The sequence below is a fragment of the Carassius gibelio genome, chromosome A23 (assembly GCF_023724105.1).
Source record: "Carassius gibelio isolate Cgi1373 ecotype wild population from Czech Republic chromosome A23, carGib1.2-hapl.c, whole genome shotgun sequence".
Lineage (NCBI taxonomy): Eukaryota > Metazoa > Chordata > Actinopteri > Cypriniformes > Cyprinidae > Carassius > Carassius gibelio.
The window spans coordinates 16,604,103-16,748,281 of record NC_068393.1 but is presented as its reverse complement, the minus strand read 5'-3'; the positions used below and the strand labels follow the sequence as shown (position 1 = coordinate 16,748,281).

Here is a 144,179-nt window from a genome sequence, read left to right as displayed (position 1 = left end):
GCTGACTGACCTGCTCACGATGCTGCTCTACACACTCAGATGTACTGTGTATGAACACACACACTCAAACAGCTACGTACACACACCAAACAGGCTTGAAAGAAACGGACATGGTTTATACGGAGCAGAAGGGCTTGACATACATAACCGCAACCAGTTTCTTTCATAAAGCAAGGGAATTTCTGACACGCTGTTTGTATGTGTGTAAATTATAACTATACACTACTCCCAAACTTAAATTAAAATGCATATAAATATATGTCTATATCTATCCTGGACAGTGACACACTCATATTTTCATGTGTACTTGTTAGTGTACTTGTCTCCATTTTGTGCGTCATTCAAAACCAGAGATTCAAACTCACTAGTCGACATGCTTTAAATGGTGAACTGAGATGCATTTACACATGGTTGGACCAGAAAGAAAATTAGTGCGTAAATGTAATTTTCACTCACTAGACGGAGCCGTAGTGCACACTAATCTAAGTCTTCTTGTTCAATTTATTTGACTTAAAGTAACTGCTTATGCTGTCTGTGTGGAATTAGAAATATGGCTAATACATGTGGACACACAGGAGTGTAATTACACACAATGGCTCACTACAACCAGATATATAGATTTCCAATCTGTCTAAAGAATATGGGCCGGTCCAGAACATTGATGTATTGATTAAGGCTAATAAGACTCTTCACTATTCAAATGTAACCAAAATACAATGTTTTAATCACACAAATAAATGAAATGAATGAAGGGGAGGATGTTGTTCCCTTCTGTGTAAGTCTAATAAAAGATATTACGATATAAAACTCTGTATGGTTTGAAATCAAAATGAAAATGTTACACTTTACAAATGAAGTGTAACATTTTATATCATATTAGCATTATGTTGCAGAATAATTTAAACAGATATTCTAGATTTATTGATTTTCAATTTAAGAGAAAATAGGCAAACAAAATTCGAAGAAATTAATTTAATTTCTTGCCATTAAAAGAGAATTTATTTCAAAGTTAGCATTTCTAAATCTCATTTAAGAGAAGGAACGAAATGGCCAATACACTTTCACAGTGATCAATGAGCTTTCATGTATTATATTTTTGAATATGTTTTCTATACAAGTTACAGATAAATCAATCGAGCTCTATACATTTTTCTGTGATATCAAGCCCAGCAAGGTCACTATTTCATGAGAAACCTCATCAAATAAAAAAGGCCAAAGGTTTGAATGATGAATCTGAAAAACCGTGTCTCTAAAGTGTAATATTAATACATATTCATAACCTGTATCGGTACATTTTTCGAAGAAATACAGCAGGAAGGAGTTGTCGATCCAAGTCAAGCCATGTGCCAATACACCTATACAAATAACATGTCAAAACACCAAAAACATTCCCTAAGCAATTCAATAATAAATAATATACAAATACCTCTGCCTCATTTTTTGTCACATTTATACAGCTGACTATACAAAATCCTTGCAACATGTTAGGTGAATACTAAAATAACAATATATAAATATGGGAAAGATTATTTCTGTCATGAATATTCTCTACTACACTCATTTAAGAAGAAAAACGAAAAGAAAAACAAAAACAACGATATGAACAATACTAGGATTCTACCTGTGCATGTCATGGCTAAAACGAAGAGAGAATCCTTTAATTAAAAGCGAGAGGTAATGACATTCCGGCCTTAAGGCTTTGGTGAATCTGTAGCCTGTGGGAATATGTGGGGGATCTCAGCGTGTCCGTGGCCAGCCTCCTCGCACTCTCCTGCCAGATTCCAGTTGAAAGTTAATTGGACAGGGAGAGGTCTGAGGCGGCCTGCGCTGAGGCCCATTAGTGATTCCCCTGTCGAATGCAGAGCCACGAGGATCACAGACTCACAAATAGGCAGATTAAAATAATCAATACACTTCACTTGCCTCCAACACATTCGCACAAGTATGCACAGAAACAGACCTGCATGCACATCCACACACATCCGAGCAAAATGAATTCAGTAATTAGCGGAGGACCTATTCACCACTGGTGTGTGTGATACTTGGCGCTCTGGCTCTCATTCGGAGTGTATGTGGCGTCTAATGAGGGGGGAATAGTTCTGACTGCTGCAGAGCGGAGAGAGAGAGAGAGAGAGAGAGAAAAGGTCAGCGAGCTGTTGATGGGCTCCTCTCGGCACACAATGCATCATGGGGTATTTCGGCACACCCAAACAAACCCTCATATATGCTCTTTTACCTATAAAAAATTGACTTTTTTTTTTCAATAGAGAAATATAATCAGATTTAGAGATACACTATATATCATGTAATACAGACACTTGCAAAGCTTTAACCTGTGTCCACGGGACGCCTACATTTACTTCACTATATTACAATTAAATCTAATCTAATCTTGACAAACTATATATCATTGGAAAGGTCTAAGACTCCCAAATATATATTTTATCAATGTTTTTTGTTAAAAATTATGTAGGAAAAGTAATAGATTAATATATGACAAGAGTGCACCCTCAAAAATCTACATTGTAACAGGAATTTTGACCTTTGTTGAAAAAACAAGACGACTTTGTTGCCTTTTTCTCTATCACATTTTAGAAATCATGAAAAATTATATATCAACTGAAAACTTAAAATCTCAAAATTCATCCTTTAAAACTCATTTTAAAATCAGACATTGCATTACCATGTAAATGGTACACCAATATCATGTTACAAAATGTTTTCATTCATGAATAATACAAATTTAAGTTTGCATCGTGCACTACAAAGTCAATGTTCAAAAATATGAGTGACAGTTAAGGGGTTAAAAAAAATACATGTCATAATACAAATAAATAGATGGATATTAAGAGGCAGCATTCCGAAAACCACTAAATTTTATAAAAATAAAAAAAAAAATTTGATATTTTCATATATTTTTTTTTTTTTTTTGAGTTGACAGTCATTACTCCAGTCTTCAGTCTCACATGATTCTTCAGAAATCATACTAATATGCTGATTTGGTGACCAATAAACATTTTTATTATTTTCATGGAGTAATATCTCTCGCTCTTTTTTTTTTTTTTTTTTTCAAGATTCTTTGATGAATAGGAAATTTAAAGAAATCAAGTTTTATATATATAAAAAAAAAAATCACTTTGTCACACACACACACACATAAAAAAAATATTATTAGACGTGTACTGTTATATAGACTGGTAGATATATGTTATTAGTATTAATGAAAATTACAAAAAGTAGTTTCTTTATATAATTTCCTAATGATCCTTCCTTTGTTTTGCAGTACCAATTGTTAATCTTCAAATGAACATTTAGATTCTTCAAATTAATTAAAGGAACAACTGCAGCTTTAAATTCAGATGAGCATTAAAAAAAAGATGGTTTCTAAAACCCACTATATACCTGTCTGCCTGAGATTTGCCCTTATAAGTAATTGAGACAAATAAGTCCCAAAGACACTAAACATCTTCGTGCCAACAATGTTTACCTTTAATTTAAATCACTGACCTCAAACCAATTAGTGATCACTTGAATTACATTAGTCTAAATGCAAAAGAAGTTCACTTCAGACAGCTTGGTTTTTCTAATTAACTAAAATCAATTAACGCAACTGGTTTGGGGGGGGGGGGGGGTGCAAACAAGTTCAGCTTGCAACAGTGTAAGAACACTGCCATCTATCGGCAAACAGGAGAGAGGCAAGTTCAACTGGACTCTAAGCTTATGTTCCCTAAATTTACAATTACACGGTTTAAAAAAAAAAAAAAAGACTCTAGAAGAATATGAAATTAAGACAAACAAGTAGTTTCTGTTTAAAATTTACTTTATTCGACAGTGAGAACATTCCAAGATAATTCAAATATTATTGCATTTCCGATTCATAATTTCTCAATTTGAAAAAGGTAACTTATTCTGAAAAGGCCAAGAACAAAAGTCTGGCCGGACACAACATTTCTACTACAGCACAGTCCAGCAGAGATGCCTGAGGATACACTGGATATTGCATACACACTGCTAATGTGCTGCATCGAGAGGTTTTATTGCAGACCGGTCGGCACACCAGAGATCTTTTTCATATCGCTTTATGGTTTGAATACCACAGGACAGGAGGTGGACCTCTTGGAGAGTCATATGGGAACTTAAAGAAGATAAAGGCACTTCTAATAATAATACCCAAATGAGTGCAAACACGAGCGAAGGACTGGAGCCATTAAGCAAATGAAGGTGATGGAATGAATAGGAAAAACCGAAACAAAATGCATATAAAGAAATTATTACATAGAAAATAAGACAAACAAATGAGCTGTGGTCTTTATCTTCAACCGCTCATGACCATGCGGACGAGTTCTGTAGAAAAAAAGAAAATAAAACAAAGTTAAGTTCCCAATTTGTGCCAAAAAGGGGATCGACCCCAACTACAGCAAAGTGAAAAATTCATTTAAAACTATCATGATTAAAAAACAAATATACATAATTTACCATATTTACAAAATATATACGTTTAATAATAATAGCATCCAAATGCCCTTCACATAACCTCATCGAGCCTTGAAAAACTGCCTTTAGCCTGCGACTTTTGCTGTAGTTGGAAGCCATTCCCCAGCTGTTCTCGTTTATAAGTGGTGAGAAACAGGGTGAGAGCAAGATCATGGCTAGCTCCTACTAAACCACAGCTCAAAGACTTAACCAGGTCTGGGATTCAAGAAAATGTTAAAGAAGCTCCTTCTGGTTTTCCTCTACAGGACTAGAGTGGAAACGGTTTTATAGCACAGCTACAGTAATGAGAGATCGTAGAGTTGAGCTATGGATCAGCCTCCATCAGGAAAAGGGAGAGAAAGATCAGCAAAAACAGCCAAACCACTGCAATTTGTTTGGTTAGTTAATAATAAAAGCAACCACACTTCTTGGTGAGCACAGGAAGGGAGCGAGCTGATATCAAAAGATGAATCTAAGAGGACGCAGTACACCCTGTTATGCTACACCCCTTGACATGCGCTCAAGTCTGAAGCAGTGCAGTCGCCCTTTCGCCTCTGAGAGCCGTCGCAGGGACGGCCACATGCAGAGAGCATGCTGCAGCCAGGGGCCAGAGGAAGGGCTGCTGCAGAGATAGGAAAGAGTCCAACCATATGTCAAAACCTTCAAACTACATCCAACCCGGCTTTTCTAGCTCTAGATGTTGCATGATACACAGCTACCCTCTGGGTGTATATAGTATGTTAAACATAGCAAAATAATAAGGTGTAGACTATGCAATCACACGCATCTGAGAGCTTTAAAGAAAAAGCCTGGATGGATTGTTGCTTCACTTGTTCTAAATGTTGAGAGCAGGAGGTAGACGTATACCCGAGACATCTCTCAGCCAGACATGATGTGACGAACAAAGGCTGTGGAAGATCAGTTACAGTTACGGCATGCTTCCAGATCGGATTCTCGCTAAAGGAACTTACATATGCTTAGAATATTTTCTTTTCCATTGTGGTGCATAAACATAATACATTCATACAATCATGTAATTCCCAGCACAATGATCTATTCTGTATTCAAATGTACTGTTACTTAATTTGTACAGAAAAACTACTAGGCTCGTGAACAGCGAGTGTTCTCATCATGAACGTATATGAATAATCAAACCTTCGTAATTGATGCAGCCGTTAGCATCTTCGTGTCCGGCTAGAAGCGTTTCTACCTCCTCTTCGGTCATCTTCTCTCCTATAAAGAAAATAGATAAACTAATCTATAAATGTTTCACAAATAGAGCACTACATACCAACACACCATAATGTTCAGTTCAACCATGCCTAGAGATATATCTGTCTCTCTTCTCGGGAGACCAGGCCGGCTTACCCAGTGTGGTGAGAACATGGCGGAGCTCAGCACCCATGACTGTGCCGTTACCCTCCTTGTCAAATACTCTGAGCCCCTCCACAAAGTCCTCAAACGTGCCCTGGTCTTTGTTCTTGGCGATGGCCTGGAGCATGGGCAGGAACTGTTCAAAGTCCAGCAATTTATGGTTCATTTCTAAAGAAACAAAGATATCTTTAATCAGACAAAAAAGCATTTATTTCCATATTATCCAGTAAGAGAAAACTACTCCTGTAATTATTATAGTTAATCAAAGTATTACTTTTTGCACAAATACAGGGCTCAACAATAATGATGGGTTAGTGTGAAAGAGTTGGTTTGAGATAACAGCCTAATGATGTTGTCACTTCATGTTTTTATGCATTTAAACAAACTTAACACCCTTTTCAATAGCCTTTCACTTCACAAAACCGATAGACTTGAGTCACATGGATTATAGTGATGCTTTTAATCAGCTCTTTGAACTCTCATTCTGATGGCACCCATTCACTGCAGAGGATGTGCAAGTGATGTAATCATTTTTTTATACAATAATATATGCCACTAAAATAAAGTTTTTTGTTGTGAGGTCAGAAAAATATTGGCAGGGCAAGCACAAATCTGAACAACCAGCCGAGCAGATAAAAATGAATACGGTTGAGCACTGAAATATCTTATTCTATAAAATACAGAAAAAGACCAGATAGGACATGATATTAAGGCAATGATTATACAGGTCAGCTATTATCCAGGTCCTGTCCTACCTTCTGCCTTAGGGTTGCCCAAGACTTTGAGAACCTCTGCATTAACAGGATTCTGGCCCAGCGCGCGCATCACATCCCCACACTGGCTATAGGTGATCTTCCCATCTCCCGTCCGGTCAAACAGAAGGAAGGCTTCTTTAAATTCTGCAGAGATCCATTAAAAACAAATTATTGAAACAAAATGCTGGGAAACAAAAAGACAACCGGAAAAGAGAAGAACAAAATACATGCATGAAAAAAAAAGAAGAAAAAAATGAAATGAACAATGATGTCAAATAAGGATGGCTGATTTTAGTCAGCGTGAAAAACAGGACAAGATATAGAATGCCTTTCATTGTAGAGATGTAATGACAGGCCATTCCTTTAAAGGGCGTGACTTAACATAAAGAGCTCAATGGATCAGCACAAAGAGAAATACTGCACCAGCCATCAATATTAATGGCACTCTAGGCTATTTTCTGCTGTCTCTATTCAGGTTAGGCAAGCTAAATGACCACAATCTTATCCATTCACATTAAGTTATTATATACCTCAGTACTCAGACCTTTCGATCAAGTTAAAAAGCTAGTGAAATATTCAAAACCCCCAAAAAGCTAATTAAGCAGAACTTTAGGCAACTTACTGGCACAAAACTACACCATTATTATTTAGTACACACTATCTACAAATACTTGATTTCTGAATTATCTTTTATGGTATTTTGTGTGCATGTGTATATATTAATTGACCAAAAATATGAAAGTACTGAAAAACTGAATGTATTTAAGATTATTAAACAGCATAATAAATCATGTTTAAAAACACAATTTTAAAATAATTGTAAAAATGATTCTATAGTAATTATTCACATACGCACACAATTTCCTAAAAATTATAAAACACATAATATATAACAAATACAGTACAATTAAAAAGCCAAGAGTATTTTTTTCTAAATGTATTAATCTTTAAACATGAGCCTAAAGCCTATGCTTCAATTATTGAGTGTTTAAACTGTTACAGTACTTGTGGTTATAAATAAACTATTCTTTTGACTCCAAGCCAGAGTTCAGCAAAATAACTGAATGTTATCCAATAGGACAGGCCTTTCCAAAAAAAAAAAAAAAAAAAAAAAAAAAACTCCCATCTCTCCAATGTTTTTCCTGCTCACTGGAATGTGGCTGTTCCTTTGCATGCCTTAAATTGAGCCTTTAACCATATATGGTATGAGAGAAAAAACGGGAGAGTGAGGAGTTTTATGTCAATGTCCTTTGCTTAAACAAACAAGAGCAAATATGAACTTAAATGGCCATTCACCGAAAAAAAAGAAAAAAAAAGCTCATGCGACTAATAGTATCACAGATTATAACTCAAATAGTCAAGTTTCAGAGTTGATAATTAGACGTTTAACACAGCAAGACTTCGCACGCTTTTGTTAGCAGTTTCAACACTTCCTGACTCAGACACACCCTCTACAGATATGACTGTAGAGAGAAACACATTAGCTGATAGAACTACACTTCAAAAATGCATTTCTGCTCTCCAAAAAAAAAAAAAAATAATAATAATAATAATAATATATATATATATATATATATATATATATATATATATATATATATATATATCTATATCTATATCTATATATAGATATATATCTATATCTATATATATATATATATATATATATATATATATATATATATATATATATATATGATTATTGAGGTGCTATCAGATGCACAAAAACCAGCTTGTTGTCCTTAACACCATGCAAACTAAGTGACATCAGAACAGAAAAGTTTTCAGTGCACTCACCGTGTATTTGATCCAAGTTAAACTCAATCTGGAGGTGACATACAACAGTGGCAAAGGAAAACAATACAAAGGTAAGGAGAGAAAGCAGGAGGAATGTAGGGGCAGAGGAATAGATGAGCAGAATAACATGGATGGGATGATGAAAAGCAGGGAAATGGTACATAAACAGAGTAACATGCATCTGGACTAGACACAAACTCACCAAGAATCTGGTCCTCGCTGAAGTCAGACTGTTTTGAGACAGAGCGACATTCAGTGAATATGAAATGATGTACAACGGCAAAGCTGTGAATCAGATGGGATTTCTAACAACACCAACACATCTATGGGTCGATAAAATCCGCCAGAGAAAGTATTTCAGGCCACACGAAAAAGTTAGATAAGTTTTCTATCCTGGGCTAAAACTAACCAGCTAACGTTAATACTGTGCGCTAACTCACAGACCTTCTACCAGGTGACAGATAGGCTAAAACACAATCTTTTAATTAATGTAAGTTAGCTATCATACACAAGGATTTCTGTAAAATAAGTTACTTGAACAATTTACGCAAGTTTGCTCACTTTCTAGCGTACAAATAGGCGTAAGACTCGGTTAGCTAGCATGAAATATGCTAACGACAGATTATTAGCACTAACCGTGTATATAGTTACCAAATCATAAACTTATTAATGTTTCTATAGAAAAACATTCTAGTGAACTCTATTTTTAAATTAAATGTGTACAAGATGCCTACCATATCTGCAGTGGTTTGTTTTCCGGTTGTGTGTGTTGCGGCGGGAGTATGTGATGATGAATCGAGCTAGCGCTGCTGCTGAGTTAATATGAAGGGGTGCGATATCCGATTCGTGAATGAATCATTCCTTGGAGTCGGATCTTTTCAAAGAATTAGCTCAACCGGCTCACTACCATGACTGAAACACCGCCCATAAGAAGTGACGTTAGGCTTGAACCATACCTGCATCAAACTAACCAAGGCCTATGAAATTACAACATTAATTTATAAAATAACTATATTAATAATAAAGTATTCACAATATTTAATAAAAAAAAAAAAAAAAACTGGAACATTCCACTAGAAATTGGACGTCAGGATCTGCGTGATACGTCATGACGTAAAGAATAGCTGAATCACTTAAAAAAAAGAGATCGTTTAACAAGAACTGTTCGAAGGAACCGATTCTGGAGAATGAGTTTGCCTTCCCTTTACTACCATGAAGGGTGGAGCCGTGGAGAAGTCTCATTACACACAAAGAGTGATGATATAAGTGCACAGACACACTCCCAGCGCATATCACTATACCATAATGATTGACTGCACATAGTTGGCAAAGGGTGTATATGTTCAGTGCTGATGATTTGTAGACTTGTGAAGCCTTGCGATTAAGCTTTTGTTTGCAAGGTCAAATTGTGTACTTCAATGCTGCCTTTCTAGGCAGATGGAGGTGTAGGCTTTATATTCATAAGGATATCTATGAGTCGTATAGATAACAAATAAAAAGGAATAAAGAAAACTAATCAAAGAGCCTCAGTATCTGACTGTTCTGCTCTATTGGTTTCAGTATAGATTTGAGAATAAGGTATCTTATATAACAAGGAAGAATATAAATTATTTAGCACATTTAAGTAAAATTCAAGGTGACACCAATGCAGCTCTGGGACTCAATAGTGGACCCGCACTGGTGCCCCATTTCTCAATCCTGATATAGCTCTATTCTCTTAAGATTTGAGGGACACAGTTTTCTGTGTGCTATGCTGAGGTAATCAGAAGCTGGATAGAAGATTACACCAATGTTTTATTCACAGCTACTACTACCAAATTCAGATCTGATACTTGTGTTGCTGTGTGTTGCCATACAGAACATATTAATCTATAATAAGTCCACATCAAATTCAAACATCAAAAGGGTTTTTGGTCCATTTTGATCCACATTCTATCTGTGCTACATTTCCCTTTGCTATTTTAGTGATGCAGAAGAACTGTTGCCATAGTAATGAAGAATAAGCAGGAGAAATGTCAAATTCTAAACGCTCTGTTGCAGGACCATCACTTACCTCTAACATGCTGGGGTCAAAGGGGGAATCAGAGGGGCGCAGCATCCGCGGTTTCAGCTCAGGAGCTGGTTTTCGGGGTGAAGGTGTTGTGGCAGGGCAAGGAAAAGGTGGTCCATGCCTTGGTAACGTTCCCCCTGATGGAGACTTTTTAATTGACGGTTCTCGTTTTGGTGCCATCTTTAGACCTTGAAAGGTGTCCTTCCTCCCGGTCCACTGTTTTGCAAAAAAAAAAAAAGAAAAATCAAGGAAATAGCTCAGTCAGATGAATTGCATTCGTGTGTCCCCTGATAGTAGAAAAAGAGAAAAGAAGAGGAGACGCAAGCAGGATGCAGGAATAATCTAGGATGAATTCATGCAGTAGATGTGCATTCAGTGAGAGTGGAAAAGCATGTGCGTAGGAGTGCAGTCTCACTGAGTCTGTTTCACTCTCTTCGCTTGTATTTATATGTAGGTGAGAATCGTGTTCATATGTGGGTGTTAGGGTGTTTATGTCACTGACAGACAGCAATATCAGTACAAAAGAAACTCATTTTACATTTGCATCAAAACCTCTGTGTGTATGTGTGTGCAGAAGAGCTTGATCTCCTACGGTTATTTATTGGTATTTCTATTTTTATTAAATTCCTTTAATGTCTGGGAAATATATCCCTCACACTTGCATTCTTCCTCAATGCTTCTTTGTGCTGATTCTGTGAAGTATTACTATCAATTTAATTTGTCTAGTGTTTATGTATTTTATAGTGAATATTTATTATTTTTTACATTGAAAGGGTAATTAAGCTTTATAAATGTAGCTGGGCAAAAGTATAATGACACCCACTTCTGAACAAATACCAGTATTCAAGTGAAGGTAAATCTTAATGCTATTCATAATACAGATTATTTCCAGTGAACTGTGTGCTGAAACCCTTTTGTTTTGAAGTGTCTGGGTCATGTGTTCACAATGAAATCACAAAAGGCAGGAATTTCTTTTTTTTCTATGCACAGTACTATTAACCAATCAGCACATGCTCAGGTCGAGTGAGAGCACAGACAAAGTAGTGCTTGCCTATAACCACTAGATGTCAGTATTACCCAAAATAAAACCTTAACCAGACCAAAAAAAAAAAAAAAAAAAAAAAAAAACAGGAAAAGAAAAAGAAAGAAATGGGGCTATTAAACTCTATTATAAAACGTCCCTTTTCCTTCTTAATTAAGCCCCACGTGAGTAGCTACATAAAAATAATTAGGTAGTGAAAATTATTTACAGGCTAAATCAGACTATTTTGGTTCCATCTCTATCCGTATTGTATTATTCAAACTGAATATTACGAGTTGCCTACTAATTCCTTTTGAGCCATTCAATAATTTTGTCAGGACGTCACTAAAAATGAATATTTTTTTAAACCCACTAATAGCCCACATCATCATACGATATGTAAACAATAGTTTTTAAATCGAACTTAAGATAGTTGTTTATATCGACAGTAGGCCTACATTTCTTTTACGTCCAGATATATTTAGTGCACCTCGAAATTTTACGGAAGCCTTCGAATAATCAATGTTCTCGTTCCTTTAATAGATTTTACGTACAATCCATCGCGCTCAATGGGCCTTGAAATCACCGTTTGTGTCTCGATCATCAGAACAATGGTGACACAGGACCCCCACCGCGCGACCAACGGCACACTGAATTAATTCATTAATGCACATTTTGGTTATTACAAATGCTCGCCAGACCTGTTTAATTTGCAGCAAAATGTCAATAGACTGTAATATATTCTTGTAACCAGTGGGGACCTCACGTGTTTTATCAGTGAACACGACGTCAACTAAGCTAGTCTGCCGAGTTAACATCAAGTCTTACAACTGATTAAAGAGATTCATTTTTGGCCCTCACGTTTCTCTTATTCTCTTCTTGTGCAATAATCGAAGCAAAAACTAATCTAGTAATCTAGGTTAAAATTTCTTAAATCTTCTGCTTAGTTATTTATGTTGTTGTTTATTTTCCATAGTTTCTGGAGTATGACTTCTGTAGACATCTAACCAACTTTTGGTGAAAGATCTTCACAACATCAGTTTTTTTTTTTTAACACGAGCACAAAATTGATCGTTCTGGTGTCTGTTTTTTCCCGATTGGAAAAGTAAACTTTAAATTTTGCCTTCCTCTTTTCAGGCTTTTGATGAAAAGAAATTGAATTATGCTGAACTAGGCAAAGGGAATCATTTGTTCCTCAGAGGTTCCCCCAGAATGTGTAATAGAATTATAGCAACTGCCCCACCTAATGTCTTACAGAATCCCTGGACCATGCTAAATCATCAAACCACCTGATTTATTTTTAATGGCATTACACCCCTTACTCTGTAGTGTCATGGTAATATCTGTGGCTCCTCCAGCTGTCTCTATATCACATTAGCCAAGCTTAATATTGACTGTGTAGGGCTCGGGAAACAATAAGCCTAGAAGACAGGCAGCTTAGAGGCAGCCAGCCAATCTGAAAGCCCTGCAGTTGGCTGGAGGGGTGTTAACTAAAGCTGAAGTTGCTTTTGCCCTGGAGGAGCAGTTCAATCAATGGGATGCTTAACGCCGGGGTACACACATGGACCCGTGGCTTTCAGATCCAGGCATCCCTCAACAAGTCCAAGCTGACGAGAAACCATGAAACCTGATGCAACTTGATTCCTTTTATTTTGTCTCTCTGTCTTTCATGCAGCAAACAAATAATCACTTCTCGTCTCATTTAATCAGAAACTGTAGTGTTTTCCAGCTGGCATCTTTTTTTCTGCATCAAAAAGTCTGTATAAAAGTGGCAAAATACTTCAAAAACCAATACATTGGACTGATTTAAATGTCGGCTCATTGGCATCGCGCCAATGCATATTGAATTTTCTACTGAAGCTGTGGGAAAATAAAGAAGCTGTATTAACTGATGATATTCAAAATCATTTTAAAATAATTTCAATTAATGTTTTAGAGAAAATAACGTTTTTTTTTGTTTTTGCTAAACTAGATTTATTTTCATTTAAATTCATTTATAAAAATGAAATCAAACCATATCACCTTCGTGCCGTGTGTCATATTGCTGTAAACCACAGGGAATCAGACTTTTCCACTTGTGGGCTGAATGCACCTGATCACACCCAATCTGTGGCCCCCTGCCAAACACTCCAAAATCTTTTAATTTGCTGAAATGAAACCTGCAAATCTGCTCACTCATGTCATTAATTACAAAACGCCAGTTGCATTTTTTTTTTTTTTTTTATGACACATATGAATCTTCTAATGATGGGATTTGTTGGAGAAGCTAGAATAAGGAATGGGCAAAATCTGCCTATTTTGTTTGAGAATACTGATTATGGCCTTTGATTAGTGCATGGGTGCAATCTATTCAACTTCTCTCACTCCCTCCCATCCTCCCCTCCCTCTATACTTCCCAGCTACAGACCCTTGGGGTATGCCCACGTCCCAAAGGACAGCCAGCCTAGCAGATGGAACTCCCCTCCCCTCCCCCTCCCCCTCATCTCTCACAGCTCACCCCAACAGGGTTGGGGTTCAGGAAAAGGATGGACTGTGATTGGATGAACACTTCATTTGATAAAATGTGGTTTGAGAGGAATTCTCTGACCACCTTAATTGCAACTATAAGTGATTGTATTCAGCTCATTCGAATGTTTCCATTATCCTCTGTTGGCTCTAATAGCCAGTATGACCCTCAAAATTCCCCAACAGAATGGAATTTACGTGCCTTCCAAGCAATCGCTAGAAAAATTGCAAGAGGTGATGCGTGGACACTCTCCAGCCATCGTTTCAATAGCAGCACAGCCTATAAAGGGGTTGCAGGTGGCATATTGTGCAAATGGGCAATTTTACGCTTCCAATTATGCAGTGGGCACTTGATATAATATGGGATTGATTTACACAAACTGGCAGACTGTCTTATATTCCCTGCTTCCCCCAACTCGCTCCTCACTGGCCATTATTTCAGTGTGTTTAATAGAGAAAAGGAATGGTTTTAGTAATAATGCACTGATGAAGAGAGTAAAACTGAGGTTAAAAGTCCACAGCTATAAAACTCGGCCCCACTTCTCCCCAGTATCCGAGAGCATGAGTTAGGCTGTTCTCCTGTCCCTCAGGATCCATCCCAGAGAACTCCTGTATTCAGCTCCAGTTAGCAGCAGATAAGGCCGGAGCTCTGGGATTACCTTTACAACACATATCTTTTAAAACACAGACACACTCTTACTCTCTATTATTCTCTGAAGGGAATTCAATTCAGTTTACAGAATCTATTTTGGACATGTACACTCTTAAAAACAAAGGTTTCTTATTGGAACAGATGAAGACCATCCATTAAACATTTCAATTATGAAATTTGTTCTGTTCAGGGAAATGCGGCTCTACAGAAGACAATAGTGTTGTTGTTCAGCCCCAGTCAGTTCAAAGTTGATTCAGTTCAATTCAATAACAATGTTGATTTTGTTAAATTCAATAATAATGGTAAAAAAAGAAAAGAAAAAAGGCTGCAGAAGAATAGAGTCATTATTCAGCTCAAATCAGTTCAATGTTGATTTAAATCAGTTGAATCGCAGTGTCGATGTTGCAAAATTCATCAGTTAAGATAAAAAGCAGCTTTACAGAAGACACTAGTGTAATCTAGCGGAAAAACATTCTTCACACTAAGACAAAAAAGGGTTATTTAAATAACTGAATGGCTCTTCCATGGCAAAAACTGGTTATTTCGAAGACACTGAACATTTATGTCTGTATTTCGAAACTTTATTTGGTTGAATAGTTTCTGAATAGTTTCTGAACTTTCAACAAAAAAAGTTAGAAAAAGTCCAAATTTTTATCTAAGTTTTCCCCAACAGCCAAGCCCCCATCACCCAAACAGACCCCTGCTTTATAATTATTACAAGGGGCTCAGCTTTCAGGAGACATGGAAGGAGCATGTGTGCATGGCTTTAATTCCTATTGTATTCGTTCAATCTCAGTCTAAGCAAGTGTGTCTGTGTCTGAGCTCAGGAGAGAGGGAGTGAGGGAGGGAAAGACAGAAACAAGGACCCATCTGTCAGTGAGGCGAACGAATCCCCCTTCCCACTCCAAACAGGTCCCTTGGGACTGCAAAAAAGGATAACTCACTTGTGGCAATAGTTGTGGGTGTGTGGGGTTTTTTGGCACAGAGAAGGACTCTCAACCAAGGGAACTAACAGCATCACAACAAGCCAGCTAGAGTAAACAAGTGCTAAGTCATCGCTGGTGTGCTTAAGGAGACGCGTCCTACTAACTGTCGTTGATGTGTTGACAGGGGGTGGATGCGCTTGATTAGTCTGTTTTGGCTTGCCAGGTATCTGCTGAAGATTTGGTGCTTTTTTCCTTTTTTTTTTTTTGGTGTAATGCATTCAGCAAAAACTTTATAGCAAAGCTCCAGGCTGCAACTGTTCGCGAATGTGACAAAAATGTGACAAATAATTTAAAATCTAGTTCAGAAAACTTTTCCTATGTGGTTTTGTCAGATATAATTTTATAAATATATATATAAAAACAAATACAAAAACAAATTTTTTAATGGTTATTGTTTGCATATATCCAGTTGAGGCCTAAGGTTAAATCGACTGTCAGGAATATTCTTTCACAACAGTGTGATATTTATATATGGCACAAATATAGTTAGGATCACTACAATGACGACAACAAATAGGAACTAATTATAGTAAAAACTAGAAAAATGCCCTATTTTGGATTTTTCTTTTATGCTCACCAACACTGCATTTATTTGATTTTAAAAAAGAAACTGTAATAGAATGAAATTAAAATTATTTTTTTCGGAGTATGAAACTATGCAGTCAATGAACTGAACTCTTCTGAATAACCATCTTTATGGAGAAATTCTGTAATTTGTAAACTAAAATTATCACTTGGCTCTTAAAAGTATTGTTTTAATGATTCATTTTGTGAAATATCTTCAAGTCCGATCAGTGCTTTCTGAATAAGTGCAGAAACGTAAGTGCAAAGGACGGCAGAGGGGGTTAGGGGAGTGAAGCTGTCACTCCAAACAAAAAAAGAGGTCATGGGAGTTCTGTGTGCTGTTCTTCTGGATATAATTTGAACTCTAAACTGTCTCAACAGGAGGTTGACTATTGAGTATACCGCTGGTCTCGTGGCTCTGCATTCACAGATTTTCCATGAAGACCCACTGCACGAACACTTAAGTAAGCCTCACGAAACTCTCAGTGTTCAGGTCAGATGGTAAAAAGTAGTAAATGGTCTCTTGTGGTTGTAGTGTTCACTTCTGGTTGAGGTGGACTAGAAAATGCAGCAGGCCTTGGTCCCTGAGTAGGCTGACTGATTGTAGGGCACAAGGGAGCAGAGTTTGGGCACAACACAGTAATTCCCAATACAGGTTGCAGGTGTGACACAGCATTGTGAAACACTCGTGGGAGCTGATTTTGTGGAGAAGCAGGGTTACCCTGGGATCTTTGGGGAAGCATGACACAGTTACTATAGGTGTACATACTGTTGACACACATGTGATCCCTGGTTCATGTGGGACAGTATACCACTCTGAACACACTTAAGCATGTTACCCTTTCTATGACCTTCACACAAACCGAAAATCTGAAGGCTAACTTCTCAGAAATAGATTCTCAGGGACTTGAAAATGAGTTTTAAAGGGAGAATATTGACGCTTTTTTTTTCTTTACTTAAGTTTGTGGCTGTTTTCTTTCAAGATTTCTTTCATGATTAATTGGACATTGATTGTTGATTGTTCCCATAGCAAAGGGTTCCTATCTTCATCAGTGCATAGATTTTAACATCATTTCTATGCCGCCAAGTGGAAACCTTCCTCCTTTGTGTGAAAGGAAAGAAGCATCACCCGAGTGAACTAGCGGTATGGATATTGTTCTATTGTGTTGATTGTGTTGTCGCACGAGAGATTATGGTAGGCAGGCGACTGGCGCGTGAGCGCTGGTGCAGCAGACGCATCACTTAAGCCCATCTGTTCATTCACCAGTGTCCGGCTTGACTTAAACTTTTAACTATCTAGGTGAACCTATATACCAATTATAAATGCTGGCTAGCAATCATAAATGATAAATACAATATAAAAAATAAAAAAAATCTTAACAATTTGTGTTTTATCATTAGATCACTGTGGATCACTTTTCCATTTCAAACTATTTAAAGGTATAGTCATTCTCTGATCTACATTATATTTGGAATGAAAATTAATTTTAAGTGTTATAAAAAGTTTTTGCAGAGAGAGTGTGAGCAAACTGTCTAGTCTTGGCCACAGATGTGCACACTTGGTGCATACAATGGGATCAGTGTGAGGACACGTGTGACCTGAAGACCCACAGTCAATAGCACACTACTACAATAGAGCCCCTACTGTGCATAAACACATAATGTGAAGCCCCATTTTGCCAAACAAAGTCAAACTTTATCAATTTAAGAGGGAAAACTTCATAAATGCTGAAAAATGCATATAATATTATTTGGTATATATATAGGGCTAAACTTAACTTTTTTCACTTTAAGTGACAACTTAAAAAGTCCACTAAGAACATGTATTTTACTATGTCAGTATATTAGTATAAATATATTTATAGACAAAAAAAAAAATCTGATGCAAGAGAGAGCAATTTGATTGATTGGTGAATAAATGTACATTATTCAGGGTGGACACAACTTAAATTTCTTGCATGAAAACGAGGCTGTGTTGGAAAGATAAGCTATCTGTTGAATAAGGTATATTTCTCACAGCAACTTTAACTTTAACATGTTATATATTCTTTTTTTCTTTTTACAAAAGGTAGACTTTAAATGTTGCGCCAGAACCCAACGCAAAGTTAAAAACTTGCCAATATATTTAAAGAAAATGTGTCGCCTGCCCTACGTCATTCTTCACAACGTCGTTTTCATTCATGGAACATTAAATAGGAGTCCACATTGGTAAAGTTCTGAAATTAAAATTTTTGTGATATATCACGTGTTGTTTACATAATTATACGTTTGAAAATTACAAGTTGCCCTAAGTATCTGTTGCATATGATATAAAGTCCAATAAATATTTTCAGATAAGAGTACTTCATGGAACAAATCGCTCTCGGGCGCAGAATGCACAGCTGAGCAGGGGAGCCTGCAGTATTTCTTCTGAGGGTATGTATAGAGTTATTTTATTTTAAAGGCTATATATATATATATATATATATATATATATATATATATATATATATATATATATATATGGATTAAAAGCAACAAAAGAGCATGTTCACAGATGAAACCAGAGAACAAAACAGAGTTGGATGAAGTGGATTAGAGGCACCAGTGCGATCACTTGCATTTTTTCTAACAGTGGAAACAACTTAAAATAAGCAGTCATTTTTGCCCATAAAGGTAAGTGTAATACATCATTCTAAACTGTAAAGGGTATACTTTTATTTCTGTGAACTCACAATATAAACAAAACATTGTGCTTTTATAAAATAAAGAAAACAAACGCTTTCTGTCATCTTGGTCTTGAGCAGGAGCGCTTCACAATGATGAACCGAAACTCAGCGAATTGCCTCACATACATGCTAAAACTGTATAAAGCTTTAAATTACTTTAAAATGAATTAATAAAAAAATAAATAAAAAAATAAGAAAATAGAAACTCTATCTATGCATTTCTCTCTAAAGGCATGTCCAGTTATCTGTCTTCTTTTTATCACTATAATTGATGGATGTCTAAAATATTCAAATAAGGAAAAGCCTAAAACAGGCCCAATTATAATTTGAGTTTTATTTTTAGATTATGTATAATTCAAAAATAAAACTCTAATTATAATGGCATATTTGTAAAACTTTGTCCTGTAATTGTATAACTGCTATTTTTATTTTCAGATTTGTATGATGCTCTATTCTGAATACCTTCAAATTTAAAGGACTTGTTGCAACGCAATTTTGTCTGATATGTGAATTATTTATTAGCCTTTGATTTCATGCAGCAAATGCTTTAAAAGCAGTTTTGAAAATTACTTTATTGCATTCCAGACGCTTTACTTTTCACTATACATTTTACGGGTAGATTGAATGTAAAACATTGTCATGAATTCGTTGTATTCTCATTTATAAAATAGGCAACAAATGATTTGTTGTAGTCTAACCCGATCTCATGAAAGTGCGTATATCGTATATCTCGAAGATCTCGATCAGGTCAGTCTGAGCGCTCATGGTACGCACAGTGCGTACAGCTGTACACCTGCACGCGCCACTGCGGCTGAGTGAGTTATCTTAGCGAAACAAAACCGTTTTGGCTTGATTAATCCAGCAGTTATTGAGCGTTATGTTTTGGTGGGCAGAGGGGCGCTAATGAGCGGACGGAGCGAATGAATGAAACGGGTGAACAACACACCTGCTCACACTGCACCAAGCTGTCACAATCATTTACTGGGACGCGCGCGCGTCTTTGTACACTAGACTACTGTAATTAGAGTTAAGACCAATGTTTGACCTCGCCATAAACCAAATAGGGCTCAGGGGTATTAATACAGCACTGAGCGGGCTTTATTGGGGCAGAAACGTTAGGTCACGAAAGAAAAGCGGAGAGTGATTTAGAGTCTCAATGATAGGCTATTTTCAATTAGGAAAAGCCTACAAATCAACTGGTGTATTACAATCCAGTAAACGAAAATAATGTGCTGTTGTTGGCAATCAATTCAATAATAAAAAATAGCCTAGTTCTTTTTTTTATTTTTTTTTATTTTATTTTTATTAATAAAGGTGACAGTCTAAAAGTGTTTTCTATATTTTAAAGTTTAAAATTACTCACTGTAAGTTAATTACACCACTTAGATTGATTACTTAATTAGTATAAACCATGATTTAACACAAAACAAATTTTTTTCTTAAATAACAATAAAATACTATGCCAACATTTCTTGCTTCAAAAATGTAAAGCCTTTTAATGAAACTTCCTCCAGACATGTATTTTATAACCCAGTATAAAATAACAATTGAAATACGTGTTCTACATTGAATTACACGTTGAATAACGTAATAGATTAAAATACATAGCCTATCTATTTACACGTCATTGACCCAAATACTGTTGACATTTGCAATCTTCTTCTCTCCAACAAATGACAAATGCATTGCAAAGCCTCTCACCTTACAAGGTTTATAAGGATAATGTATAAGGGAAGCCGCATCGTGCCCTTTACAGAACTGCCAACACTCAGACACAAAGCTCGGGGATAAATTCACACACTTAAGTCGTGAAACTTTTGGCCACGAGCGCGCCACGCGCGTTCGGATCAGCTGGAGGGGGTATGGGGCTTGTGGGCGGAGCTTATGAGCATCTCTAGAAAGTCAAAGCCGGGAGTCAATGCGCCTCAGTTAGGCAAACGACACGCTCTGACGCACCAATGGAGAGCTAACGGACCAGCACTGGCGCAGACGGACTGTTAACACACACAAACCATCAGCGGGGAGTCTGGAACTTTGTTTTTCTGTTTTTACACCAATTCTTTTAAACATTTTAACAGTGCGTTCACGGTTTCTGACCACCTTTTAAAAACTTTTATTGAAGCGACGCCAGGAGCTACATTAAGGTACGGTTGTTTTTAATAAATTAGGCTACCAAAGTTACTTTTTAAAGATATTGTAGTAGGCTAATGCATGTATTAATCGAATAGATTATTATTTCAGGATTTATTACAACATTCAGATAATAAAAAATATTCTGTGGCTTATATATATATTAATTTCTTGTTTTTTTTTTAATAACTGAATGAAAAGGTAATCTGTGTTTGTGTATATATGAAGAGTTCAGATGCAAAAGCCTCTAAGTGCCGTTTGAAATTTTCTTATAAAGTGAGCATTTTCATCAGGCTCCTATGTGTAGGTTCAGTAATTTCACTTTAATGGCAATAAATAGTTTATTTTCTGCCCCATTAAGTAAAATAACAGAGCGTAAACATAGGGAAAAAAAACATTTTAGAAAATTTTTTTTGATTCCATCTAGATTTTTAGATACTATTTTTATTTTATTTTCAGGAAACAATTTAACTTAGGCATTATTATTATTATTATTATTATTATTATTATTATTATTATTATTATTATTATTATTATTATTGTTATCATCATCATCATCATCAATGCCGATAAATAAATGTATTTTCTATTCATTAGGCTATACAAACTTTTGCGTTGTAGACTACTTATAAAGGAATACCAAACACGCACCAATGCACGAATACCACGAATGGTTGTGAACGGCACAGTTGAATGTAACTTTACTTAGAATCTCAACATTTCACTAAAAAGCTCGCCCTAGTTTTAAAAGAAAACAAATAGAATAGGCTATTAATCAGCGCAAGAATACGTGTTAGGACGCTGACAAATCTCTGTGGCAAAAACTCATATTTAGAGACAATGCAGATGTCTTTCAAACAAATCAAATTCAACACTTTTCTAGTATTAGTGTGGCTTGGTCCTGTGTTTGTTGATTCCGGTTTACAGGCTTCCCTCAAATTAAATCCGAGCGCTTTATCTGTGGACTAAATCCAGTCGTGTCCCAGATTTGACAGCGTCTCCAAAATGACTGCGGAAATCAAAGGGTTCATACAGAAAGTCTTTCCATTAGATGGAGCATTAAAACTGAGAGAAGAAATGGAATTATAGAGCTGTAAGCTATATAATAATCATCAAAATAATCTTGCTGTCTGTCAAGTCTCTCCATTATGAGGGTCTTAACTAGTGTGAGATGCACAATTCAGTCATGCTCTGAATATCTAAACCCATGGAGTTATAAATAAGGCTTCATTTTGATTTGAATGTACTCACAAATCTTTTTCATGTGCCCTCAGATCACAATGATGACCAAACCTTACGGAAAACCAGGGGATGTGACTGAGCTAGTCAACTCCCTTGGATGGATGGAGGAAGACCTCAGCTCACCGGATGGTGACCAGACACCTGAGATTGGTCACTATCCGCTACACAGGAGACCTGTAGAGATTGGGAGTGAGGATATGGAGGAAGAGGAGGAAGAGGAAGAGGTGGGTCTCGACGGTGAAAAGGCACCCAAGCAAAGAGGTCCTAAAAAGAAGAAAATGACCAAAGCCAGACAAGAGCGTTTCCATGCCCGACGAGTCAAGGCCAATGCCAGGGAACGCTCTCGCATGCATGGGCTGAACGATGCATTGGACAGTCTGCGGCGCGTAATGCCTTGTTATTCGAAGACCCAGAAGCTCTCCAAAATTGAGACCCTGCGGCTGGCCCGCAACTACATCTGGGCGCTGTCGGAGGTTTTGGAGAGTGGCCAGTCAACCGAGAGCCTTGGTTTTGTGGAGATGCTATGCAAGGGGCTTTCACAACCTACCAGCAACCTCGTGGCCGGCTGCCTCCAACTTGAACCCTCATCCATGCTGTTCAACAACCTGGATGAAAAGTGCGGGGTTCCAGGAATTGGTGGTCCTCAGGGTCACCCCATTACCTATCCCTCACCGGGACTTCCCAGTCCGCCCTACGGCTCATTGGAGGCCACACACTTGCTTCATCTGAAGGGTTTCAAGGGGGCTAACTATGAGAACTCCTCACCCAACGAATGTAGCAGCGGCACGCCACCTTACGATGGCCCTCTTACTCCACCGCTCAGCATCAGTGGCAACTTCGCCCTCAAGCGGGAGCCGTCACCACATGAGGCTGAGAGGAACTTTACCCCCCACCCGACCCATGCCACCCATTACATCTCCTCACACCCTTACCCACCTTCCTCTTTAGCTGGTCTTCCAGCTCCTCAGGGTCACCCGCTGTTCCCAGGCACCCGTTTTGAGCTTCCTTTAGACATGGCTTTTGACCCGTTTACCCCTTCGCACATTGTGACATCACAGATGAGCAGCATTTACAGTGAATAAACAGATATCACCTCCACAGACTCTCAGCAATTCTGCCTCCTGCTCCTTAGTGTGCTTCCAGGGGCACAGCAAATTTAAGGAGGCACTTTGCATGTACCCTGTCTGATCCCTTAAGAGACCAGAGCAGTCAGTGAGAGAGTATCTGAAACGCAACCTACCTGTGGCAACTGAAGTACTGAGAAAGAGATGTTTATTTTTCATTAATTTATTCTTGTTTTTGTCATGACTGAATTTGTTACTTCTTTAAATGTTATTTTTAATTGTCCGGGGGTTGTATACTGTATAAACTTGATGTTCTCCAGCTCAAATTGGATGATGACTTTGGTACACTTGCCATAAAAGTACATCTCTACTGACACAAACTGGAAGGTTTTTACTATCTTTGGTTTAACCAGATGCCGATTTCCCACTAAACAGAACACAAGAAAAAATTATAATAGGAGGAATAAAAGAAAAGGACAAATTTGGTACACTACATTTGCCATAACAAATGCATTTATTTATGACTGTATTTATTATTTATTTTGATGACAATTGTATGTTTTGAATTGTATGTTTTCTCAGCACTGTTTTTTTTTTTGGTACACTGCCAGTCACTGTTACCAATTATCATAAAATATCTAATTTATTTATTGGAATTAATTCAGTAAAATGTATTTTTGTCATTCTCCACAATATTTGTCATTTTGCTGAAGCATTTGTATATATTTACCTGTTTCGCACTTAATGAAATAAATATTCTTATATAATATGACACAAATTTGTTTGTTCATTTTGCATTTTTATCATTGTTTATCATTGTTTAGAGATTCTATAATGTAAACTGAAAACATAATGAAACATTTTACCAGCTAGAATAATAATTGTAACAATGAAACCAGAAATAAAAAATGCATTGCATTAGATAATAATGCAATTTTGTCTTGATAATCAAAAGTTTCACTGTTATGCTTGATCTTTATTTCATAGTCATGCTGAATATTCTTTAATGTATGACCAAATGTATTTATAGACTCCGAGGAAAAAAAAACAGATTAAAAAAGTATATATATATATATATATATATATATATATATATATATATATATATATATATACACACACACACACACACACACACACACCTATGCAATCACTTAATTTGTAAGGTGATCATAGGTATAATAATCATATAGAATCATATATATAATAGCCATTTTACTGATTAATATTAGTCTTATGATGGGCATGGGAGTCATTGGAGCATGTGGAGCCATGGGAACACATAGCTGTGGAACAGGTGACTGTGTCATGGGATCCCCTTTCATTCTCACTTGCATTTTCCCAGCCTTTTCATTGTCAAAATGGTTGGGGAAATCAACAAAACAAAACAAGTGCACAAAAAGGGGGTTAATGATGTATAGGGAGAAAAAAGTGGGTGAAAATGTTTGCAGACATTCATTGCATTTTTCCACAAACCTTTAAATCATTGGAGTACAGGGCGATCGTTGACTTTATCTGTGTGCTCATACCGGACAATGTGATGCCTCTCCAAATGGACTAACAGAGGGATGATGGGGTGACAAGCCAGAGAACCTGTGTGTGAATGTGTGTTTATTGTTGGAAGCCGCACTAAGATGAGAATGGGTGCCTCAGAGGGTGTTTTGCCTGAAGTGGACCCCACCTCATCCACCGCTCTAAAGGTTGTCTTTTCCAGCCCTGGCAAGGCGAGAGAAGTGAAGGAGAAAAAGGGAGCGATTGTTTTAGCGGGCACCACTGGTCTATTGTAAGTGCAGTGTGTTCTTTCTCTCGACCTCTGACCTGCATTGTTGTGAGGCTGTTCGTTCAGAGAGCCGCGACAGCTGGGAGAACTGCGGGGGGCCGATGGACAGCTGGGGCCAAACTAGTGAGAGAGAGGGAGCGAGGGAGAAAAGAGAAAGTGGGAGAGGGAGTAATCCAAAACAGAGGAGGTGAACAAGGCCTTATTCTTGAGTGACCCCTTACCCTGTCCTCTTGTGGGTCTGCTGGGAATGACACATAGTACCACGCACTGAGACGGTGAGAGTGGCCGAAGATGAGGGAAGGACAGAATAGATGGAGTCAAGTGAAGGTTTTCAAGCTGCACTGTCAAGAGCATTCGGGGAAAAAAGTGAGTGAGATCAAATTATGAGAAATTAAATCTAAATATGACTTTTAACCTGTAGCTGATGTCCCTTTAACTATGGCTTTGCAAGTACTCATACAACGGTGCAATTTACTGCCCACAGAAGTTATACAAACTGTACAAAATGTTTTAACAGTCTTTGTCTTTGTTCATTGCAAATACATCAGCCGTCTGTGCAGAACTCAGCAGGGCCAAAATAAGACAACGATTTCAGAGTTGTCAGCTGCTGTCGACATATCTTTTGAAAACAGATGAGAAGGCACAGAGAAATGTGCTAGCAATAATGAAAAGTCATTAGAAGATTGTAGCATTTCTCTATAGGGCAGATGGTCATTGCTGTGACCTCTGTGCCACAGCAAATATCCATACAAAGTAAAAAAATATATATATTAGAAGAATATTACTATCTTAGTGTGATGTTTTTTTAAGACCCTAAAAGACCATAAATTAATTTTAAATCTTATTCTAATACAGCCATAGCTCAAAGGAATTATTCTGCCTGTGACCACGTCAGGTGAATAAGACAGATGATTATCGGATGCAGTGGCCCAAATCCATTTTAGCCATTTTAATCTAAAAGAAATTTATATAAATAAACACGTTTCAACTTTATCAATTCACAAAATTTACATTTAAATTTATAAAACAGTACACTTCAAAATACATATTGTATGTAGAATTTAACAGAAATGTATGATTGTTAGACTTATCTGAACATAGTTGATGAACTACACTTGTGGTAACTCTAAAAACCTGTGTGAACTTGAGGGGAACTGACTTCAAACATCCACTAAAAAATCACTTTGACTCCAAATTGTTAAAGATCATTTCAGACTTTAAGACATTTTCTGCAAGTCATGTAATCACATATTTCTTAAAGAGTGGCTATACAGTGTTCAAATACTTTTTGGGGCAATAGCAAATCTTCCTTTTCTGCACAAGGTAATTACATAAGTTGCATGTAGTTGTGATTTTACAATGCGAGTTATAGAGGAGTGGATGAAGGGACTTTAAAGTGTTGTCTGAAACCTTTTTCACTCCTCCCCAGTGTTTTTGTCTCTCTGGCACTAATCCATTGGCCAAACAACGCAGTCTCCCACTAAATGAAAGGTCCTGATCCATAGGGGGGAGATGGGGATAAAGCATTATGATTAAGATTGTATTAATGGGGCCATAGGAGGCTGGAAGGCTTTAATCAGTGTCTGTGCTGCCGTAATCCCCTGCTTTTAAGCTTCAGCTAACGCTGTGATCCTCCTCCTCATGAGTCACATCACACACACTTGCACAAACACACTGGATAGGCCAGAGAACGGGGAGGTCAAGGTACAGAGCAGGAGTACAATGAAACTGATAGGTGACTTATGCTAGAAGGCAACTGGACGAGGAAACTGGGAGGAGGAGGTTTGGAGAAAGATGAGGAAGAAATGATGAATCTACAAGATGGATGGATGGATGAACAGAAAGACAGACAGACATATAGACAGATTGATGGACAGATAGATTGATTGCTTGACAGATAGATAGATTGATTGCCAAACAGACAGACAGACAGTTTCCAAAACAGCAGACGGTGTGCACCTGCCCAGTGAGCTCAGATCATACTAAAGAGTGACAGCGAGAGCCAAATTCAATGATGATCCAGAGCAGAGGAAAGGTAAAAGGAGGTTAGAGTTCACAGAAGGGTGGAACAGACCATTTAAGTGACATTGTGAGGCAAGACTAGTCAACTCAGAGCTTTGTGAGAGTGCTGGGTTGTCAAAGTTAAAGAGCTTCTAATAGGATGGGGATGCTGTCATGTTTACGCTGTCTCCCCCCTCTACACGCCCACTGTATTGTGGAGGTGGCCCGGCTTTGAGCCCCCACAATGGCTGGAGAGGAGGGACAGATGGGGGTCCCTATGGAAAAAAGGCACAAAAAGAAAGCAAGGTAGGAGGGCCCGACTGTGTGAGAGAGAGTCTGCAGTTAGCTCACACTCATTGCAGAGCAAAGTAATGGAGAGTAAAAGACAAATGGATGGGAAAAGTAAGAAAGAAATGGAAAAGGGGAGGGGAAAGGTCACAAAGAGAATTGAGAGATGTGTAATCATCTATATATGCTATACATTATAAGCCTGAATGTACAGGTGCCCTTCATAAGTCTAAATGGAGAAACTCAGCAGAGCATGATGGAGGTTTCGGAGTGGGTCACTGTGGAAAAATCTTAAAGAGCTATATGTTCACTTCATAACTGCACTATTCATTTGGCAATTCACAAAATAAGTCAACAAATATTATTCTGACCATCAAAAACAATACTGTTTTATGTTAACTGTTTAACATCAACTTGTTGGCATAAATAAAATGTTTACTGATGAATTTGGCCAAATTAGAAAATACAGACACACATGCACACACACACGCACGCACGCACGCACACACACACACACACACACACACACACACACACACACACACACACACACACACACACACACAGTTGTTTACTTTTGTGATGTAATATATAATTATTATTATTAACGTGTGTATTAATGTGGATTACCAAACAGTTTCTGGTTCCCATTGACTCACTTGACATAGTAATTTATTTGTTTATTCTTTTTTCCATACTGTGGAAGCCAAGAAGATATTTCAAAGAATGTGGGTAACCAAACAGTATCTGGTCCCCATTATTTCTTCACTTTCATTTTTGGGTAACATATCCCATTACAAAATTATACTTATTAATGAGTTAATATTATATACATTTTATATGCAATATAATTAGTTTCTATATTTAATATAATTTAGTTATTAATTTAATGAATAATGCTTAAACTAACATTAGAATTATTCTACTACTATCACGTTAATACAAATACATTAACAAGACAGGAATAAGTTTATATTTTCTTTTAAGAGTAGATAAACCTTAGTGTGCATACATGTATGGTTTGTTAATTACTGGCTGTCACATACATTTGATAAATAAATAAATAAATTAATTAATAAAACAAATGTTTAAACAGTCTGTCTGTTCTAAACATGGGTAGAATAAGTCTTTGTTTGGTCGTCTGGCCTGCATGAGCTAATTTACGCTCTTCCAGGTGAGTCCCTCAGCATTAATTTGGCTCAGTGTGTCATAAAGGCTGAATGGGGTGGGAGTTGAATTATGAAAGGAGGGGATGCTGAGCGGAGGTGAGGTAGGGGTGTGTGGCGGAGCCTCTTCTGGTGTAAGATGAGGAGAGCCGAGGGGGAGGACCCGCGCACAGCAACAGATGGGCCCCAATGGTGCTCTCAGGTTGTAAACTTTCTGTTGGGAACATCTGTCAGTTTGTCCATATGCCACATTTTGAGAGGCAAAGCCCCAGTCAGTGTGGAGTGTGGACACCTGTCATTCCCTGTGATCAGACAGGAAGTGATGGACTGTGCACCAATATTATATATTTTCATGCTGCTCATGTGATGTAGGCATGCCAATTACTACAGCTGAAAGGCAGAAAACTAATTGTTAATGCTAACTGAACTATTAACAGACTTAACAAATCCAAAATGTCTACAGCGCCTGCATGCATATGGCCAGGAGCGGGGAGCTGCTGGACAATTCAACATTTACAAGTTTTGAAAAAGAAACTTCCACGAAATGATGCAACTCCGCGAAATCAAAACCGTAAGACCATTGTTATTTTGAAAATTTAAGGGGTCTCCTCTGAGCTTCTCCTCTACATGAGTGTTACATCATCTTTTTTTTTAATGTCTTATTTTTCTATTTGCTCTGTTGCGAGTGGATAAAGGAGAATTAAGCAGTTGATCGGGGCTCAGTGTCCAGAGTGTTGCATTAGACAGTAATCCAGGGCATAGGAAGGGGGAGATGGGATAGCATCTCTAATCCCTCGCCAACCCCATCCCAAACACACATACACACAAACTAAAGCTGTTTACACAGTTATCACTAAAGAATGCCTTACATTTTATTTCAAAGTATGGCATAGGATTCACAGAAGAACAAATTTCCTAACAGACCTTGTTTCTTTACTTTCTGCATCTCAAAACACTGGCAATCCTCAGTACCAGAGCCCAATGAGCCCTCCAGTGGTAGACTTGGTTCTCCCCAACGCCATACCATCTACAGTGACAGATGTTATGGGGCAACAGTTGGTATTGAGAGGGAGGGTCTCTGGGCCATCTGCCCAGGGTCAAGTTTGGATGGAAGAAGGTCTCACAAAAGAGAAAATGTGGCAAGTTGAGCAAGAATAGTGTTGAATACTTCTAGATATTTTATTAAACCACTAAAACCTATGGTCATCATTTTCAGGAACTGAATGTGAAGTCAAAGGTGGTACAGGAATGTTTCCCAACTCACACATTGCCTCTCAAAAGAGTCCAAAGCTGTAGGCATCAGTGGCAAAATATATAAATAATAATTATGTATCTATATATTTATCGGTGTTATTATTTAACATCCCTGTATAATTTAACCGATTTCCCCCTCAGAGGAAAATGGGTCATATGAAATAAGTTAAATTATACTTATACATTTTATTAATAGTACCAAAAACAAAAAAAATAACAAACATGCCATATTATGCTGGTTAACTACTATGTGTGTGTACAGTCATGGCCAAAAGTTTTGGCATTGACAAATTCTGTGTTTTGCAACATTTGCTGCTTCAGTATTTATTGATTACTTTTCTATGGTATACTGAAAAATAATGATAAGATCAGTTTTAAAGGCTCTAATTGGCTAAAAAAATATAATGAGTTAATATATAGTGTTGACCCTTATTCTTCATAACATCTGCAGTTCTCTCTGGCATGCTGGATATTAGCTTCTGGGCCAAATCCTGACCGATGGGGATCCATTCTTGACTTATTAGTTCTCAGAATTGATCACAATTTGTGGGCTTCTGCTTTTGACTGACCTCAGGTTCAAAATTTCAATGTAATGATCTTCAAGCCACTTCTTGATCACTCTTAATTTCGCAATTCTTGACGATCCGGTAAATGATTCTTTCAGGTGCAATACTCTTTGTAGCAATTTCCTTTCATGTGAGGCCTTTTTGACGCAAAGTGATGATGGCTGCACAGGTTTCTTTGAAGGTGACCATTGCTAAGAAGAACACAATGATTGTAAATGCTTCTTCCCTCCTTTTATAGCAATCAGTACAATCTATTTAGTATGATAGTGATTTTACTTGACTAGTACTCATTCACATCCAATTCAGGATCAAAAAACAATGCATTTTATTATTTTGTGAAGGTTTTTTTTTTTTTTTTTTTTTTTTTTTGGCCAATGAAGCTTTTAGCAATTAAGTGGCTAACTTTGCAAAACACAAAATGTGTGTCACTGGCAAAACTTTTGTACATAACTGTACACCAATAATGCATTTCACACAATGTAGATGCGAAGCTGCTCCTGTTCCAGCTGAAAATACTCAATGTCTGTTAGTTTGTGAGAAGTCTTTTTCAATTGAAGAAAGGCACAACTGGGGAAACGCTTGGGATGTTCAGACCTTAATGAAAGGACAGTCAATAAAAGTGGTGAAATCTTTTCCAGTTTTCCACCCAAAGCCAACTGTTACAATCTCGGGTTTAGTAACATAGAGAAATAAACAATAAGAGGTGTGCTCAGAATAACAATGGCCATAGATTATAAAGGTGTGCTTCAGGAACTCACCAGGGGTTGTCTTCTAGCTCCCAGCCCTCCAGCTCTCTGAGACAGTAGAAACAGCAGGCTACGTCTGGCTCATTCTCACTAGGACACTGCACGAAACCTGCCTTGGCCATCTGAAGAGAGGATTCAGTGTATTTTCATTACTTTTAATTAAAGCAGCAGTGGATTTGTAACAGTGCCTGTACTCAAAACAGTTTGTTTATTATTATCCTATTTCTCTCTTTTTCGCCCTACTTACACACTCACCAATTCTAAATTTGTGATGTTACTGATGTAGATTATAAGTATTTATTATTCTGTATTCAATTAATAAACAATTTGCACAAAAATTATAATGTACACCGAAACTAGTAAAGTTCATAGCACACATTAAAATAAGTAGTTTAATGTCTCCCTCTGCTGGACGAACATAAACACGCGCAAATTAAATTTTACTAAAAAGGTTTCTTGTTTTAAAACCTTAATGACACGTAGGAAAGTCTCATATGACGCAAGAGAAAATGAATCTTTAGAGCTTTTATGAAAAAATGCTAACAAAATATCTGATAAAAGTTTTGATTAATTGACTCAAAAAAGTAAATGAACACACACACGCACACTCTTAAAATTATTATAAAATATAATGAAGCAATTTTCTAGGAACAAAACTCCTGATATTATATATATATTTTTAAAAATATTTTTGGATAGGTTATTTTATGAGTGCTGTGCCATTTGCATCCAACTCAATTACAAAATTCTATTTGCTATAAAACCACACTGCTTCAGAATGGAGACCTCAAGTCATGCATAATCCTCAACAAGCCCTTAAAGATTCCTGTTTAATGTAGTTAGTTAACCACTACATGCTGCACACATAGTTCTGTGATAGAAATATAGATTTCCACAAGCTGCACATCATCACACATTTTACACAAACTTCAGCCTATAGAGGTCTCAGCAAGTTGTGTCCCTTCTTACTTGGACCAGACAAGTGAGAACCGTAAGCCAATACATACACCATAAAGCGAGATCATAGTGAGTGGCAGACAACATTAATGGTTTGTGGTGTGAGTGTTTGGAAGCTGTTTATGTTTATGTGGGTAGGGAGAGGCCCTGTTGCTGTCACCATGCTCTGTAACTGTATCTTACTGCGCCTGGCTGCTGAAATGTGCTTACTGCTTAAAAAAAGTGACCCCCCAACCCTTCTCTGCCCTTCATCTGTTAGTAACTTCCCTGTGACTGTTAGTTTGTGTGTCACAAACACATTCTGCTGTTAATATGTTAATCTGTCTGCAAGGTGAAACTGAGATCATGCAGCTGAAATGGTCATATTAATTCTAAAGGTTTTTCCATGAAGTTAATTGTGTGATTCTGAGACTTTGAGAAGAACCGCGGCTGCTTGTTCTCTCTTTTGTGGTGATATTTTGTCATTTAATATTCAGTCTAGAGTTTCACACCAGACATGCCATTTGCTATATTCATTTTAGGCAGGACCCCACACCCGAGCTGTCACTCGTTTGCAGTCGCCCTCTCAGGACTCATCCTAGATGTTAAGCGGGAATACATCACCATCAGCTGTTGCACGGCCTAAACCTTGTGCGTGGCTTGGACAAAACCACAAAGTAAATAGATGGAACTGACTGGAATTACTTTGCATTGCGTAAATGTTTATTTCATCCATTGGCTTTCTCCTTTACTGCACAGGACACTGAAGATCTGACATGACCCCGAGCAGAACTGAGCCCTGATCAGCTCCATATATGTGCCGCAGCTCCAACATGACTGGAGTTTTCCTGATATCCTTCTCCAGTTGCAAGAACTTTAGAAGTAAAAGGCAGACAATTGTGGTTCCATTTTACTTATTTGGAAGAAAAATAAACAAATATTAATTAAACAATTAATTTGATAATAGTAATAATAATAAATCTAATAATTATTATATTTACTTATGACAATATCATTAGTAAAAACATTTTTTTTTGTTTTTTAAAATATGAAAAAACAAATATCAAATACACATCACATATGAAATAATATTTATTATAATAATCATTATATTATCATCATAACTGTTATTATGATTATTTATTAGTTTTTATAGCCCTGTTATTGGCATCACAGAATTAAATACTTTTATACATACTTAAGGGATGGATGTGGCAAAATGTTGTCAATGTTGAAATATTGTGAAGCTCTTGAGATGTATGCATATTAAAGTGTTCATATGTACAATCACGAATGGATGGAATTGATTTGATATTCTTTACATGGCTTACATTGGCTTTGTCTTTTACTGCAGAATTGTCCTGATATCCTTTCCCAGTTGCAAAATTCCCAAACTTGAGTGGCACCATTGACATAGTGAGTCAGTGAGCAAAACATAGTGGTTCCGTTAATCATTTTTGGAGCTCTAATGTAAAAATCATTTGTTATGCAATGACCAATATGACGCAATGAAAGTTGCCCATATTATGAAATAAGACCTGGATGTTCCAGTCGGATTGGTCACTCCGCTCCTGGGAAAAATGAAAGATGTTTACATCTTCCCAGCTCTCAGTTATGTATCTCACATTGCCCAGCCTATACCGCTCTCCCTCTCCGCCCCAATCCATCCATCACTGACAATGGACTTTCCTCTCTCTCACTCTCTCTCACCCACCCCATCCTTCTCCTCTTCGTTCTCCTTCTCTCCCCTTCCTCACACAGTTGTCTTTCATATTAAGGTCCTGGTGTGATAATCTGCTGGAATCTCGTGCACTTGTCCTGTATTCTCAGTGTGGTGAGATTGAGAGTGGGATGGGCTAAAAAAGGGAAATGCTTGTGTCTGCGTGATACTTTGTGCAGAAAACACTCCCGTAAGTTCATCAGGACTATTTTGGCTCCAAATATCTCTGGAGCCTCAAAAAATCAAGTCCGGACGCTCTGTTGTTGATGCCAGTGAAGGTTTCTGTGGAAAGACCCTCGGAGGCAGAAAGAGGATACGAGAGGACCGGAAACAGTCAGAGGAAGAGGGTTTCATGTGGGGTACGGGTAAGAACATCCACTAATATCTATTTCTGTTTGCAGTCTCAAGTGAAAACATCTGAGTGCAAACTTTTTCCCTGGAGATGCTTTTTGCTACATGGACAGAAATGTACAACATTGATGTGTACTCATGTGTATATACTAACAGACTAAGCCAGAACATTAAAGCTGATTTATATTTTCAGGGTTAAAATTATTCATGTACTATGGCATTTGCAATATATATACATAGAATGCAAGACAGTTTGGGAGATGTGATATGTCTCATGCAGTTACAACAGTCTGTGACCAGCATCTTCCTACTTTAGTCATGTCAATGTTGTCATTAAAAAGATTGTATTTCGAATAAATAAGTGCATACTTCTCTTTGATATTTGAACTGGCATTTTCTGGAGATTTATGCTTTCTCTTGTTTCCTCACTAGTAATTAGAAAGCTGACGTTATTCTCACCGATAAAGCTTAAAATGAGTTTGATCTGAGACATGCAAGCCCCTAAAAAGCCGAGCAATAGATGTATTGTGAGTCTTTGCAGGGGGGAAAAAACGTGTTCATTTATTTACATAATAAATAACATTAATAACAGTAATAATGTTTATTTACATTAATTATTATTATTTCACAAATGTTTCCAGTTGTTAAACTGACTTGACAAAATGAGTAACTTTCATGTGATTTTTCCACACAATGCCTTTGACACAGCTTTGTCATAAATGAGATTATTGTGAAGCTCTTGAGATGGATGTGTGCACGTGTAAGCGTGTATACGTGTAAGCATTTATATGTACAAGCCTGGATATTTGCTGAGATAGATGGGTGTAGACATGATATTAGGAGGTTCTCTGTCTTCTGCCAAAGGTGTGAAATTAGCATCTCTGTGTGAGAGACAGTGACAGTCAACTTCAACATTCCTCTCATACGCACAGCTGAAAAAGCACACAGGCAATCCAGTTGGAAATGTCTCATCCCTCCAACAGCTTTCTAGAAATCTATCCTTCTTGTTGCACAGGAACCTAACTGATATGGATCCACTCTTGATCAATAGTCTAATTTTAGTGTGATCATCCACTGTCATGCAAACAGATACTCATACGGCGGCTGCTGGCTCTGTGCTTTTCAAGGACATTGAAGCGGAACTGTGAAGGTCTCACGCATATTTAATGAATATTAAAATAAAACCCTTTAAGCTTGCACTGGGCATTTTCCATTTTTCGAACTAAATTCAATTTCATATATGTTGGAGACAATGCTGACTATATATAAACGGTTACTTGAACGAATCGACACAATGTGATCAATTATATTTTTTTAATGTCAGACACACACCTTTGTTAATATACATTTTATTTCCTACTAGGGCTAGGGTATTTTTTATATGGTGAGCTGGACCCTGGACTTCCCTTTGACCTTTCAGCACAGTCTCTAAATTCACCACCCGTCCGCAAACACACACTGCTGTAGATATGATCGGTATGTTCTCAGAGCACATGGCACATACGCTGCAGCTCCCTCAATACATAAAAGTCATGATCAGTTTAACAGGAAGAAAAAAGAGGAAGGAAAATCTTAGAGATAGGTTGTGAAATACATTCCCCATTAAGCCATCCCAGAAATCCCTGCATGAAATGTACCTGAGACATAATGCGAGATATAATGATGACTGTAGCTGCTGCAGATTTTGGTGCAGATTTGCAATACTTTAGAATGGTGATTTAAAGAATACACAAGTTGTCTCAGTATCATTTGAGAGGAAAATATCCTACACCATTTCTGTGTATCGTACACTAATTTTTTGTTTGTCAGTGTACTTTGCTAAATCATTGACTAGATCTTTTTGCCCATGAAATTTAACTGTGTTATCAATTGATTTTTGTCACGCTTAAAAATATTCGGTTGATTATCATTTGATATGATGCATTATACACTGTTGCTCTGTTTATATACATCATTTTCCCCTCCAGAATTTAGTTCTGTTCTTAGTAGCATGTTGAGAATTGATGATGCGGAAAGATCTGTTTTTTACTACTGGGCTTTGACCCTATGCCTAGATATACTGTATATATGTCTGCTCGACTGGCCAACTCAAGAGTCCAGATCTAGTTTTCTTGTGCTCCGGTCTCTCATTAAAAACATTAAAAATAGAACCTCAATATTTCAATATATCCACGGGCCTCCAGCCAGGCAGGGAAGCCTTCACAGAGTCCCTAAACTGTTTTTGGCCCAGTCTAGCACATGGAGTCTTTCCCTGCAGCTGGGCAGTGATCTCACCACGGAAAGCTCAATTTCTCTCTCTGGCTCTTGATGTCTTTGCATCTAACCTGGCCCTGTTCTGTGTTTAATTTTGCATGCTAGATCCAGGTTTGTTTGTGTCCCAGGTTTGTGTCCCTGCTTTGCCCTGTGGGAGATGGCTTGGCGCTTGCTTGAGAGGCTTATTTTGCAAGGCTTGGTTTGCAGTCTGGAGGTGGTCCAGGCTGCTGCGCTACAGAAGTGTGTATGTATGGGGATGTGACTCCCCGAGGCTCTATAAAAATAGCTCTCTAAATAAACCATAATTCTCTGTGTAATTGGTACTTTTTAAGAGGAATGACAAAATATGACATAGCAGGTATGCTGAACCCCTTAAGGATGATTCCCTACTGTATGTTCAAATGTCAGAGCAACATTAGCATCATATGACTATATATATATATAAAATGAAAATATGGTAGATATGTATATGATGGATTGTTGGTGCATCTACCATATTCATTCAGAATGAATTGATGGAAGACACATTATTTATATAATTAATATGTAAATCCGTCATTGTTATAGCAATTATTAACCTGCAGAGGGTAGCAAAGCGCTTTTGCCTCTGCTGTTGGGGTTACACAGTGAGGAGCTTTATAACAATGAAATTGACTGTGTAGCAGGAGTCAAGGGCCTGTCCTCTGAGTCTGAGTGTGTCGCAGTGCAGGTTTATTCTGGAAGTAGTTTTTAAGGTTGACTGGTGGCAAGCAGAGGTGCTCCAGCCTTTCTCTCACACACAATCTTTCTATAGTATAGACAGATTAAAGGGTTCACACAGCCGCACTTGATTTACACTCTGACTCTTGGCCTAGCATGGTTTAATATGGACCTGTGTCCAAAAAGGTTAAAAAGGATTTCAAAAACTGCTAAATGGATCATTAAAATGCACAGTGTTACAATCAATACAAATTAAAAATATGGAGAATTACAGTTTTGTGCATTTTGACCATGGTAAATGTTAGGGGTGTACCCAACTAAGGATTTTCATAGTCGAATCAGAATTTTCGAATCTTGTCGATATTCGACTGATCAAGTCAGACATTCAACTAACATAATTACTGATGTTAACACAGAGAGAAAATGTGTAATGAACACCTTGCAGATATAAACGGGGTAAATAATGTTTAATGTTTTGATGAACAGATAGCTAACACTTAACGTCGGCGAAACCATAACAAATAAAAAAAATATATTTTAATTGTATTTCTTACAATAGTTCTCTCATTATAACGTTAGCCTAAAACGTCAGCAGTACTGTACCCTACCTGTTCAAAAATATCCAGTCTCTGCCTGTGTCAGTTTGAGCCTTGGTGAAGTTTTAAATCCCTGTCGCCAAGATGCTCCTCTGTCGGTCACGGATTATGGAAAGTAAAACATAAATCTATACGCTAGGGGTTTAAAATATTAATTTGAAGCTTCTTTCTTTTCAGATTCTTAAAGCTTTATCATAATAGGCTGTACTGTATATTAACTTATTGGGAGAAAACCGGTAGATCTATGTAAAATCAGACATTTGAGCTCCCCCATATAGTCAAAATGGCATAATCAACAACAGCCCATGAATATTCGACTGTTAGATTGGTAGTCGAATCAGGCTCCTCGAATCAAAGCATCGATTTGTCGACTATTCGGGGTCACCCCTAAACTGATTTCATACTTTTTCAGAGTATAATATTTTTTATTTTAAAATTATTTTTCAGTGACTCGATCTTTCTGCAGTTTACATCATTACGACTGTAGGCCACTTTAATACTTCCACGACTTCTGCCATATTTTTATATGAATTAAGTGTGCCAGCCTCAGGCTATTCCGGATCCCAATCAGTGAATCATTGAATCGTTCAACCACTCGACCGATTCGTTTAGAAACACTGAATTATTCGGCAGCGTTGTATGGCTTCGCTTGGAACAATTTCCATTTGTTGAGCAAAAACAGCCGCTTCAACTGGAAATATACCTCGACTAAAACGTAAGTTACTCAATCTTAAAATATTGTTTCATGAAGTGGTGCATAAAAGGTAGTGCTATGTCACTTGCACTCATTATTTAGTTGAAATGTCAGAACAGACTGCTGTTAATTCAGGATTACAGCAGTACAACACAAAAGCACATATATACATTTCAGAAATCTTTTACTTTTATATATTAAATATATTTGAATATAAATATAGAAATGTAAATACATGTAAATATTTTCAAAATATATACTGTATGTGTGTATTTATATATGCATAATAAATATACACAGAACAGACATATATATTATATATTATTAATAAACATTCCTGTGTGCCACGTGCCACGACTGCAATCCCAAACAGCAGCATCCACCTCCTGAAATTACTGTATTCATTGTGTTTCGTCTATTCACTCCGAAGCTCAAGTAATTTATAGTGTAATCCCCAGTATTTTACCTCTTAATAGGAGAAGGGAGTGGCTAAACACTTTATTTAATGTTTGGGTACTGATTTTATTTTTCTTTAAAATAAAATGATAGTTATCTGTTCCTTTAAGAACTTTAGTTTGTACTAGTGTTCAATTGTAATTTACATGTTGAAAACTTAACTTTTATAATCAAGTTTGAGTTTACCTTGTGTTCATTGGACTATAACTCTATAAACCCACCTAATACAAGGGGGAGGTGGTGTATTATTGGCTCTTAAGAAGTTGAGGAAGGGAAAAAAGATACCACCTCAATAGAGACATACTTGGACTGAGCCCTTTGGAGAGCGCTGGAGTCCATCATGTTCAGAGGCCTTCAAGAGCATTGTCCACCACCTTTTGGATCTTTGCTTTGGCTTTTCAGCTGATGGAGATAAGGAAGTAACTTGTAACAGGAAAACATAAATTAGAGGACAGGTGGAATCCTGTGCCTTGTATTGTGACAGAAAAGTTAAAGAACTTGCCTGTATACAAACTGAGATCGCAAACAGGAACCGGATGGGTGAGGACTCTTCATAGAGATCACCTGTTGTCAATTCGAGACAGTGTGAGAATTTCTCCTCCTAGTGGTAGGGTTGAAGATATGAGACCACCAATAACAAGAGCCCAAACTGCACAGGAAAATCAATTAAAAGAAAGAGTATCCATGTTTATAGCTGAGAAAGGCAGCACCACAGGAGGAATGAATAACCGCTCAGATAACTGATCATCTGAAGTGGTTTCAGCTACAAATATATCCTTCTTCATAGGTTCCTTATACTCCATCGTACAATTCACATATACTTCACCTCTTGGAGGAACAATAAAAGCATGGGGCCCATCCCATTTAACCTTTGCCTCTGGAATGTTGGTGGTTGGTGGTCGATTACAATGTATTCCTTGGGTAGCTTGAGGATCTCAGTCCTCAAATAGAGAGCCCATAAAGAGGCTGAAGGGGTCCATCTGAGAGGTATTTTGAATACCATGAGTCAAAAACAATTGTTACTTGAGACCCGCTATCTAGCAGTGCCTTGCAGAGATGGATGCCCATTGATCTTCACTGAAAAAGTAGAGGGGGGACCCACCAATCCCTTTGAAAGATGGTGACTGACTTTTTGCAGAATGACAATCATGAGTCCCAGCCTTAGGACTGTCTCTGGATGCATCATTCCTTCCACTCTTAACTTTCCTTAATGATCGAGTAAGTTTCTGAATAACGAAAGAAAGGTTTTCCATAGCTGTACATTTTGTGGTGATGTGTCCCTCCTCTCCACAGTGGTAACAGATATAATCTTCCCGATCAATGGCAGATCTGGTCCTTGACAGAGCAGAGGCAGGTTTGGGTCGCTTTTGGAGCTGATCTAGTGTCATAGCTCACATTCAGTACTTCTATCTGTTGCTGCAACTGTTGTAATTGTTGTTTTAGGGCCTCAGTTCCTGTGTATCGCTGGCTCTCAATACTTTCCTTTAGGGACTTTGACTTTGATGCTGGTGTCCGAGAAGTACAGTAGGAGAAATCTTCACAGATTCAACACCTAGTTTGATTTTTAAGTCCCTTTTTGCTCTTAGGTCAATACAAGCAAAATACAAATCTTCTCCTGATTCCGAGGTTCCAAATGTACTTTCTAAAGCTTCTATGTACTGTTGAGCATTAGCATCAGGACAAGAAAATCTTATCGCTTTTACTACATCAATAGCAGGCCCTTTTAAGCTCTCCACAATTCTTCTTTTCTTCTCTCTCTTAGAGCACTCGCACTCTGCAATCATCATACGAGCTTGGTCCATCCATCGTTTCTTCTCCTAGGGGAGTAGGAACAGAACCAGAAAAAGAAGTAAATCTTCTATATGCACTACTGTTAGTGGTTTCTCTGCAGTTCTCCCACGGCTCTAATTATTGACTCTGGAATACCAGCACTGCGACCAGAAGGAGAAACCAGGCCTTCAAAATTCCTGCATTGACTTCCCTTCATTGGCAAGAAAACTTGCTAGCTTCTCTGAAAACCCTACAGGAGAAGTGTCACCCTCCCTCATTACTACCACCCTCCAGGGATTTCCCCCCTCAACAGGCGGCAATACAGGTGGAAAAGTCTTAGGGTTAACCTCCTCCCTACACTCACATAACGCATTAAAAATAAGTTCCCGGGACTAGTTCCTACTTTTGTTGCGCTTACACTTACTCTTCCCCGAGCTTTCACTGTTTGTGCTGCACTCTCAATTTGTGCTGCACAACTCTTTTGTCATAATGTTGTTTGTTCAAGGAGGTCTCTTCTGCCATTGGTAAGCTTTTTGTAGTTCGCTTTGCATTCATTCTACTGTACATACTGCAAGTAATTTACTTCCTTATCTCCATCAGCTGAAGGGCTCAGTTTCTTTAAAGTATGTCTCTATTGAAGTGGTATTTTTTTTTCCTCCCTCAACTTCTCAAGAGCCAATAATACACCACCTCCCCCTTGTATTAGGTGGGTTTATAGAGTTATAGTCCAACTCTAGTACAGATAATAATATCATTTTATACTAAAGAAAAATTTTATCATTACCCAGACATTAAATAAAGTTGTTTTTAACCATTCCCTTCTTCTATTAAGAGATTAAATAATGGGGGTTACAATTATTTATGAAAATTATTACATTCAATAGCTTCTCCCACTTTTCTTAGTGACATTTGGCAATATTAAGGTTATTTTCCCAACGGAGCCAGCACAATTACAATCTTCTCGGTTTAAGAAGAACATTAAAAAGAAGGAGGAGAGCAAGGTTTTTGGCCATGGTGTTTTGTGAAGCAGTGTTAGCAACAGAGAAACGTGTGATACAGAGAAACGTGTGGGTGCGGAGTCGCAGCCAGGAGTGGTGGAATATACTGATCTGAGTGGCTTCACTAATACAGAATTCATCAGTAACTTTCGAATGACCAGATCCACCTTCGACTATGTTTGTGAGCGCCTTCGATTAACTTTTTCACGGGAAGAGACATGTCTCCGGCGGCCCATAACAATATTAAATATTAATTTAATCTGTGACCTCGCTTCCCTTCCATTGACTGGTCTCAGCAGCATCGTCCTCCATGGTTGTTGTTTATCTTCTCGTTCCCGCCTACTTAAATGCAGAATTATGACGTTTGTAGCGTAACAATGACGTACGGGTCGGATAATTGTGGTCTGGCCGTTCAGACGGAGGTCGCATTTCAAAAGATCGGATACGTATCGGATTCAGGACCACATACCCAAGTGGCCTGGGTCACATTTGAAAAGATCGGATCTGTGTCGTTCAGACTGTCATGAAAATAGATCAGATACAGGTCGCATAGGGGCAACAAAAATCGGAATTGGGTCGTTTCAGCCTGCAGTGTGAACGTAGCCTTAGTACCAGTTTATCAGGAAGTGACAATTTTGTTGTCTTTGACTCGTTTTATGGGATATTTCAATTTTGCATGTACTGTAAGTTAAATTTACAACTTTGGATGCAAACCTGGCTACAAACTTAACCGCTTATATATATTAAAGTTTGAAGTGGTTAAGTCTGTATATATATAAAAATAAAACTTTTTCCTCTCTACTTTTATGGAGTAGTGCCATTAATTACTTCTAGGTCAAACACAGAAAGAGCTAATTGAGTGACAGTTTTGGAATGTGGAAGTCATCTTCAGCTCTTTTTCTTGATGCTCAATCCTCTTCGCACCTGTTCATTGATAGCCATTCTCCTTGTGCTGTGACCATACCCATCCTAGACTTACACACACACATGTGTGTGCATCCCAGACCAGGGGTGAAAAAGGATCCCCATTCTTGGATTTCACCCTCTCATCATGACATCCATTAAAGTCCTGCTGGGTCTCAGTCACTAGCAGATAGACAGCACATTAGCGCTTGGACCATTGAGCTCAACAAGGCCCTGCTCTGAATTATTGATCCCAACACAACTAATGAGGTAACCCTAGCCCCTTTTTTGATGAAACACATATACATGGTCACACTGCTGTGTGAGCTCTGCATAGCCACACTGGCACACTGTCCAATCAACCTGTTTATCAGTGCTTTGACTTTCACAGGCTCAGATGGCCTCAGTGAAAAGAAAAGGGCTGTGTTTTCCAAAAGAATTGTAAGCATATTTAGATTGTAAGCCATTGCCATTAATGGTCTCTACGATCAACTTAGACTCACAATGCTTTTGGGAAATGCAGCCCAGGTTAGATGAGTGAATTTTTATGCTGGTTTATTGACCAGTCAACATTTGATTGCGCATTTTAATTTCTTCAATATTTTACATTTAAATTACCTTTGGCATCATGCAATGCTCATTTAAATTTTATCCTAATAATATAAAATAATACTAATGATTTAATAACACTGTTAAGGGTCATATGAAAAAAAAATCCTTTGTCTTTGGAGCATTACAAGCTCTTGGTGCATAAAGAAGATCTGTAAAGTTGCAAAGTAGGGTTGTGCCGATAGACGATAGTATCGTGTGTTTGATGTGTATAATTTGTACAGTATATATACCATAGTGCCAGTTTTTGGTTATCAGCCATGACATAATTATTGACTTATTATGTCGACTATCCCTTAAAAATATATTATTTATGCTGGTTTCCATCGTTATGTTGTGTACTAGCAAAAATTACTGGTTGACTGACAGAGGTTTGCTGGTTAAGAAGGCTAATAGAAAATGCATTTGATTTTTAATTCCATTGTAATTTAAAATGGTATTTACAAGAAATTAATAGAATCCCTATGAATTAAGTTTTTAATTGGAAATGGAAAGTTGTGGGAACAAATTTGGCATGATATCCATGTTTGAAAAAAAAGTTATGTCTTATAAGAACACTTAATTTCCTAGAATGCCTTTGCAGAAAATAAATTCCATTTCCTCTTGACCTTTACAAAGTGAATGATTAAGCAAAGCTCCAGTAATGAGCAGTTAATCAGTAAAGATCAGTATGAAGTCCTTACCTGTATCATTGTGTTTACCCATTGGTGTATCAGGGCACACACACGAGTCCATCCTCATTATGAGCTGTTTGTTCAGCTGCTGGTCTAATAGTGTGTATGAGTGCCCTCTGGGATCAGATGACGGCATTTGTGCGAGTCTGTGTGTAATGCACCTGTAGTTTTATAATAATGGAGCTTATATGTCCAATTTCCCCCACCCTCCTTTATTTTCTGTGTCTGTCTCTGTGCAGTGCGCACTTTCAAGAGTGTCAGCCAGCCTCCTTAGTATTCACATCCCCACTCGCTGACTTACTGCACAAGCCAGAGACAACAGAGGAGAGAGAGAGAGAGAGAGAGAGAGGGAGGAGGGAAAATGAACAAACAGGAAGACAAAATAAAAGATATAATTTTTTTCTAGCCCCTAGATCAAGCATGCATAGTGTGTGTGCCAGTAAATGGCTTTAGAGAATTCATTTTTGATGCCTCCTTTCTTCTATAGCCTTTTTTTAAATGTTCGATTCACCCCTGCAGCATGGCTTTCCTCCATTGGAAAGGCTGCCATAAGCTCTGCTGTTGTCTGAGGCAAGCCGAATCGCTTACATGCCGAAGATGTTCAATTTTGAATTCTTTATGAGGTGCATTTTAACCCGACAATGACACGTTTTGAAATTGGCCCAGTTGTGCTTAATAAGACTGCGGCTTGTGTTGGTCTCTCTCTCTTTGTTAATTTCTCTGTCTCTCTTATTCTTCCTTCCAGTCTTTTCTCAGTGTCACTCCATGTCTCCTCATCCCTCTGTCAGTTTGAATTTAGTTTAATCTCCCCCTCCTCCTCCGCCTTCTGATTCTTTCGCTCTGTCGCTCTCGGTTCCATCTCTTCCGAACGCGCATACTTTGTTTCTCAAATCTCCCCAAACTATTGAGAAAAGCTTTAGTAACAAATATTTCCTGCAACAGAAAGACTTAAAGGAGAGCTTCAGGGAGGTGCAGGGAGGAAGTTTATCCCCTTACCAGTTCACCGTCACAGGGGTCGCAAGTGACCACCACTATCGCAACTGCCATAAACAGACCAATTATGAGAGTGAAGGAGATGGAGGGAAAAATTGAGAGAAAGAGAGAGAGAGAGAGAGAGAGAGTGGGGCAATGCTTCCATGCTTTCCACTCTGCAGGATGACAAGCGGCTGCTGCCTCTCCAATTGGTTGGGACTGCCACCAATCAGAGCGCAGACAGGGAAGGTGCCTTTAGGTTATAACCAACCCCAAAAACAAGAAGCGGGGAGAGAGGGAGAGAGAGAGAAAAGAGAGAGAGAGAGAGAGAGAGAGCGCTGCACAGACACCGGCTTGACTGTGCTACTGATGCATTTCTTCATGGTATCTGAGAAATGTTTCTGTTGAAGGGAAACTGTTCATCTTCTGTCTGCTGTAGAGAAGCAAGGTGCATCCCAGTATACCTACAGGGATTTCGGCTCATTCACTGACCAGTGCTCTGGCATTTCTGACCCCCCTCCCAACCCCGTTCTCGGGACCCTCCCCCACATTGCCCTCTGACTCACCTGAGAGAAGACGGCAGAAGACCTGCAGATCCCTCCCCTCAGAATACTGCTCATTCACCTGGAGAGAGTGGACACACAAGATACAGGATGGACAACAGATATGCTCTCTCTCACGCTGCGTTGGCTGCTTGACTCACTTCTGGTTTGGAAGAGAGACGCAGAGAGGAGTGCGAAGACAAACTTGTGTTCCCCTGGATTAGAATTCGATGAAAGCTTGTCCTGATTACAGGAGCGAGGCTTTTAGGATGATCTTGGGTAAGTTCTCCTTCGCTTCTTCTTCAAAGCTTTGTGTTAAGTGGTGCAGCACCAAAGACACTTCAGTTGAAACTGGATTTTAAACATCAACTTTTGGATTCAGCCTCTAGCTCATAACTTCCTTATTGGCATTCTTTTCAACTTGTGTAGACCTGATGTGCAAGTATTGAATCATAGTGGTTTCTTCAAGATGAATTTGGACTGACGCTGAAGGTCAGTGTTGTAACAGTGGGTGTTCAGCAGCACAAGCTGTTTCACCCCTGGTCAGACTCCCGCTGTCCATTCTCAGAGGGATTTTGATGCTCAAATAAGAAAACAGAAACATTTAAGATCAAGTTGATCTAAGTTGAACTTCCGTAGTTGTACTTTATGGCAGGTTATGACAGGATAAAACGACCAGGTGTATGTTGATTTGTTGGCTTATCCCATTGTTTTATTTGTGCAGATCTTTTGTTTATTGTGTATTATGTACTTCTGTAGAAATTCTGGCAAGTACTGATATGTTGCTAATTATTTTAATGTTATGGCCGATTACAATAAATTACAGATATATATATATATATATATATATATATATATATATATATATATATATATATATATATATATATATATATATATATATATATATATATATATATTTATTCATATGAATACAGTAAATTATATATTTTTTTAAAAACACACAAAAAATGTATTACTAATTTTACAAGTTAATTTGCTGCAAATGAGTTTAGGCATCACAACATCACATTATTTTGGAAATTTACTGAAACTTACAATACATTTAACACTGTTTATTGTTGTTTTTAAAGGCTAACTTCAAATGTTTGTTAGATGATGGCAAAGGTAATCTAAATGTAAAAATATAGAAAATGAGCTTGCATTATTAAATATCAAAAAAACCACCTATACAGTGAATAAAAATAATCTTTAATATTGACAGAAAACCAAAATGGTACTGATATCTTGTGCATTTATGAATTTGCGAGCCTTAAATCTTCTTCGGGAATTTATAATTGTACATATCATAAGCTCTGAATTCAGTTCTGGAATTAAACCTATAAACAACCATGACAGGTTATTAATGTTGAGCATTAGAATTTTTTACAGTCTTTTGGGTGCTTCTGGAGAGTTCCTTCCATTGCTCTAGGCTGTAGATATGGGTGTGTGTGTGTTTGCGTGTGTGTGTGTGTGTGTGGTGACTAGAGGCTGCAGCATCTGAGCCAGCTCATATTCCTGCTGGGGTTGTGTGAATATAGCCTTTGCACTCAAAAATACAACTTTGTTGGACAGTTGTCATTGTGTGTCTTAGCTTTAGGTATTTTAGATCATGATGATTTGTCTTTTTTAGTTTACCTGTAACATACCTGTGTGTTACTGTGCTGTAAAAGTGTCACTGTGTGTGTTTGGTTGCGTAAGGCTATGTGAGGGAACACCAGTTGAGGCCACATTGTTTAACTTATGCCTGGGCTAATTTAACAGCCGGGCTGCTACACTTCTCTCCGGCATTTTCCTCGGGGCATGTTTTCCAGGGAGCCAGGAATAATGATTATAGGGCTTGTAATGTGTGATCTGTCTGCTCTATATGTATGTGTGTGCGCGCGCACATATACCATTATTACTACAGACAGAAAGGATTTATAGTTATAATATATGGTTGTGCACCATAATCAGCCTCACGTTTGCTAAATATATGTCTTTGCTATCTCTAGCATGCAGAACGGTGTGGCTTGTGAAATGTTCTGAGAATAGGAGGCTTTATATATGTCCAATATGTGCTGTTAAGTTAAACCAGAGTATTTATGCCTCTTTTTTTAAAGACTTTTTAAGGATAATTCAACTGAAAATGAAAATATTGAGGATTTACTCATCCTCATGTTATTCCATTTTTGTTATGTCAGATTTTTAAAGACATGGGTGAACAAATTATTTGCAGAATTGTGATGGAGTACTTGAATTTGGTCTCATTAAACAACCAGACAAGCACAGACGTGCTGCTCCGTTCCCATCAAAAGAGGCAGAAGTGATGTTTGTGATTGGAGAGATGGACCGATGGCTTCATTAACCCATCTGATTACAGCTGCATCTATCCAATCTAATCAGTCACGTCTGACAGAGGAATGTTTTCAAGCGCTCTGTAAGCATCTGTGTTCATTACCACATTTCCATCTATATACCTTTTTTAAATAAGGTTCAGACTATTTATAAATTAATACTTGATTTCGGTGCTTCTGACCTCATGTTTAAAGACACATCTGCATATGATTAAAAAAACTGCATTGCTACATGCAAAGCAAAATGATAAATTCTGCAATAACGCAGACCTGTATCTTTTTTTTTTTTACTAATCTATTTGTTGTAAGTATTTTAAGACAAAGACTTTTTGTTATTGTGGTGACCTTTAGATTGCAGATGTATTCAGGACACAATGTCTCTGCACTGTTTTACACTCTAGTAAACAAAAACGATGTCACACACTTCGGCAGACAACACACTACATAATAAAATCTGTAGTGTGATGCAAAAAAATCCTTTTATGAACTTCCTTTTTGGAGCAGAGTATGTGTTATGACTCATTTACAGTCCTTTTTCTAAATATATTCTGAATGACCTTGACCGGATCCCCTTCCTCCTTTTTATCCTGCACCTGCTTTCAGCTCTTTCATATTAAAAACCTATTCAATAACGTCAAAACATCAAAAATGATAACTGTATTAGCATCCACACCAAAGCATGATAACGTTCTGTTTAGTATAAGCGAACACTGCAGTTATGTAATCTGCCACTTTAAATTCTCAAGCTCTTTACAGTCAGATGGATTCTGATTGGATGTCAGTGTTTTAATTGTAAATGGGTTTGAATCGTCTCATATCTTTTTGTGTGTGTGTGTGCTTTTGAAAAGTGAGCAGGTTGAGACATTTGTTCCTAGTGGTGGTGTAGATACAGCTGACCCTGATAATGGGACATAAATGTACTGCATTATATACAGCGGAGATCCGCTGAGCCCCACATGACAGACCATACACTGCCATAAATGCACATGTACAGACACACATTGACTCTGTGGAGCCGTGGCACACCGCCTGGTCCCCAGTGTTTTCATTGGTAGGACTGAGACAAAGAGTGGGGTTGGCTGCTAAAGGAGTAGTGAGTAACCTGAGCAACAGCACTGTGATGTGCATTCACTGCCGCCTGGCCAGTGTGGAGTTTCCATTGTGGCCAGCCAGTCAGAACGTACCCCCCTTTTCTCCATGCACACCTGCACACCTGTCTGAGCTCACATACAGATAAGCCCTCAGAGCCGATTCATTTAAAGGAATAGACCCCCCAAAATGAAATTTTAGTCATTATTTACTCACCCTCAATATGGTTCATGAGAGTCTTTGTCTCTTGTGCTCTATTTATCTGAAGCTGTACAGTAGCTTTATTTTCATTTACATTTAGGCCTTTGGCTTAAGGTATGCACTTTTAGCTTTTGAATTTCCTTGAAATCGAACCCATGACCTTGGGTTTGCTAGCACCATGATATGTTGTTTGAGCTTCATTAATGCAGCTTTATGTGAGGAAAAGGCTAATATTTAAGTCATTGTTTACCTAAAATCATCGTACTACAGCTTTCCAAGTTCTTTTAAATCTGTTCAACTTCATGTAACACAATCAGTTGCGAGACACTTTTAGGATTTAGCACCATTTGCTGGGTTGCTTCCACATATGTTTATGTAAAAAAAATATATAATAATAATAATAATAATGGAAACAAGTTTCCAAAATGTTAGTAAAATCTTCCATTTCTGGTTAGCATCAGTTATCCCATAGGTGGCGATTTTGGAATCTTGAATTCGGAAATGTTTTATTTGCAGATCATTTTTGTTATTTTTTTCTGATAATTTTAACGATTAAGTCAGATTCTATTTTTATTTTTTTCGGGATAAATGGATTGACATAGGATCTACTAATATTAAACCTGGCACAACATGCTTTCACGAACCAAATTTGAATACTCTCAAAAGTGAATGAGATTTGACAGTAAGGGAAATATTTATTTCTATAAGTAATTTGAGATTTTGGTAGGTTTCTCACAAAAGGTATCAAAATGAATTTCATAGTTTATTTAGTCATTTTTGGAGTTTGACAAGTATCTGTACCCATAAATGTTCACAAAATAAACACATAGTAGAAATTTGAAGTAAAATGTAAAAAAAAAAAAAAAATGTATTACTAAATTTACCTTTTTGGGTGAAGTATTCCTTTAATAGCCATGTTTGAGCTAGGAAGGACTGAGAATATTTCTCTGTATTTACACGTCGTCCCTTATTTGTTTCCCCTGGAGGGATCTGTTATATTTTGTGACATTAAGGCACAGTGCCCAGGGTCGTCTGATGTGTGGCTTGCCTCTATGTCTTTCTGCATTTCTGACCTTATATTTGTTGCAAGCACATCTGTCTTTATGATACAGCGTCCTCTCACGCTTCCTGTCTACCTGGTTATCTGTCATACATCCCCTCCCTCCTCATCTTCTGTCTTCCTGCTCTCTCTCTTCCTCTCTTTTGCTACGGTCAACCTTAACTCTCACCTGTCCCTTGAGGTTGTGAAACAAAAAATGTGTTTGTTTGAGAAGCTCAGCATTTTTCCTTTTTTTTTCATCTCCTATGCATGGCTAGAAGAGAATGACACAGAATTTATGAGATCTATCCCCTAAAGCCCAGTCCGAATGCTGCATATTATAGCCTAATTTAATCTAGACTCTCATCTTTAAGTGTACTTTACTTAATCATGATGTACTGCACTGTAGAAAACACTAGCAGATTTGGTTATTTAGTTTTGAGCAACATGGCTTCTAGCTAATAAGTATTGCTGGTTAATAGCATATTTTTTGGTCTTTTAGCCAGCCAGGTGTTCAGAGTTTGGCTGATTTGATGTTCAGAGAGTTTGCCAATAATGTAACTACATCATTATGTGGGCAAAAGAATGGGACCTTTTAATTGTGAGCTAGGAATATTAAGGGTTATGATTTCTCCCATTCATGTATGTATCAGCAGACTGTCCCTTTATTGTGCAGTGTTACTTTAGTATTATTTACATAGTATTGTAGTTTTATTGTTTTTAATTTAAAGTTTTAGTAATTTTATTTAGTGATTGTCTTTATACATAAAAATCTATATAACTTTATCTTTGTTTTTGTTTTCAGCTAGTTGCCAACACATAATTTCAAATTTTCTAAATTATGTTTGCAATTTTTCATCCAATATTTAATTTGTATTTAATTCAAGCTTTATTTCAATTACTGAAAATATTTTTTTATAGGTTAGGATTTAGTTAATGATATTGTCTTTGCTGTATGCCTTCTCGCATTGCCTTCAGATAATCTGTGTCGTCAGAGCATAATTTTTCTGCCATTGTTTCCCTTCCATAATTTCATAATTTCCCTTCTGAGTGCCTTTTTGTGTTGTTTTCTTTTGGGGCTGAATGTGCCCAGCAAGAACAGTCATGGAATTGAATGGGAATGCTAACGGAGAGCTTTCTCCAGTCTTTAATTAAAGCACTATGATATTTTTAATTAGTTTTGACTACATGGATGTTCTGCTGAGTATGCTAAGGTTTTTTTTTTATTGTTTTACTTAATTTAAATTTTTAGATAATGTTTTATTTATCACTTCCACAGTCTTTTGTAGCAGTTGCAGAACTTGTTAAATGACACAGCCAAACTGTGTAATGCTAAACATGCAGAGCTTGTCACACCTGTTGTTCACTTTGGAGAAAGTCAAACTGATCTTTCCATGCTGTTTTTTGCTCCTCATACAGATTCACTTTAGTTTGATTTTATGTGCAGTTTCACACCCATTAAAGCTAAACACCTGCCAGTGGTTTGGCTGAGCAACTGCTAGTTAGTCACTGCACATTCACTTCCCGTTTTATAACCTAATCAAACCTTATGTTCTCCACAAATGGTTTTGTTTTCGTCTCAGCTGGTGAGATTTCATCCCACAATACCATCAAGAAAATCCTATATCTGACAGAACGAGTCAAGAAACATTTGAAGAAATGTGGGAATGATGTAATAAATTAGCCACGAGGAAGGGAAATCATAACTCACTAAAACAGCATGTGTGTGTTTTTCTCCCAAACAGGTCAGCTGTGTGCATCGTAGGAGGTCAGTTAATTTTTTCGCCCCATGGCAGGTTAACTGCACTTGAGCTTCACACGATGCAAGCGCTTACATCTCCGTCCACCTCCCCCCTCTCCCCGTCAAATGCAGCCATCACTCTTAGCCGGACATACAGACTGGCTGGGTGCTAGAAGACTGTCAATAGTGGGTGTAACAGACACTAATGAATTGCCTATAACAGGAGCTCTGGGAGGCGGAAATGCATTACTGGCTGTGAGGCCCAGCAGACTGAATGAAATTGTCCCAACTGTATCTTCATCCACACACACGCACACACACATGCATTACACCTCATTGCTGTCCCAAATACATTCTCTAATGGTTTAAGCATAGTGCGTGTTAGTGCCAGGTGTCTAGTAGAGCTGCACTTTGAAGTACACGGCCAGCCGTCTGTGGGATCCTATAACTGACAAAACATGCTCCTGGTATATGTGTTTGCTGTGATGCACAAGTCGACTGGATTCTGGCTTTGTTACACAGCCTCCTTGTTTGCTTTATGGTTTATTTTGTTGTGTAGACAGGACTCAGAGAGCAAACAAATCATAAAAGCCTGACTATACAATACCAGCGATGGGGTCATCCTTTGAATAAGGCAGTTTATGAAATACGCCAACCAGAGCGGATGATAAATACATCCATCCTTCCACAAACAGAACACATTTATCAATAGTTTGAGTGCAAATCCCTGACACATTGGATTGCTGGATGAATTATGAAGCTTATATCTACAGGTTTTTTGAGGGACGGAGAAGTGTCTGTGTATGTGTGAGTCTGAGGAGATTAAATACAGTTTTTGCCGTTCAATGAAAGAAGGTCTGTAGATGTTTACAGCTGGCGTTACATTGTTTCCCACTGTTGTTAATGTTTCAAAAAAGAGGAACAAAATCAATTCTCCTTGAAATTCTGGAAGGTTGATGCTTGGGAGCGTGGAGGGGGAAATGAGGGAGGGCTAGAGATGTGATAGCTTGCAGCAGAGAGGGAGAAATCTCTCAACCAAGCCAACTGACAGGACTATTGAGTATCTTAATACCCTTTCTGGATGGGTTCATGCATGGAAACTGAAGCACTTTTTGTAAGTCACTCTGGATAAATGTGTCTTGCTATATGCCTTAAGGATAGTTCATCCAAAAATGACACTCCTGTCAGCCTGTATTTACTCTCATTTCAACTGATACATGTGTGATGTGAGTTTTTTTCTTCTTTCCTCCTTGGGGCATAAAAGAAGCAGAATATCCAGGAAAATCTTGCTTTTTGAACTATACATATTTTTTCGATTATTAAAAATGTTAATCACTAATTGTTAGTTACCATACAATATTTTGTGGAAAATATTATTTTAAAAGACAAATTTAATGTAATATATTGTCAAATAAAAATATAATAGAACGCAATTTATGGACAATATATAAGTATAAATATAAATAATTATTTTTAACAAGGCAGTATGTATACTTATGGTAAGTTTGGAAAACTATTTTATTGATGCACTGACATAAAATTTATAAAGCTAAAGCATAAAGGATAAAAATATGAATCAACTTACCATTTAAGAGTATAGGGCACTACCACATAAAAAAAAAAAAAAAAAAAATCTTATTTTAAAAGTTGCAGTTGCATTTTATGTTGGATTTTATATAAAAAATAAAATGCTTCTATTTAGTGTCTCCCTGCTGGTGTTTTTGTGTTTATGCAGATCTTTGTTATTCTTACATTTCAATTCATTATGATATGTGGCCATAATGTTGCCTCCCGTTGTACAACTTTTACAGTAACAAAAGGATTTGAATGGTTAAAATGTATTTTTTTTTTTATAATTTAAGATTTAATGGCATACAGTTTTGTAAAGTGTAAAATATATACTTATAAAATATATGGTCACCAAAATGGGACTATTTTACCCATCAAAATGTAAATTATTTGATAGGGAAAAGTGAGATTTACGTACACCAGAAAGGACAGTTGTTTCAGAGGCACAATAAAACTTTTATTAAGAAAGTAAATATGATCAATTTAATTTCATATTATCTTTACATATAAATGCATCGGAGTTTATGTCTAAAACAAAACAAAAAGTCCTGGGTTCTCCCATAGACACATCCTGGAGGAAGATTCAGCCTAAAGTTCAATTCTTGCACATCTTTTGTTATTTTTATTTTTTTACCCTTAAGGTGTTGATCAGTCTGACAGCTTGTGGGAACAAACTGTTTTAGTGTGATTGCTTTGGCCCAGAGACTAGCTTGACCCTCTAGACCGTCTAGAGTTATGTGCCCAAATGTCACCTTATGTTCATTCAGGCTCCAAACTACTGAATGTTTATTGTAAGTCCATCATTAAAAGAGGCTAAAGAGTTTTAATGGGCTTTGGAGGCAGTTTCAGCTATGCAGGCTGGGCTCAGACCTGCTTGAAAGTTGTGTGTGTGTGTGTTAGAGGGAGATTAAAGGAGAACATGTGTCTGTGTGTGAATGTGGATCTTACAGCACTGTTTGAATGGGTGCCACAGAGTCATTGGCTAGCAGGTAGCTAGCTTCCTTGGTGAAAAAAAAGTGATGCGCCAGTCAGGAGCTTATGGTATGCACACCTGCACCTCCTCTCTGCTTCCCCTCCTCCCTGATTTTGCGATATGGCAAAGGGTAGAGGATATGAAGGGACTGCGCTCAGACCTGCCCCTGCCCATGAGGTAAATACTCTGGTGTGTGTACGCTCTGTGCACATGCCTCTGCAGATATTAGGCTAGGTGCACCAGGCCTACATGGCTAGCTGGGTCCATCAATGAGTAACGAAACCTTCCCAAGAAGTCTGTCGGATATTTCAGCTTCCTTGCGTATGTATATCCATGAATTATAAACACTAGTTTCTTAATGAAAAATAACTTCTTCCATTGATAACACTGTCCTCATTAGTTATGCATTTTTATTAATTTAAGGAAAAAAACTCATTTTTTTACAGTGCTGTCTTGTTTGATAGTTTTTTTTTAATAGATAGATGCACATTAGTATGAATCAAAAAAAGAACTTGATTGTCTGTACAAAAATAGTATAAATCACTTTCTTTTTAATATATCCCTCCCTATATTAATATACCCTCCATCACTGGTCCATTGACAGCTCAAACAGCAGCACTGTGGTCCCCTGCATGATCTTATTGAGATGCGGCCTGTGGCTTAAACATGTTTTGAGATCTCTGTGATGAAAAAAACAGTAAAGCGGCTTGAGGAAAAAGACGTGGGCCATTTCCATAAAATTAGCTTAGCAAATGCAATGAAGCAGCAGCCCCTGCAGAGCGAAGACAACAGCAAGATCCACTGGAGAATTCACAATCCTTACTACAAAACGGCTAGCACTGATCTCATATACATGGCCTTTCACAGAATTATGCACAAAATATCTTTGCACTGGCACCGGATTGGATTAAAGAGCATATTACACACTACTGCATCAGTATAGAGGCACTAAATAAGGTCCCAGCTGCCACATTCCTGTGTTTTTGTTGTCTATCTCCACATAAGTGTTGCTATATTGGGCGATGGGAGTGATTCAGCTTTGTGGCACCCCAATAATCACAGCACCACATATCTTCATTAGCGGATAAGCTGTGGGAAATGAATCCCGCTTTGTTCCTCCTCCACCCAAACCTCATTCCCTGTTTTTTCTTCTTCTGTCATTTCTACTTAGGCTTCTCTCTTTGCTTTGGACACACACACGTCAGCTTGCTAGGATCCGTTAAGCTCTTCTTTTGTTCCCTGAAGGTGCATCAGCTGCCCAGTGAGTGTACTGACTCGAGACAGAACAAATTAAGGTCACAGCAGGCAGTGGACAGCAGAGAGAACCTGTGCTAGACCAACCTTCCCTGTCCACCTTCAGCTCATCACAGAACGCAGTTGAGGACTGCCGCTAGCTTACTCTAAGGAGTCATAAACATTTAATCAAGACCCTTCATGCCTTCTCTCCCTGGAGGCCCAAATTGCCTGTTGTTCATATATAGAGAAATGATGAAAGGTGATAAGTGTCTTTGAACTTGAGTAGCAAGAAAAAAATGGAGATTGTGAAGCACATGTGAGATGTGCTGCCGCAGCTCTGAGGGTTGTTTTTCGATACGGACCGGAGCTGAGAGAGAGAGAGAGAGAGAGACCATATTACTCGTGAATGGGGTTGGCATGAGTCATACTGCTCTCTGGTGCTTGATGGTGGAGTTCTCCCACAATGCATCTATTTTGGGCTGAATTTTCTGTCACTCTCTATGTACTTAGAAACGTAACTTCAGAACACTTACATAAGGACATCCATGCTGTGCAAAAAAACACAATAAAGTCAATTTACTCTCCCAAAATCAGAGCGGCTGACTAAAATAAAAAACATTGTTGTAGAATTTGGCAAACGCAGCATATTCATGGATCAGTGACTCAACACACTTTCTTTCTTTCTTTCTTTCTTTCTTTCTTTCTTTCTTTCTTTCTTTCTTTCTTTCTTTCTATCTATCTATCTATCTATCTATCTCTCTCTTTATCTTTATTGCGGACACACATACATGTGACCCTGGACCTGGACATATATGTGACCCCGGAAATAAAGTTTTGATATATTTGCGGTAGGAAATATGCTAAATATCATCATTCTGTAATTTTGACCCATACTGTGTATTTTTGGCTGTTGCTACAAATATAGCCCAGCAACTCAAGACTTTAGATTATGTGGTCCAGGGTCACATATGTCATTGACTCTAATAGTCTTGGGTGAATCCCAATGTTTTGTTAACATTAACACCTTGGTGGAGGTGGACAGCATTAGGCAGACCTCGCCATAAGGACGGTATCCAATTCTGCTTGTGTTTGCGCGCCTGTGTAATCCATAGCTGCAGGGAGGACGACCTTCACAGTGTGGAGCCTCAAAGGCTAATGCGACAGGGAGAGAAGGAAAGGGAAAGCGGGGTACAAAATGACATGTTTAGAAATTTGCCTTGCTGACGATCAGTCAAGGGCTAAGTCGTGCCACTTTTGTGTGTGGAGTTTCAGCACAAATTAATTTTTCCCCTTAACCTCTTTAGAGGATGTTACGTAAACCCTAAACCTGCTCCACTTTCATCCCATTTCATTCAGATTCCAACTCACCAGATTCAGACCCTTATCCCATGCATGTAATTACTGAAGGTGGGAGGTTTGGCCAGTATGATCTTGGCTAAAACTGGCTTATCAAATATTAATTGATCTTTGATGGAGCAGATGAAGAGGAAGTGCTGTGTGATGCTGATTCAGCAGTTGGCAGGAGCAGTGAACCCAAGGTGCCATTTTATCAGATCTCATCAAACATGGCAGCACGCTCAGGTGCCACTCTGCAGGAGATTTGTGAAACAAGGGGATTTTCCCAAAATGTTATTTTCTCCTTCAGGTCATTTTGCTTTAACCTAAAAATAATCCAAATGGTATTTAATAAATATAGAAACATAAATATTAAATATATTATTTAATAATAACAATGATGATAATAATAATACATTTTATTATTGTAAAGTATTAAATTAAATTATTATTAAAATATTTTTGTTATTATTATTATTTTTTATTATTAAATACTATTATAAAAATCTAAAATAAAATACATATAAAATATTTAATCATAATATTGCATGTATTATATATATATATATATATATATATATATATATATATATATATATATATATATATATATATATATATATATATATATATATATATATATATACAAACATACACACACAAATTATATATTCTTATTGCTTTATTATTATTAATTACTTTATTTTATTGTAATTTGTATTGATTATGAATACTTGAATATGTTATATATAACTGCATAGCAATTTATTTAATATTACATGGCGTTTGGTTTTATTTGGATATTAAACTAAACTGAACTATCCCATCTTACAGTTGCACAAAAGAACTATGAAGTTATTTAAAAGTATTTATTTTTCCACTAAGCATGTCTCATTTTGCCTAGGCCACCAAATGAGCTAGGACTGCACTGCTAGCCCTTAGAAAAATAGGTTTGTGATGTCCTGGTCACCACCTGCAGCTTAAAACCAGTGACCTCTAAAACTTCTTTTAAAATCCCTCTCCCTGCTATTGATGTGGTTTCCATTCTCTTTCTCTCCATCCAGTTTCTCTCACTTTTTCATTTCTTTTGCCATCTATCTTTTCTCTGTCATCCCCTCTATTTTTGTCAGAAACAGTCAGTGGATTTTTCCAGTTGACTGCCCTGCATTGCCGCAGTCACAGACATGGAGGCAAGTATGAAGGGAGGGGAAAAACTGGAGAGAGAGGGGGTGAAAATGCACATAAGAAGCGGGGACAAAAGAAAAGGCTGACGGCTCTCATGATTCGAAATCCATTTTGTAGAAGCATCATATCGGTCTGTCCTGGTGCCCCACAGTGAGCAGACAGCACTGCAGAGCTGCATTCCATTACATGCAGCCGTTCTCCCTTCTGTCTCTCCCTCCCTCATTCCCAGCCGAATTAACGGGCTGTTGGGAGCTCTGCCACCATTTCTGCCCTCTATACCCGGCTCTTCACTCGCACTCCAACGGAAAATGTGCATCTCACATTCTGACAGCATGCACCACAGTCCAGCCGGAAAGCCAGGGAGACCTACAAGGTGCAATAACTGATATGTGCTTGTGTATGTCCTGTGCTACCAAAGAGAGGATGTAGCCTTAAATAGCAGAGGAGGGAGACAAACTGAAGAGACAGATAAAGAGAAACCAAAATCAACACGGAGGACTGAGATGAAAGGGATGAGAATGGAATAAAAGAAGAGAGAAATATTTATGGGTCAGTGACAAATAATGATGTTTGAAAAAAAAAAAGAACAGAATAACAATTTTCTAAATCTAGTTTAAAACACGTGGGAAACTGGTTGGCTTCATACATTTTTGAAAACATTTGTGGCATTTTCTGGAAAACAAAAATTAATTATTATTATTATTAATGACTAAAAATGTCAAATGGTGTAACCATGAAGTAAAAAGTATTAACATTTTCCAGTACACTAGTTCTTATATATACACATACTACTATTTAATTATTAATTTATATTATTATTATTATTTTTTTTTTTTGTAAAAACACTATATTCAGCAAGGATAAATTAAATTGATCAAAAGTTAAAGTTTTTTATTAATCAAAGTATCTTGAAAAATATATATATATATATATCACTGTTTTCAGCATTGATGATAAAACAAAATGTTTCTTGTGCACCAAATTAGCATATTAGAATGACTTCTTAAGGATCATGTGACACTGAAGACTGCAATGACACAAGAATAAAATCCTTTTTAAATTATATTCAAATTGTGATAACATTACATAATATTACTGTTTTACTTAAAAACATAAATTTCCTTTTCAAAACATAAAAATATATGGGGAAATTAATTTGGCCTGAATCATATTATTTTCTGTTTAATTATTTTTCTTTTCCTATGATATCGTTTTTTTTTTAAGTCATAAAATGTGATGTTATGCATTTTTCATTAAAAAAAATAAAATAATATATATATATATATATATATATATATATATATATATATATATATATATATATATATATATATATATATATTATACTGTAAATCCAGGGGGGGGGGGACTGTAAATCAGTGCATTATCATTGATCTTATGCAAAATGAGTAAAAACCAGGATAACTTGAAAACACTGACTTTGTCTCCGTTCCCGTGCCTAGTTCTTCACAAAATGGATGAAGCCTGGCATTATTGTGGCTCAGCGGCCATGTTGCCCGCATATGTCAGTGATGGCCAGAGGTACACATCAATATTCACTGAATCAGAAACTCTGACTTCCACTCAGGCTAAGAAGGGAATTACTTTAAGGTTATTTGTAGCAGATAAACCTCGTTTGTCAGATCAATTGAATGGCATGAAGGTGATTTCCAAGCAACTGTAAATGTTTGATATAAACACACAGGGATTTAAAAGAAAGGACTGATCTTTTCATTTGTGGTGCGAAGCCATTATGGTGAGAATTACCAGGGACTTGATGGACTGTTCTGTCTGACCCACGCAAGACTGATCACACATAAAGATCAATTTAATGGCCAGCGTGATTGAATCGACATCACTGAGCGGCACACAGGCGTGAGATTTCAATGAATGACTTTGCCCTCAGTGTCCTTCACGGTGCAGGTGGAACGCACACCAGCTCAAGCCCAGAGTAAAGTTGATATAAGTGATGAGGTTTTAAAGGACCGCCATCTTCTCATTGCAGTAAATTTGGAGTGCTGGCTAATATCCTCTCTGCTATGAAAAACATGTGGCCGCATCATCTTAATCCACATGAGTTGATTTCACGGCTATCTGAGTGTCGGCAGAGGAGAGGTGGAGAGGAGGAGAAACAGTAAACATGGTTATCTTTGACAAAACTAGAAGAGCTCTTAAAGGGATAGTTCACCCAAAAATTAACATTTTGTCATCACTTACACAACCTTATTTTACTTCAAACTTGATGACTGATAGCAGAATTTATTTGTTTGTATTTATTTATTTATATTCGTCTTTATTTTTATTGGTTTGTTTTTATGTAGTAATTTGTTTGCTGTATATATTTATTTGATGTATTTGTGTTTATTTTTGTATGTATTTTTTATTTTTGTTTGTTTTTTACTAGTGCTGGGCTACGATTTATTTATTTTTAATTGCGATTAATTGCATGATTTTCTGCGATTAATCACAATTAATCGCATTGTTATGCACAAAACGAATTATGCATTCAAAAGTAGTGTATTGTGCACTTTTTCATTTGAAAGTAGTGCTATATGAACAAAAGTGATTAAACAAATAATGTGCTTTTTTACAGCAGTATTCCTTTTACATAGTAGCAGTTAAAATTTTTCTTATAAATCCAGAGCCTCGATAATAACATTATAACAGACATCTTCCTGTTAGAGACTGGCATGTTCGTGGGACCCATCACAGCAGAGTGTGGTGCGGGACAACACATGATGTGCGGGTAGAGACTTGTGTGTGCTGGAACAGGAGAATAATTAGGATGTGCCCACACTAGGCAATCTTAACCCCTAAAGCCTGGTTCATTTGACTAGAGTGAACACTTCATTTAGCAGTCCCTGGCTCGGTTGGAAGAGGTGGGCAAGAGCACAGTTCAGTTATATATAGACCAGTGAGTGTGAGCGCTAACCGTGCCAGAATGCAGATCTTCTGATATGTGCTGCATGATGGCGTGAATATAATATAACGTGCAATAAAATAATTATCGGCATTAATCAATTAATATTGATAAAACTTGCTCGTTACAATTTTTGTATTTAAGTATTTATTTCATGTCTTTATTTGTTTTATTTTTAATGATCAATTATTTATTTATCTGTTGTAATTTGTATTTATTTAATTTGATGAACACCAAAGAAGAAAATCATACAGGTTGGGTGCATTAATTATTTAATAATCACCTTTTAATTTCATATTACGGAATAGTAGTCTATGAATAAGGGGGAGAGAAGAAATATGGACATATGTTAAGGTTATAGCAATTGTGACCACAGCAGCATCTGAGATGGCAAGGTACATCGCAGTTGCAGTCTTATTTAAATGTGTCACCTTCAAGGGATAGTTCACCCAATTTTTTTTGGTTTATCTGCTTACCCCAGGGCATCTAAGATGTAGGACTTTGTTTCTTCAGTAGAACACAAATAAAGATTTTTAATTCAAACCGTTGCAGTATGTCAGATTTACAATGGATGTTAATGGGAATAACGGCTTTGAGAGTCAAAAAAAACATATAAATACTGTTGTTTCTTGAACAGACCAATCGCTTTGTGTGTTTACAAAGCAATGTATCGTCACAAGCCGTAGGGTTTAATTTGGTTTTGTTTGTGTATGTTTTTTTGACCCTCAAAGCCGTGATTCCCATACACTTACATTATATGACTGACAGACTGCAAACAAAGTCACCTGCATCTTGGATGCCCTGGGGGTAAGTAGAACGACATCGCATTTTCATTTTTGGGTGAACTATCCCTTTAATGGCTGATGAGCTATGCAAAACCTTTTATCTGTAAACAGCTATTTTCACCCAATGAAACAGAGACTAACTCTGATTTGAGACATTAGGCGACTTTCAATACTAGGGTCGACTTCAAACCTCCATTGAAGATGTTTACAGCAGTAGTGAAGTGACAGCTCAGATGCCAAATGTCTTTCGTAGTGGAGTGGGATTGTAACAACACTGCAGTCCTTTTTTTTCATCGAGGATTTCCTCTTTTGCTCCTCCTCTTCCTGCGTTCAACCCAGCACCTGGGCTATGAGGAGAAACATCAAAGTCACAGAAGCATTGAAAATGTACCTACAGGTGCACATGGACCCTCAGGGGCAGCCAATCATTGGACATTTTCTACACTGCTCCCTCTCTTTCTCCATCTCTCATACTTTCAGCCGTCTCTCCTGGGTGAGCTGGAGATTGGGGTTAATGTATACACTATGTCACATGCTGCCACTGTTTATCTCCAAAGCCACAGAAGAAAAAAAAGGAAGGAGGTTAGAGGAGGAAAGAGAGAAGATAATCACAGAGAAGAAGAGAGAGGTGGATGATTTGGAATGCGCAGCATGTGAGGAACAGATAACCATCTTTTCTGCAACCCTCCTCCAGTGTACTGTTTGCTCAATCATCATTGACTGCAGAGAGAGAGAGAGAGAGAGAGAGAGAGAGAGAGAGAGAGGAGGGGTGTTCAGTGATGCAGGAAGGAGGAAGTAAAGGAGTTTGAAAGAAAAAGTGAAGGGGGAAGAATCATTCTAGACACAAAAGCAGGCAGTGAACAGTACTGCAGAGATGATGCACCAACCCAGATGTGTTAGAGGCGCGGATAAGAACAATGCTATGCCACAGCTCTGAAAACAAATACATTAAGTAGAGTGACAGTAGTTCGGATGGACTGAAAATAGTTTAGTTTTTCTCAGTAACTAGTATTTTCCAGCAATTAGTACTATAGTGTTATTTAAGTTTTATATTGCTATTTACAGGTGAGTAAACTGATGTAATTAAACAGGTATGCGTGCACACATTGGAAAATATAATTATTTTAGTGAACTGTTTGCTCAGGTGATTCATTTAAGTCAATCAGTTAAAATGATTTAAAGATTTGTTCAATCCCTGAGCGGACAGATATGCATCATTTTAGGGCTTTTTCAATAATATAGAAAGTAATATACAGTGATTTTACTAAATGATGTAGAAAGGTCTGCAAGGACACATTACATTTGACTTCTGCTTTGTTAGAAAAAAATCTGTTTAAAATAATTTTTTTCTTTGAACTTACTATTCATCAAGGAATCTAATATTTTCTGCAGAAATATTAAGCAGCTCAACAGTTTTCAATGTTGATAATAAGAAGAAATGCTTCTTGGGCAGATCAGCATATTAGAATGATTTCTGAAGGATCACGTGACATTAAACACTGATGTAATGATGCTGTGACTTCAGCTTTGACATCACTGGAATAAATGACATTTTAACAGTTATTTGAAATTTTAATGATAATAATTCACAATATTACTGTTTTTACTCTATATTTGATTAAACAATGTTTTTTAACGTTTCAAAATTATCATTTAATTAACATATGTAATTTATATAGTTCTATTTAAAAATATATTGTTGTTCCTGAAAAGAGCTTTAGTATAATTTTCTACTTTTAGTAGTTTTGTTGTTTCTTTTTCAATAGAGTAGCTGGACTTTTGTTGATCTTTAAAGCTTGTCAAGCTCCTCAAATTTTAAAGTAGCTCCCTGAACACTTGTACGTTGCGCTCTGTTGGGTTCAGTGTCTGCAGTTTCTTTCCACCTCTCCTGGCTCACACCACATGTAACCTTTCTGCTGTCCGCTTAGCCTTTCTTTTCTACCGCCCACCTGAGTGTATGTGTGTGTATGTGTGTGTGCAGGGTTCTTGCACAGTGTTGTGTAATAGTCTAAAACACAGTCTAACAGTGCACAAAACACAGCTCTCATCCCAGAAGACTCTTCATGGTGGAGCCGGCTGAAGAGAAGATTCACCGCCCCCTCCATACTTACTCACACTAGCTCCAGAAAATTCCAAATCTCTCATCCCCTGCTCCCTCTGTGAGCTCCTCCAAACTGTGAGTGAGTGTGTGTCTCCAGTGCAATTACTCAGATGATATCAGCTGTCAGTCAGCAGCTCAAAGATGAAGCCGGGCTCTTTTACATGATAATGGGATGCCACATTCAATCAGGCCTTTATGTGGCAGAGAGAGGGCAGTTGACTCATTAAAAAAATGCTGAACAATAACAATGAAAGAATCATCAGCAAACTTCCACTTTTACACCTCTGTAGAGCTCTCCGTCACACTCACCTTTCCTTCTGCTTCCCTTCTTTTTCTGCAGAACTGGTAGCGCAAGGTTGAAAAAAGGAAACAATATATAGAGGAGAGGAGAGGAGAGGAGGAAACAAAACAGTGGAAAAGAAGAGAAGATGAAACAAAAAAGAAGAGGAGTGTTAATGACAGTGAAGGAGAGGAAACCAACTCTGAAAAGAGGAGTGGAGAGATGGGGAAAAAAACTGTATAAATTAGGGTAGAAGAGGTAAGGAAACAAAATGGTGAAAAGGGAGAGTATCAATAGAAGTATTAATTAAAAGAGCACAGAAGATCAGTAAAAGAGTAAAGGGAAAGAGAAAAAAAGGAAAATAAGGACAGTAAAAATTATTCACTAATTTCCTTCTGAACTGTAAAAAAAAAGGAGTGAAAAAGAGGAATTCAAAACTGTAGAGAGTAAAGGAGGAAACAACACAGTGGAAGAGATTAGAGCCGAGGACATGCCAGGAGTCCACCTTTCTCCTTCTCTTGCTCTTGCAAAGTCAGCTGTAGTCTTTATATATATATATATGGACTGCCTGTCCACATTTGTTGGATGTAAGCATGTTACAGAAAATGTGTGCTTCTATTTATATATATATATATATATATATATATATATATATATATATATATATATGTGTGTGTGTGTGTGTGTGTGTGTGTGTGTGTCTCTGTGTGTGTGTGTGTGTGTGTGTGTGTGTGTGTGTGTTTGTGTGGGGTGGAGGGGGTGGGGGGAGGAGACATGAAAAGCCATACAGTACATGCTGCACACACTCAAGGTTAAATGTGGATTAGACCCTCCTGGAGCTGTAGGTGTATTTTCTAGATGAAGACAAGTAGCCTAGGGATGACTTAATAGCTGGTTCTCACTGTTCAGTGTGCGATTCAGTCAGAATGTTAAATGAACACATTTCCTTCTGAGAATTGAACTATTCTACAGTTAGTTATATTAGGTGACAGTATTCAGAGAGAGTGGCGTTGAAGCGTGAGATTTATAGAAGCAGGTCAGGATTTCCCTCTCTCTGTCTTCCTCTGCTTTTTCTTTCGCACGCCACCTTTGGGACCTTTACGTTCAAAAAGAATGTTTTCAGACTAACCCAGTTCCCTGCTTGTTTTGTTGTTTTTTTCTCTTTCTCTCTTTCACTCTCATCTCTGCATCTCTCAGTGTCTGCTTCTTTCGGTTTTAAATGATTAGTTCACCAAAAGATGAAAATGTTTACTTGCCTTCATGTTGTTACAAACTGTATGACTTTATTTCTTCTGTGGATTACACAAGGAGAAATTCTGAATAATATACAGGACCTGGTCACTCTTTTGGAGCTTTTAAGCTTTAAAAATTATCCAAAAGAACCATAAAAATAGTATTATAAAAATAGTGCTATATTCTGAATAATCTTGCATTTAAAGATCGATGCTCAAAAACAACATGATTTGGCTTCCACTCAAAACAGGCAATTTCAAAATGGTATAATAAATGATCTGGGGACACCTCTTGGGGAAACGTTCTGGGGACACCTGAAATTGTATTACATCTTGTAAAAGAAAAAAAAAAGCTTTTCAGACAACAACAACAACAACAACAAAAACATTTCAGTTGTAATTAATGTTTCACACTATTATTCTTTTTAAATGCATTTCAGATAAAATAAATGCCTTAGTAAGCGTAAGATACTACTTATCAGAAACATTAAAAAATCTTACCAACCCAACACTTCTGAACAGTATTGTAAGCGGCTTCAAATTGTGCAGCTTACTAACGTTTGAAGAGCTCAGAGCACTTAAAGTGATTGGAACGATGGCACTAATGGTACATGGATACAGCGAAAGATACACTCATTTATCATGGCACTAAAAACACACAAGCACTCCACAGATATGAACCTTTCCTTCGCTGTGCAAACCCTTTATTCATTATTCATGAGACTTACAGAAACCATTCTGCAGTTTTGTTTTCCTTTTTAAAGAAACAGTGGCTTATGTGGAGGCCTCCAGGAACTTCTAATAAAATCGGCAGCGGACGATCATCTTACCCATGTTCCTTCTAGATATCTCCCAGCCCTCTTTCTCCTCTCCATCTACAAATGAATTTGACCTAATCCAGCCATTTGTGCTGAGTGATAGGATTTCATACCTGAGGGCAGGAGGCTTTGAGAATGTGGGCAAGATAGACAGGGCAGCCATTGTTTTTCCTGGGTGTACACCCCAGACCTTTAATGGGTGGGGGGCTGGTTAAGGAAGGTTATAGCTAGATTGGGAGAGGATGGATGGGGAACTGCTGTAGGGGAGGTTCAGTAAGTGAATAAAGCAAGGGAGTGGCCACGTTCCACAGCATTGGTCAAAGATGCAGTGCTTCTTTTGTGGTGGAGGACACAAGACGGTTATTGCACTTTTAGGGCACAGGGCCAGTTTAAAGATAACCACATTATTCAGAGGATCAGGGCAAAGACACTTGAGACTGATTAAGGATCAGATTGTTGAACAGGGCAGCATTTCGTTATGCTGGACTCTTTATGTAATTGCCAATGACGATATGGATAAAAGGCACATTAAATCATTAGCTGCTCCTCTCCTCTCTCTCTCTTTCGAGCATATATCCCCTATTCAAATTCACCATAAGCACTTCACGCCGTCCTACCATCTAGAGCTGTAGTCAAGTCCAGCTTTGTCGAGTCCAAGTCAAGTCCAAGTCCAGGACTAGTCGAGACCGAGTCAAGACCGAGTCCAAAAAGGTTCGAGTCCAAGTCAAGTCCAAGTCCAAAAGTTTCGAGTCCAAGTCCAAGACCGAGTCCAAATGAAAGAAAAAAGGGTCCTCTTCAAGACCACATACTTAACTACTGATAATGTTTGTGATGCGAGAGAAAGCATATCTCCTATTCTAAGAAAATCATTTTACATTATTATTTGTAATGATCAAAAAGCATGTGCAAAGTAACAACTCTGTAGGACAGGGGTCTCCAAACTAGATCCTGGATGGCCAATGTCCTGAAAAGTTTAGCTCCAACTGGCCTTAAAACACCTGGAAGATTAGTGTGTCTAGTAAGAGCTTGATTAGGTTCAAGAGTGTATAATTAGGGTTGAAGCTAACAAGGGCGTTAAACAAGATCCTGGGCCCTATGCATAGGCAGTCCTGATGGGCCCCCATGCCCCCCACCCATGAAAATATCCAGGTAAAAAATATATATTTCAGATTCATACTTTTCAAGGGCCCTCTCTTCCTTTGGGGCCTTGCTAATGAGTACTGGTTTTACCCCCAGTCCGACCCTGGGAGCTAAACTTGGATAAACAAACAAAGTTTGGAACTGTAAGGTCAAATAATTTTTATGTACTTTATTTTTTGTTGACATTATATCTGTGGTCAAAAATGTATATGACTATGCCTAATTGGCACAGTGCACAGACACACGCAAAGCTCGGGATATGACAAATGCGCGCAGCAAGGCTAGAATGGATACGTTTGGCTCTACTGGGCATGCGCACATAAATACAGCGAAAATTTTGTCATACTGTACTAGGGCTTGCATAAACTAGTCGAGCTCTGTCGGAAACAATCGACTACTCCAGCATGCATTAGCTATAATGCATACAAAGGGTTTGCAAGTACGACGTGAATTTTAGAATTACAATATTGCGTGGAGCTGTTACTATATGACCTCATCTATGTTGCATGTAAAAATAAAATATGTAATGTTATAATTAGGGTTGTGCCTGAAGCCGAATACCTTATTCGGAATGGCAAGGTTAATGGCTTAAAAAACGAATAACGCACAAGGAATAATTCTGCCTGAATACTCGACTGAAGCTGACACAGTCAGGTGTTTGCTAGATAACAGGTGAGCCAGGGCATCAGCGCCAGAAGTGAATGAATGTAAACTTTATGAGTGAAAAGAGAGCAAATCAAACACCGCATTGTTGTCGCCTCTCTGTTTATCTCTCAGAAATCAGAGCGTTGCAAGAGTAATTTTACCTATAATAATACATCATAGCTACACGTTATATTATTTGTATATATTTAAAAGGCAAATATTGAAAGCTTAGGCTACCATATGATACGAATGAATGGAATAAGCACAGCGCGCTCACCAATCAAACAGCAGCGCTGCGCGTCTCAGTCTCTCAAAAACCAAATCAGTTCTCTCTCAAGAGTAGGCTAATAATCAGCTTAGATACGGATACATTGTCTACTTGTCCTACATGTTTGCATATTTACCTTTTGCTGGTTTGCGCGGAACACACACATCTGTTTAGTGAAGTTCATTAACATTAAGACTCGCTCAAAGTGTTCTGCGTAATGAAAATGTGTGCACTGAATGGATTCAGTCGTGTTCAAATGATCACTAAACGTTTGTCATGACTCTCTGCTTGCATGATAAATATTATTTTAGAAATTAATAATTATTTCAGTTTAACACGACATACTTGTTCAGTGATAACTACGAAAAAATATATAAAAAGTCATAACGGTCTTATCAAGTAACTGTATGATGTTGTATCCGAATGCAGATAGGAAAAATGTTGTGATTGTTACAGATACAAATACTGGCTGTTACATGAAAATGTAAATATGTAATGTCATATAGAAAGTTTTTAAAATTTACATATGTAATTGTTGCATAAGGCTATACATTAATACGCGTTTATTGATAAAAAAGGCTATCTAGGTGTAGACGAAAATAAAACACAATCTAACAGGTAGAAAATTAAATTAGAAACATCTAAACTTTTCAGGTCGCAGCAAGTGCACCGCTGGTCCTGCACATCCTTTCCCGGAACAATACTGAAAGCTAAGATGGAGAAACAGATGATCATAGTTGTACAAGGATAGCCATTTTTTAAATGAATCTATTAGCAGAGCTACTACAAGGGATGTTTAGTGCTGGAAATCGTCTCCGGTTACTATCGTAACCTCGGTTCCCTGAGAGGCGGGAACGAGACATTACGTCAGCTAAGACGTATATGGGAACTCTTCCCTTCTCCACTTTCACTGAAATCTTATTGGCTAACGCCAGCTGGGGACAGCTGGCCAATTGACGTGAAGCATGCAAATACTGGCGGGTAAGCGTGCAGTATAAAATGCATGGGCGCGAAAATTACGTCAGAATCACGACTGAACGCTAGCACAGCTGATCAAACAGCGACCACGGCGGCTAACGTAATGTCTCGTTCCCGCCTCTCAGGGAACCGAGGTTACGATAGTAACCGGAGACGTTCCCTCTCGAGGCGGTAACTCAACATTACGTCAGCTAAGACGTATATGGGAACTGTATAAAATCCCGCCGTGAGAGCAGTGAAGATAAGCCCTGAACGGAGTCAATCACCCTCACACAAGCAATACAGTTCTAGCCAATGGCCGTGTCGCTAAAAGTGCTTGCATCTGATAGGCGGAACTAGGCCAATGAGACATCTGCTCCGACCCTAACAAAATATGCATAACTTCAAGCAATATATCGAAATCTGCACTAACCAGGGCAGACACAATGCAATAAGCACTCAAGCATGAGAGTTAAACAGAGTCGACGGCGTTTGCGGTGACTACTGCATAAACCATATAATCCATAACACAGAGTTAGCAGCCATGGTAACTACTGTATAGCTGGTTATAACAGCTTTAATGAATAAAAATTTAACTCACCGAAAAACATGTGACGCTACAGAGGGTACATCCAGCTTGTAAAACCTGGCGATTGTGTTCTGGGAAGACCAGCCAGCAGCAAAACATAAATACTGGACAGACATACCTCTAGACCAGGCCCATCAGGAAGCATTTATAATGTCCTCGCAGAATGAGCTCTGATGTTGAGGGGGTAATCCTTCCCCTGGCATTTGATAGCATCCACGATCCAGTGAGAAAGTCTCTGTTTAGAAACAGCACGTCCCTTATTACATCCACCAAACACACGAACAGCTGGTCCGACTGACGAAAGGCGGCCGAGCAATTCATATACATCCGTAAAACCCTAACAGGGTCCTGGCGCTCTGAGCATCAGCGTCACGCGAGGCTGACGGCTCAACAGATAAGGCGGGCAGGGAAACAAAACGGTGTATTGAGTGACTTCGAAACGAAACCCGGTCTCGGCCGGAGAGTGACATTACAGTCGCCAGGCCCGAAACCAATGCAATATCGTTCACCAAACACTCACGAATTTCTCCAAGGCACTTCGCTGAGGCGAGAGCAAGAGGCAAGGCAGTCTTCAGGGAAGCTCCTTAACCGCAATCGAAGCTAATGGCTCGAACGGTAATAAGAGATAGAGCCCTCAAAACTAGAGCGAAATCCCACGGCGGCACGGAGGGCGGCCATGAAGTACACAATCGACTTGATCCCCTGAGAAAACTGAATACCAGAGCGTGCTTACCGATCGTTTACCCGTAACCGGGGAACGAAAGCGGCAATAGCGGTCACATTCACCTTCAGCGTGGAAGGTTTCAAACTCCCGCTATCCAACTGTGCTGTAGAAAGCGCAAAACATCCGACACGGAACAGGTCCCCGGGTCAATATAAATGTTCTCGCACCATTTTGTGAAAACTCACCACTTCTGCGCGTAGCAGCGAATGTTTGATGATGCTCGCGTCTCAGTAAGTATGTTTAGCACTCGTCAGTGCAGAGAGTCCCGCTCATTAGGGTCCCCGCAGCGGCCACACATGAAGGTTCCACAGCTCGGGGCTGGGGTGCTATATTGTGCCATTCGCCTGAGACAGCAGGTCCTGCTTGAGGGGGATTCGCCATGGGGGAGCCATCAGTAACTCTCTCAGGTCCGCGAACCAGGGCTGATTCGGCCAGTTCGGGGCCACGAGTATAACTGATGCTTTCTCCTCCCTGATTTTGCACAACACAGGCAGAATCTTCACAGGAGGGAATGTGTAAGCCTGGCTTCCGGCCAGCGCGATGTCAGAGCATTTCCCAGCAGGGGGAGTGAGATAGCAAACGTGTTCTCGCTCGTGGCAAACAAATCCACTTCCTCCCTCCCAAATCATTAGATCTGATCTTGGGTGAAGCCAACATCTCCTTGAGGAATCCCGTTCCTCAAAAGCATGCTCACTCCACGGTTCAAAGTACCGGGGATGTGCGACGCTCCTATGGAGATTAAGTGTCGGTCCGCCCACAACAGGAAACTCGCTGCCTGTTTGAATAGAGCTCTGGAGCGCACGCCGTCCTGGCGATTTATGTACGAGACCACAGACGTGTTGTCGGTTTGAATCAGTACATGTTTCCGCTCCAATTTCGACCGAAAGGCTTGCAGGGATATTAGGACACCGCTTCCATTATTCCAAACGGTTTATGTGTCACCTTCTCTGTGACTCCGACCACAGGCCCAGACGCACTGTTCCCCAGCCTAGATCGCGTTCGCAGAGAAAAGAACTCCTGGGCTGAACATATCCGGGCTGTTCCACGGTCTCAGAGTGCTGACGCAACTGTGAATGACCGTAAGTGCTTGTGGACCGAAGACCACGCCCTCGGCGGAACTCGAGTTACAGCCAAAACTGTAGCGGCCGCAATGTAGCAGACCCAGATGGCACACTGAAGAAGCCGCCGCCATCAGTCCCAGAAGCCTCTGAAATTCCCTCAGTGCAAACGACCTGCCCAGTCAGAAACAGCGCAGAGTCGATGAAATGCTCTAGAGAGAGATGGGCTAGTATCGCCATCGAGTCCAAACATATTCACAGATATGTTACAGTCCGACTCGTAAAAACACGCTCTTCTGCATATTCACACGCAGTCCCAGCGTATCCAAACGGCGAAGCATTGTTTCCACGTGACTGATAGCACATCTCTTGAGTGGGCTAAAATCAGCCAATCGTCCAGATAATTCAACATGCGCATTCCGCTCGATCTGAGGGGAAATTTCGCTCTATCGCTCTCTCTCGAGCAGACTGAGAACTTCCTGTCGCAGAACAGGACGGTTTTGGGGCAAAGTCAGTGACGGGACCACGCCATTGAAGCGGGGAGGTCTGCGTTTGAATTGGAGAGAATATCCGTAGTGAATTATTCCCAGTATCCACGGTGAAACGCCCGGGATAGCCCTCTTACCGTCCATGAGATGACACGGCGGACGCGTTACCTCTACAGCCACTGATGGCTTCTTTTAATCAGGGCCCCGCCCCCGCGAGGCTGGAAGCACTGGCGGGAGGGCGGGCTATGGTGTGACACTCTTGCGCCATCGTGAGGCCATTATAAACATGGATTGTGGCTCTGCGCTGTTTGAGACAGGGCGAGTGACAACAACGTAGGGTGCAAGAATTTGTATATATGCTTCTTTAGTACAATTTTTACTCACAAAAACATCATTTAAACACATATAGCAATCGTCACCCATAGTGATGTGGGGGACATGATGCATGTGTCTTTGTGGTGTTGGCACTCTCGCTCCTTCGCGAGGCCATTATAATAATAGGTTGTGGCTCTGCACTGTTCTGAGACAGGGCGAGTGACACAGAGATGAGTGTAAGAGGAAGTAAAGCTCTTTTGTTGATTGTAACATGCTTTTATTGTGGAACTCACACAAACAGCATTCAAACAGACATAGCAATCGTCGCCCGAAGAAACATGGGGGACATGATGCATCTGAACATTGAGGGTGACACCGTGTTTATGTGGTGTTGGCACTCTCGCGAGGCCAGTATAATCATGGGTTGTGGCTCTGCACTGTTCTGAGACAGGGCGAGTGACACAGAGATGAGTGTAAGAGGAAGTAAAGCTCTTAGTTGATTGTAACATGCTTTTATTGTGGAACTCACACAAACAGCATTCAAACAGACATATAGCAATCGTCGCCCGAAGAAACATGGGGGACATGATGCATCTGAACATTGAGGGTGACACCGTGTTTATGTGGTGTTGGCACTCTCGCGAGGCCAGTATAATCATGGGTTGTGGCTCTGCACTGTTCTGAGACAGGGCGAGTGACACAGAGATGAGTGTAAGAGGCAGTAAAGCTCTTTCGCTGGTTGTATACCTGCTTTTATTGTGGAACTCACACAAACAGCATTCAAACAGACATAGCAATCGTCGCCCGAAGGAAATGGGGGACATGATGCATATGAACATGGCGCTTGGGGGCGGGGCCTCCCGCTCACTCACTCTTTCACCGTCAGGGAGACGGCTCGTATGGCGCGCTGGCTCTCTCGCGGCGCGGGATCCTCAACTGACCCTGACGTTACCTTCCAGGCTCTTACCACTGCTGGTTTTGGCAGAAACGAGCGTCCGATTCAGAGCGGGGTGCCGCTGCGGGTTATTTTAGCTGGATAAGAGCCTGGCCCGGTGCATAAGAATCTCGCAGAAGAAGACTGGGGTGAGCGACGGGGTATCACATGGCTCATACTTTGGCGCGCTTTCTGCGTCTCTGAGAATAGCTCCATGACGTCACCAAAGAGGCCGGAGGGAGGAACTGGAACGTTTAGGAGCGGCCTACGGTCTGCGTCTTTCAGGACAGCTAGGGTAAGCCATAGGTGCCTGTAAAGATGACCATGAGCTCCGTGAAACAGCTGAGCAGAGCGCTTAGTAGCAATCAGCGCGAGATCAGTTGCCGCGTGCAGATCCTGATGACGTCAGCGCTACTGTGCCGCCGTTTGCCTGAAATACCTTGAGTATTGCCCTGGCATGAAGAGCAGAAGCTGCACTCGCTCTTTCTAGACTGTGGTCCGGACCAAAAGCAGAGGGAGACGAGCACAGGTGTGTGGTAACAGTCTCCTAGACGGGGGGAGGGTTCCCGTCCCGTCCCGTCCACGTGCGTGATATGGCCTTCGTAGCAGAGTGGGTGCGCGCCGATTGGGGTGCAGCCCACGATTTCACCACGAGCTCTTGCATGCCTAAATGCCATCTGGTAGCAGCTCGACTGGAGGAGCCACGAGTCTAGTTACCTATCACAGGCTCGTCATGTGCGTTGCAAGCGAGACTCAGCTCCGTGACGACCTTTCCGCAGACCCTGACGAGCTTCTCCTGGAGGTCTCAGGGCCCTCTTGGTCGGGGCGGTCCCACTGAGAGGCCCAAACCTTTTTCGACGTCGAAGCGACATGGAGTCGTTCTCCTCGCCAGCTCCGAAGAGGACGAAGTTCGCGGAAGCTATAGTCCACCACGCCGACGTCAAACTCGTCTTCGGGCGGGGGAGGGCCCACCAGCGGCTCGCTGGCGGCAGTGGGCCTCATTCCCGCCGTCCTCCGAGCCACTCTGGCTCTGAGGGCGCGCACTGGCAGCTCGGTACAGTGGGCGCAAGTGTGGTCCGTCTGAGAATCCCAGGCAGGTCACACAGAACTGGTGAAGGTCCGAATCTAGCATTAGCAGCCATCGGATGCGGAGAGGAAAAACAGGGTGAGTAGTCCTCTATTGCAACTTCCACGATGACTTAGATAAGACTTCTAGCGTGAAGAAAGAGATTCTGACGTAATTTTCGCGCCCATGCATTTTATACTGCACGCTTACCCGCCAGTATTTGCATGCTTCACGTCAATTGGCCAGCTGTCCCCAGCTGGCGTTAGCCAATAAGATTTCAGTGAAAGTGGAGAAGGGAAGAGTTCCCATATACGTCTTAGCTGACGTAATGTTGAGTTACCGCCTCGAGAGGGAACCATTTATTCTTTGCTGAAACTTCTGCGTCATCATGGAGAGCGGGTCATGGTTGCCCAGCAACAGCAGACGCCACTGGAGCGCAAGCGCAGGCTAGAGTGCTTTGGAAATAAGGAGAGCGGCGCGCCTAGCGTTTTCCACACGTTTTCAGTAGCGACATCATGCAAATGTGGTTTTGTTTTGAAGGATAAATTTTTTATTTTATTTTTTGCTGGACTCGGTCGAGACCAACTAGAAGACTTGGCGAGTCCAATGGCCAAGTCCGAGACAAGTCCGAGTGCAAATTCAACGAGTCCGAGACAAGTCCGAGACGACAGAAAAATGTCTCGAGTCCGGACTCGAGTCCAAGACCGGACTCGAGTACTACAGCCCTACTACCATCCATCAAAGACTCCGGTGTGCCCTACAGCTAGGAACATTCCCATAGATTACAGATGGATAAAAACAGATCATCTTACCCATCAAGCTGGCCTTCAGCCAAACAGGAGCGATTTATAACAATGGGAAGAAAATGATAGAAATTCGAGGAAGAATAGCAAAGGAGGAGATAAAAGGAGGTGGAGAGGTAGAGGAATGGGGTGAGAGATTAATGAAGGCCAATGTAAAGTGAATCAGCGGTGTCCTTAGGATATCGGTCAGTTTCACAGCGCTTTAACATTATGTTGTAAGAGGAATGTATTTGAGTACATTATTTGTCACACGCTTGCACATGTGTATATATATATATATATATATATTTTTTTTTTTTTATGCAGAAACATGTCTGTGATCTTTTCGTATGAGAGGATATGCACTTGTTTGGCTGGTCTCTTGGTGCTCTCGTCTGTTTGTCTGTTCGGTCTCTTGTAGTAATAAGCAGGTTTTGTTTATACTGTTGGCACTGACCTCAATACATCTATTTGCTTTCTTTGTAAAGCTAGGCAATCATTCCCTCGATGAAAACATCTCTTAACAGACCAAATGAGTTATATCACAGAAGTACATAATAATAGACCGCAATAACCACTCTGATTGCATTTTGTGAATGATTCATCATGAGTCAGATGTATTCAAGGTGTTAGGGGAATTTTAAAATCAGCTCTGTCAATTGTTGTTAATTTACAACATTAAATATTGGACGTTTTTATATATTTTTTTATAATGTTAAATTAAACATTAAAGTTTGTAATTTAATAATAATATAATTAAGAAAAAACAACAACGAACGAATAGGTTTTGGCTTCTGAAATTTGTCTGCCATGGTAATGCTAAATGTTCAAATTGATCACTGTCAGTTGTTAATCTTATATTTATTATTTTTTAATATTTAATAAATTATATAAATGCAATAAAATTAGAGCTTATAATGAATTTAGATTTGTAAAATATTTTATACAATTTTTAAATTGTGTATATTTTTTAAATACTTAAAATCATGTTTAACATTTAGCCTAAGTGAATAATCTCATTTTGTAGTTTGTGTAGCTAGTGAATGAAAAAAAAAAGGGTTCTGTCTGTTAAAGGGATAGTTCAACCAAAAATGAAAATTCTGTCATTAATTACTCACCTTCATGTCATTCCAAACCTGTAAGACCTTTGTTCATCTTTGGAACACATATTAAGATATTTCTGATGAAATCCAAGAGCTTTCTTATCCTGCATAGACAGCAATGTAACAACCACGTTTAAGGTCAAGAAAGGTAGTAAGGACATCGTTAAAATAGTCCATGTGACATCAGTGATTGAACCATTTTTTTTAAGCTACGAGAATACTTTTTGTGTGCAAAGAGAGCAAACATAACTTTGTTCAACTATACATTTTCTTCCATGTCAATCTTTGATGCATTCATGACAGTACCATGATGTATGCATGCATTCCTCTGCTTGCAAACAAGCTGCGGCGCATCCAGGTTCTATACGAGTATGTCGGCTCATGCGTGAGCAGCATCACCTGCATGCATCATGGTACTCTTGTGAACGCATGTTGACTGACACGTAAGAGAAGAAATTGTTGAATAAAGTCATTATTTTTGTTTTCTGTGCCAGATCAAACATGCCATTTAAAAAAAAATGTTTTTACTTTTTCTTTTGAGTTTTGCTTGATGGTTAGTGGATTGTATTCTAGCCAGCTTTTAGTTCCTGTCTGGACTTGAAGAAGAAGTGTGTCTGAGTGTACAGAGCCCTTGTCCCAGAAGCCATTCTGCCTCTTATTGATTCCCACTATAAGGAAGAACCACTACTGGGCCCCACAGTGGAGCCAAGACCAGATTTATCAGAGGATTAGGGTGTGAATCTGCTTCTGTGTCTGGAACACATGCACGGAGCCCTGGGCTGTGAGGGGAAGGTTTAACACTGAGGCCATAGACAGGGGGAGATGAAGACAGAAAGTACCTGTGAACTTCTCTCCAACTTGAATCTGTTTCGGAGTGGAGCAAAGGTACTTTCAGCATGACTGCATCTAGTCTGTAACAGACAGACAGACTCAGCACTTTTTTGTGAGAGACAAATGGATAATTAAAGCCTCAAATCCTTGATTCACCTGCTTAAAGATCAAAGCAAAGTCCGTTCTGGGGCATTTCGTCTTGGGCAATCTATTATCTCAACAGGGTGTCATTACACACGTTGCCTGTCATTACTTCACCCGTATTTAGCCACTGGAAACCTTCCTGTCTGAAAATAGGCCATATGCGTGGTTGTATCTGTTTGTTTGTGTTGAGTGTTCAGGAAAATTACTTGCTAGTAGTGGATAAAGCAGCGTTGAGGAATAACTAACTAAAATAATGTTAATAACATTTTAACATTAGCTCAGATTTTTCAGAATGGTGTCACTTATAGTGACAAGCTAAATAGCAGTTCAGTGGGATGCTAGTTTTGTCTAGAGCTGGTAATATTATTATGTTTTTTTGAAAAGTGTCTTATTCTCATTAAGGTTGCTTTTATTTGATCAGAAATACAGTAATTTTAATATAATATATTTAAAAATACATAATGTATTTCTGTGATCTCAAAGCTGAATTTTTAGCAGGCATTATTCCAGTGTTCAGTGTCACATGATCCTGGAGAAATCATTTAATGTGCAGATTTGATGCTCAAGAAACATTTCTAATTGTATAATTTTATAAAAAAAAAAAATTATTTGATTCTTTGATGGAATACAGTGTTACAAAGAACAGCATTCATTTGAAATACAAGTTTTAATGCACTATTGTTGAATAAAAAGATTCAATAAAAAAATACTGATGCCAAACTTTTGAACATTAGTATACCATTATATAAGTTTGTATTTTTCTTGTTATACATTTAATGCTGTCACCAGAACTGAATGAAATATTACCTGATATATTTAAAACTATATAGCATAAATGTATTTTAGCTAGCTACCCTTAGAAGTTTGTATTTTATCTAAAAAGTATTTTCTTTACATATAAAATAGCCTTGTTGAGGTGAGGGAGGCTTGACGGCTTGCTTTGAGAGTCTAGTTTGTCTGTGTCCATTTAAGAAGAGCTTAAATCAGACGGATCCATATTCAACACAAGCTCATTTAACACCTGCTTTGATTTAATCTAATTTAGAGTCCGTGGTTAGATTTGAACTGATATGGTGACCTTTTAAATGTGTGCGCACACGACAACTCAATCTATAATTCAGGTTGGAGTAAATCAACATAAGATACTGAAATTATAGCGCCCGTAAATATCATTTGGGCCATTATGATGGTGCAAGCGTATAATTTGTGGAGACATTTGAAATCACAGGTCTGGCAGGGCACTTCTTTATCTGTTTTCATCTTTTTTACTCTCTCTCTTTCTCACACACATACAAACATAAATCATTTAGCTGCTTCATACTTTTTTCTTGTAACCTTATTTCCGTCTCTCTATAGTATTCAGCCAAAAAGGAGCACGGTGGAGTGGAAGTGCGCAGCCGTGAATGTGTGTTTATGTATGTTTGTGTAGGAATGATGTGAGGGATTACTCTCAGACATGCTGGGGCTCATACCGGCCTCCCGCTGTAGCGTCTTGGATGCTTATCACAGTCAATCATCTCTTTGTTCACCTCACTCTCGGCACGCACACACGGACCGCAGACGTGGCTCATATAGCAAGGCATGAAATTGCTGAGCACATGCAGTTGGGGAGAAGTTTTTATCTCCCTGCAAAACATCTACTTAACATCAGAAGCCCTTTGGGAGGGGTTGATACTGCAGGACCTAAAGATAGAGAAGGGGAGACTAATTGATTAAGAGCTGTGAAAAAAGGATAAAAGGGACTTATATCCTGTTTGATATCTGTGGAAGGGTCAGCAAGCAAGGTCACAGTAGCACCTCCTTGTGGCAAAATATAGCATGTGACACAGCCAGACGGTTCCAGTGATGGCAGAGAATCACTTCTGCTTTGAACATGTGTCATTTTTAAAGGGCTGAGACAGTTATATTGCCTTCTATACTCATAAGCTATGTTTGGAATACTCTAGCATACTAGCATACTGCTCATACCATTTCTGTGGTACACAGCATGTACCTTTTTTTCTCAATATTAGCTACCATTTAAAAGTTTGGGGTCAATATTTTTTACTTTAAGCTTAAAATATTATTCGGCAAGGATGCATTGCATTAATCAATAGCTACCGACTGTAGAAACCTTTATAAAAAATATAAAAAAAATTATATTTCAAATATTCTATTAAACTTTCTGTTCATAAAAGAATCCTGACAAAAATGTGTACATAACAATTATTAAAATGTTCAGAAATATTTTATTAAAACTTTTTCTTAAAATGTTTTTTTTTAAACTCTTTTAAACATTGATAAGAAGAAGAAATGTTTATTTATTTGTTTGAGTATTTTTGGCCAAGTGTTTCAGTGGTAAGATCGTGTTTGTGTGTGTTTTTGTCCTGAGGTTGGTTTTTATCTTATCCTTAATCCTTTAATTCCCCAAACATATGAAAACCATATTTGTTATTTCCAAGGTGATGATTTTTTTACATGCAAAATAGTGAAGTCACGTGACAGCGGTGTAAAAATGATAAAATATTTAGAGGGTTTTCTAAGTTATGTTCAATTTTTTATTTTTCACACTGTAGTAAACCATATGATAATATTCTATTCTAGACATAGTCAATGATCTTGTACAGTCTTGTCATACACTTTTTTTTAAATCTAACTTCTTTGCTTGTATTTTATACATTGGACTATACATATACAACGTGGTGTTGCATACTGTACAGTTTCACACATTCGTTTTTAACATTTATTTGGCATTGACCTTATATTCTGCACAGTAGCTTATATTCCATGTTATCAAAAGAACATTATTTAAAATACAGTATATACTTTACAGTATGCAATAAACAGTATGCTAGCATTCCATTCTAAATGCAGCCAGTCTTCTTGTCTTGTCTCATTCCATTGCTTATGCTTTATACATGGACTGCATACAGTGCATAAAATATTTAGCATTGGATACTACATACTGTTTCACATACATTTTTAAGCAAATAGTAGGCAGTATACTATAAGGACTATGGTAATATTTCATTCCAGACCATTGGCTCTTATTCATTTCTTATAATTTTGACATTGGATTGTGAAACTACATTAGTAATGTTTGGTTAATTGAGCTTTATACTTTTTCTCTCATATTTGTTGACTCACTTGAGTTTAGGCTGAAGGAAGCCAGGCGAAGTGAAGAAGCATTGAGAAGTGTGTGTTTATTCTAATTAAATGAGAATCTTAATGAGTAGTTCTCTCCATAGACCTTGAGCCACTTTCATGCGCTCAGTGACAAAATCCAGCCAATGGCTCAATCACTCGATTGAGGCATATAAAATGTTTAAGAGAGACAGAAAAACATTATAGTTCCAGCTTTAAATTCTGACTAAATGCGCCACTTTGTTAATATAGCCAATACAGATAAAGAAACCAAGCAATCAGTAGACTTTTTTTGGTTTGTCACAGTCGTGACTGATTATGCTTAGGAAGCAACACATAGCAGATGCACATTGTGTCATTTACTGTATTGCAGTTGCCACTTTTTTATGCAGTAAAACCAATAAGCCATTTGTGGTTGTGTTTCAATGATAAGATTGTGTTTGTGTGTGTTTTTATCCTGAGGTTGGTTTTTATGGTATATTGCTTTGGCGGTCAGATGAGGACAGGCTCTCTCTCTCCCTGCCGTTCTGAGACGGGACTGGAATAGCGAGCAGTGCTATACTGCCATCACAGTAATTGGACCTAAATTTGTTAAATGAATGAGTAATTTCTGCTGCCTTGGTCACAGCTGAGGACAGGAAGGACATAGGCTCAGGTCCCCAACCAGACGGTCTGTCAGCATACAGATGAATGAAAATAAATTAAGACAGCGTGTGATTTTTTCCCCCCTCCATCAGCAGAAGTGATGAGTTCTGATGAAAAGTGAGAAAAGTGTTCCTGGGGCTCAGTGGTAGAGCATTGTGTTAGCAGCACAAAAGGTTGTGGGTTCAATTCCCAGAGAACACACATACTAGTATAGCCTGAATGCACTGTAAGTTGCTTTGGATAAAAGCATCTGCTAGGTGCATAAATGTAAATGATGAACTTTGGTTGGAAAGCTGATTTAATTGTTTTCTTTCTAATTTACAACTGTAGACATTTGAAGACAAACCTTGACCTTATCACCAGACTGTCTTGTCTGGCCTTCTTAGATTTCAGCTAATTAAATCTCTTCCTGGCACAAAAAATGCACAGGCATCAGCAGTGCATGACAAAACTGTCACTGGAAATATTGGAAAAAATCAGAGCATATACCTAGCCTACTTTATTTTCCGCAAATGTGGTATAAACAAATGTAAATGTAACACAAAACTGTGTCTAAAAAGCTGTTGTGACACATATTCATGAATTGCAAACACAGTGTGCTGCACTGTCACCGCATACTTTAATAATTAAAACATCTGAGGAGTTGCACATTCAAAAGCAAAATAATGAAAACGTACAAACAGTTTTTGTCCCATGTTGAGTAGTTCCTCTAATATCCACCAACTGTTCCTGCTTATAGCTTCCGTTTGATGGTTGAAGGAGATGGCACCTGTCTGCTGTAATACAAGCAGTAATTACACAGCACATTGTGTTCTGGAATATGCAGTGCAGGTGGCTTTTAGAGGAAGGATCTGAGTTTTTTCTGTAATAAGACTTTTTACAATGTTTATACAAAAATAATAATTTACATTTTGCAACTGAATTGCATTGAATCTTACGTGGAACAATTTCTGGAACCACTAGTGGCACCAAATGGAATTGCGACTGAATTATGGACAAATCCCAAATGTCATTTTTGTGCCCTTGAAAGAAACGTTATTCATAATTTTTTGTAAATTTAGGGAAGTTTACATACTATTTTTTTAACGATCCTTTTAACAATCACGTGATTGTGGGTGCAAAACCTGAGGCTTACTTTTGGTTGTTACTCCCCAGTTAATGGCGCTAGTCTGAAGGTCATCAGGATGGCCATGATTTAAGTACACAGAGCTGGAGAGAGAGAGACACAGACAGAGAGCAGTGGATTCAGACAGGACTAAACATCTATCTGTATCACTCATCTCATTAATCTGCATTTGCTCCAATCTCACTCTCCTCTGGATCATCTGCTCGACAGTTGCTCAGTGAGGGGCTCTGAGGGACCCTGGCACTCTCTCAGTCTCTCTCTCTCTCTCTCTCTCTCCTATTTGTTTAGGGCCACTGCCACTTGCCAGGGGACATCTGTATTCTTCCAAAGCCAGCCATCCTCTTCTTTCTTTTAACCTTTCTCTCATGTCTTGCTGTTGTAACCATTGCACCCCTTATTCTTCACTTGTATTCTCTTAGTTTTTACTTGTATGAATGATGTATATCATTCCCTCTTAGCAAATCTTTGAAATGTCTTAAAACAGTTTTATTCAAAATTTATAAAATAATAACCATAAAAACCCATTATATTTAATCAATATTAATATTATTATTATTATATTTTCCCAAATTAATATTATTATTATTATTAGCTTACATTTGCAACCCTTTTGCCCAGTATAGCCAAAATAATAATAATAATAATAATAATAATTGTACAAAATATTGGAAATGTCTTTGAACAATTAAATTTGATTGTATGTTTATAATAATAATATATAAAAATGAAAATAATAATCCATGTTACACATTCTTTTCAAGTTTATATTTATAAGATCTTTTTTTCGCATCATGCAATTAAGAGGCTGCAAAATAATGTTACTTCTTGAGTATCATGATTATAAAAAATGTAACTTTTTTGTAACAGGGAAATTGTGTAATAATTTAAAGTAGTATTTATTTCAGTGAACTGAATTCAGCAAAAATCTAAGCAAATTAATGAGACCAGTTTGTACCCCATACATACTGTAAGCATTCAGATTTGCAATAATGTTCCCCAGGGGAGCAGCCTGAGGCCAGAAACGCTTGGGTGCCTCTTTGCACGTGAAGAAACCAAGTCACCAATTTCTCTTCCATTGCAACCAATTAAACTACTGACCTCCCTGTTTGAAGGTGACCGGCCAGCTAATGAGATGTGCCTTATGCATCTTTTGATAATAACATTCTTTTATTTTTCAGCCATCGCAAAAATCTCCCCTCCTTTCCTTCCATAGCTGTGTCAGCCTTGACCTCATCATGATCATTCCTTATCTCAAACCATTTCACCCTTATCTCCCACTGCGCTCCTCACAATTACGCCAGCCTTCAGAAAATGCCAAACACACGGCCTAAGAAATAGGATTGCCAAGCTTCAGTATTAGAGAGTGGCAAGCACGCCTGAGATTCCATTTATCAGGCCCAAACAGGTTCCGAATTATTTGAGTTTGTTAAAACGCTTTCCCTCGCCTTTGATCTTCCTGTGCCCTTCTCTCTATTTATAAACCCTTCCTCCCCCACTCTTTCTCCCGCACTCCTCCCATATCCACACACAGCCCTGGATCACTCTCTCCCAAATATTCTTTTCACACCAGCTCCTTTATCCCCGTGCACGGCTGTCCCTCGGTCCCTGGCTGCCCCCGCACCGCAGGATCTTTAAACGTGGTGATTACAGGCCCGGCGTGTGTTGCAGGATTCCTAGCATGTCACTAGCTTTAAAATGACTACCAAAGCCCGGTCCTCCTCCCCCTTCTCCAGCCCGATCAGGTTCCCGCAGCTTGTTAGGAGAATCAGACTCAGATACAGTGGCAGAACAACATCTCCCCCTGCACCACATAGGCTTGATGAGGCTGTTAAGACCGCTGGCATTATCATCAAGGTACTTTGTTTGTCAGCGGAGGATCTGGTAGCTTGCAGTGTCCAATCGACACGCTTGCTTGAAGCCAGTGATCTCAGATGTCACTGGGCTGGTCTTTATTGGTTTAATTTTCATGGAAGGTGTGCAAAAGTGCCATACGTTATCTGAGCAGTAAGTATTGTTAGATGTTATTTCCATTTTTTTAAATGCATGACACACACACACAAACACAGTCGCATGCACTTACCCTGTCACAACGATTTACAGCGGGAGCCGGGCCCGGAAAGTGTTCTTTAATTGAATGAGGTAATTATACACTAGGGGCAGGAAGCAGACTGGACCTGATTTATGCATGCTGGCTGTGGTGTTTTGTCACACACACTTTGACTCTGCTGCAAGGACAACCGTCCCCAACACGCTTCTGCTACCCGTGTTTCTCTCCACATCTTTCTCTTATTGTCAACAAATCTGTGCCATTCCTCAGCTGGCAAACTTTCCTGTTAGCCAGTTAAATGGAAAGATCCCTTAAAAAAATTAAATGTATTTTTCCTTTTTTGTTGTTTGAATCACTTTACATTCACATAGTGGCAATGGCTTTAAAACCATTTAAATGTAAAAGATGTTATCCATTAATATTCTTTAATGAAGCTTGCATCACATTTATAGTATCCAAACATGGCATGCCAATATGAATTTGCGACGTGAACTACAATATAGTAATGCTTTCTAATATTTTTGTAAGAATCCTCTTATGCTCACCTGGGCTGCATTTATTTGATCAAAATTCCAGTTAAAGCAAATATGATGAAATATTATTCGAATTCAAAATAACTATTTCATGTTTTAATATGTTAAAATGTAATTTATTCCAGTGATGACTAAGCTGAATTTTCATCAGCCATTACTTCAGTCTAGAGTGTCACATAAATTGAAAACGAATGTGTTATGTTTGCTGTGGTGGTGATGGAGGGCCATAAATAATGATTTGAATTTAAGTGTATATGGCATCAGAAGACTTGAAATACAGTGAATGAGTCATACGGATCTCTTTCTTGATATCTTATTATTCTTTAATGGCGTTTTTATGCTTTTATGACTTGATGGTGTTTTTATAGTGTCTTGGTCTCTATGGTTTTTATGGCTGTTTTGTCGGAGCTTGAAATCCCCTGATAACTATATACTTAAAAAAAATTATTTCGTGACTCTCTCTTGGCACAAATAACAACATCTGAGGATGATTAAAATGCACATTTTTCATTTTTCAGGTGAACTGTCTCTTTAAGGCACACTGCGGCACTTATGAAGAGAACTGTTTGCAGCAAAAGGGAGTATTTAGAGTGTGAGTCATGTGACATTTGTTGAGCATTGCATCAGGGACCAGCAGTGCCCACAAGCGACCACTGGCACTTTCTCCCTCTTCCTCTCTCTTTCTCACCAGCTATCTTACAACCAGTCTGCCTCCTTATTTTTGCTGTTCTCGCTCTTTATCTCCCTGTGTGCTGTGCAGCCAGTGAGGAGTCTTGCATGCCTAATTTGAGTTAATGATGCCAGGGCTCGTCCAGGCCTAAGGCTCCAGCAGGAGAGCAGGAGGAACAGCTGTGTCCAGGCTGAGACAGCATATCTCTCAAACCTCTATTTGTCCTTCATTCTTTCTCCCCGCGCATCCTGACATGTGTGCCCACAGCAGCACAGTGTAATGACGTTTCCTACGTCAGGAAACCATCTCAACTGCACGCAGAAGAGCTGCAGAAATCAGGAGAGCGTGGAGGCTTGATGAGCAATCTAGAAATAGAAGCAGAGAAGGGCAAAAAATCATCCAAGATTAAGAAGGAGACATGCAGCATGAGGAAGAGGGAGAGAGATAGAAGAGAACAGATTTAAGACTGCAGGGAATTTGAGGCAGGGAAAATCCAGCAGCAGAAATTAAGCAGCTTAAAGTAACTGCTCGCTAAAGCTTAATTCTAATGAGAGGGTCCTCGCACGGTCTCATGCAAGAGGTTGCACATGCTGTAAAGGATAAGAGAAGACATGCTGGCAGGGACAGAGACTCGGTGACGTGGATTGGGAGACAGAAAGAGAGTGAGAGAGAGAGGGGGGGGGGGGCTGTTTCATAACCAAAGGTTGACATCTCTCTGATGAGTTTTGCACTGACAAAAAATGTGAGCAAAGGCACTTTATTCAGGTTTGATGTTAGAAATTTAACCCGGTGACAGGATTCTAAGCTCATTTGGAAAGTTTAAAGGAAGAATTAGTGCATTCAGTTTCTTAAACTTCTATTTTTCCTGTCTCTGCAGGAAGCATCAACCGAACAGGGGCTGTCCCTACATTTCTGCGGACCCCCACAGTCATCCAGCCTCATCTGGATATGAAGCCCTTTCTACAGTTTCCAATGGAGACTCCTCCTCCACACAGTGTTGGGCTCTTCCACAACTTCAATGCGGTGAGATTAGGCCACTGAAAACCTCTGTTAACAGTGCTGCCTACAGGATTTCACAACATTCTCTGTTACTGTATAATAAAATACAGTAACAGAAAATGAAAAGTTACACATAAATGATCTTGAATTACCAGATCAAATTAACTTGTCCAAGGCCCACATTGTTCTGTTCTTACTGGTGAATTCTGTAACAAATACACTTGGACAAATACACTACCACTTTTTTTAAAGATACTGATACTTTTATTCAGCAAGTACACATTAAACTGATCAAAGGTGACAGTATTTTTATTTCTATCTCAAAAACATGCGTTTGACCTTTCTATTCATCAAAGAATGCTAAAAAAAAAAAATCATAGTTTACAAAATGATATTATTTTCAGGACTAGTCGCACTTCTTTTCATAGTTTGGCTGGTCCTGCGACTTATAGTCAGGTGCGACTTATTTATCCAAATTAATTTGACATTAACCAAGAAAAATGAACCAAGAGAAAACAATACCGTCTACAGCCGTGAGAGATATTCGGATATACTTGAATAGATAAAAAGTGATTCTTGCTTTGCAGGAATAATACTGAAAGCAAGCAAAAAATGAAACAATTTAGTGTAAATCCAGATTGCTATTATTGATTTTTCTTCTGTGGAACACAAGGTGGGATGGGCAGTGAGGGATGAGAGGATGAGGATTGTAACTGTCAAGCTATTTAAAGCACATACAAATATCATAATGTTTTCTAAAGCCATATTTAAAGGGATAGTTAAAAAAAAAAAAAAAATGGCATTCCAAACCAAACCAGTGGTCACCAAAACATTTTGGCTAACAACATTCCACAAAATTATGTCTACAGCAAAAAATAAAGTCATACCTGTTTTGAACAACTTGATGGTAAATGAAAACAATTACATTTTTATGTGCACTATATTTCCTGAAAATATTTATCTCCACCATTCAGATCTGATGTAATATTACACTGTAATACATTACTACCTTCTCATCATTACTTTCAAATAGGGATCTGATTATGTAAGGATAACCTTAAATATTACAGCTGGTTGGTTTGTATATTGAAATTTGCCCGACTGCTGTCCGTTGGACAATGTAATGCTGTATGAGTTCTTTCATGTCATCGTGACTTATAGCTAATCATTTTGATTAGCATGCAGGTCGTTTCACTCTCCCAGCACTTTTACTCCGAGACTGTTCTGCGCATTTCCCAGATTGCATTCTGTTATGTAAATGAGGATGCTGGTCAGCAAATTGAATGGGAAAGGTTAGTCGTGTGGTCCAGCCATGTCTGAAGTGTGTGTTGTACTGTATGTATTCTCTCTCCTAAAATTCGCTGTATTTGCCTGCACTTGTTGCCAGTGTGAAAGATGGCCTGCCCTTTGGCAGTGTCTCGCAACACTGAGAAGGAAAAAACACTTTCTCCATGCCAGCTCAATAAATCCACATCACATATTGCCTTCCAATTCTGCCACATTATTCTCTTTTTAGTAAAAGCCAAGGGATGTTTAAATATTTTGAAATATGCATGAGCTCATGAAAGAGTCTGCATCTAAGAGCTTAACTACTGTCTCATGTACTTAACGCCATTTATTATATATATTCAGACACTGAGCAGTAATCTTTAGATTGAGGCAGTTTTAGCATTGCAGCAGGCTATTAATCACAATGGTTAAAGACTCGATGTGAGAGTGACCGGATGTCCGATGGGGAAGTTCTCCTGATGCCCAGTAAGGGGCGATGTTGTAGAGGCTGGAAGGACAGGCTGACCTCTCTCTCTAGGACACTGCAGTGTTTACACCATCGCCTAATGGAATGCAGACATTTATAAGAATTCCCTCACACAGGTCATAATATATATAGGCTTCTACTGAGGTATTAAACAGTCATCAGTTGTGTGATTTAATTAAGTACATTTTGACATTTGAATATGATTTGATTTCAAATTAAAGTTGAGCATACACAGAACAGAACCCATAGCTTCACTTTACATTTATATTTAGGCTATATATATATATATATATATATATATATATAATAAATAAAAAAATGTTAATTACTATTTATTAATTTAGCAGAATTTTCATAAATTAAATTATAACTTATGATGATAATCAAATGTACTCTTTCATATATACTATTGTTTGAAAGTCCAATTCATTCTAGTGAATTGTTTGCTCTAAACAGTCCTCTCTTTGTTGTGTTTCAGTTCATTGAATCAGTTCATCCCAAGTAGGATGATTAAGGTTCTCTGTGTCATATGTAGCACTGGAAAATGCGATTCATTCTAATGAGGTCAATTAGATTGATTAAATCAACAGATTCATAAACTGATTCACTGATTCAAGTCGCTGTTATCTTTGTTCATTCAAACCAAATATAGTTTTTTGTTACACCAAATATACAGGTCTGATTGACTCATAAATCCCCAGCACTGGTTCTAAACATGCAGTACGTCAGCTGTGCTCAAGTTTTTCTGTCTGAAATCGCATTCATGTTGGAATGCAATGACTTGATCATAGCTGTAATCAAAAATGTGTGGGTTTGGCCAAATAATTATTTTGCTGTGTAAATTTCACCAATATCAGATGCTTTGATCATCTCAAGATAGAGCGGGGCTCCACAGTCCAGCTGTAATTTGTCTTTAATGTGATTTAACCTCTACCTGCCTGTCTGAGACAATGTGCCTGCAGGCACTGAGGCACCTGAATGTTTTATGCCAAGCAGCAGGTTGTGGTGTAGAAGTGCAGAAAACCTCCCCAAGACACTAGCTTTTTCTGCAGAATCAGGAATTTTGGAGACGTTAAATCAGGCAACTCATGCACCAACTTGTTGCAGCTCACCTGCAGCCACTTTCGAGAAAAGACTTGCTTTCTTTCACTCGCAAAAGGCAACATTTATGCTCACAGCTTGCCAATATTCCTCACTGAGTAATGTAACTCCACATGGACTTTATGAGTTGAAATCTTTTGACTGCATGCATTTTACCTCTTATGACCCTTCAAAAAACTGTAATTTCCGACCTTAATCACAAGGCATTATGTGTTCAAATATTTTTAGAAGTTTTATTAATTGAGTCCGGGTCAACGCTGCATTGGATCCACATGTTATAGATGTATTGGCAAGAGCAAGAGGACCGTCATGATGGGGGAGATGGAGGAGGGCTGAATTCTGCAGCTTGTGCTTTTGATAGAATGAGGGAGTGGAGGGGAGTGATTTGGGGAGTGAGAAAGTGAAAAAAAGAAGAAGAAAAAAGAAATGGAGGGAGTGTATAAATTCTTAGTGCATCTGGGCAAAATGAGTAGTCAGTGAGTGAGCATATAAAACAGAAAGAGGAAGTAGATCATTGAAAGAGAGCATAGGAAAGGAAGACAGAAAATATTATTGTAGTAAAATGGGAAGGAAAGGAAAGAACAGCAAAAAAGAGGCAGAGGAAAATGAAGAGAGAGCATCCAACCAGGAACAGTCTTGGCTTGCTGTGAAGTGTTAGGAAGGATGGAGGGAGGAATGGAAGGAAGGTGGATGAGATTAAACAACGGAGAACAAGAAACCAAAACATAACGGCAAGAGCGACGACCCACTGTTGGAAAAGAAGAAGCAAAACTAGGAAGATAAGACATCAAGTTATCATATCCTGGACCTGTAAATGCACAAATCGCTCATTGACATCCAAAGAAGGGGGCCCAGAAGCTCGTGAATGTGGGAGAATCAGGTGGTGTGGTGGGATACCTAGGATCCCTTCTGGATGAGTGACACTCTCACACACAAACACAAAGAAATCCAATGTAGCCAAGAGATCCAAGCGCTTCTCAGGATACGAAGGTGAGTGTCCTCCAGCTAGCTCAGGCAGAGACGAAACAAAGCTGAGTACTTTTCTCTGTGTGAAGCCCTGGACATCGAACAGCTTTCATTAGCTTTGTAGGATGTTTTACCTGGCATTGCACCTTCATCTGTATTTGAACGCAATGCATTTTGGTCTTGCAGTCTTCAGCATACTGAAACATTCCATGGTTTGTAAAAAATATAATGGGATCTTGTTTTGAAAGTAAAGGGAGACTCTTGGGAATTAAATTAGACAAGAAAAAAATTATATTAAAATTACATCATGACACATGGGCATATTTTCTTAAAAATTAATACTTCACCCACAATCATTTACCCGTTTCAAACGGGTATGACTTTATTTTGAAGAATGTTTCATGTGTTTTTGCCCATGCAGTGAAAGTTAATGGGGTCCAAAACAACATTGGATCCCACTTTTATACAACAGTCTTTCAAACACTATACAGTATGTTCCACAGACAAAATAAAATCATAAAGGGTTCGAAGCACACGAGGGTGAGTAAATGATGGCATAATTTTCATTTCTGTGTAAACTATTCCTTTAAGGGGTCATTAAAAGGTCTGTTTTATAGTGAGAAGAATCTGGCTATTTTTTGTTATAGTTATCAGTCTGTGGGATGTGGTTTTCCAGAGGGAGCAACGGGACGTCATTTCACAACATGCACTGTTAATTCCTCACTTTGATAAAATAACCATATTTTATATAACACAAACAGTATATATATTTGTTTTCCATACAATGTTAGTCAGTGGAATCCATTTTTGTTTAAGAACACACTGGCTTACAATGAAAGTTTAAATAAGTGGAAAAGGTTAAACATGTATGGACAAAAACAGTTCTTTAGAATATCTTCTTTTGTGTTCTGCAGAAGAAAATAAGCCATGGAATGACATGAGGGTGAATAGACAATGAAAACACATCGGGTTGAGCTATGCCTTTAAGGCGTCTTTTCATCTGTGGTTTGGTGGTTTCTTTGGGTTCTTGTAGCACCATCATAAACTGTATCATAACATAATTTGTGTTGAAGGAAATTTATTGGGATAGTCATGAGCCAAGATATCTCTAGTCTGAGAAATTTGGAGAAATAAATCACCACCAGCAGAAGACCACTTCAGTGCTGTGCTATTTTTACTTCAAGATGTGAAGCCTGATGGACCAACACCCAGGATTTTGGTCAATAGATGCATGTTAACTTCTATATGCTATGAAATCTTGATTAGAAGGGCGTTCTGAGTTAAAATAACAGCCTGCAGACTTTTAAAAAAGACTTGAGCTTTTAAAAGTAATCTTTTTCTTATGAGAGGCCTTCACAGAGCTTTGATATTTTTTCCTTGCAGCCTTTCGGAGCCCCTCCCTTGTCCGTTTCATTGCTGAGGCTGTTACTACTGACAGTTGTATCTATTGATGTGTTCTAGCTGGAAGTGTTCTGATTACCCAGCTAACTGCCAGCTTCACTTAATCCTCTGGAGATTCATGAAGGCAAAGCCATGGAACAACATCATTGAGGCTAATCCAGTGCCTGTCTGACTGATGTAGTGTGGACTTTGCACATGCACAACGGCATCAGGGCACTCGATGGTTACTGTGGCACAGAACAGAAACAAGTTTTCGGGCACAAGTTAAAAGAGATAAGAGGAATGAATCTGAGGAAGTCCAGTGCAACCCACAAATGGTAGGGGTGGGAATCGGGATGGTGGGTTGTTCTTTAGAATATCTATAATAGGCTTAGACATTGGCGCTATGGGATGTGGTACTCAGGATAGCCAGTTAAATTTATTTAAAAATCTGACCTCTTACATGGTGGACACTTATTTAATAGAAACAGACTCTTTAAAACAATATGGCTGCCCTTAGCCATGTTCTACTGCCACTATACTGTCACCTAGATCTTTCCATCATCATGATGAACAACATTTTCTGTCTAATGGGAGTCAGACCAGAGTTTAGTTTCACATGTGCTTTCTCTTTTCCCTTTCCCTCTTTTTCTTTCTCCTGTTCTGTATTCAGATGGATCCTGTCCAGAAGGCAGTGATCAACCACACCTTTGGAGTCCCACTGGTGAAGACCAAACGGCCAATCATTTCCTGTAATGTCTGTCAGATCCGTTTCAACTCTGAGGTAAGGTATCTGATATTGGACTGTTTGACTTCATGTTTGGTGTCTTGCTCCAATGGCTTTTTTTTAATTAAAGACATTAAATTGTACATAGTGCTCTTAGAGTGAGTTTTCTATGTAATGTGAGAGTTATGTTTATACTGCTGAGATATTTTGTACACTCTGCTTTCTAGTCTGGAAATAGCCAATGGCAAATCCTCTTTCAAGTACTGTGTCCGCAAATCATGTCAGAGTGCAAGCTGACAGCATGAAGTGTTTTTTCCTTTCCTTAGACGATTACAATTATTTTTAAGAAAATCTCTCTTGACATAGTCTTAATTAAGATTTCTCCACAAGCAAGAACTTCCTACGAAAGCTCAACTTTTCCATTTCAGACTTGCCACAGTCATTTATTGCAAGATCCGAATCATGCATTTAGACGTTCCAATATTTTCTCGCGCATCAATGAAAGCAATTATGTTAGTTGTTTATGCACCAAATTGCTGCTATGCTTGTTGGGGGAGAAACTTTAGCCTGAAATATTCTGGTCTGAATTCAGATGCAGCTGTGGCAGTCATTGTGACATTTGTGAGATTAGTAACAGAGCAGCACCTGGGAGTGCCCCGCTAGCCTGCTCTCTTTTTACAGAGTAGAACTATAATCATGGGTAGAGACTGGCTTTCTTGGTGTGAGCCTGTAATCTCAGCCCTCCAGTCGAGCAGATGTATGGCCTCCTTTAAACCACAGACAATGAAAGACAGGGAGAAGATGGAGAGGCCAAGCCTGCCTTCAGAGACCTGCGAAATTAGCTGTTAGCCCAGCTCGCTTTTAAACAATTTTACGGAGAGAGAATTTGAGACAACTCAGCAATTCTGTGAAACACATGGACTTAAGAGTTGTAGTTTGTTAAAGGGAAGTGATATTTCGTGGAGGAGAAGATTAGATTGATGTTTTGTACTACAGTTATTTTCATCATCTAATTTTGGTTCACAGTAAATATCCGAGATGGTTTGTAGTTCAGCTATAAATTCCACATCCTAAAGTGCCATCCAAACACGTCCTTTGTTTAATTGAAAATGTTCATTTACTCATTAGAATTTCATGTCGCCTCTAACCTGTATTACTTTCGTTCTTTTGAGGAAAATACAAGAAGATGTTTTGAAGAATGCTTGTAACCTAACTGTTTTGGTTACCTTTGACTTAAATAGTTTGAAAAAAAAAAAAAAAAAAACACAGACATGACTCAAATGATCTTCTGTTATGTAGAAGAAAGTAAGTCATGCAGATTTAAAACAACTCATGACAGAATTAACATTTTGCGTGAAAATATTGGGACATTTTGGGATATTATTCCTTTAATATCCATTTAAAACCCATTATTCTCATGGCATTATTTATGCAATTGTAACTGCATTCATGCCACTTCTGATTAGAGTGTATTAGATTCAAAAATGTAATTGCTTGACAGCCCTAGAGTCATAAAATATGATCTCTGGCCAATTAATCAGAGCATCCCTGGCTGCACAATAAATCAAATGTCTAATCGCGATTACAATTATGGTTGCCACAATTACGTAATCGTTCAAAGCATCCATTTATGTTATTTGGTGTGCTTAAGATGCATTTTTTCTTTCTAAATGTTATCTTAAGGGTTTTTCCCATTATTTTAATCTTAGTTTTAGTATAAAATTATAATACCATTCATATTTTTACTTTTGTATAATTTAAAGAACAAACCAATCTGATGTATAGTTGACATTCGAGGTGTAATACTATAGAAAAGCACTAAAGTTTAATCAGTTAGAGTGTTTTCAGCTTAGGGTTTGGTTAAAAATACGCCATGCAGTTGCATGAAACAATGGCATAAACATAATTTAATCGTAATTAATAATCGCAATTGCAATTTCAAGGGAATAATCGACAATTATGATTTTTGTCGTTTTGAAGCAGAATAATGTGGAAGCACTGGAAGTTATTCAGCTACGTTAAGAGATTGAATTATACAATGCCATATTTCATTAAATGGTTACACAGAGCAATGGGTCTACATTTTCTTCCTCTACTCTATTCTGAATAAAGCAATGCTTTTGTTCCTTGAAAATATCTATTTCCTCGCCTCCTTCCCATCATCATTTCATGCTCCATTATGGATTCATGGATTCCTAACCCCCAGTGCTGATATCTGAGGACATTTGTAGTGGAAAAAGCAGACTATTGGCTGCCAGCGTGTGTTATCTGATGCATTCATCAAACTAGGGGCTCAGCGTTGTATGCTGCGCTGCCAGTGTCCCTCTGCCCCTTTCACTCTAGCGCATGATGGAGGTATAACCTTGCCATGCTGCAGAAGTGATGTCACCATATTGTGTCATTGTTGCTGCAGGACAGGGTTGACTCCACGTCCCTCCCCCTGCCAGAGCTGCAGTAGCCGCCGCAGTCGTACAATTTCTGTTATTAACTGACTGGGTTTCCATCACTAGGGCAAATTAACCTTCCATGTGCGTGTTGAGCTGTGGGAATAGCCACAGCTGTCAATCCTCATTATGCAGCCCTTTCCTATTTTGTTGTTGTAATTGTAATTTTATTTTGGCGTATTTGATGTTACTTACCAATCACATGTGGTTTGATGAGACTGGGACAATCTGTGTCCTAATTTGTCCTTGGAAAAGTTCTTTCTTTTCTCCCTGTTTTCCATCATTGTGTTTAAAGTATTTTTCTTGTGCTCTCAAAATCATCTCATCTGTCTTATGTAAAACCCTGTCCCATCTGGGTGAGAACTTTCCACATTTCCTTATTTTATAGATAGCGCTGCTTTCATAAGAGCACTTCGTTCTCATTGATTTGGCTTGGTACTTGATTTGTATTCATATCTATTGGCTGAGGTATTCTTTACACATAATGTATCCTCTGCCTTGTAAGCCGCTTCATTAAGAAAGCATTCACTGGGAATTTCAATGAATTCAGTATATCGGTTCAAATAGTTTGAACATGAAAAATTGAGTTTGGATTGCTAAAAGTGGTCTGCTTATCTTAGAGTTAAGAACTGGCTAAAACAGCTTAGCTACAAACTGGTTGTTAAAAACAAGCATGTACTGTATGGATTATAATGGCATTTTATCAGACAGGCTGTCGCTAGTTAAATTCATTTTGATTCTCATTTCTGACATCTCTATAACTCATGTTACTCGTGTTTCTCATTTGTTCTTGGATATAATGTTGATGTTTTCTGCATTCATCTTCACTCTTCTGCAAGTTTGATCAGTTTTACATTCTTAACTCAATAAATGTTGTTTTAAATTCATTTTGTCTGTGTGATCTCTGTCTCCACCTGTGCTTTAGCCCCATTTCCACTGAGCTTGCTGTTGATTTCTGCCAGAGCCACTTCGCTATCTTCTCCTCTTTCCTCCTTAATCCCAGGGATCTGTGCTCTTTTAGTGCTTCCTTCCCACATCCTCATCAGTTTCCTATGTGCTTTAGACAGACAGCTCCCCTGAAGGCTTTGATTACAGACCACCAGTCATATAAGGCTCTGTCATCACCAATTACAGGCCACAACCTGCCACAACAGACAGGAAGGGCCAACCTAATGCCTTTCCCTCACTGCAAGTGTTCCCTAACTGTCTCTCAGGGCCTATCCTAGCAGTCTTAATCTCTTTTCTGTTCCCATGAGTCTCTGCTGGAGTTCCATGCCTCTTCTAATGTTGTGAGCGTCTGAGCCCTGGATGACACTCTGGTATGAGTCTCTTGGTCCTGCTCCCAGTGCCTGCTGCAACTGTTGTCAGCTCAATCTTGGTTTCACACAACAGATAATCCAGCAACTTAATAATCATCATACTTTGTCTTGATGGGATGCATTCTGAAGCTATCACTGTTTTGGGAGCCCGCTGCTGTAGTGATCTGTTTGAGGTGTGCTGCAGGGAGGCACGTCAGATAAGTGTTGTCCTGTAACAAGGATGCAGACTACAGGCGACAGCTCCTGAGTGAATGTGTCTGGAAATATCTCTTTGTGTGTTCCTGCTAGAGGTCAAGTCAGTATGATCGATGACTGGACTAGATTGTGGCACATCAGAGAAGTGGAATTGTTTGTGCAGATTAGAGCAGTGGTCAACTGTTTCCATTGGTTTTGTGCTGTTTATGCATTGACCACACATTTTCTTCTTCTTGACAGTGTTAATAGTAAAATCAAGGAAAAAGACCTCATATTCATTGTCATGTCTGATGTTATAAAATGTTATGTTATTTATAATAATAATAATTATTATTATTATACATTATTATTATTTAAAAGTTTATTAAAATAATATAAAAATATAAAATAATATATATAAAATAATATATAAATTGTACATTTATATTGTCAACTATTTAATATATTATATTTAATATATACATTTTATTTAATTTATTTTCTTTGCTTTTGCACAAATAAAAGCAGGCACATTAACACAGTGTTACAGTCACAGCATATAGAAGCCATGCCACATCAGTGTCCTGAGACAAGCATGTAGGAATAAGACCATTTTAAGACTCCTGAACAGGACATCCAGTGCCAGATTTCAAATACGGCCTGTGTCTTGAGCTGTGACTTTGTTACTTTGCCCGATGTGTGTAACCCCTTGTGGATTTTGAAAGATGGGCTTACAGAATGTAGTCTTTGTGTTCATTTCAGAGTCAGGCAGAAGCCCACTACAAGGGGAACCGTCATGCTAGGAGAGTCAAAGGCATTGAGACCTCCAAGAGCCGCCCACAAGACAGTGACAAACCTCCTCCCAGACCCGTCTCGTCACCCTCACCTACGGGACCCTTACCGGCCATCTCTGATACTGACTCCAGCAAAACAGGTAAGAGTTTCTGAATAATGTTATGGTAAAACATGACCATCTGGTCTTCTATGCTCACTCACACAGAACATTTGAGAAGAAAATGTGTTTCTACAGAAGAGACATTATTCTGCTACAAAATTCTCAAAAGATATGACTAGGAAGCTAGGACACTTAATTCACCCTATGAGTCAAAACTGGGACATAAAGATGCCAAAAATATTCAATCTTCTCCAAGTGTGTGGTCCGACCTCAGCCAATTGAACATTTCCAATGCTGAAGGTCTGGGGTCTGTCACAGGGCAATTACAGCCCCAACCATACAATAACAGAAAGAGGCAAAAACAACATCCCTCAGTCCCAGCACAAGATTTAAAATACCCAGTGTATGAAATATAAGATGATGCATTACTTGTTTATCTTGTTGAAATGTTTTGGAGAAGTCTGGATGAAGGTCTCAAACATGGACCACTTCATTCACAGTCTAATTTTACTAAAGTGGCATGACTTTGACTGTCACTGCTTTATTAGGAAAGCCTAGCTGATGTGTTTATGGAGCTGTGTGCAAGACTATTTGGTATTAGAAGCCCATTTGTCTTTGTATCAGAATAAACTTTGGGATTAGGAGGGCTAAATTGGAGCAGAGGATGAGCAGTGAGTGAGAGCTGGTGAGACAGAGCATGGATATAAAAAAGTTCAGAGGTCTGAGGATTAGATAAGAGGGCAGAAGGGAATCATCACAGCTGATCTTGCTTTAATGAGAAGTGATTAAACATTGGCAGATAATAATGATGAAGATTATATACTGCCAAAGGGTGGGTGACTCCCTCTTGTGCCTGTTATTTGCTAGTTTTCTTTCCCCGGTCTTTTTACGCCTGTGCTCCCTGCTCTTTTCATGCGCCAGTTATTAGCAACGTCAATCCGGATCGAACTGTCAAAAAAAATTAAAAAAAACATCTACCACAACTGGCTTAAAACACGCGTTTGGATTGCAGTTTTTAAACTAAATTCTTGAACGGCAAAAGAAATCCATTAAAAAAAAATAAACATCAGAAGAACCATGGATTCGATGTCTCTCTTCTCTTAAGAGCAAGTTTTTAGCTCTTATTTAAAGTTCCCTGTAAGTCGGCACCATTAAAATGCTTTCCCCTCCATAAGTCTCTCTCTTGTGTATATTTGTCACGGTCTTATGGTCTGAGAGTGGCATTTTTAAGGGGTCAGATCATGCGATTTCAAGTTTCCCTTTCTCTTTAGAGTGTTACAAGCTGTTTGTGCATAGATAAGATCCCTAAAGTTACAAACATTAAAGTCTCAAACTCAAAGAGATATTCTTTATAAAAGTTAAGAATCGTCCACGCCCTCCTAAAACAGCAGGTTTAAACACCCTTCCACGTCTACGTCACTGTGTGGAAAGATTTGCATAACACCGCCCAAAGGTTCTCGCAAAGAAAGGAGTAACTTTTGATTCTCGCTGTAGTATTTTTGCCGCCACCGCCATGTCATGAAGACGCTGTTTGTTTCATTGAAAGCAAACTACTTTGTTTGTCAAAAAGAGGACACAAGTAGAATGTGGAATCAGTGGTTAAGTTGGATTTACAACACTGTTCCAGAATGATTAAACCAAAAATTCAGATGTGTAAAAACACATTTTACGGTGGTGGAGGACTGTTTCCTGGGAGAATAGCCCACAATGCTGGGGTTCTGACAAATAATGCTGACTCACAGCCTGTAACCACATTTTCATATTTAAAGTATTTGCCAATGATGATTCAAATGCGAGTTTTGAGCAGTGTATAAGTCATTATAATCAGTAATGTCCCCACTGGATGCCTCAAATGCCTCTTTTGTAATGGGTTGTATTGTTTTTGTCTCATCACACAGCATCACAGTATGGTAAGGGGCGTAACATTTCCGTTACACGCTTGAGGTATTCGCCCAATCACAACACACTGGATAGCTGGCCAATCAGTGTACAACTTGCTTTTCAGAACGATGAGCTTTGTAAAAATCTAAATTCAAAATCAAAAAGGCAGGCAAAGAGGAGCAACAATAGTGTACAGTATGTGGAAAATAATGTGTTTTTGAACCTTAAACCGCTTAAACGCATTTCATTACACCAAATTTACAAAATAATGTACTTTTTAGGCAATGTCTTATGACCCCTTTAAGGTACTTTATGAGCCTTGTTTGTCTCATGAGTGTGTTATGAATATTTATGTGAGGCTGTCAGTAATTCAAGACAAATAACACTTTGCATTTCTCATTGAACAATTCTCATTGTGCAGTACATAATATTGAAACCATTTGTATAGTTATTTAATCCAAACACAATACCTTTCAAAAGTTTGGGGTCAGTAAGACTTTAGTTTGGAAGTAGTATCTTACGCTTACCAAGGCTGCATGTATTTGATCAAAAACTACAGTAACAGAAATATTACTACATTTTAAAACAACGATTTTCCATTGTAATATATTGTAAAATGTATTTTATTCCTGTCATTGCAAAGCTTTATTTTCAGCAGCCATTATTCCATTCCATTCCATGAGTTCAGAAATCATTCTAATATGCTGAAACATTTATTATTTTATGTTGAAAACTGTGCTTCTTTATATTTTTGTGGAAACCATGATACATTTTCCAGAATTCTGATAACTAGACAGCTCAAAAGAGCAGAATCTTTTAAAACAGAAACCTTTATCATACAGGTAATTGTTAAAATAATGGCAGATATTCAGCCATGGAAACTTGCCGTTAATTTGAATAAAGACATTTAAATGAGACAATAAATCCAAAAAATGCATCTTCATTTTTAAGTTTCACATAAATAACATACAGTATCATATATAGAAAGATTGCCTTTTTCCACCTCCCCCATGTCCTGCTTACTGTCTCTGTCACTGAGGATGGATTAGGACAGTATAGCCATGTCTCTCACTGAGGGATTTGCCTGTCCAGAGAAAACTGTCTATACTCCTCAGGCCTAGAAAGAATTCCAGCGGGAGAGAGCCAAGACAAACTGGCCATAATCTAAATGTGAAACCAGATACATATGAAAGAATGTGTTTTCCATCCAAAGCTCACTCCAGTGACCCCAACCTTTAGTATGCCGGTGGCTCGCTTGTTTGTATATCCCGACAATTGCTTTGTTTTGATGCCTTCCCATAATACTAGTTTCACAACAGAGCCTTCATTGAGCTGCCAACCCCTAGAGTACTGACAGCTGCTGTTCCATCCGGATATTGCAATCCCAGCATGTAGAGAAGTATATGTGTGAGTGTGCCTGTGTGAGATTGTACACTGTAAAGTAAGTTTACAAAAGTTTAGAGCTTTTTTTTTTCTTTTTTCCCCCACTGCAATCAAAGTGAGTTTAAAAGCATGCGACTAGATATTGGGATGCATCAGGGCTCTGTGCTTGTGCCCAATCACTTTATCTCACTTGTCTACACATCTTGTTGATTGCTCTGTGTGTTTGTTTATGTGAAAGCTCAAGAGAAGAATTCCCACGCTTCATGAGAAACACTAGGCTGTGTTGAACCTCAGCTGCCGGAGATGTAATTTATTGATGATTTTGTTTCACACATCACTAGAGTCAGCATCTTTCAGTGGTGGACAATACTCAGGCCTATGGAGTCACCTTTACAGTGGTTATAGAGTTTCAGTTGCCTTCTGCATGTTTCCTTGACTATCTTCTGAACCAGTGATCATTTATAGTGATAGTTCACCCCCCATCATCCTGGATGAATTGATCAAAAGTTACAGTAAAAACTTTATAAACATTAAAATAGAAAACAAATATTTTTAATTGCAGTAATATTTCACAATATTACTGTATTCCTGATCAAATAAATACAGACATGGTGCATTTTATGAAAAAATTGTTTGGTGAACTATTCCTTTAAGCTGAAATTCAGTACCCAACTAATATAGTTTGTGATGCATTCTTAGCTTTTTTACAAGGAATTTCAGCCGTGGTTCGTCTAATTATGATGTTTGCTTATTCTTGATATTTAACTTTTTTTTACATTTCCTGTTGTAGGAAGACTTTTATCCCAGTGAGGATCTGTTTATGTTTTAATGCGGCTAAAAGGGCCTGTAAAATTATGGAGACTTGGCAGAATGCGCGGGAGGTTTGGCATTGAACTGCTTTAGCACTTTGTTTGTCCCTAAGATCCACTTCTGCACAGTCACTCTGTTTAATGAAGCCATACATCTCCAGCAGTCTTCTACACATCTGGAGATTGTATAGAGACAGAAGGCTGCACGACACTCGTCTAGGTCTCCTTATTCCATAGCATAAGCTTGAAGTGCCATTAAATTTCCAGTTAGATCTTTCTCCATCTCCGACAGCTCTGTTCTATTGAGCTACAGTGGCAGAATCACCACTCTAACATGCAGACTCTATAAAAATGACTAGGATGGTTCGGTAAACAGGCCTGCTGTAATGGATAGAAGATGCATCTGGTAAATGGCACTCTGAGCGAGGCAAATGAATGCTCCCGACTCCATAATTAATAAGTCCCAAAGCTCAATGAGGCATCTTGTTTCAGGGATCATTAATCATTGATGATGGGCTGGGTAGAAGTGGGGTAAAGGCTGGCCTCTCTTCTACCTGACCCGTAGAACATCTGATCCACCTGTACGGGTCACAACCAGACCCCTCCTTCACCAATTCACACACCACCTTCTCCACTACAGCTGTCAGCGACTGTGAAACCGGAGCAGCTTTAATAGCGGGTTTAGTTTACTGTCTGAACACTGGGAGATTGTTCTTGTGGGTTCATGTTTTGTGTGTGGAGTCTGTAACTAAGTTATCATAATTCTGCTGAACACACAGGCATCATTTAAGCTTTCTGTCATGGCCGATTTAGCACCAACCACTTGATGAAACTAATACAGATGAAGAAGCTGTTTCCAGTTGTCCAGCATGAGTTTACATGCTGTTGTGTGTTATAATTACGTGACAGCCCACTAGAATTTGTTATAACTTGTTATATTTTGTGTTTGCTGTGGTTGCTTCGATGTGCTCTTCACCTCCCATTTGCTTTTTACTCCCACTGCATCACAGTTAAATCAGAAAACACCAACTACTCCTGTTGGTGATACCTTAGGGATGCCACAATCCTCAATATAATATTGAACTGTTCGATACAACGTTCAGTGTTCAATAGATTCTTGTGAATTGCTATTTTTTGGTTTTGTGTTTAAATAATTTCTGTGGGTTTTATTTGTTGTAAAAAAGCCTTTTTCGATTAGCAATGGATTATACTGTAAATTTACTTAATTACTATTAAAATACCCCCCCCCTCCCACACACACACACACACACACACATATATATATATATATATATATATATATATATATATACTGTATATATATTGCAAAAGTAGTATATATATTGCATAGCAAGAATTAATTCACCTAATAAACATTTATAATGTTAAAAAAGATTTGTATTTCTAATTCTGTTCTATTCATTAAATTAAAAAAATTAAAAAAATATTAAGCAGCATAACTGTTTTCAACATTGATAATAAAAAGTAATGTTCCTTGAGCACCAAATCAGCATATTAGAATGATTTCTGAATGGTCTTGTAACACCGAAGACTGGAGTAATGACTGCTGAAAATTCAGCTTTGGCATCACATGAAAAGAAAATGCAATTTTGAAATATTTCAAAATAGCAAACCATTATTTAAAAATGTTATAATATTTCACAATATCACTATTTTTACTGAATTTTTTCATCAAATAAATGCAGCCTTGGTGATAACTAGCAGTGTCCCCACCGCTTTTTAAATACAAAGTGATGTCCATGATTTGCCCACTGTTGGTTTGCAACAATTGCATGCTTAAAGCAATAACAGAACATAATATTTGGGGGTTCTTTTGGACCTCTGAACTTTCTTGAAAATATTTACATCATTACTAGCTAGTATTTACAGCAGCTGACTCCAGCAGTTGAAGGAAGGCGTGTGCTAATTTAAGCATTAAAGATGGGTCCTCTGAGAGTGCATGTTGTGTAACTGCACTTTCAAATATGCAGAGCAAGAATAAATGGAGGGCAGACGGGAACACACAGCAGCGAACATGGAGGGCATGTCAATTATGGTGGTGGATGGCATCCAGAGGATGGAGAATTTTGAAATCCCCCATTACACACTCTCCTCCACCCCCAAACTGCAATCTACTAACTCAAACCACATGTACATGGCCAAACCGGCATTTTTCATCACACACGCACAGTGTGTGAGTGTGTGTGTGTTTGTTGGAGGGTGGGGGCCTGTAAAGGAATGGGGTGTGTTGTGGAAAAGAGCCCTGGGAATATTAGCTCAGAGTTAAAAGTTCAGGCTATTCAGAACCAAACCTGCATCTAGTACAAGACACATAGTCCGGTCCATCCATTCTAATGCTATAACAACTATTGGATGATGCGTTGGTCAATATTTGGTGTTTTTTTGAAGGGTCACATAGTTTTTTTAATCTTCCTAGACCTTCCAAAAAAGCAGTATGTACTTTGATCCAGATGATCTTTATGAGGCTCTGACAGGAGCTCAAGTCCAAAGAAATATAGAGCACACTCTCATCTAGAGGAAATCTGCCAGGAAACTTCCAATGTAGAGAGAGAGGACTGTTTTCTGTAAAACGAGGGGTCTTGTTGCTTCTTATCAGGTCGTATCAACCTGCCATTCAGGATTTGCCACCACAGCAGAGGCTGTTAAACTTCAAATGTCATGGTGAATAAAACCCTGAACACTGTGTTTTCATAAGGGGAGGGACGTTGAATTGAAATGACTAAGAGTTTATGTAAGTCGTTGTGGTTAAATGTTTGTAAAATTACAAAAACATGCATCATCTTTGTAAGGAAATACAGTAGTGAAGTCACTGCTTACTTTCCCCCCCAAGAGATACTTTTTCCTAGTCATAATCTGTAGGCTGGATGTTTTTTGGATGTCAGTTATTTAAACTGAAAATGACAGCCGGAACTGTGTAACAACCCACTCCCAATTTGAGGGTGTTTTTTATATGTACCAAATAGGGTGAATGACAAAACATGTTCTCTTTATGGATTAATGGTTTCTAGCAATGCCAGGCTCATGGGTTTGATTTTCAGTGACACATGGACTGTGATATATTTTTAAGAGAGAAATTAATAATTTTATTCAGCAAGAATGCATTCAGTTGACTGAAAGTGACAGTAACGACATGTTTTATGATGTTACAAAAGATTTCTGTTTCAGATAAATGAGGTTGAATAGAAAAATGTAAAGGGATAGTTCACCCAAAAATAAAAATTAGCCCATGATATATTTATATTGCAATGTAAAAAAAAATATCCTGGCTCTTTCAAGCTGTATAATGGCAGTGAATGGTGCCCCTGTTTTTAAAGCTGAAAAAGTGCATCTATCTATCATAAAACTACTTTACATGGCGCTGGGGTGTTAATAAAGGCCTTCTGAAGCGAAACGATGCATTAGTGTAAGAAAAATAGAGCTACCTTCGACTAGATTTTTGTAGTCGACTAGTTATCGTTCATTTGAAGCATTAGCCGTCTAATTGCATACATAGTCTAATAAATGCTCAAGTGCACGCACTAAGCTTGCCACAGTGCAATGGCAGAAGTAATGATTACGAATGTGTCGGGAAAAAAATAGTAAAGAGTATACATACAAAAAAATTTGACTAAGCGAATAATAAAATTTAGTCTGGTTAACTAACGTTTGGTTGCCTATTAAAGAAAAATATAATTTTTTTAAAATGTATAAACTGTAACCTCCAGCTTCCGGTCAATACAAGGTGCTTGAAGGTACTGTATAATGCGGGCATGGCAGAAGGCACAACGTAAGCTCTAACACCAATGCATTTTTATGATGGATGGATGCACTTTTTCTTCCATCAATAACAAGGTCACCATTCACTGCCATTATACAGATTGGAAAAGCCAGGACGTTTTTGAACATGAATGTGATTGTGTTAGTCTGAAAGAGGAATGTCAGATATGCATAGGATGCCCTGAGGGTCAGTAAATCACGGGCTAATTTTCATTTTTGAGTGAACTATCCCTTTAAGCAGCCTAACTGGTTTCAACATCAATAATAATAAGAAATGTTTCTTGAGCACCAAATAAGCATATTAGAAAGATGTCTTTGATCATGTGACACTGGAGACTGGAGAAATGGCAGCTGAAAACGTTCAAATTGAAATAATATTTTGCAATATTACAGTTTTTACTGCATTTTGATCAAATTAATGCAGTCTTGGTGAGCATAAGACTTTTATCAAAAACTTTTATTTCTTGCCCTTTGTTGTACATATCTGAGGTAGTTATCATAGGTTTACTTTTCACCCTAGTCTCTGTCATCAGAAACATGTTTCTGTCAACAAAGACTGCTTTTTTAGGTCCTGAACATTCCAAACTGTTTGGTTACATATTGCTAAGCATCTCCCATTTTACTTGGCATATTAAAATAAACAACACGTGAAAGCTCATAAAAATACAAATATATGTATATAATTTTATTTTACGAAAGTCAATTTTATTGCACACTTTTTTGTGTTTGGTCTATAAAAGCTGGGGTTGCTCAGACAAGGTTTTTGAGTTACTGTATGCCTGGTTTGAGGTTTACAGGAAAACATCTGCTTTGTTATTGTTATTGAGGCCATTAACTTCTATAAATACTCCATTTAAATATTATTTTGTTGTTTGTTTTGTTTTGCAGATGAGACACAGTCAGCTCCACAGGTAAATGGATCTGCGGTGGCCCCAGAGCCCATGGCCATTTCTGCTCCCCCTACCCCAGAATCCCCTGGTCCTTCTGCCTGTCCTCTTCTGCCCACCCCCACTACCCCTCAACCACCTCCGGCCACCTCCTCATCTCCTGGCTGTGGCTCTTCTGACCCAGAGCAGACTGGCACCGTGACCCCTGGGGCACCATCAGTTACTCCCAGCAACCCTGAGACCGAAGAGGACAAAGCCAAGAAGCTACTTTACTGCTCACTGTGCAAAGTGGCCGTCAATTCGCTCTCCCAGTTGGAGGCCCACAATAAAGGTGAAAATTCATTTAGTGACAGCACTTCTAAACTCAATAACTTACTGTGCTGTCTGATTACACAAAACATCCGTCACTGGAATAAAGAGTCTCCAATGAGTGCTAAGAGGTGTATGAATTATACATAATAACAAATGCTCCCTGTGTATTTTCTTGTTTGAGGGATTCACTATATAGTCTGTACCTGTGACTTTGTATTTCTATTATTTTAAAACTCTCAAAAGCCATTTTGAGTCTCCACAATACAACACAACATCATATGCAGCAATAATATGCTGAAGAAATCACTTTTCATTACAGAAATACTGAAAAAGGCAGGTGCATTTAAGGAAATTAACCAACCATAAATATTTTTGCCAGCTACAACACTGTTATGAATAATAAAATGTATAAACAAAATAAAACATTTATCCTAACACATAACCACACACACACACACACACACACACATATCATCTGATTTTACAAATACAGTATTAAATTCTCCATATAGAAGTTAGATTTTAGTATTAGATCTTTTTTCATACAATACAGATCTTACTGTAGATACTTTTCTTATGCAGAAGTTGTGATTTTTATTTTTAATTTTTAATTTTTTGAGTCAAATTATTATTCAGTTGGCATACAACCATGTTGCACAGGGCCGCTGCTGGTCAAATGGGTGCAAATGTATGTTTAATATATATATATATATATATATATATATATATATATATATATATATATATATACACATATATATATACACATATATATATACACATATATATATATATATATATATATATATATATATATATATATATATATATATATATTAAATTATATATTCTCATTCTTCATTCTCATTTGTATGAAATTTCAGTAATGACCCTGCATTATATAAAGCAGAAAATATTTGTCACTGATGAATTACTTAGTGAACTTCTAAATAAACAGTTATTAGTAAAAAAAAAAAAAAAAACATTAGTGAATTAAGAGCAGTCACAGTTACCTCATGGCTATGATGTTATTAATACAGTTGTCTAATCAAATTAAGCAATTTTTCTATGATAAAACCATTCATTTTTGTAAGAGTTGTGATGTCCACATGTTTTTGTTGAAGATATTATATAGAGGCTGTAGACATTCTATCACAAAAGTGTGGCCAAAAATGAAAGATTAAGTGGATATTTGAATGAAATATTTGGTCAATATTAAACAAGGATTTGATCATGTAACAACAGCAAAGAGTATCTTCAAAGTACTACTTTGTTAATTATTATTTTAAGTAACAAAAGCATGGTTAATTTGTGGTTACCATGGCTACAAGAACCATAATTTTTTCCCATAGTAAAACCACGGTTCAAGGGAACCAAGGGAACATGGAAACTAAAAGAGAATATTAAGGCAGATGCATAGCTGGTGGTGAAATTACTACTGACATCTAAACACGTCAAGGTCAACAGACAAAAAAAGATTATGAATGTACATGAAAATGATACACAGGATTCATGTTGGGCTTTTTACCTTTATCTTTTCTTGTTGCCTGACTGCTGATGTCTTTTTTCCAGACATAGTTGTGATTCAATTATGATCATTTGCAGTCAGCTGCAAACATGAGGTGAGGGTTGGCACAGATGCAGGTTAGATCGGAGTTACTGATGTTGCTGTTCCTAACAAAGCTGCAGACAAACAAGAAAATAATATAATTCACAGGATTTTTACACTCCTTATTTAGTTTTTACTTAAATTTTCCACATGCAGATTTTACATTTTAAATGTTGTCTTTCTCAGTACTTGCTCAAATGACTTTTTTTATTTTAAGACAATTAAAGAACAGTCTGCAAGATTTATCTCATTCTGTGAACAGCACAAATATGCTTTGCGTCACAGAGGAACTCAAGCAATTACATCCATCGCTGAAAATCCCTTTAAACTTCTCAAACAGGCACCTTTAGAAGCTTTCACTCTCTCATGATTTATACACAACTTTACAGTGGCACTTGCCCTCTTGGTGTGCACAAAAAGGAACAGTTTATCAGTTTTTGTACTGCAGTGCAGCTTGTAGTATTTCAGAGAGTGTTGGATTTCTCGTGGTATATCGAATGCCTGAGCATATCTCGTTCTGCTCTATTATTTACTTTGTGTCAACACACAATCCTGTTTGAAGAGATGAAGGTGGATGTTGAAGAGATTTTTCCACAAAGGTATACACAACTCTATTTATTATAGATCTCCTCTTTTCTATTTATCAGGGAAAACTGCAGTCATAGTTTCAGTGTTTATTTGGTCAGATTAGGAATTTCTCATGTTGAGCCTGTTGATTAAATGGTCTGTTTTTTCCCCAGGCCAAAAGAAAGTAATGCCTTTACATGAAGTATTTGACAACTGTTAATGTGGTCTGAAAATTAAAAGGCGCACATTCATATTTGGAGACAGGGAAGACACATTGAAGTCCTTCCTCTTGAAACACAACCATGTTTTAAAGTAAACTTTACAAGTTATGAGTGATATCAGGGCATTGTTGCCAACGGAGGGGCAAATTGTAAACTTTAGTCTGGGTTTAAGAAAGCTATCTGGAATCAGTACAGTCCATTCCCTAAATTAGTTATCTAAACCATAGTCAAAATCTAATCATATGTTGTGCAGACAACCACAGATATATAAGTTGGGAGGTGAAGTGAGTGTTTTAGCTTACTTTATTTCTGTAGTTGTTATCTCCAGACACTGCTGTCAATTCCTGTTTATCTTTGTATTTCTCAGATGGGATTTACAAGTTACTGCTACACAGTGAGACTACATATTGCAAGAGTGCATTTTTGAAGAGTACAAATGCCATTCGTGCTATATTCTTATTTTTTATTCGTTTTTTTTTTTTTTTTTTTTTGCTATGTCTCTTCAAACGCAAACTTAAGATGAACTTTTGTTCATATGAGAAAATTAAGGCTGCTTTTGGTTTGGCAAGAGAATGTGTGGACATTCCTGATGTTAAGAACAAAACAAAGACATTAGTTCTATGAACCCAAGCATGTAGACGTCACAGGTTTTTTGTACATATCTTAGCTGTTTTCATTGATATTGTGAGGCCAGGAACATGACGGCGAAACATTTAAGGAGAACCAAGTGTTGCAGAGTTCCAAACACATACGGATAAATGATGAGCTTTGTTGTAATGAGGACAGCCCAATTTAAATGTATGTTTTTCAATGTTTTAAAAAGCCAGGCAGTATAATCTGCTTGATTAATGAAAAGTAATGTACAGTAATGTAACCTGAATGAAATTCAAAAAGGACATGATTCACAAGTGCAAAGCATTCCAACAAAAGTATTGTGTGACTGCCTAAATGTGGACACTGGACAGAAAAAAAGAATCATCCCTGGCATGAGCAGCTGCACTTGAAGATAACTCAAAGTGGAAGATTCAAGAGCCATCTAGTGGTCATGACTGGGTATTACAATACAGTCTGTAATCTATATTACAGTAAATGTTATCTATGTTTTTAAATCATAATACAATATTCTTACATTTTGTATTATCGTTTTTACTATTATTATTATTACTTATTTTTTATGTTATAGATTTGTTTTATTTATTTGGGGTTAAAAGACATCAGAAATACCTAAAAAGAGAAATACCTAAAAAGACAAAATAAATGATCAAAAAATACATTTATAATAATACAAAAGATTTCCGTTGTTTTTGTTTTCTTAACGCTTTTCTTCTGATCTTTATCAAAGAAACCTGAAAAATGTATAACAATTTACACAATATATATATGTTTTTGTACACTCATATTTCTCTGCACTCCTTAGGCACTAAACACAAAACCATTCTGGAAGCCCGCAGCGGATTGGGCCCCATTAAGGCGTACCCTCGTTTGGTTCCAAAGCCCAGTGGGGAGCAGGGAGGCGGGGACACAGACCCCAATACTCAGGAACGCACCTTCCACTGTGAGATCTGCAATGTGCGAGTCAACTCCGAACTGCAGCTTAAACAGGTGAGCGAGGGTCATGGTGTTCATCTTTTTTTTCTTTTAAATGCTTGTCATGTTGTTTTTATATATATTTATTGTAATGAGCGACAAATACTAAATTAAATTTGTTTCAAAATTGGTTCAGGTGCATCTCCATAAATTACAATGTCATGGAAAAATTCATTTATTTCAGTAATTCAACTCAAATTGTGAAACTCGAGTATTAAATTCATTAAATGCACACATACTGAAGTAGTTTAAGTCTTTGGCTGCTGGTCTGACAGTTGTCCAGAAGACAATAATTGACATCCTTCACAAGGAGGGTTAGCCACAAACATTCATTGCCAAAGACGCTGGCTGTTCACAGAGTGCTGTATCCAAGCATGTTAACAGAGAGTTGAGTGGAAGGAAAAAGTGTGGAAGAAAAAGATGCACAATCAACCGAGAGAACCGCAGCCTTAAGAGGATTGTCAAGCAAAATCGATTCAAGAATTTGAGTGAACTTCATAAGGAATGGACTGAGGCTGGGGTCAAGGCATACAGACTTGCCAAGGAATTTGGCTACAGTTGTCGTATTCCTCTTGTTATGCCACTCCTGAACCACAGAAAAAGTCAGAGGCGTCTTACCTGGGCTAAGGAGAAAGAAGAACCGGACTGTTGACCAGTGGTCCAAAGTCCTAAACCAAGTTTTGTATTTCATTTGAAAACCAAGGTATTAGAGTCTGGAGGAAGGGTCCATTGTGTTTTTTGAAAACCAAAGTTACTGCACCAGTTTACCAAGAAACTTTGGAGCACTTTATGCTTCCTTTTGCTACCCAGCTTTTTGAAGATGCTGATTTTCATTTTCCAGCAGGATTTGGCTGCCCACACTGCCAAAAGCACCAAAAGTTGGTTAAATGACCATGGTGTTGGTGTGCTTGACTGGACAGCAAACTCACCAGACCTGAACCCCACAGAGAATATATGGGTTATTGTCAAGAGGAAAATGAAAAACAAGAGACCACAAAATCCAGATGAGCTGAAGGCCACTGTCAAAGAAACTTCAGCAGTGCCACAAGCTGATCACCTCCATGCCACACCGAACTGAGGCAGTAATTAAAGCAAAAGGAGCTTATACCAAGTACTGAGTACATGTAGAGTAAATAAACATTCTTTCCCCAGAAGGCCAACAATTCACTTGAAAAATCTTTTATTGGTCTTATGACGTATTCTAATTTGTTATGAATTGGTGGGGTTTTGTTAAATGTGAGCCAAAATCATCACAATTAGAAATACCAAGGACTTAAACTACTTCAGTCTGCATGCATTAAATTTATTTAATACACAAATTTCTCAATTTGAGTTGAATCACTGAAATAAACAAACTTTTCCACGACATTCAAATTTATTGAGATGCACCTGTATGTTTGATATGTTTGCAGCACATATCAAGTCGAAGGCACCGGGACGGTGTGGCAGGAAAGCCAAACCCCCTTTTAAGCCGACACAAGAAGCACAGGGGAGCTGACTTTGCGGTAAACAATTACGATAATAAAAAATTTTTGTGGTAAACAATTACGATATTAGTTACAATTTAAATGTTGTTGCATACAATAAAAGTTATCTTTGATAAATGGATATCAAATTACAGTATGATATTGTTGGGGCATTTTTCTCTTCATGCAGGATCTCACCAAAGCGTTAGGCGCTGGCCTCTTGCCGAGTCCTCTGGCTATTGCTGCAGCGATGGCAGCAGCCGCCTCCTCCAATCAGCTGGCTCTCCGCGCAGCAGCCCCCACCCACCATCCACATCATCACCTCCTGCAGGGTCCGCCTCTCAGCCACACCATCTTGAGACCAGCTCCAGGGCCCATACGCACATCGCATGGTCCTATTCTGTTCTCACCATACTGACTCCCCCCTCACATCCCCTCCTCCCCCCTTAGCCAATCACAGCCAGTCTGGAGCCTCACCTCCAAAAGCACACTGTGAAGACCAAAAAAAATAGTAAAACACCACAGCAATGACAAAAATCGTCCCATCAACAATAACGTCAATCATTAACTCAAGCAGAAGGGGCGCATCCATGAAGGTGGGTGCGAATGGCGTTCCAACCCTCTTTCCACCTCCGTCTCTGTTTGTTCGGATCGAGTGATTTATGAATGGTCAAATGTGGGGATTGTTGGAATAGAGCAATATTGTATGCTAAGTGCATCTGACGTCCTTGTACCTTCCTTCTATTTCTACTCATACTGTGAGGTAGCAGCAGTCACATGGTAGCCAGACATGCTGGAATGAGTTCTTTCTAGACACCCAAAACACACAACCCAACACACAAAGACTATAGATAAATGTTGTTCTGAAAAAAAAAATGCACCCTTAACCCTATGCACCTTGAGAAACCATCAGTATGCTTCTCAAAGTATTCACTGTATTCAACTAGTCTCGTCTGGCTTCGGCATCTTTGCAATAGCAAATCGCCTCAATCTCCATTGCAGTTCCACCACGACAAGACAGGAGATTGTGGAGAAGGTGTAAGGATGCCCGACACTTTCTGAATGCTGGCTCGAAGATTAGATGGTGGCGGCAAAAAGCCTGACTTCATTCAGTAAAATTTCTCTAGGAGTAAAGGAGGGATTCAGAAGAGATACTCAAGATTCCTTTTGTGTATCACTTTTTACATCCGTTAGCGCTAGGAGCGGTTGACAGAAAAACCCCAAGACCCCTGTCTTAGATTTTAGAAAATCAGTAGACATCTATTTATTCTATTGTGTAGCATAGTTTAGTTCAGAACATCCAAGCTGGTTGACTTTAGAAAATATTCAGAAGTGTACGTAGAGGGTTATGTAACTGCAGATAGATCCTGAAATGACACGGTTGGTACTTCGAATCTCAGAGAAAGGCGGGAAACCTAAGCACACTCTTGGACTTACAGTACATACAGGCTACTCTGTTCATTCTGTCACTGTTATGTTCGGTGGACATTATGCAACCCCAAGCAATACGGCCCCCTTCTGTCTGACTTCCGCATCCAGTCTCACAAGACAGCCTGAGCCTGCATCCCACAAGGACTGACAGCACAGGTCAGCCACTCCAGCGGATGCCCAAGAGTCTACAAAAATGAACAGAGAGAAGACGGAGAGGAGGTCACAGAGGTCTTGAATCTAAAGCCATGCGATGCATATATATTTTTTGTTATTTTATTATGATCAATTAATTGTTTTGATGTAGTTGGTTTTTATTTTTTGGGGGGTTCGTTTTCATAGCACACTGTTACGTTGAACAAATATTGTGGAAATTCTGACAAACTGTTACGTTGAACAAATATTTTGAAAATTCAGAAAGAAAAAAAAAATTGAACAAAGGAAAAAAAAAGGGGATATTTTTCTATGGAAATTAAAAAACCTGCACTCGGGTGGGAACTACGCGTTGTAGAAATCATATCTGGAGGATGTAAAATACACATAATCATAAACATCAAACTAGGGCCTGTCGTGTTGATGGAGATACGTGACGGCCCACTAATAAGCAAAGTGCGACAATGTCTTAACATTGTTTGGATATTGCAATGCAATAAGCAATTGTCATTTGTTGTAGAAGAGAATTTATAAATGGATCTGTACGGCTGCTAATAGGCCTCCATGTTCTTCCACAGAGATTAATTAGCCTTTTCAATACAAAAGCTGGGCGTTTTAAACATGAAAGGGGCACCCACGGGGACGGGCCCTTCATATTAAAGGGTCTTTTCTCATCTCTGAGTGGGGGACAGGGTATATCTGAACACAAACAACGTGTAGTCAGCCATAGCGTATGTAGCTTAGTTCACTTTTTTTGTTTGTTCGTGGCATTGTTTGCATTGTGTGAGAAATGTCATGATAATGCCATCATTTCAAGCTAACTGTGGTTAGCACCCACCATTGTGCTTTGATGGAACTTTACCTCTATTTCTCATTAGTTTTCCGAGGCACTAGTATGGGTGCTGTAGTTTTATGTTGGTGTGTATCGTGCAGTGTCGTGTGCGTGCGCATAGATTACGGTTCTGGGAAACTTGCGAATTAATGATACTTCACCAAAAAAAAAATGTAACTTCTGTTGTCATTTACTCACCCTTGTGTCATTTCAAACCTTTTTCAACAGGACAAAGAAAGTCAGATTTAAAAAAAAAAAAAAAGTTTCTATTGACTAGGGAGCAAAAAATGTATGTGTGTGTGTGTGTGGGGGGGGGGGGGGTAATAAATAAATAAATAAGATAATAATAAATGGGTTTGGAACTACACAAAGGTGAGTATAAAATGATTTTTTTTTTTTTTTAGATGACCCATTTCTTTAAACTGCACATTTGCAATCAGCTGTTTCTATCCCAAACTTAATTATTAAAACAATCAGTGGACAGTGTTCTCAGCTGATTTCAGATGAGCATTTTGGGGTAACACTATGCGCACTGACACATGCTTTAGTTTGAAACTAGGTGTCCAGTGCCCTATTGAAACCTTGTGAGGTGATAAAGCCATCACAGCTAATACACTCTTGATGCTTGAGGCAGGATCGCTAATCCCATCTGTCAACACTGTAAAGACCACATTCATCCTGTAGTCAGAACAATGTCGTCACTTGACAGATTTGTCTTTGGTAGTTTTATTCAACCTTTCAGGGCAGGTGTAATGTTAGTTGGTGAAGTCTATTTTTAGCCTTAGCCTTACTCCACCCCAGGCCTCTACAGGAACGGATGTGGACAGAGAAGCTTCGGTCAAACCTCCTCTTGTCAATAAATTTATTTTTGAATTAACTGTCAGATGGGAAAACAGTATGTGTGATGGAACGTAGCAATATTCAACTCATACTGGCTACTCTTGTTTATTGCAATAAGGAAATCAACCAATAGATGCATATGTAAAATATTATAGATGTAATTGAAATCAAACACAGAAAATTATGGAAAAATTTGGTACCAGAGAAACTTGGAGTTACCACAGGGGCGGGGAGAAAAAAAATCAATGTCTATAAATCAATAAAGAATATTAAAACTGATGTCTCATGCTTATTTTTTTCATAGCTATATTTTATGAAATTATCTAATTGATAAAAAAAAGTCAAATTGTTTAAAAAATAAACTAAAAAAAAAAAAACTTACAGTTGTGGTTGCCAGATAAAATATGTAAAAATACAGTAAAAATGTAAACATATTACAGAATGCCCTGTCATTTTTAAGCAAAAAATAAAATAAAATAAAAATAAAAACAATGAAAACACTCAATCCAACAGCACTTTTCTACTTCATTCAGTTTTGTATCCTTTAACCAACATCATAACACATGTGGTAAAAAGAAATTTAAAACACCATCATGGTAAAAAACATAAAAAAAAATGCACTAAAAATATATTAAACAGCATAAACAAAAATAGTCTTTAGTCACAGTAGTGTTTCTAATGCTTAAAAAATATAATTAGAATTTGATTGATTCAAAGATAGATTGCACAAAAGTTTCATCAAAAGTGTGTCTTTGGGAACAACTAGAAATGATGTGGAAGTCAATAACAACAGAGACTTTTGAAGAGTACCTAAAAACAATGCAAGGTGTTATCAAGGCCAAAGGAAGCCATACAAAATAAAATAAATACGTATTACGGTAATTGTGTGTTTGTGTGCTTGTTTTTGTGACTTTGTATAATGACATGGGTGTGACACAGGTATTCCAAGGAGAGGGTGACTTATGAGGACATAACCCATGTCCCCACTTTTCAAAATGCTTTTAAACCATACAGAATGAGTTTTTTTTTTTTTTTGTATAAGTAAAAATGCACAAAGTTTCCTGTGAGGGTTAGGGTTAGGTGTAGGGTTGGTGAAGGGTCATAGAATATACAGTTTGTACAGTATAAAAACCATTACGCCTATGGGATGTCCCCACTTTTCACAAAAACGTGTGTGTGTCTGTGTGAATAAAGGGATTAAACATAACAGATTAAAAAATATTAGGAAACAATTATTATGTTGGCTTGGCAACAAGCCAACATACTGTTATGCTATTTAAACTTCTTCTTCTTCTTCTTCTTTTTTTTTTTCTTATTATTATTTTTCTGACAGAAATTCTAAACGCTACTCCTCCTAGGGCTTTAAAGCCACAAGCCCCAAACTCGGCAGACACCTGCGGGATAGAGCGGTGATGGTTGCTATATCTTTTCAGACTGATCGGACTTAAAGTTTTTTTTTTATTAATTTTTAAATGTCAAAATTCATTACCCATAGACTTACATTGTCTGAGAAAAATTGCGCCCCTACAGTTGCAATGAGATTTAGGGGCGGAGTCGGGTTTCGTTTCACTTTTAAACCGTTAAACATAAAAGTAAATAATACAATTTCCTTCAAACTGACAAGCTAAACCAACATATCTGATTATTACAGGGGTCAGGGCTCATTAATAATTTATTTCTGGGCAGAGAGCAGTCAGAAAGACGAGAGAAGAATCACTGCTGCTCAGCTCAGTCTGTCTCCACGGAGCTCACAACGAGCGAATTCATTCTAATTTAAGACCTTTTAAAACGGCGATTGCACGCAATCCACACGTTAGAACACACCAAGAGCTAAATTCAGATGTTTCTGAACTGTTTAAAGTAATAACATGATATATTCGCGGCAGCCAAATGTCCGCGAGCTGGCGATGTATTTCTCTGAACACTTGAAGTCCACAGAGAATTTACAGCCTTTCGCATTAAAACACTGCAGCGAAACGGCACAAAACAATTAGAATAATATATTATATGGTTTTAAAGTAGTTTTGGCCACTGTCACGCTGGTCTTAGCTGGTTTCTAACTGAATCATCATGCTGAACGTCACAGATGAGCTTGCGATGTAGCCTATTTCTCTGAACACTTGAAGTACACATTTACAGCCTTTCACATTAAAACACTGCAGCGAAACGGCACAAAACAATTAGAAGAATATATTACACATATGAAAATGAGTGTTTATATGTGCTTGTGAGATTTCTCTGTCAGGCTTAACGTCGCAGCAATTGCTCAGCGTTGCATAACATGGTAAAGCAGGGAGCTACACTGAGACCAAAAGGGTCGCATGCATCAATGATTATTTTTGTACCTACTTATGTGTTATGCTATGATTTAATATGACCATTTATTAAAACAGAAATGTGTATTTTAAGAATACGTTTTATAACGTGCTCCGAGCATTCAACACATCAAGTTGGCTTCAGCCCCGCGCTGCGGGAAACTGAACTGAGCAGCTGATGGCGCGTGTGCACGAGAGAGAGCCGCGCGTATCGCGGACAGGGACAGCAACACTGAACAGAGCTGTCGTTCAGGACGTTCACTTCCTCCTGGACCTGAACGAACAAATTCAAATCGCAGTTTAAATAAACAGAAAAAAGAGCGAAAAGCAAAAGAGCTCAATTCAGCAGCGCGGTGTTGTTCAGGGAGCAAGCAGAGACGCGTCTCAAAGTCTTCTTGCTTTTGTACCGACAACAAATACATACAAAATATGTCGAAATACCCGTGTTGGAAAGTGTGTTCGAATAAGTATGTGGTTATGTTTTAATTGAAAGTAAAGATTTGCAAAAAAAAAATCGGATGTGTATCATCATAATGGATGTGTTTGTCTCTTAAAGGGACCGCGCCTAATTTACTAGCTCTGCTGTCAGAGTCTTTAATGTATGAAAATGAAAGTAAATCACTCACTGCTCTTGACTGAATTACCTTGTAGTACAAGAATTTATCCAAAGTCAATCCAAAAATAAGATAGAATTGTTTTACTAGTGGGTGCAGGCCACTAGTTCATTTATGTAAGTGAGTATGGCAAAATAGTGATCTGTGAAATATTATACCCACTAATTCTTCATACAGTAGGCTACCAGTGAAATTGATTTAAAAAAATAATAATTAAGGACCTGCCCATGTTTTGCTTAAGTGTTTCTTTCTTTAATTGTTAATGCAACCTTTTCACACCACAGACTGAACCAAATTAAGCATTTCTTGCTTGGTAACTGTTCAACAAAGTATTGATAGTTGTGTAAATATTGTCATACTGACAGTCTGAAGTTTTGGTTGATTCCATTACATATCTTTTTATCAAAGTTATCCGAAATTATCAAGATGAATTTGTTCTGAGTTATTGTCATATATTATTACCAGTTTCTAAACTACAGCAAATAAACTGTGATTATGTGAGAAATGTTGAAGGTGAATACATTTTGGTTTGATTGTGTATTTTATCTTACAGTGAAGACTATGCAGTGCTATTTTACATTAACAAAAACAAACTTAAAAAAAGTAAACATTATGTAAATAGCACAAATAAATAAATAGAATGAACATACAGTACAAATTAAACAATTTTAAACAGTGTGTAACTGCATCATCTATACAAACCATTGTGCTTGGACCCCTTTTGATCTCCTTGATTTAAAATGCATTGTTTCAGTAATCTTGTGTGTCGTTGCCCACAACGCAACGGTGGCAGGACTGTGAAATACATACACGAGAAAAATAGGCATGACTTATTTCACATCCAGCTAGACAACCCTGTCATAGCTGTTATCATAGCCCAGGCTTTTTATTAAAAAAAGAAAACAGCAAGGGAGCTGTTGCAGGTGTATTTTTTTATGGCATTATTATGTGTATTAATTTTGCAGCGGGGCAACTCAATGTTGGGCACACAAGTACTTTGGCTCTTTTGCTCCATGGCCAAGATGGCCAAGCCAACATCAAAGTTAGTTCACTAACTTTTAATTCTAGTTATTATTACAATTGTAACCACCGTTGCCTTTGGCTTGCTTGCTGTATGTATGACGACTAATGCATTTAACACCAACTATTAAAACAGTGAGGCGAGGGTGTTTTTGACCACATAGACACAACAGTATGCCTTTCTGTAAAGATTCTTTGAAAATGTTATGCATTTTGAAAAATTGCTTGAACATTTATATGTAAAAAAAGTAGGCTTTTGCGTTGAGAGCGTTTGGAAGCTGTGACATTACCGTGAGGGAAAAACCATCATCCAAAACAAACCATGGCTTATAGTCAGATTCAGCCGTTTATTTATGATCCAGAATCAGATCCCGAGGCTGAAACTGAACGAGAGCAGCAGCAGCAACGACTCGCTCCGAGCGGGGCTCGAACCCGGGTCTCCGGCATGGTAGGCAGACCCACTAACAAGGAGGCAGAGATATTTTAAGCAGTTTTACTCACCGCCTGCGGTTCCAACACACGATCGTGACCCTTTTTCGTTGGGATGGCATCATCCTTAAAGTCGGCATGAAACGGAAGTTGAGATTGTCATTTTTTCCTTGCTGTGACGTATATCCGAGTTAAACGGCTTCTGAAATTAGAAAAGAATGCAGGGCGGGGCTTGGTTTCGTCCATCGGGGAATTGATTGGATCGTTGGAGGTTGGGCGTTGCAAACAAAATGGATGCAGATTTGAATGCTAGTTTACATTCAGTTGTGGAGGATTTCTCTCCACCGGGGTCTCCACCGTTACCCTCCCATGAAGGATTTTTTATTGAAGAGCCCGGCGACGAGAACGAGGACTAAATTTTCAGGCAGGAATCAGCCCGTATTTATACGAGCCTCCCGCAAACCAAGATGAGTCGAGTGAAGTTGTCGGTCAAGTTCACTCTCGAGAGTTTCTCTGAGAGGCGGTGCAGAAACGAGACAGACACCTATAGCCGCACCCTCATCGGCTCTGGCCGCACTCTTTCGCCATTGCATGTGACCGAAAGAGAAGAGAGGTCGTTTCGAGGGAGGATGGTAGGGCAATGTATTTGATTAAAGATTATAAGGGTACATGAATTTTAAAAAAATAATGAAGTGCACAGATAAATCATTTATAATAAAAACTACAATATTACATATAAAAAGAAGATTTGCCAAATTTGATTTCATGCCGACTTTAAGAAATAAACGATACGCAAATCCATCGTCAAACTGGGCCTTGTTTGTAAAACAAGCATCTTCGAAATGCAGGGAACAAACAAAAACACTTGCACAACTCCGTTGATGCTCTGTAAAAATAAACTCCATCCACTGGTCCCTCAATGCTGTTTTTTTTTTTTTTTTTGGTAATCTGTGCAGGGTTGTCTTGCCCTGGCAACCAAAAACACACTCCTTTTGTGACATTTCGCGACGCTCTCGCTCTGATCAGTGAACGTCTGTTGTGCTCTCAGTGCTCTGCTATACGGGAGCGCGCGCTCTTCCGGCAGACATGCCCTCAGAACCAGGGCCGTGCAGAGACCTTTGGAGGGGCAGGTGCTCAAAGTATAAAAGGGGCACATGGAACAAGGCTTTAAATAGCGCGGTTCAAAATAGCAATACAGCAATATATTGTGATGCATTCCTTGCCGATTAGCATATTGATATGGATGATTATGTATTGATATGGCAGCAAATGCTGTGATGCAGTTTTGAAAAAGAAAAAGATTAGAAGAGACAATTTTACGTTTAAAAGTAAAAAAAGAAAAATTATTTCCACCTAATAATAACTCTGGGATTAGAAACTGAAATGTCTTAAATTGTCCCAACCTGATGGCTTTTTCTTCTATGTTCAACAGAATAATTAAGAACAGCCGTTATAGTAAAAACTATAGAAAACGCTTGTGCCTTTACATTTTCCTCTTTCTCACCAGCTTCTGTCTCCTGGCTTGCTTACCTGCTCTTTCTGTCACTTGTGCGTCTACATTTGCCTCTTTTTCTTCCTCTATCTTCATCTCCTCATCTGATCTATTACTTTCCAGTCTCTGTCCATCTAGGAACAAGGCACAATCTACTATTTCATTATCAATCTATTATTTTAACCATCACTACTATTCTTGCACCAAATCAATAAGTCCACCTTAAATATTGATACAAAACAACAAACAACTGAGTCATGCAATGAAAGCACTGTATAACTTATATAGGCTTATGTTTTATTTATTTTTCCTTTTTATTCAAAACAATTCCAAATATGCTTAATATATCAGGAAATATCTCGATTCTCAAACGTGTAAGTAAACGCGTTCTGCACCTTTATAGATTGTTATTTGATCAATAAATGGAAAGGTAGTGTAATCTATTAACTACACATAAAAACCCCGACTTTTTACTTAAGTGCCATATCATGCCATAAAATATTTTTAATACGACTGAATTTGCATTTAATGTAAATTTTAATAACAATATTGTAAGTTACTTATTTTAACACTTTCATTTTACAGAGAGTAAAGAACATTTACATTATCAAATAACATTTTCATTCAGTTTAGCCAGAGTTCAGGCACTCTCAAAAACTACCATTAAAATCACTGAAGCACTTTATATTACATTATGCACATCAGGATTTTTTTGTTTTTGTTTTCTCTCTCTCTCTCTGAAGAAAGAATTCGTTAAATAATTCAGTCAGCGATCAAGTGAACAAAAACACAGCGTTTCATGATGACTCTTCTGCACGTCTCCGATTGGCCATTGCATTCGCGCAACAGAACCGTTGATTGGTTATCATGAAGCGTTGTACGAACGTCTCTGGCTCAGCGCCAGCCAGCGAACACAGATTTGAATTTAGCAGCTGATGCTGCGCTGAACGATCTAATCACAACAGTGTGATTATATCAAATATATAAAAAATATTATTCTGCTGTTTTTTTTTTTTTTTTTGTCTTTTGGAAGCTGCATTTAAAATCAACTTGGCTCAGGAATCTTTGAATGGGCATGACGCCTCTGCCCTCATGCCTGTGAAACGTTTCTCCCTCAAACAGCACGCTAACGTTACTCAACACTACAGGCTACACACCGCAATATAAACAACATATCTGCATCAATAATAAGTAAATAAATATCAAAACCACTTCGCTGAGAATGAAACACCACTTACCAGCAGCTTCGGCGGTGATGAAAATATCCTCTGACAATTACAAAATGCGCGTGCGGCGTAACGAATCATCCCGGTCGGATGAGGAGGTCGTCGTCGTCAGGTCAAAGGTCATCATGTTTGTCATCTTATTGACGGCTAAATTATCATTCAAAATTTGACTAATATTTAGATTGGGCATGAGCAGGCATTCACAAAAGGAAACGGTATGACAAAAAAAAAAAAATTTGAGGAAATTTTGCTTTGACAAAAGGGCACTTTGGGCACCAAAGGGCAAAGGGGCAGGTGCTCAAGATGCTCATGCGTGATTCAGTGTGAAGCAGACTGACACAGAGCGCATCTGAACCGAACTGATTCTTTTGGTGATTGATTCTGAACTGATTCTGTGCTAATGTTATAAGCACGGGTAAACCAAAGGCTTGAATGAAGGGCAATCATCGCCAATGACGGCATTACATCGAGCGCAAAAGAACCGGTGAACCATTTTTTTCAGCTGGTTTATTTGATCGAATTGTCCGAAAGAACCGGTTCACTTGAGCACCTGCTCCTTTGCCCCTTAAGTGCCCTTTTGTCAAAGCAAAATTTCCTCAATTTTTTTTTTGTAATAACATAAACTTTTGTGAATGCCTGCCCACGCCCAATCATAATATTAGTACAATTTATTAATAATAATTTAGCCGTAAATAAAATGACCAACATGATGACCTTTCACCTGACTACGACCTCATCCAACCGGGAAGATTCCTCATGCTGCACTTTAGCCTGTAAACTCAATAATATCTATCTGGAAATAAATGTAAAAATATCAATGTCAATAAAAATGCATAATATACCTGACATGAAAGTGCAGTGTGAAGGATATGAATAACAAATGTAGCTTGTCATTTGTTTACATTGCAAAGGTGTTTTTGTTGTTTAGTAGCAGAAATATGCAGTTATTAGCCATGTCCACTGTATTTTTTGTTGGTTTTCATGAGACCCCCCTTGAAAAGACCAGGACCCCCCCCACTGCCCCCCCCCCCCCAATCAAAATTGTCTGGAGCCGCCACTGAGTATTTTGGGAACAAAAATACTCCTTCAAACGTACAACTTAATTTTTGAAACTTTGTCCATGTTTAGCATGGGAATCCAACTTTTTAACAGTGTAAAAAACTCAGTATGCATGAAATAGCATTTCACCCCCCCCCCCCCCCCATAGGTTATGAAACGTACCATTTTTACCGGATTTTAAAAGTAAATCTTTCGTTTCGGTTCGTTGTTTCAACAGTACATTACACAGAAAGTGAGGAATTACATCCCAGCTCACAATTGTGGAGAATCACTTTCGCGCACTAGATGGCGCTGTAGGACTGATATACTCAAAGTGCATCAGGCGACTGGTCCGCCGAGGATTTTATACACCGTCTGTCTGCTGCAAAATACTAAAACAATTACTGAGTTAATAGCTAATAAACAGGCTTTATATGAACTAACACCTGCTGTAATGTGTTCATGTTTTAGTTGTAAACTAAATGAACTTTTTAAATTTTAATGCTGATTTCTTTAATATGCCAATATACATCATATCACACAAAATATGGGGACAGGATGTGTCTGTCTGAACTTGTTTACCCGTCCTCATCTGTTGCTCTATGAACACATTTCAGTCCATAATCTGTCGATGTTGCCATACAGCACATTATCACTTTTATCTCACTCTGAATAATATTTTTATTAGATACATCATTCAAAATGATTCAATCAAGTAGTTCGCATTTAGCTTTGCGTAATTTCCCAATCTAGATAAAATTTGTATTTTCAAGCAATCACATTAATACTGGGTATAATAATGTTTATATGATGATAAACATTTAGGAACTTTTTTATGGTTATTATTATTTGTGTTAAATGTAATGATCTGTTAAGAGCTACATCCTATGTTGAAACACTGGTAATATAAAATAGACCTACAATGACAGTGTCATCACCAACGATTATGGTTTTTATTAATGCCTATCAATAAAATAAAATCTGCAAGGACTTCTAATATACATCATTATTTAAAAAGTAACCATGCAACTGCTATTGAGAAGGAATGATAAACACAGAGCTCTCTTCAGATGTTGGCATATACATTTATATGATCATATGTTAATGAATTAATATCCACAGGTCAAGGGTTTTGGAACAAGACACTTCTTTTTTTTTTGCAGCGTACAGTTGCAAAAAGTGGTCTTTTTGAACTGAGCAAGAACCTTTCAGTTCAGTTTTCTGTAGTCTCTTTTATCTCCATCAAGGCAGATTCTGTTTTTCATAATATCCACCCTTTTAAAGTTGAATCAGTCTGTTCCCAAAATTTCAGAACAGTATCATCCAAAATCAAGGAACATGAGCAGTTGAGCACTGAAATCTGAGTGTCATTAGTTCTATACTCCTCTCCATGACACTTGAGAGCAGGACGGAGCACAGCTGAAGTACACACACTGGGGTAGAGAGGATGGGTGCAGTGAAGAGGAGACAGGAAAGCTGTGGCAGACACACATTTCTCATAAGGACACGGTGTCAGGGTTTGAAAGGTTCACGTGTCGCGCTCTGCAAATGGGGATCTCCATTAGCTGAAATATGTGCCTGTGCTTTTACCAAAGATTTAGCACTAACCTAACAGGTCTGTGGGGGTAATTACACAGCAAAATAACACATACATCCAACAACAGCAAATCGTGGAAGGTGAACGACATGCAGAGGAGACTATTAATGCACTTTTATATACTTGACACCTATGAAATATTCTTATGCTGACAAAACAAAACAGTGACAATGCTGAACTTGAGTTCTTTGTGTACGCTTTGAGATCATACACAAACAAGTAGTGGATTTCATTATAGTTTCTGTTCGAAAATCTTTGCACATTCAGTTATTACAAGGAAACTGAGCCACAGTGTGCCACTGTAAAAAGCTGAAATCCACTGTCTGACCCACAGTTAACAGTACAACCCACTGCTTTACCACAATATACGATCAAAGTTCGGAATCACTTTTTTAATTATTTAATGTTTTTTCAAAGAAGTCTTTTATGCTCATTAAGGCTGCATTTATCTGATAAAATACAGTAAAAACAGAAATATGGTGAAATATTATTACAATTTAAAATTTCATATTATAAAATAAATTATTTTTGTGATGGCAAAGATGAATTTTCAGCTGTCATTACTCCAGTCTTCAGTGTCACATGATCCTTCTAACATTTGCTGCTCAAGAAACATTTCTTATTATTATCATCATCATCTTTGTTGAAAACATTTTTTGATGAAACTATGATACACATAGATTGGGAAAAAATAATAATAATAATACTTTAATTCTTTAATACTTTAATATATATATATATATATATATATATATATATATATATATATATATATATATATATATATATATATATATATATATATATATATATATATATTGTGTGCAAATACTTCTTGTATTATTTGTGCAGTTCACTATGTTCTCTAACTGCCTAAATACTAACATATTGATTTTCCCATCCCTTCACCCACACCTCTTTATCATTCCCATAGAGATGTGCCTCTCTTTGCTATGATGCTCCGGTTGCACACATCTGGGTGAGAGAGCCTGGCTTTATGAAGCCCATCCACATCCCAGCGGTGGCAGCATACATGTAGAGTGAATGCTGGAGGCTACACTTCTCTGGAGCTTTCAACCTCTCTGTGTGACACCCATCTAAGAGAGAGAGCAACAAAACTAATAACTTGCGTCCCTGAGGGGCTGGGGGTTGGGGCGGTTATTGTTCTGATGTCTGTTTGAAAGGACATTTGACAGCTTTCTTTCCCCAGTCATGATTATTTAGGACGCTACCTCAAACTACAATTCAGAACAGGTGTGTATCTTGCAATCTGACTTCAAAGGAAAGCAAACAATCCTGATAATAGGAGAGGGTGCAATTTGATATATAATAAAAAGTAAATTATATCGAATGATATAATAACTCTACTCCTCTAAACAAATTAATATCCCAGGCTTGCGCTGCCTCAAGTAGCTACTGCATGAGGGTTACATATAATTGAATAACACAAATGCAGGCTCTTGATTAAATAGACGCTCACAATGTTGCATCCGTTTACGTAAACTTATTTGAGCTAAATTCTGAGTGTCTTGGAAAGAAAAAAACAAACAAACAAAACATAAGTAAAAATTATGACAATATGAAAATAAATATTGCAAAATATATCAATTATATAAAATATGTCAATTAAATATATAAACTATTATTCTCTGGATACAAAAATTGGTAAAGCCTCAGAATAAGGCAGCATCTCTCTTGTCAAAGTCAAAATTAATGTAAAAACAAATACTTGAAATAATGATTTTAAGAACCACATTCATGTCTGTGACCATCATGCTATTTCAAAAGAAGTTGACTATATTAAAAAATAGCCTTATTTTGGAAATAACGTGACATGTTTTTAATAGTATGGTTCTATAAAATATAATAATATAAAAACATATGTGACCCTAGACCAAAAAAGCATTGTATGGATCAAAATGATAGATTATTATTTTATGCCAAAAATCATTAGGATATAAAGTAAAGATGTTCCATAAAGATATTTTGTAAATTTTCTTACATAAATATATAAAAACATAATTTTTGATTAGTAATATGCATCGCTAAGAATTAATTTTCTCAGTATTTTTATTTTGTTGCACCCTCAGATTACAGATTTTCAAATAGTTGTTTCTCGACCAACTCAATGGAATGCTTATTTCTTTCAGCTTTCACATTATGTATAAATCTAAATTTTGAAAAATTGACAACTAAGGTTTTGTGGTCCAGGATGTGTGTGTGCGTCTGTGTGTGTGTGTCTGTCTGTCTGTCTGTCTATCTATCTATCTATCTATCTATCTATCTATCTATCTATCTATCTATCTATCTATCTATCTATCTATCTATCTATCTATCTATCTATCTATCTATCTTTACTTACTTATTTGTGTGTGTGTTTGTTTTGATTGTCCAAACTATAAAAGTATAGTTTTATAGTTTTGGAACACAAACTTACATTGGACTTAAAACCCAGATTCAGAAAGGGGAGTTTGTACATGCACATTCGTGTGCTTCCAGATGTTTCCAATAAAGAAGACATTATAATCTGTCTCAGTTTCCCAATGATGCTTCCCCTGCACAAAAGCTGGCAGGTTCAGGTGTGAGCACATCATACTGATAATTAGACCAATCTCCCTATACATATCACGTCACAAGAGAAACTATAGTCGGACACAAACAGTTGTAGTCCTTTTCTTCTCAAAGCCTCAAATGAATCAGCCTGTAATAGATTCATTTGCAGGCTGAATTGTCTGTTTGGTTCTAAACAACTGACTACAATCCAAGTGGGGATTAAATGGGAAAACTGATAGATGTAGACAATGCATAGCTGGAGGGATGTAATCACATAATTATAGATTTGCTTTAGCATTCATAGGTTCCAATGTGTAGCTTACAACAATGGACTTGTCAAATAAGATCTCAAAGCTAGATCCAAGTGCAAATATATTAATGTGGTTCAGCCTCAAAGGACCTTCTGTAAAACCGGTTATTGAATGAAATATAATTTCTAAGAAAAGAGGCAAACTGACTTGGTACTACATACTCTGCTCAGCTGCAGTGAGCATCCCAGCATTCATTGTGGATGAAACTAAAACAGCACATAGAAGAAAGTTCACATTGATGCCATCTTTTTACTGAGGAAACAACATCAAACTAGAGGTCTGTTAAGACCTTGTATTTTCATGTCATAAAGAGTATTCTTGCAAATTGAAAATGATCTATTATAAAGTGGAAAGAAATGTAGTTATGAACAGAATTCAAATAATATGTTAGAATAAATAAATTATTCACTAAATATTAAATGAACATTAAAATTGTCATTTCCCATCATTTTTAAATAATTTGTTTCACTGTTATTATTGCTATTAAGCTAAATACTATTAGATTTGATTGATATATAAAATGAATACTATTAATATTATTAGATATGTTAAATTAAATTACTTAAATATTACAAGTACACCACTAGACAAAACTGAACCCAAATTAACTCTGCAGCTCTGTTACCATTATGACCAATTTATTTTTAATTATTTTTTAATTTTAAAAAAATCACACAAAGCAGTATTTTAATCTGTCTTTAGACAGTCCCATATTTTGGTGAGAGGGCTGCCAAAATTATAAACCTCACTTAAAATAAAAACAAAATAAAACAGCATTATCACTCATTTAATACCCAATTTGACTTTTTTCACCTCTGTTCAATTAAAAAAAAAAAAATGCCATTTACATTTTCTGAACAATATGTGGCATTTCTTGGGAGTTGTATGTGATGAATGGATAGAGGAAAATGCTATTTACTGTGATTGTGTGTGTTATGACAATAATCTAATCAACATGCAATGGGCAGCTTGGATGGCAGTTGTCTGTTATAGAGCAACAACAGTTTGGTAAGCCTGTGTCCATCAGTCTTGTTTGTGCATTTGTGTGTATTCGTGTACTGTATCTGCGTATGCATGTGCGTACAAGAGTGTAGGCGTCGGAAGTGATGGGATGATGCCATTCAACAACTTGTCAGCTTTTCTTCTGGAACATTCTACAGAAGAACATCAAAGAGGCACACAAAGACTCCAAACATTTGCAATGCATCAATGAAGATCTAGAAATAAAGCGTATCATAGCGAGTAAAGAATAATGCGAGAGCAGCAAATGTGCACAAGACAATCTAAAGCTGTCATCATCTCTCATAATTCACAGTTATTATATCAAGTGACATGGGGGACATTGTCAGCTACTGTACATTTCTAACTGAAAATTTAACTCATCTAATGATGTAGAGGACGATCAGATACAGGGAGCATTTGTTTCTTTCTGTTTGCACAGACACCTTAAAACATTTCCACCATGCTTATAAATAAAACAAGCTGTATAATATTAAAAAAAATTACTGTAAGGAATTTAATTCAGCCTATGGAACACATAAGCATTGTAAGCAAAGCATCTTATATATGTCAAGGCTGTTGACAAATTACATTCTACATGTTTTCTTCATCTGTCTTGACCAGTGTGACCCTGCAAGTGAAAGACATCAATTAAACTCGCATTTAGCCGAAAGCATCAATATCTGCAGCCCTACGAAGGCAACTATTCACATGCTGAGCATCACAGAACATCTTTATCCTAACTGACAGGCATCCAACTAGTGAATACGACAACAACGGTGAAGCCAAGACAGATCACAGCCACTGTGGCCTTTCTAGAAAAAGACCGAAACAGTTCTGTTAGGAAAACTTAACCATTTCACAGCAAAGATAATATACAGAGAATATAAAGCATGGAGCGTTGTGTCAAACCGTGAATGTATGCAGTAAGGTAAACTGGAGAAAGACAGTTCTCTTAATGCTGTATTTATGGAAAACTTTATGACAGCTCCTCTGGAGGGCCATAAGTCACTTGATACCTGTATAAGCAATATCACCCATGCTTCATTGCAAAATCTTAATGGGAGATTTCAAGGGCAGAACGCTAGGAGAAGTTCTCCGCTGTGTTATGTCAGAAACCATTAAGCAACATCTCTGAACGTTTTGAAAGCAATAATCATACCTATGTGTATGTAATGGATCTAGAGTCCACAGAGATGCTTGACTAATATCTTTAATAGGCCCTCAATTCTTTGTCCTCTTCCAAAAAGGAAACAAAAGAGAAAAATGTCAAAAGTAATGATAAGGTGAGAGCTGTATTATTGCTTTGGAAATTACTTTTACACCCATGGCCTTTACCCCTAGAGAAGCCGTATGTTGCCATGGCAATAAATCACCTTCCAGAGAGCCGCGGGGCCTGATGGTTATTCACGAGTCTGACCACGTTGTTTATTGGTGCATTCATTCTTCAGTCTCAAAGACACATTAAACCCCAGTTTCCAATGCCGATGTGAACATAGACCAGCTCTGATCATTAGAAAATGGGGCTTTGGGCCAGTTTTAGCACTTTGGAAGCGATCAGCCTTGAGTAATTGCAGGATTGAGAGGCATCTTAATATATAATGGATATCATTGGCTGCCACCGATTGGACGCTGAAAGAACTGTGGCCCACAGGTGTCAAGCAATGTGCAACATCGTAGCTGGAACAGATTAAGCATGCAGAAAAGGTACAAGAATAAATCTGGTAAAGATTGATCCCCCTTCCTGCAATCAGTGAATGCATAATGGCAGTCAGACAAGTTTAATCCTTTCCAATCTCACTTTCTGTTATTGCTTGGCCTATACTGTTCCCTGTCGTATTGCAATTTCCGTTAAACATTTTAGATGATCGCCAAAGGAATAAGAGGCAGAGGAGTTGAGAGCGCAGAGACTCTTATCTGGCTGGTTGGAAAGGATTGGTCTGTCACGGATGGTGTACTATCACTGGAATAAGCCACTATGTTATTGGGCATCATAAGAGCAGACGTACTCATCACATTTTGCGCCACATTGATTGAGCTACAACACTATTTCCTGTCTGAAGGGCTAAGAAACGTGTATCGACACGAGTGCAAAGGAAAGAAACACTACAAACTGTAGTCAATCTGAAGAAAAGAACCATTTCGTTCACCTGATGAATGAAGCTCACCCGTAACCCAATATACCTAACAGGTCTGAACTGAGAGAGGTGGCATCAAAGGACACTGCCTTCTTATGGAGTTACTTAGAGTTACATGGGCAGTTCATGGGTCAGTATATATACTTAAGCATTAATTTCAGCAAGATTTGACAGAACTGTTTAATAAGATAATGATTGAGAGGGCAGATGCAATTTCGATGGAGTCCTTGGACTGAGCCATTTCTACTGTGAAACATAATAAATGGGTGTTGATTTATGTCAGCCATTGTGCAACACTAACAGCAGCTATTTTGGCAAGGAAAAATTATGTAAAGGTGTGTTTTAAATGATTGTTAATATCACTCCATTGCTCCAAAGCCCTCACTGCAGACAATAGAAAGTGTAAATTTGACTCTAGAATAATACAGAAATCTCTGAAACGTGAAGTGTTCGATTTCTGCAGCATTAGCTGTACCAACCAATTTCCCCAAAACTGCCAGCAATAAACATAGTTATGCACACTAAGGGACTTACAACAGAGTAAGAAATAAGAACTAAAATTCACTTCACACAAATTAACTTTCAGTGAATACATTTCAGTCAGTGCAAAGCTATCCTCACACAAAGCTATCGTATGACTTCAAAAGACTTTGAATATATATACTTTTCTAATGTTTTTAAGACTTTTTTTGTACCTGGTCACAACCCAGTCATGGAAGCTCGGGTATTTGGTTAAACTTCCTGTGTGTGCTCTGTAAGAAGAAGTCATAATGGTTTAGGGTAACATCTGGATGAGTAAATGACAAGTGCTCACACACAAAAGAGAAACTGAAAACAGTATAAGGGAAAATATCTTTGATGTACTTTTTAAAGGGTTAGTTCATTGAAAAAGATATTTGAAGATATTTTAGATTTAGTCCGAGAGCTCTCAGTCCTTCCATTGAAGCTGTGTGTACGGTATACTGTCCATGTCCAGAAAGGTAAGAAAAACATCATCAAAGTAGTCCATGTGACATCAGAGGGTCAGTTAGAATTTTTTGAAGCATCGAAAATACATTTTGGTCTAAAAATGGCAAAAACTACAACTTTATTCATCATCGTCTTCTCTTCTGTGTCTGTTGTGAGAGAGTTCAAAACAAAGCAGTTTGTGATCCGGTTCGCGAACGAATCATTCGATGTAACCGGATCTTTTTGAACCATTTGAAGCGGTTCTCCTCTCCAATCAGCATTAATCCACAAATGACTTAAGCTGCTAACTTTTTTAACTTGGCTGACACTCCCTCTGAGTTAAAACAAACCAATATCCCGGAGTAATTAATTTACTCAAACAGTACACTGACTGAACTGCTGTGAAGAGAGAACTAAGATTTTCTCAAAAGATATTAAAAGTGCCCAAGTATTTGCTTTGTAATCAATTAAGTTTTTTGTGTATTTGTTCCTTTTGCATTACGCCAATAGCAGATTTAGTCAATATTCTGGTGTAATAATTGACATAATCCTGTGATATCTCAAAACTTATCATTAAAAATGATATCAGCTCACAGGGAAAGCAAAGCAATCAAACAATAAACGGAAACAGAAAAGTACAGCTAAAAAAGAAAGAGAAATGCTAATTACTGAACAGCCAAATGTCCAGAAATGCTGCTCATCATACACAGATATCACGACACAGCATTACCTTGACAGACTGAACAGACAATATAATACCTTCAAACAGCATTTTTTGAAGGGCTAACTGAAAACAAAAGATTGGATTTCCACTTATGTGCAAAGATTGAATCATTTTGTCCAGAGAAAACACAGTGGCAAAGCACTGATGAGGAGATATGTATGCAACAGATGGGAGATGCACCTTAACGACACAACATGCTGCCTAACAACCCTAAATGTCTCTAAGTGCAGAACATTCAACTCTTTCGATAAGAGGATGCAATCAGACTTAAATTAACATTTAGATGACCATAAAACCTTGAAAGCTATCAAGAAGGGGGAAAAATGTGAAATCGCTGTTCATCACGAAGACCTGTGGGTAGAAGCAGCTCAAAAAGGGATATGACTAAGTCTCACAAGTTATAACAGCTAATCAATCAAATTAGTGTAACGCGTATGTGAGGTCACACATGCAGGAGAGAGGACTGGGCTTCCTCTTGTCCATTTTATTTATGGCTCTGTTATGTCGCCTCTGGGTGACATGAGCAGCGGGGGATTCTGAGCTACATTGAACTCACCCTACTGTCAGACACATCCCTTACAAAAAACGAAGCCACCTCTGATGCTTCACTGGCTATCAACCCTTGGATGCCCCGGTGAAGCCTGTCTTCACATTTAGCTCCCCTAAGCCTCGCTACTTCACTGACCCACCTCCGGCCCGGCTTTTAATAACTCTTCAGTTGTATCTGCTTCCTGCGACACTCTCCTGCATCTGCCGCCCTCTTTTTGAATTGCAATACTTTGCTGCTTTTCCTCCTCCATCCATAAAAGCCACCACAAACCTGCAAGGGGAAGTGAGGTAGAGGACAGCATGAGTGTTGTCCTGTCCTTGAGCTCAAGTCCATTCTATTGCTTCGATAGACATGAGGCTTTGAACTGCAATGTGGAAAGTCTAATACAAAGTTACAGAGATAGGGGTTTCATGGCCTTCCGCAGCCCCTGCCAACACAGCAGAGGTGAGGAACAACAGCCTCCTGCCTTCATAATCTGCTACTTTATAGACCTGATCTGTACAAAGACGTGGAGGTTGAATTGTTGCTTTATATGCAGTAATTTTTTTGAATTTATGGAGGTTGCAGTTGATTCAGACACTTACATAAAATGTAAGAAAAAAACTATCAGTCTGTGCAAGAAACTGAACAGTATATATATATATATATATATATATATATATATATATATATATATATATATATATATATATATATATTAGGGGTGTCACGATTCTCCAAATCCTCGATTCGATTGCATTTTCGATTCTAAGGTCACGGTTCGATTCGATTCTCGATTTTTACATTTATTCTTTTTAAAGCACAGATTGTCATTTTTCAAACTAGACTTTTATGTAATATAATATCTGACCTTTGTTTGCAATGTACCACACTACATTGTCAAATTTAAAACTTTTATTAACAACATAATGTAAAAATAACTTATATCTTTAGTCAATTGAAAACTTAAAATAAACTGCCATCCAGTTTCTCTTTTGTAAGTGCAGTCTTCTTCACAAAAGATGACATTCAAGTTCATAACAAAACAAACAAAAACAATAAAAAATGACTAAACTAACCTTCAAATATTACGATGTATCTATTTAAAAGATTAAAGATAAAACACTTGTTAAACACTTCACTGTCATTCATTTAGATTATATATATATATATATATATATATATATATATATATATATATATATATATATAATGTATGTATGTATGTATGTATGTATGTACAGTATGTGTGTGTGTGTGTGTGTGTGTGCATCATTACAGTCTGTAAAATATGTGTATCTCTTATTACAAGACTGCAATCACTAGCAATCACAAGAATTCCAGTTAATCAAGTATCTACAAAATATCTACTCTATAAACAATGCATTAAATTACATTAAAGACAAAAATAAATTAAACAAGCAAAAGAAATGATAACTCACATGTATATGGTTCGCTGATGAAGTCATGGGTCAAGTCAAGTGAATTATTAATCATTTTCTAACAGGCGTCGAATACTGACTTTAGGAAAAGGGGAATAACCAATGACATTTGAGATAACAACTAAAACAGCAAGCCCCGCCCCACGACTGACAAAAATAAAATTGTTCGCGCGAGCGGAGGTGAGATGATCGAGCGCGAGGATGTGGGGAATGAGCATGCGCGCGCCAGCATCAGTTGAATGCTCGGTTATTTTTGTCATTGATTTGCCGTCATACAACATGGGGGCGTGGCAGCATCGACGATTCCATTTTTTAATTCGAAGTTTGAGACTGTGACTTAATTTCGATCGATTTCGCTTTAAAATCGAAATCATGACACTCCTAATATATATATATATATATATATTTTTTTTTTTTTTTTTTTTTTTTTTTTAATTTTTTTTCTGATTCAGACAATGTCCGAACTGTTGGAAAACTGTGTCCATCTTCATTTCAGGCTGTAAACAAAAAGTGATTATTTTAAAGGGGGATGATTCTTTTCTATACCCACTGTAGTTCAGCGTCATCTATATCAAGAGATTTTCAAACTTTATCATGCAAGGACCCACATTTATGATGACTATGATGATGAAATATGAGGAACCCACTTCCTAGAACATAAAGGCAGTAATAATAAAAAAAGTGATATTGAAAATATAATGATGCTATATGTTTTGAGAGGGATATAAGAAAGACAACATTATTAAATATTATTTCAAATGAATTGATTTATTTTCCCCAAAATAAATAATTGGCTCATTTAATATCATTGTACTGACACAATTTTTTTTTTTTCCAATCTCATAAAAAACTTTTACTGTCCATAAAATAATAGTTGCAGTTCATCTCATGATTTCTGACCAGTCTTTAGATTAGATGAAAGTGAATGTTAAAATCATTAATATTAAAAATATTTAATTATATCGTGAAAACGTTAACTTTGAAATTAAATTTGAAAAAACTTTGAAAAGTCATTTAAGTAAAAACACTACAGTCCTAAAAATGCATTTGTAGAAAAAAATAAAATAAAATAATAAAACTGACCCCTTGCACCATTTTGGGTCCCTGGACTCCAGTTTGAAAATCCCTGATCTAGATATCAATACCTCCAGTGAGGTCATTTGTATTAATGATTTAGTTCATATAATAAGTTTATATAAATATGTATATTTTAAAAGGAACAGATATATGCACCAGTATAATATACTTTTCTGAAGCCAACTTAACCATCATATTTCATATTGCTCAATAGTGATTAGTTCTCATCAGTCACCGTTCCAGATGTGTTTGTCCTGGTCTGCCAACACCCTGCTAATCCTGAGCCTAGCTGAGACCAGTAATCTGACTTGTCAGTCACTCCATCATGTGTCAAAACTCATTTACTCATTTATTTCCATGCGCAGGACAACACAACATCATGTAAGCATTTACAAGAAAATACCTGGAATTAATCGAAAACCCACCAAAAAAAAAAAAAAGGGGTACCAGGCCTTTTGAAAAGTTCTATGCAACCCTGAGAAAGATATTTCTATGAGCAGATTCATGATTCAGGACTTCTCATGTGCATCCTTTAGTAAATACATAATTTAAATGACATCCTAAGATAATTACAGTAAAATCTTCCTTGGCAGCAATACATAGCTTCCTCTCACGTTTTGAGTGTGCTAAATCATATCTAATACAGTCATGAGTTTACCACTATGGCATCCACTTCCTGTCGTCATCCTCTCAGCAGCAGGGGCCCTCCAACCTAGCATGCTCCAAATAAACAGCCCTATGGTGTTTCTCATTGATACTCCCAGGATGTGGCTCTGTGATTAAGGGAAAGAAGAAGTCATTAATTATGGAAGAATGCAATTAATTACTTTTTCTTCCCCTACTGCTGTCAGATCTGTCTCCCATCCATCCCCATATCCTTAATCTGACCCGCTGCGTGATCCACACAGAGCAGGAAGAGACATATGTGGGTTGGGACTTATTACTAAAACATCTTAATACTAATCCGCTAACCTTTAGGAAAACCGTTCATTTGGAACTCCAACCTGTCCTTTGTTGTAGACGACATGTCCCCGCAAGTCATAGCTTGGTCCACACAGAACATCAGCAGTGACCCCTGTGGATCAACACAGTCAGCGATGAAGTCCAAACATCTGCATCAAAAGCATTATAAAACACACATGGTTTGCCTAGTAGAAGTACAGCATATTCACAAACATCCCTTGCAGTGAAAAATAATTAGCATGTGGGTACAGTACTGGCTCCATTGTTTGTCGAAATAATAAAAAAGCCTTACGCAAGCACAAACAGATATTGCTACCTCAGGATTTTACAAATCTGGAATTTAAAAATTTTGACTGTAAACATTATTATAGCTATTTAGAATATTATTCCCTTGATATTTATGCCTGCTTTCGGTAACACTTTAGAATAGGTAACACTTATTAGTTGCTTATTAGCATGCATATTACTAGAATATTTGCCATGTATTAGTGCCAATTAAGAACATATCAATGCCTTATTCTACTTGACCTTATTCTACATCCCTAATCTTACCCAATACCTAAACCTAACAACTACCTTACTAACTATTAATAAGCAGCATTTCAAGTTTTTTTTTAATATGTTATATGAATTAAATATGTTGTATAAATAAAAAGCCATTGCAAATTTAGAGTTAAATGGGACACAGCCCTTGTAAATACATTCTTCACACTCAACAGGACACCATGTCAAACTTTTCATTTTGATTACTTCACAGAGGATGATGATGAAAACAATCAAGTAAACAACAACAAAAAATAATGTCATGACATTGATGATTGTGTTGGAGTCTCACAGGCTTTATGTTGATGTGGAAGTGGGTTAGTACTGTCCAGGCTGTTGCTATCATAGGTTTCTGTTAATAAACTGATCAAATCTGTTCTCTAACAGAAACTTCAAAACACAGCTGCCCTTTGCATGCTGCATACTGAGTGTGGGCAGCAACTAATGGATGTTCTCACTAATCAAACCTGCATGTCGCCGGGCCAGTCAGATGCCCCCTCAAGATGTCCATAGAGTCCGTGAGACACTGTTCTCATCATTCACCGCTCCATCTGTGTAATTGCTTCCTTGAGAGATTACATTCCCGCCAGTGACAGCACCAATTAGGCAGTCAGGAGGAAAATACGACAATAAGTCCCTACTTAGCAGAGAAAAGTAGCATTCAGATAGATATCAGCATAATCTTAATGAGTCAACAAACATGACATTTAGACATGCTCTCATGCATATGTTTGAGTTTGACCCACAGAGGCAAGAGACCTGTTTTCATTCAAGCCTGTTATTCTGTAACCCTGAAGGGGGGAAGAAATCTGGCAAAGTTACAAATATGAGATTAAAGTTGCAAGAATTAAAATCTGAGTAACTGATGAAAGGGGTTTGACAAAAAAAAAAAAATGCTATGGTTTGTCCTTTTAAGGAATGCCTCAAGCCTCTGATGTCAGGATCTCAATTGCACGGTCATCACTGATGCAGACTACAAACCCTTAAACCACACCTACACTGCGACATCTAAATGGACTTACTCACATGTTGCTATCATTTAACAATCATACAGGAGAGAATCCCTGTCTCTGTGTCTCTTGTCTCAGAGTCCATCACAAAAAGATTTAACTCCTCAAACCACAAACTGTAACTCAGCTGTTTCTACATAGCATTAACCTCAGCTTAGGTAAGTACAATACCTTGTAAAATGTATTTCATATTACAAGTTTATATTATCGTTTTAGATTTTTACATTTTTGTATTATTATTATTATTGATTTAACAATGGTTTTCTGCTGGTTTAGTGGTAAATTATACTTAATTACCAGTGTAAGAGAAAACATGTATAACTGCAATCAGGATTGTAGAGGAGAAACTTTCATTTTCATTAAAATGTTGAAACAAATATTTTCTCCTCAGATCTGTAAAGATGTATCGTGGGCTAGTGTTACTGTTCTTGGTTTTGGTGCTGGAAACCCGACGGAGTGAGTCGAGCTGTCAGCAGTCAGAGTCTCATAGATCAGTTTCAGGCGTAAGTGACAGATTATGATCATCTAAAATATATTAATATATAGTTTTGCACGAGCTGTATAATAAAAACTTAATTTCATGCACAGGAGAGTCCAAGTTTTCGGCTGTCGGCTCATAACATGCTGAAGAGGTATAATGACATAGATTATGACAGTTTCGTCGGATTAATGGGGCGAAGGAACGTCGGTGAGTGAAGAGATTTTTGTTGTTGTTGTTGTTGTTGTTGTAATTTTGTATCAATTTTACTTAAGTTTCCTACTGAAACATGTTTTTAATTTGTTTTGCGAATGCATATTTCCCCCAGACACAGCTGATATACCACCTCAGCGTAAAAGTAAGAAATTTGAATGGGTTTTGTGCTTTCTTATTCTCTGTTTTAAATTATCTAAGAAAGCCTAATATATATTGTCTTTCAGGGGAAATGCAGGATATCTTTGTTGGACTCATGGGTCGACGAAACGCTGACCCTGGTAAGTTAACAGCTTTTCTCTTTCTTTCAGTGTCGTTTGTGAAAGGTATTAGTTACCAATAGATGACCGTTGTCTTGATGTCAAATTACATCTACACGAAATCATTTTTGTGGGTTTAGAAGGAATTGAACACGATCCTGAATAAAAACCGTCCTCGCGGGTTGCACGAAATAAAGCGCGAACAATAGTTCGATTCACAAACAAATGACTCTTATGAGTTTAGGGAATCAAAAACATACAGCTTAACCAATGCAGTCTGATTCACACGCGAATGACTCTTATGAGCCGGTTTTTAGTGAATCAAAATATACATCAGGAGCAGTGTGAATTAGTTTACGAACAAATGAGTATGTTATTTGAACTAATGGATCATTGATTCACACGAGTTATCGATTGAATCTGATGAATCATTTATTGAATGAATTCATTGAACCTTAAAGCGGTGACTGAATCAAAATCTGCAAGTTTTTATTACTTTTAGTCAAATCCAGCTCGAAAACCTGTAGTTAAATTTACACATTTGTAACTGTCTTTATTGAACCGTGTGGGTTCATATGACAGACTTAACAAATGTCAACGCTTAACATTGTAAGATACTTGTTCAACAACTCAGACTCACTGTATTTGTGTTGTCAGAAACTGGGCGTCCGTGGAGGAAAGAGAATCCAGAAACAGGCGCAAGAGGAGGCAACTTCTTCAACAAATGCAAACTGAGGTGAGCAATTCAGTGAAGCTGTTCTGCCATCTGGCTTTCTAAAGCTATTACAACACTTATCTTTCTAACGGCACATTTTTCCCTAAAGCATGTCTGACTATTATAACAAAATGACTGACTTTTCTTGTAAATGTATATACTTTTCTTTTTTTTCCTTTTTTTTTTATAATTTGTTGCAGGTTTCGTCATGGGTTATAGGCAAATGAATTATTCCATTTCCAGTGAATCATCTATCCCACCCTTTCATGACAATTCTTTTGAGCAACAACAGAAAGTCATAATTTATTTTACAAAAGTTATAGAGCAAAATAAAATATTTATATAAGAATGAATCAAATAAACATAATTTCTTATGGTGTGATTTGTTTCATTGTACTGCAGATTATACTACATTTACCTAGATATATCACCACATTTGCAAATCCACTCACATCCCCTGCATTTTAATATATTTATTAAGTTATTTTTGCTGTCTAATGTATAAAACATGATTTTTTAAAATAAAAAATTATCTCTGATCTCACAATGTTTTAATTCTTAAACGTCCAAAGCTGTATAAAATGTAGTGACTAAAGCCCAATCCCAATTCTATTTTATACCCCTTCCCCTACCCCTTGTCCCTTGAAACAGAGTGTCAAGGGGTAGGGGAGAAAATATTCCCCTAATGATTGGGACATCACTACCATGACGTCACACGCCATCATATACACACATATAGCCTACTGATGTGCATTAGAGCCTTTAATTATCGTTCTGTATTAATTAGCTGCTTACTGACACACACACATATCGGAAATCGCGCAGCTCACACATCCAGGAGAAAATAAACTTGTCAACGCTGCCCCACGACTTTTATTAAATACAGTTTAAATACTGAATCGCTACATTATATTCTCCAGCGACGAGAGGATACAATCGTTTTTAAGTAAACTCACTCTAAAAAGATAAACCCACAGCCGTGAATACATGCAACTTCCAATTCTTTCTCTCCCTCTCTCTCATTTATTCTGGAATAGGCAATATTTGAGAAAATGGTTTAGCGATTTCTAATTATTGGGGGGATTAGCCCCCATCAGTGTCTACGGCAGTTATCGATCAGACATACCTGATCAGACATATGTTGTGGCACTATCATGCAGTCTGTAATAATATAACTTACATAATATAATAATATAACTAACAAATATTAACAATTTTTTGGCAAAAAATTATTTGAGTAACACGACACCGTTAATATGAACTCACAATTGAATGTAACATAAAACAGATTACTTTTCCTTAAAAAATTTATTTATGCCAAAAAAGCTTGCATTTCTGTCTTTTTGTTTGCTGTAGCAGCCATTTTGCCAAGATAATTCATATCCCTTCGTTTGAAGTGTGGTCCCGAAAAAATTAGTTTGAAGGGCTATCTGCCCCTTCCCCTTACCCCTACCCCTCCAACCAAAAGAGAATCGGGACACCCCTACCCACTATCAAAACATTAACAATAGGGCTTGGGCGCCAAGTTGCATTCTGGGACGTGGCGGCCATGTTGCCAGCTTCGCGAATGTAAACATACAGCCAGTTGAACGAGAAGAGCAGAGTTGGTAGAAAGAAAAAAAGATGTCAAAATCGCGAAAAGGTTGTGGGATTTATATGGATACGCTAAATAGGGATGCCAGGGACCGGTATGTGGACAAAATCGGCTCTATTAACGGTTTGGATCCATATGAAATTCCTAACAAATAGTGGAGTACCGACGGAGACTTTTTGTCGCACGTTTGCATTACAGATATCTTCGGCTACCTTGTTTGTTTTGTGAGCGCCTACACTTCAGAATAGTTCCGAAGCTACAAGTCAAGTCTCATGTACAGTTCACAAATGGATGGGTTCAGGAGCTGCAAATCATAGAAACGGAACAGCGGCAAAACAGTATAATCCGGTAAACTGCGCTCTAACGTTACCTAGCTGCTAGTTTAGTAATCGTTAGTGCTAACAACCATTCACACATGGACTTTTAACAATGTGTTTCAAAAGTGTAGTTAGTAGCTGTCCACCCTCCCGTTTTTCCGGGGTTCTCACGTATTTGAGCTGTTTTCCCGCTGTCTTCCCGTTTTAGTATTTTCCTGTAAAATATCCCGTTAGCCCCTCCATCAGACCTGTCAAGTCTCTGTGTTGTTGTCCTGTTGCTACTCCTTGTCCTTCCAGCGAAACAGATGTTTTCAAAGCATCGTTTTGATTACTTGAAAGCAACCTTAGCGTGATGTTGGGCTTTTTAAGATAGCGTTGTTGTTGTGAGAGCACGATTTCACGCCAATCTGTAACTAAAGTCACGTGAGACCTAGCTTCACAAATCGCTTAACCTTAGTTAATGCAGCAGTTTTATAGTACGAATTTTTGCTGTCAGCAGAGGGATAGCAACTAAAAGATGAATGTTGAAATTTCCCTCATTTTCAATGTTGACTTAAGCTATATAAATTAATATTCAGATGTTATGGTCTCCGTAGTCGCACCTCCAAGCAGGAAAGTGGTGTAAAGTTAATCCATTCTCATTTTATTTTCCCCATGGCTATTATGTGTTGCGCCATTGCACCCCACAATACAGCAACGGTTGAAAATTGTATAAATAGATTTTTAATTCATCAAATTAAGACACACGGATGAGAGGGAGTATGTCTAAACACTGCGCAGTAGTCCGAGTGGCAGTAAAGGAAGCATCCAACGTGGCGGCCACGCCAAGTAATGACGTCACGACGCCCAAGCCCTATTGCGTGGTTTGATAATGCTAAGGAGTGTGGAAAGACGCGATCAGAGACGCGATCAGAAGACAGATCAGACGCATCCTCACGCGGGTCTAGAGATGCGATGGCCCGCGTTTGCCATATATGCCCCATAATACGAATCTTGTTGATCGTTATAATAGCATACGTTTTCTGTAAAGATACGAATCAAAACAACTCAGCTGTCGAGTGAAAAACAAGCGAGATCGGCCTCTCTTTCTAGTTTAAGTTTGTCGCGAAGCTACTTCCGCATTTGTCCACGCCACTGTTTCTACGTCAGTAAAGGCGGTAACAAAGGGTAACTAACGTCACTGACAGGCGACTGCACTGCCCAGTGTCTCGTGTCTCATGATTTACAAGTAGATGAAAACATTAGAGATATTGTTAATAATCAGTTGGACAAAATATATGACTACAATTTACAATTCAATTGCTAATGACTAAAAAGAGAACTTTACAACTTAAAAAATTGTTTTAACAGAAGAATAATTTAGGTGCTTTAAAAAATAATAAGCTTTGCATTTCTCATTTGAAATTTACTTTTATTGTTAGAGCTTCAGTATAACATTGATCTTAATTTAAAATGTAAGAAAATATATTTTTTAATTAAATCGACAATCACCCTCACACACCTGTGTGATAGGTGCATCGGATAAAGGACCAATTATTCTTTACAATAAATTACAATAAACGGATAAACAAATATTTATCTATAACATATTTATAATTTTTTTGCTTTGATGTCATTCTATCATTAACATTGTTCGATTGAGCTTAACTTCTATTAAAAATGATTCTTTTCTGAAAGAAATTGCACAATTTTATTCCTAATCATATTTGTTTTTATACTAACTTTATAAACTCTGAAATAGCATATGTATCCTTTCTTGTTGCCACTCTGATGACCACGACAGGACAAAAAAGTGTTAATTTCTTAGATTTTGTATTGCTAGTCATTAACTTTCTAGTCACGAAACACATCATTATGTACATGAAAGAAAAACTTTCAACCACTGCAGTTGCCATTAAACCTATCCATTGTAGGTTTCACTTGCAATCACCTGAAGGAATTTCTAGTTCAGTGTGGCATTTAAAAAAATGAGAGGGCTAAGATTATGAGGTAATACCCTCTCAAAGTATATTTCTCAAACAATGTTGTTGATTTTTAGTCATACTCAAATTACTATCTTTAATGGAAAACTGCTTTTGACATTTTAATTATTTTTTTTCTTTTTATGCATAGATGGTACTTAAGTTCTTAAAAATTTTCAAAAATTTAATTTTACTTTCATCATTACCAAAGTACAAACTAATTAGCCTTCTGTGTGTAGGAGACGGAAGCTGTGGAATGTAGAGAAATGTCATGAAGGACATGAAGGGCATAGAATATCTTAGGAAAAATGAGAATGACTGCATATTTTATTCTTCGCTACCATTCAAAAGTTTGTATTAAATTAAAATTGTTTGACCTACTTCTACAATTGGGTAGAAGCAGTAGTTCCAGTACCAGAAGGTCTTTGAGAACTTTCCTGTGAGATGATGCTCAGGAATGAAAGGATGGAAGGTTTCGCGGTGCAGTGTGTCCCTGGAGTCCACTGCTACCACCCCCATTTTATCCAGACACTGACCCATCGCTAGATCCTCTACTGAGGTGGTATGAGTGCACACTTTAGTGCTAAAACCCTCCACAAACCTTCTCAGGGCCTCTTTGCTGAGCACATAACCTGCGCCACCGCTCATGTAGCCCTGTTTGGTGTATGGCTTGAATCTCTTTCCAAAGTATATGGGCTGCTCTGCTGTGTAGTTCGACAAGATCCAGCGCAAGTTGTCCACAACGAAGAATGTGTCATCATGAGAAACCCGTCTGCCTCATCGCCGTGGTTCTTCAGAGCATAGTGTAAAGCACGAATGGTCTTTCAGTACAGCTGG

At 37.9% G+C, this 144,179-nt stretch overlaps 5 protein-coding genes and 1 pseudogene across 9 annotated transcripts in view; 4 read left to right on the top strand and 2 right to left on the bottom strand.

Moving 5' to 3' along the window:
- Positions 1-807, top strand: part of LOC127944404 (complement C1q-like protein 4) — a 16,321-nt gene extending 15,514 nt beyond the window's left edge. Inside the window, exon 3 of the mRNA XM_052540301.1 lies at positions 1-807. This exon is cut by the window's left edge and continues 171 nt beyond it. Within this exon, the coding sequence (XP_052396261.1) occupies positions 1-9 (9 nt within the window). The 3' untranslated portion in view covers positions 10-807.
- Positions 808-3,802: 2,995 nt separating this feature from the next.
- Positions 3,803-10,644, bottom strand: LOC127944832 (myosin light polypeptide 6). 3 transcript variants are annotated; one of them, XM_052541139.1, is made up of 7 exons: positions 9,134-9,266; positions 8,602-8,629; positions 6,603-6,746; positions 5,842-6,015; positions 5,629-5,706; positions 5,341-5,381; positions 3,803-4,344 (listed from the first exon to the last, which is right to left on the bottom strand). In XM_052541139.1, exons 1-6 carry the CDS (start codon positions 9,134-9,136, stop codon positions 5,353-5,355), a joined length of 456 nt encoding a protein of 151 aa, XP_052397099.1. In that variant the 5' UTR covers positions 9,137-9,266; the 3' UTR covers positions 3,803-4,344; positions 5,341-5,352. The 3 variants fall into 3 exon arrangements, with proteins under 3 accessions (XP_052397099.1, XP_052397097.1, XP_052397098.1); XM_052541137.1 differs by lacking the exons at positions 5,341-5,381; positions 8,602-8,629; positions 9,134-9,266 and adding exons at positions 8,400-8,427; positions 10,453-10,644; XM_052541138.1 differs by lacking the exon at positions 5,341-5,381.
- A 10,181-nt stretch (positions 10,645-20,825) lies between these two features.
- On the top strand, positions 20,826-24,070 carry LOC127944415 (neurogenic differentiation factor 4-like). The gene is made up of 2 exons (XM_052540321.1): positions 20,826-21,029; positions 22,290-24,070. Exon 2 carries the CDS (start codon positions 22,296-22,298, stop codon positions 23,337-23,339), a length of 1,044 nt encoding a protein of 347 aa, XP_052396281.1. The 5' UTR covers positions 20,826-21,029; positions 22,290-22,295; the 3' UTR covers positions 23,340-24,070.
- A 9,874-nt stretch (positions 24,071-33,944) lies between these two features.
- LOC127944671 (zinc finger protein 385A) lies at positions 33,945-115,115 on the top strand. Of its 3 annotated transcripts, none has more exons than XM_052540785.1 (8): positions 33,945-34,143; positions 86,201-86,346; positions 92,199-92,309; positions 96,952-97,123; positions 105,823-106,152; positions 109,948-110,132; positions 111,530-111,622; positions 111,774-115,115. In XM_052540785.1, the coding sequence occupies exons 1-8, from the start codon at positions 34,131-34,133 to the stop codon at positions 111,999-112,001; spliced, it is 1,278 nt and encodes a 425-aa protein (XP_052396745.1). In that variant the 5' UTR covers positions 33,945-34,130; the 3' UTR covers positions 112,002-115,115. The 3 variants fall into 3 exon arrangements, with proteins under 3 accessions (XP_052396745.1, XP_052396744.1, XP_052396747.1); XM_052540784.1 differs by lacking the exon at positions 33,945-34,143 and adding an exon at positions 45,062-45,574; XM_052540787.1 differs by lacking the exons at positions 33,945-34,143; positions 86,201-86,346 and adding an exon at positions 89,600-90,169.
- A 22,677-nt stretch (positions 115,116-137,792) lies between these two features.
- Positions 137,793-140,017, top strand: LOC127944991 (tachykinin-3-like). Its single transcript, XM_052541460.1, has 7 exons — positions 137,793-137,962; positions 138,196-138,307; positions 138,393-138,492; positions 138,611-138,640; positions 138,723-138,776; positions 139,413-139,491; positions 139,671-140,017. Exons 2-7 carry the CDS (start codon positions 138,206-138,208, stop codon positions 139,687-139,689), a joined length of 384 nt encoding a protein of 127 aa, XP_052397420.1. The 5' UTR covers positions 137,793-137,962; positions 138,196-138,205; the 3' UTR covers positions 139,690-140,017.
- Positions 140,018-143,340: 3,323 nt separating this feature from the next.
- The window catches only part of LOC127945056 (glycoprotein-N-acetylgalactosamine 3-beta-galactosyltransferase 1-A-like), a 1,034-nt pseudogene continuing 195 nt past the window's right edge, over positions 143,341-144,179 (bottom strand).

Excerpts from the sequence above, each read along its gene's own strand:
- LOC127944832 (XM_052541137.1), bottom strand. The coding sequence starts at position 10,629 with ATGGCACCAAAACGAGAACCGTCAATTAAAAAGTCTCCATCAGGGGGA. Across the intron at positions 6,016-6,602 it reads GGGCAACCCTAAGGCAGAAG|AAATGAACCATAAATTGCTG; the intron begins GTAGGACAGGAC and ends TTGTTTCTTTAG. Across the intron at positions 5,707-5,841 it reads CCATGTTCTCACCACACTGG|GAGAGAAGATGACCGAAGAG; the intron begins GTAAGCCGGCCT and ends TTTTCTTTATAG.
- LOC127944415 (XM_052540321.1), top strand. The coding sequence starts at position 22,296 with ATGATGACCAAACCTTACGGAAAACCAGGGGATGTGACTGAGCTAGTC.
- LOC127944671 (XM_052540784.1), top strand. The coding sequence starts at position 45,526 with ATGAAAGCTTGTCCTGATTACAGGAGCGAGGCTTTTAGGATGATCTTG. Across the intron at positions 86,347-92,198 it reads TCTTCCACAACTTCAATGCG|ATGGATCCTGTCCAGAAGGC; the intron begins GTGAGATTAGGC and ends TTCTGTATTCAG. Across the intron at positions 92,310-96,951 it reads AGATCCGTTTCAACTCTGAG|AGTCAGGCAGAAGCCCACTA; the intron begins GTAAGGTATCTG and ends TGTTCATTTCAG.
- LOC127944991 (XM_052541460.1), top strand. The coding sequence starts at position 138,206 with ATGTATCGTGGGCTAGTGTTACTGTTCTTGGTTTTGGTGCTGGAAACC. Across the intron at positions 138,308-138,392 it reads CTCATAGATCAGTTTCAGGC|GAGAGTCCAAGTTTTCGGCT; the intron begins GTAAGTGACAGA and ends TTTCATGCACAG. Across the intron at positions 138,641-138,722 it reads TATACCACCTCAGCGTAAAA|GGGAAATGCAGGATATCTTT; the intron begins GTAAGAAATTTG and ends ATTGTCTTTCAG.